Source organism: Lagenorhynchus albirostris, chromosome 11, assembly GCF_949774975.1.
Source record: "Lagenorhynchus albirostris chromosome 11, mLagAlb1.1, whole genome shotgun sequence".
NCBI lineage: Eukaryota > Metazoa > Chordata > Mammalia > Artiodactyla > Delphinidae > Lagenorhynchus > Lagenorhynchus albirostris.
Window position 1 is genome coordinate 78,983,417 of NC_083105.1, and position 144,179 is coordinate 79,127,595.

Below are 144,179 nucleotides of genomic sequence, written 5' to 3' on the forward strand. Positions count from 1 at the left end.
TTATAACAGCAAGAACTGGAGAAACAACCTAGATGCCTGTCAGTAGGAAATTGGTTAAGTCAGAAGAGAAGAATATAGATCAGTGTGTGCAAATGTCATTTATGTAAAAATTCCTAAAAGCACATATATGTGATTACTTGAATTATTATTTTTTTCTGGTAGTATGTACAAAACTTGATAGTGTTGGCTTTAAGGAAAAGGGGTTGTAGTAGGTATTTTTCATTCTGCATATTACTATAGAGCTTTAAATGTACATATCACTTTTTGTTAAAAATTTTAAAGATAAAATGGTAGATTGCTATGGTACTTACCCTGCTTTGTCTTTCCTTGGCTAGAGCTTGAGGGTCTGCTTTAATTATCATTAAGCCTGGGATAACGCATGGAAGAGTTACCGTAAAAACCTTTCACCTTTCACTAATATTGGCATTTCACTTCATACAGAGTACTCTCATTTGTGTAATCTTATTTGATCTTCACAGTGGTCCTGGTGAGGTAGATGCTTTTCTAGGGGATAAGAAAATTGGGACTCTTGGAGATTGACTTTCTAAGACCACTAGCAGTAGTGCCTGAGCCAGGCTTTGAGTCCAAATACAAGCGCGGCCTTTCTTACCGTACTCGTTGCTCTTCCTTAGTTCTCAGGTGTGGTTGCTTTCACCGTATTTTCCATTGCTGTTTTGCACACTGATGTTTTAGATGTACTACTCAGCTTTACTAGAGCAGAATAAACACTGTGAACTGGATAAACTGGACCCAGTTAAGGCTGTCATAAGTTATCATTTCTTGTATGTCCTGAATTTGAACAGGATGACTCCTTTTCCAATGTGAAATGTGAGAAGCCTGAGGAAATGAAGGAACAGAACATTTTGAGGAAAAAACTGATTTGAAAGTACATATTTCATTTTCAGTCTTAGTTAATACCACTCTCTTTAGCTTCTATGCCTCCCGCCCACTACTACCATTTTAGTTTCTTGGAGATGGAAGTTTCTGGCTTCTGATCAGAAACTTCCTAACCCCCTATTACTTTAGCTTATATATACTGATATTTTGTTTTTAAAAAATTCTTCTTTAACTGAGAGGTCTGTCATTCTTCTAGAAAATTCTACTCAGGGCTTTTGGTTACATGTGACAGTTTAAAGGAGATTACCATACCATTGACTTTATTATACTAACAAAATACTGAAGACCTTACATTATTAGATGTATGTACGTACTCTTGCCTGTTTTTCAGGTGCTATGATGTAGAGCTCTGCCAATATAGACCCTTTTGAAGTAGAGGCATTTAATCAAAATTAACGTACTGTATTCACTTACAGATCATTTAAATGGTTTAAGAGATACATTATTAAACTTACAGGTAGAGACTTTTGTGCATTGGGTTTTAACTCCCATTTTGTCTTTACCGTATGGACTAGATTCAAGCCTACTAACACAGACCAGCAGTTGAGCTGCTGCCAACAGATGGGGAGGACAACTGTGTGATATTCCATTTAGATGACTGAAATGTTAAATCTCAAAAAAGGCCACAGTGGCAGTGCTTGGCGTGAAAATTACTTTCTGTAATTTGAGCTGTAATCATGCCAGTTATCCTCTGTGCTATATTTCTAGGATAATGTCATCCATTTCTATGGTGTCAACTAGCCTATATACACAGATGACTCACAGTTCTCTAACTCCATCCCTTTCTCCTTCCTCTAACCCCCTGCCATAGCTTCCTCCTTCTCACCTAGCTCTTCTGTGAGAGCCAGAAGTCAGTTTCTGATTGTCACTGGAAAGCTCCACTTGTATAACCCATAAGCACTTCGAGTTCAACATGTCCAAAGACAAACTCATCTTCCCTCCAAAATATAATACTCCTTCCGTTTTCCCATGGGTCATCAAAGCCTGATACTCTAGAATCATTTTTGACTTCCCTTTGCTACTTTGTGTATCAGTCACAAATTTCTGATGCTTCAGCCTGCGAAATGTCTCATATCTGTCCTACCTTCTTTATTCCTACTGTGCATATCCTGTTTCAGACCCCTTATCTCTCTCACATTCATTCATTTATTCACTACTTATTAATTGCTTATTATGTGTCAGGCATAGTGTGAGACTGTCTCACTATGTCTCATTTATCAAAGGTTGAATAAGGTCTCTCCTCTCTCCTTAATAGAATACAATCATAATAGTTAATATTGAGCATGTACCATGGGCAGTGTACTTATATCATTTAGTCTTCACAGTGTCTTTTGGAAGCAGATGAGGAAACAGGCACAGAGAGGTAAGCCGTATGCAAACCATGATACTACAACAAGACAATACAGCTCGCTCAAATTCTACCTTAAACAAGGTGAATGTGTTAATAAATATAGACATCCTCTCACATTGTGCATAGTAGTAAAAAAAAGGGACTCATAAACAACGAGCCGTTTCTAAGTTAAAGATATAGTTTAGGGAAAGCAACTTTAAAACACTTGCAAAGAAATCTGAGAGCAGAATCAGATGCTTGGTTTTTTTTGTTTGTTTTCCTGTTGTCTCAGACATCACTAATTTGACAGCATTATTTTTGAGTAACTTGTCTTCACTGAGTCTTTTCAAAGCATACAAAGTTTTCATGGGAACATCATCTCCTTCTTAAATTATATATTTTGTAAGTTAAAGTTTATTTTTTGAGATAATTGTAGATTCTCATGTAGTTGTAAGAAATAATACAGATGGGTCTTGTGTACCCGTATCCAATTTCCTTCAATGGTAACATCTTGCAAAACTATATATATCTATATATCTATATCTATATCTATATCTATATTACAGTGTCAGATACCAGAGAGAGGTTTTAAGATAACTAAAACTGTCTCTTGCATAGATCAAATGTATATACCTTAGATACCAACTAAGGGATTCGTGTTCATTTTTTGTTGGCAGTTTCAGTGGGGGAAATGAAGGCAGAAGCCTAGGAATAGCTGACTGAAGCACAAATAGGAAGTAAGGAAGTAGAGACAAGGAATGAAGACCCTTCCTTGGAAAAGAATGAACGTTAGTTAGAGAGCATTACTGAAAAAGATTGTTTTTTAACTGAGGGAAATATTTTTAGACTGAGGTTGAATCAGTGGAGAGAAAGGTTGAAAATATAGGAAAGAGTTTTACAAATTGTCAACCATAAGTGTGTAATAAGACTCAAAATTTATTTTAATGAATAATATATAGAATAGAGATTTATGGAGCAAGGTCCCAGAGGAAATGGGAGAAGATTGGGTTCAGATTGGAGGCAAGGAAGTAAAGGGGGGTAAACAGATTAATTTGTGTTTGAGTGATTTGAGCCTAGTGGTTTTGTTCATCTTTGCAGAGCTCTGTGGAAAGAGGTAGGGAGTTTGAGAAGAGTATTGAGGGTGGGAACAGTTGCTGAGATGCTGAAGGTGGTGCTGAGCAAAGGAAAGGAATAGGATTGTTGAGCCTAAGGAAAGAACACATTTGTAGCGGTGTCGGTTTGCACAGTGGGTCAAGGGTAGACTTGAGAAGTTAAATTGGGAGTTTACTAGCAGAGAAGGATGTGTAGTCATGAATGGATAGACTAAGGAAGGGCTGAAAAGTGACTGAGTTGGAAAACCGTTATAGAGTTATTGAGGGAGACAGAGATGGAAGAGAAGGTCCTAAATTGAAAAGAGGATATTGGAGTGAAGATTTTGGACGTCAAGGCATTTTAGATTCATGTGGTCCAAAAGAGTGGGATAAGGAAATAGTGTGAAGATGAAAGGCACTATGATTCATAAAAATTTGGAGTGCTAAGGAGTTTGTATTTTATCTTGAAGTTGATGATGGGAAATCATCAAGGAAGGGACATGACAGTATTAACCTTTAAGAAACACTACTCTGATGGAAATGTAGAGAATGGGAAAAACTGGGAGCAACCAGATACATATTGCTAGGCACTTTTGCACCCAGCTGAAGGGCGTGGTCCCATTTACAGCCCCTGTAGAGGGGAGAGCTTTCAGGCAGCTAAGTTTTCCACCACAAAGTTTCTGCCCTCTTGATTGAACCCAGTTAGCTGAACCAATCTGTCTTAATTACGTGCTCCAGGAAAGATCACACGCCTTCAGATGTATTTTGCCCACAGTCATCTTCTTTACAAATGTAATTAAACTCTCTTTTTCTGGGTTAACTTCAGGAACAACTAGCTCCTTAATATTTTTATGCCATTGAAATTTTGGGGCCATATACGGCCACAGTGGGTGGAGACAGTATACCTTTTCTTGCATTTCACTACTTTTCTGAGAAGATCTGGAAGTATTTCAGAAACCCTCAGGCATAGAGTTAGTTTCTCTGATCTGGAACAGTTACTTTCTAAGTATATTTTTTCTGTTTACATTTGTCTCTTCTATCACATTGTAAGTTCCTTCATAGTAACCTGCATTGAATTCATTTTGTTATAATGTGCCTAAGTATCGTAGTACTCTGGCCCCAAAATACATGTTTAAAAAACGTTCAGTGAGGGACTTCCCTGGCGGTGCAGTCGTTAAGAATCCGCCTGCCAATGCAGGGGACACAGGTTCGAGCCCTGGTCCGGGAGGATCCCACAGGCCATGGAGCAACTAAGCCCCCAGCGCCACAACTAATGAGCCTGAGCTCTAGAGCCCGCGTGCCTAGAGCCCACCCAACGCAGCCAAAAATAAATAAATAAGAAAAAACAAAAAAACCCGTTCAGTGAATGAATGAGTGAATGAATGAATGATGGCTCCCACAGACTGAGGGAGCCTTGTTCTTCTGTGGGCTAGATGATCTCAAGGTCCCAACAAGTCTGCCCTGAAACAGGTTCAGTTGTAATGCCCAAAGAGTGCTCAGACTAACAAAAAGTGCCACGCCATCCATATATGCTTAATTTGGATGTAGCTGTAAAGAGACCTAGCTAGCTCGTTTCCGGATCTCCGAAGAGGCGGTAGGCTCTTTTCCGTATGGTAGCAAGACTGTCGCCTACCGGAGCCAGTGAAACCGGTTTCCCTCCGGGAAAGAAGCCGAGACTACTTTCCGTACAGCAGCATGGTGGCCGCCAGCGGGGGCGGCCATAGCATCACGCCCGGGGGGAAGAGGCCGCCGTAAAGGAGGTGCCGCTTCCTCTTCTTACTTCTCCCGCCTCCCACCGGCTGTCGTAAAAGGGTGAATGGAGAGCGAGTTGTTGGGGGTAGAAAGGGAGGACAGGGGGCGCGGAGTCAGAGTGGCGCAGCAAGTGGCTGCAGGTGGCGACGGTGGCGGGGGGTGGGGAGTGAGGTAGTGCAAGGGTCGCGGAGGAGGAGGCTGAGAGGGTCAAAAGAAAAACTAAAGCTGCAGTCTGGCCTACTGGCCCGGGGGCCCCCGAGCCCCCGCCCGGGGAGATGGACCTCAACCGGATCATCCAGGCGCTGAAAGGCACCATCGACCCGAAGCTGCGGATTGCAGCTGAGAATGAACTCAACCAGGTAAGGAGCAGGCCTGCGGCGCCCCCCGCCGGCTCGCCGGACTCTCCCTCCTCGGCGCCCCTGATCTCCACCCCCACCCGGGCCCCGGGCCCCAGACCCCGACGCGTCTCTCGGCCGGTTCCACCCTCGCCCCAGCCCCCGCCCCGGGGTCCAGTGGCGCCGCACTCTCCGGATCTTTTCTCAACGGCTCACGCACCTGTTGGCCACCTTTGCATCTTTTCATGTCGTTTTCCTTCCCCAGTGCAGTTTGTTCAGCCTGCCTGGTCCGCAAAAAGAAGCTTTAGCAAGCTTTGCTAGTGTTTTCGGGATGTGATTTCTTTTCCTTAAGTACGCTGACTTGGTGGGAAAATTCACTTAAAATTCAAATCTGAGTTCAGCTTTTCTGCACACCCAGCTCTTTTTAGGTGTTGCTGTGGGAAACCCTGCCCATCGCCTGCTTCTGTGGGGTTGGCAGGACCGTTTGGACACTGATTGGCAGAGTTTTGTTGGAGCGTTGGAGAAATGCTGTCGGGAGAGTGCTCTGGGAAGAACAGGCAATTTTTATGGTGTTAGTGCTTTGCGAAAGACTTGCCGAGTAGTAAGTGTAGGGACTTCTTATAAACGGTAAAATGTGTGAGACTTTCTTTCATTCCCCATTCTCTATTCTTACTAACTAGCCTTGACCATGTTCCAGCGATACTACCGACATTTCCAAATTTAATGATCCCAAACTCTAGCTTGTATTTTACTCCTCACCTGTAAGAATGAATCAGAGACCTCTCACTAAAAAGTACGAATTAAGGTCCACCCCCGGGATAGATTGACAGCTGTCTGAGGTTGCAGTAATCCTTAAAATGTAAAAGAATATACCTAAATTAGTGGTTCTCAAAGTGTTGCTCAGGATGAGCAACATCAACATCGTTTGGGAACTTGCTAGAAATGCAAATTATGGGGCTTCACTCTAGACTTAAAGAATTAGAAACTTTGGGGATGGGGCCCAGTTATGTTTTAATTAGCTAGCTAGGTGATTCTGTGCTTCCTAAAGTGTGAGAACGACTGTCCTAAGTAAATGTTTCTGTAGGAGTTCACTTAGGTTTTCCCTGGTTGGAGTTGACTTTAAAGTGCAAATATCCATTGTGAATCTCTGACAGGGATTATTTTAATGGGAAATCTGGGTGGAGTAAGTGTGAATCCAGGATTTCCAAGAGATAAGAGGGAGAGTGAAAACACTGACTCTGGAGGGAAGGTTGAGTTGAACTGAAGCCCAAAGAGAATGCATTGGTGCTTCAAAGAGAAAAGGATTCTCACTCAGAATAGGGGAAAATTAAAGTCAGTACCTGTCCCAGGCTTTGCAGGGTAAAAGTACTCTATGTTGCTTGGCTAGAAGAGTAGTAATCCAGGCATTGGTTAGGAGGAACAAAGCAAGAGCTGAACTTGCAATCTACCAGTATGAACAGGAGAGTTAGCCTCTTTCTCTTCACAATGAGGCCAGATGTTATACTGATAGTGTTGACAGGGATTATGTCTTTGCTATCATGTTGTACTACCCTGCCTCTATTAGCCTATCCTTGCTTTGTTTCTGAGTCATCAGTATATAAGTGCAGTTGAATTTATAGAAGTGGAAAAGGTAGGTAGGAAAGCCTACAGAACTGCAAGAGACATTTAGGATCCAATTCTACCCTTTTCTTCGTGGTATTTCAATCCAAATCCATTCCAACCTCACTCTGCCCTGCCCCATATCCACCCAACTAATCACAGACCACAATTTCCTCTGCAACTTCTAAAAGTAGCTTATTGCTATGTCACTCATTTAGCATTTATATTTAGTATAATGCTTTGGATTGTAATATGCTCTAAGTATTTTTTTGAATTGTAAGTAGAAGACCAAAGTATAATGTCATATAACCTTTTAATAAAACATGGTTTTAATGTCGGATTTTGTATGTTTATCCTTTACCACCACTGTAACTTCCTTTTTTGTTGAATAAACAGGTGGGTAATCTACCATAAATGATTACGGTCCAGCTCATTTAATATTTTAGTCTAGGTCCCCCCACGATAAATATTCTCTGCATAGGAAATAGGGGCAGTTTCTATAGTGTACTGATTGATTTGTCAGTTGCCATTTAGAAGAGTAAGCAGTTTCAAAACATAATGGCCTGTGTTCCAAAGGATAAATTCTTTTGCACCTAGATTTTTTTTTTTTTCGGTACGCGGGCCTCTCACTGCTGTGGCCTCTACCGTTGCGGGAGCACAGGCTCCGGACGCGCAGGCTCAGCGACCATGGCTCACGGGCCCAGGTGCTCCGCGGCATGTGGGATCTTCCCAGACCGGGGCACTAACCCGTGTCCGCTGCATCAGCAGGCGGACTCTCAACCACTGCGCCACCAGGGAAGCCCCAAAGGATAAATTCTTATTTGGAACTATATTTTTCTGTAGCCAACATCTTTCTGTTACCAGTGACTGGCTCCTTGACTGCTATATCCAATATTGTTTCTCTGGAAAAATGTGTTTTCAGTTTTATTGAAGGATATTAAGAATGGATCTTGTACACATTCATCATTGTCTTTAAACCCAGCAGTCCCTTTAGCAGCAGCATAGGGAAGTAGGAATGGGTAGATATCTTTTTCCAGTAACTCATCCAGAAAGATGTCTTCTTTTAATAAATCATGGCCTCAAAAGGGAAATCAAGATATTTACTTTCATTGCCACACTTTGGAATCTCTCCTTTTCCATGCATCTGTATGTATCATTTTTATTGCCCTTTAAGAGAGTTTGCTTCTGTGAATAACATATTTATCGGGTTATTTGCAGGCACTACTACAAGACTCTGCTCTCATGGACCTTACCTTCTAGTGGGGGATACAGAAAAGTAAATAATACAATTTTAGGTTATAAGTGCTATAGAGAGTAAAGCCCTAGAGAGAGTGTTGGAATGTATAAGTAGGGTGATCAGTCTCTGAAGAATGGCATTGAGCAGAGACCTAGATATTGTGAAGAAGTGAACCAGATGAACTGGGAGAGGAAGAAAGGGAAGAGCAAATTCAGTAAAGGCCTTCAACTTGGTGTGTTGGAGCACTGGAAAAGTTAATGTTGAGGGAGCAACGAGGCAGAGTGGGAAAACATCAGGTTTTGCTTTAAATGAATTCTCATAAAATGCAGAATTTAGCTAAGCAAGAAAGCTTTATTTTCAGAAAACTTCACAGGTATGAACCAAAATCCTCAAGAAATCATTGAGAGATAGTATTATTATTATCTTTTAGAAACTTGAAGCCCAGGGTAGAAAATTGGATAAATATTTGTAAGGAAAGTAGTATGAGAATATATCTGAATTTACCACTGAATATTTTAGCTGGTCAGATTAATGTTGATTGAATCAAGGCTGAAAGAAGACAAAAAGTTGCAGAAGTTCTCTGAAATGTCAAACAGTTGTAAAAAGAGGAGTTCCAAAATGTGTACAGTGGCAACAGTGTTGAAATAAAGTCTCCACTATAACTACTTCCAAATAAGTAGTATTAATCTAAGTGTAAAGGTTATTTTGTACTTATGTATAATAAGTAAACTATGTAGATTAGAACTAAACAATATATATGTTTCAATCATTGATTCACTACAGGATCTTACAGTATCTCAAAAGTTATAAACGTGAGTTATTTTACAAGAATATAAATGTAGAAGGTGAGACTGAGCTAAATCTGTTTTAATTTTGACTCCTGTAAACTGCTATTAAAAGAAATCTGTTTTCTTAAAAACTACTTTAAATTTCTGGTGGTTTCAATTTACTTTATATACAACAGATTTAAGATTTTGAGGTTTATACAGGATGAAAGGAAGAGCAATTATAAGATAATTTAAAATTTTACTGAAGGATATGGAAAGACTTGGAAAGCATAATGTTCCTGGATGGAAAGAAGCAATGTTTTAAAGATGCCAGTTTTCTCCAAATTTTTGGTCAAACATTTATCTTTTTTTTTTTCATATGTATTTATTTGGTTGCACCGGGTCTTAGGTGTGGCAGGCGGGCTCCTTAGTTGCGGCACACAGCCTCCTTAGTTGTAGCATGTGAACTCTTAGTTGCGACATGCATGTGGGATCTAATTCTCTGACCAGGGATCGAACCCCGGCCCCCTGCATTGGGAGCGTGGAGTCTTAACCACTGTGCCACCAGGGAAGTCCCTGAACATTTATCTTAATAAATGCTATTACATATAATAGGAAAGGTGATAAATTTAAAAAATGGAGTGGTATGCATAAACCTAGTGGTGTACTGAAAGGGATGCACCATAGATCCAGGCTCCTGGGAGGAGGTAAGCAGAAAAGACTCTGCGTCATGGTCTGGCTTTAGCCTCACTGAGTATGAGTCTTTTCTGGGAATGTCAGTCGGCAAGGCCAAGTGTAAGCTCTGGGAATGTGGCAGGCCTGTACTAGACAGGTACTAGGTCCAGGTACTAGACATCTGGAGGGTATATGATCAGAAGGAATAGGCTGCTCTCTTTTTTTTTGCTTCTAAAGTTACCATGGCCAAACTCAGGAATAGGTCAAAGTAGAACATGCCTATGGGGAGAAATGGCCCAGGCAGCAGGCAGTTCATCAGCACAGGCTCACTTGGGCATTGTTAAATTTAAAAGATGCTCTGGCAGGGAAGAGATATGGGAACATATATATAGGTATAACTGATTCACTTTGTTATAAAGCAGAAACTAACACATCATTGTAAAGCAATTATACTCCAATAAAGATGTAAAAACAAACAAAAAAGATGGCTAGAACATAATCAGTACTCAATAAAATTTGTTGAACAGATAAAAAAAAAAAAAGATGCTCTGGCAACAGAGAGCAGCTGGTGACGACAGCTCTCAACACTGTCTTGTGAAGCACACTGTTCCAGTCTGGACTGGTTCCTCTCTATAGCTCATGCACAGCCATTGTCCGTTTTCTGTGTTGGATCTCTTGTTTTCTGTAGCCCATGTTTTCCTGTTTGTCAAAAATACCATAAACAAAATTGAAGCACAAATAAGCTGGAAACAAACACTTGCAATGTATAAGTCAAATAAAAATTTGAGATTAAATTCATAAAATAGCTCCTAGAATTTATTAAGAATAAAACAAATATTCCATTTACAAAAGGGTGAGGGGATAAAGGAATTTGTAGAAGAAAACAAATAGCCAACAAACAGGAAAAAAAATTCAAGCTAGAATAAATGTAATTTAAAATATGAATAAGGTTTAAAAGTTTTGAAGGAATGATAATGCTAATCCCTATATTAGATATATAAACACACATATTCTACTCTTGGGAGTGTAAATTCCTACACCCTTTCCGGAGAGCATTTTGACAATATATGTCCAAAAAACATAAAATTGTTCTTACTCATTTATTCATCAATTTATTCTAAGTAAATTTTTCTGACTTGGAGTATTTTAGTAATCTTCATTTGGTTTTGGAGAGTTTCTCTCACTGTAAAAGTTTTTCTTTTATTTGGACAGTAATGTATTCAGAAACAGGTGCTAACAGTTATTCATTTATATTGCCCTATTTTTTTATAAAATATTTCTTTGTAATTTCAGTCTTACAAGATTATCAATTTTGCCCCCAGTTTACTTCGGATTATAGTCTCTGACCATGTGGAATTCCCAGTACGCCAGGCAGGTGAGTTGGTTTTTTTTTAATCCTTTATAAGTTTATTTATGCGTAAAAGTAGGACTAGTGTTTTATTTCATTTCTAAATATCTGCTTTCTTTGAAAACATAGGAAACACACATGAAGTATTTCTAATGGCTTAAAATCTCACTCTCTTTTTCCCTGGAAATTTAGAGGTCCATACTGAGCTCTTAAATCTACCATAGCTTTTTCTTTCCTCTTCTCCCTTCTAGCTTCTAGCTTCTAGCTTCTAGCTACAGTTCCTTTTCTCTGTAACCTTGCCATTTTTCCCTCTTAGCTTTCCCAGTTTTAATAGCTTTATCTCCCTAATTTTTAATGATTCCTCGTGGCCTTGCCTTTGGGCCCATAGATTAAGACCATGAATTTGTATATATTAATTTGGTTCCATTCATGCATCAGATCATGGAGATAAGGTTTGCACAGGTGTTCTTAACCACATGATTGGGGAGCAGGACTTTTGTTACAAACATGAAACTTACTTTTGAGTCTGTGGGATCTTAGGGTAGTTCCCTGATGTGTATTATTCTTCTTTTTGCTTTTTTAATGAACTGGTAGTTAGAACCCAGAAGGTTAAAAAATGGAGAAAGTCTTAGAGTGTAATGAGTCCTGGAAAGAGAATAATTTCATGATAAAAGGGGTAAAATGATAATACCTAATTTAAAAATATGTAATTGAAGAGACTTAAAGAATTATGTAAGTGATATGTACTAATAAATAATTTAGGCAATATAGAAAAATAGAAACAAAAATGTAGAAAAAAATTACCTGACATTCATCACTCAGAAATAACCATCATTAACATTGGGTGAACGTTAGTCTTTGCATGTGTTCAGGTAGAAGGATAGATGAACAATATAGAAATGGGATTATACTATACATACTGATAAAAGTATTTAGTTTTACTTGAACATAACAGAATAAAAATGTAGGGAATCATTAAGTTTTGGAAGAATATGATTTTCTAAATGATCCATTTGTGGCTAAGAAAAAACCTATGGAAAACCATTCATGGTGGAATTATTTTTTATTTTAATAAGATTTATAAGGCTTCTATGTAAGTTTTTTGAAACCACAATTCTCAGTTTAATCTTTGTTTTATAAAATAGGGCTGTTTTGAAACCACATTTTGCTAAGTGAAACCTATTTTAATAACCTAAGTGTTTATAGGGCCATTGTGAATTTCCCATAAAGCTTTGTAGAAACATTTTTAAAGATCTTAAAGCAATTTATTAAATTAATATGTCTTCTTTATATGACATATAAACATTATAAAAATACAGTTTATATTATTAGATTCCTCTTAATCCCACCCCCAAAGATACCTACCGTCAACTTTGGTGCATGGTTCTCTAATTCTTTTTTTTCTGTAGATAGGTTGGTTTTAAAAAGTAACAAAAATCTGTTTGTATTACACATGCTATTTTATAATTTCCTTTTTTTTCATTTAACCTAATACCCTTGGGGCATCATTCCATGTCAGTACATGTACATATACTTCATTCTTTGTAACAGTTATTCAATATTTCTTTTAATTAGAATTGCCATAGTTTATTTAAGCAATCTGATATTAGTGGACATTTCCTTTATTGTCCCTTTTTGTGGGTTTTTTTTTTTTTTTTGGTACGCGGGCCTCTCACTGTTGTGGTCTCTCCTGTTGTGGAGCACCGGCTCCGGACACGCAGACTCAGCGGCCATGGCTCACGGGCCCAGCCGCTCCGCGGCATGTGGGATCTTCCCGGACCAGGGCACAAACCTGTGTCCTCTGCATCGGCAGGCGGACTCTCAACCACTGCGCCACCAGGGAAGCCCCTTTTTTGTGGTTTTTGATAGAGGCAATGCTGAAATGAACATCCTTGGACACATATCTCTGGATGCTCGTGTGGATAGTTTCACAGAATAAATTTTAACAAATGGAAGTACTAGGTCAATGATATTAACAATATTAACATTTAGAATTTTGAATCTTATCACCAAGTTGCATTTACTTGCTTTTTCTATCAACAGTGCATTAGAATGCTGGGTTCCCCATGTCCTCACCAACTGTATACAACTTTAAATCGTAATAACTTAGGTAATTAAGTTTTGATATAAAATGTAAATAGCATTTAAAGGCAATTTTTTCTTCATAGTTTATGTAGATTTCAAATCTGTTAGCCACATGACAGGGTTTGTCTTGGTGGTTGATCATGTCCTAATTTATTAGGACAACTTTCTACTTTAGAGCATCCATTTTATTAGACAGTCTGAAATATACTGTGTAGACTTCTACATTATCACCTAAATTTAAGTGCCATTAATAAATTTTCTGTTCTATTTAATCTATTATTAAAATACAAAAGCTCCAAAAATCTGATGGTGACACCCAGACAGATAATTTATCATTTTAGCATGACATTTAAAGAAGAATATGATCTTTGATTAAAAAATATCAGCCTGTATAAAAAATTATGCTAATATTAAGTGGAAATACTTAGTTCTGCAAAATATTCAGTGCTTGATTATTTTGTTTGTGGGAAATTCTAAAATATTCTTGCTATTATCAAGCAAGCTCATTAGTGAATGTCCTTTATTACCTTACTGTGAAGAAATAGGAAATAAATGTAGTATTTTGATATTGGCAAGCCAAACAAAATAAATTTGGATGTTTGCTCCACTGTTTTCCTTTTGATTGGTAAGCTTAATAGCATTATTAAGGTTAACCTCAGTGTTCCAGAATACAAAACCTAAAAATAAGCAGAAGGTTGCCACTGATCAGTCCAGAAGCACTTCAAGAAGCTCTTGTTAAAACTAATGTGTCTTATTTGTAGGATACTCAGAATCTATTTAATCTTGTTTTAGATATATAATATATACACTTTGTTACCTTATTTCCTAGCCTTTAACAGATTAAAGTAATAACAAGGGAGAGAAGGAGAGAGGGGCTACCAAATTACTATGAAAAATGGAAAAGCTTAAAAACATCAACTTAGAAAAGCACAGCATTCTGCTTCACAGAGTTTAACGGCATCCTTTCCCCTTTGAGGTTATGGAACCCAGTTGATCTGTGTAGTGGTGTCTCTGGATCCAGAGGATAGAGTGTGTGTGATGATTTATTGTGTTTGAGAAGGGGAGAAGCGTTTGTATGTTTTAAAACTAATTTAAAACTTAAGATGCTTGAAATTGTGAGTGGATTCTGCAGAAAAGCAAATTTTAATACTTAATTTCTTCATGAATGAATTAAGATATTTGTATTTTCTTAGCTCTGGCAAATGTTAGATACTTGAATTAAATGATTAAAGGGAGATTTTTAGATTATTGATACAGTTTCAGTTATTTTTGGTATATTTCCTTCATTATCTTTAGTAATCCATGGTTATCCATGAGAGTAATTAATATTCTCTTTTCAAATTATTCATTAAGTTCAATTTTATTTTAACTAATTGCAGATTTATTTCAACATATACAAATTTGTCAGTGTGCCTTTTATATAGGCCATCTCTTGTGGTGTCCCATAATAAAAATATTTTTTAGTTATAAAATTAATAGCATTTAATGACTGAATTATGAGTAAGTCCATGATTTTACCATGTCTGTATCTTTGCTGTCTGAAAGTTGTTTTTTATTTTCAAGACTAGTTCTATAGGGATTAAAACAGTGTGTATAATATATTGATTTTTTGATTTTTCTTTTTGCAAAGATTAATCTCATGAAATCAGTCTGAACTGCTGACAGGTTGGACCATATTCTTAGATCACTTATTCATTTTTTTCAACAGTTTATGTATTTTTATTGCTGATGACTATAATATTAAAAAATAAATATACTGGGATAAACGATGGTACTTAGTCCAGAGACTGTGTGGTCTTAATTAAAAAAAGACAAAAACCCAAACTCTCTCACATATAGACACATTTTCTCTCTCCCTCCCTCCCTCCCTCGCTCCCTTTTACTCTCTCAAATAATTTTTGTTTTTATCCTAAAAAATGGAAATCCTAGGTGAAATTGTCTTTTTCAGACCTGTGTTGAATCAAAACTAATGAAAGAGGACCTTGTAGGATGTCAGGTTTATAATTTCATTGGGTTTCTGTTGTATTACAGCCAATGTAGAACATATTGGTTTATTCTCTGTGGTATAATGCTTTTACGAGCTAATTTAGTTTATGTTAAAATTGAGATGAAGGGAGGATTGGGTGGAGGGGAGAAGGGAGAGGAGAAACTTAAGGGAAGAAAGTTATAATGCTTTGCAGATCACCTTTCTTTATTCATATATATTATGTATATGTAAGAATATGACACTATAAGTAAGTATTAATTTACATTCAGTGCTCAGCTGGGATGGTTAGAAAACTTAACACCCCCTATCAAAATTCTGTAGCAGTATGTTAGCTTCTTTTAGAAGTCTTTTGTTAAATGTTGATGATTAAAAAGAATAGGAACAGAATCATTGATTATGTGTTTTGATAGAAATAAACAGGTAAGAAATTTCCTGAGATTTTTCAAAAATATTTGAAAGCTGATGTCCTTTTCTTTATTGTTATGTTTACAAGTGGCAAATATTTCAAAAGGGTTAGATAAAAATTACCAATACTATAGGTATTTCAAAATAGTAGTGCGGGATAATAGCCAGTGGAAAAAAAACAACAAAAAAAGCAGTCTCCATGAAGGACTGTAGAATTTCATGTGTTGTCAGTTCAGTATTAGGCATTATGAACAGTATGACTCTTATGGTCTCAAAGTACTTAGTAGAGTTTCATTTAGACCATCTTGTGTTTAGTCTAAGGATGCATACTTGAGTTCCTGGATCATTTTTCTGTCATGTAAACTCTGGAAGCTTGATTTAATGAGATGTTTTCTGCTTAGACTTGCTTTACTAGCTAAAGAGAAACTTTCAATTCTTATCCATTTTCCCTTCCCCACTTGGCTATTTATAACTGTAAGATTTTCCATTTTTGCTGGGTATCATGTTTAGCATTGAAGGGTTTAGCCTTTCATGCTCTGTAAAGCTGAATGAAAGCCATCTTTTTGATACTGCTACTTCAGCATTTTTTTTTCTCTGACTTAGCTGCCATTTACTTGAAGAACATGGTGACCCAGTACTGGCCGGACCGAGAACCTCCACCAGGAGAAGCAATATTTCCATTTAACATTCATGAAAACGATCGCCAGCAAATACGTGATAATATTGTGGAAGGAATAATTCGGTCTCCAGATTTAGTGAGGTACATTATACTGTTTCTATATGCTTAGTAGGAAGCCCAAAATATATGAATGGGGGAGGTTGGATTTAATCATCAGCCTCAAGTTTGTTTTTTAAAAGAGATAAAGTAATGAAGATGGGCACTCAAAGAATACAGTTTTAGTTATTTGTTTTTGCAATTCTTTGCCTCAAAATATTTTGGAAAAAAAATTTAGTTTCTATAAGTTGCCACAAAAAGAGTGGAGGCAAAAATCTAACGAAAATTGTTGTATAGATCCTTGCTATGTGAATAACCTATGTTCTTAGTTATGAGCTCTTGACTTTTTACTATCTGCTTTTCTTTTCCTTGATACAGGGAAATTGACTTCTGGGGGTTTTAACCTACCAGTTTTTGTAACACTTTACCTATCTTTTTGTTCGTTTTTATGAACTGAGCTTCTTTTCCTTTGAAGAAGACAGGATAGAGAAAATACAAACTAGAAGAATTGTCTCTGGTTTTTCAAATTTAGATTAGATGCTATAAAGCAGCACTGTCCAATAGAACTTTCTGCAGTGATGGAAATGTTTTATATCCACACTGTCTGATATTTAGCCATGTGGCATAGAAGCCAACTGAGTACTTGAAATGTGGCTAGTGTAACTGAGGAACCGAATTTTTAATTTAATTTTGATTAAATTACGGTGTGTGCATGTAGCTGGTACCTGCCCTTAGTGGATAGCAGAGGTGTAGGTCAAAAAAATTATGCAATCTTAAAAGAGGAGAAACAAATTCTTTTCACCATGAGCAAGTGATTAGGTTGCTTTTGAAAATGTGGGAGGGAAATAGATGAAATTGAGGTAGGGGAATGAAATCATTTAACTTCAAGAGATTAGATGTAACCTACCCCTGAGTGTATAATGTACATTGGCATAAGCAGAAGAAAGGGAAGAAAGTGTGAGGATAACAGTGAGGAAGGTGGACAAACATTGAACACCTCTTTGTGCAGTTGTTTGGGTAAGAAGAGAAAATAGGGGTATTGATGAAAGAAAATCATCATTCTCATTGGTTGCCCAAATGCCATCTGGCACTGGCTTCCCTGTGGTACCATGATGTGTCCATTTCTTGTCAAAATCTTTACATTTTCAAATCTGTCTGAATCTTGCAAGCAATGCTTCTACACTTTAATATATGAAAGGATGGCTGTTCATAAACATCCTTGGCTTGGCTTGGAATTGAGAAAGGATTGAGAGGGTCAACCTAGGGGCTTCCCTGGTGGTGCAGTGGTTGAGAGTCCGCCTGCCGATGCAAGGGACACGGGTTCGTGCCCCGGTCCGGGAAGATCCCACATGCCGCGGAGCAGCTGGGCCCGTGAGCCATGGCCTCTGAGCCTGCGCGTCCAGAGCCTGTGTTCCGCAATGGGAGAGGCCACAACTGAGAGGCCCGCGTACTGCAAAAAAAAAAAAAAAAAAAAAAGAGGGTCAACCTGAAGATGAAATTAAAAAAATGAAAAGTTTCAGTTTTATTGAATACAAATATGACCTATTTGTTGTTTAGAACAGCTGCTGGTGGCACAAGAGGTTATCTTTATCTTTATTATGAGACAGTTCTTTGTGGCTTTGCTTCTTTTATGTCCTGAAGGCTTAACTGTAACTACTCTTTTTTTCTTTTTGGTACGCGGGCCTCTCACTGTTGTGGCCTCTCTCGTTGCGGAGCACAGGCTCCAGACGCGCAGGCTCAGCGGCCATGGCTCACGGGCCCAGCCGCTCTGTGGCATGTGGGATCTTCCCGGACTGGGGCACGAACCTGCGTCCCCTGCATCGGCAGGCAGACTCTTAACCACTGCGCCACCAGGGAAGCCCTGTAACTACTCTTAAAGAAGTATTCTCAAAGTTTATTTAAGAGTATTGCAAAGGATCTTTTGCAATTATATTTGGAAAAGATCCTTTGCAAGGAAAAGGCATTATTTGTTTGTTTCATTTCAGTGAAATCAAGTTATTAGCTGTTGAACTGAACACATATCTTTTTCTTGGCACTGTGGAATCCTAATTTAGCTAGATTCACTCTCCATCCATTTGCAAGTGACCATGTAAGGACATACTAATAGTTGGTAGAAGAGAAATTCTTTTCCCCTCACTTTCTTTTCAATCCCAATTATAGTTGTATCCAATTGAGGAAATGATTACTGACCTAAGTGTTATGAGATCACATCTTTCATAGCTTCACTTTGCAGTTTCATTAAAGAGGTTTCTTCTTCTTTTTTTAATGTCTTTCCTGTTGCTTTTTTCTTTATTTCTTTGGAAATAGTTCTTAGCATTCCTCTTCAGGAATTACCAGCTAATGCTTGTTACTTCATACAAAAATTAGGATCTCAGGAAGCTGTGATAGGTGCAAAATACTGTGTGACTGGGAACTGATGATGAATGTTTCCAGGCTTTGGCTCACAGAGATGTTTCCCACTGTTATGTAGGCCTCCATTTTACTTACTTTGACCATTTTTAGGCTAAGTTTGTCCAGTTGAAATGATAAAATACTTTTTTGGTTTTGTCTCCTCGTTAGGATATAATAACCAAAATACAAAATATAACAAGCTGGGAAATTTTACAGAGCTGGGCTGGATTCATTGTCTTTTTCTTGGAAAATTTTTTATGAATTTATTTTAAGTTTTTTTTTTTATGGTGTGGACCATTTTTAAAGTCTTTACTGAATTTGTGACAATATGGCCTCTGTTTTACGTTTTGGTTTTTTGGCCACAGGGCATGTGGGATCTTAGCTCCCCGACCAGGGATCAAACCCACAACCCCTGCATTGGAAGGTGAAGTCTTAACCACTGGACCACCAGGGAAGTCCCTGAATTTATTTTTAAATTCTTTATAGGACTTTATAGGTTTTTCTTTATAGGACTGCTCTTTTTCCCTCCACCCCAGATAAATATCTATATAATGTAAGTAAATAGGAATCAGAGTGTTTTTATGTACAATATTAGAGGTCTTTGAAGCCTGATATTTATAACTACTTAGATTTTGGACTTTTTTTCCCCCACTTTATAGAGTCCAGTTAACAATGTGTCTCCGTGCCATCATTAAATACGATTTCCCTGGTCACTGGCCAGCGGTAGTCGACAAGATAGACTATTACTTGCAATCACAGAGCAGTGGAAGCTGGCTTGGCAGTTTATTATGTCTGTATCAACTGGTGAAGACATATGAGTAAGTTGATTTCTATTGGCTGAAGATACCAGCCTCCTGTTACTTAGAAGAATTACATTGCATAGAGGGGTCTGCTATGGGTGTTCTACAGAATCAGGTTAGATGGGGAAATGTTGGATTTAACACAGTTAAACATGTTTATTTACTACAGTTTTTCAAAGAATCTTTAATCTGCTAATGTACTAATCTCTAAGTTAGTGCTTCTCAAACTTATTTGTTAGTTTCAGAGGACCATTTATTAACAGTTTTCCTTGGAAATTTTGATGGAGAGGTACCTTAACATTTATATTTAAGTAAGCACATCATTAAGTAAACCAAACATTTACCTTTTTGGATGCAAGGTAGAAAATGTTCAAGTTTCTTTGCTAGTGACTTTCTTTTCTATAAAAGTTGCTTGGGAGGTGTGGGACTAGTGTCACATTTAATAGCATTGCTTTCTAGCTTCTCAGGGGATTGCTGCTTCTGCATGCAAAGTCCTGTAGTCTTCCTTCTAAAATGATTTTTAGAATATATTTTAGATTTATACCTGTTAAAATGACCTAAGAGCACCTAAATTTGTAAACTGTTTTAACTTCTCAAAGTAGGGTGGTAGATAGACAAATGTTTTTTCCACCACATCATTTGTTACATAATAGGAATGTCTATTTGAACTGTTTATCAACTTGTATTTTATAGCAAGAATTGTGGTATGTGAAAACTAATTTAAGTACTAGAAAAATTCATGTAGGAAAGTTGCAGAACTGTCTTGGATTTTTTTGAACTAGTCTAAATCTTTCTAGAAAGATTTTAGGTATTCTGCCTAAAACAGGGATATGCTTTTTCAAAGTTCCTTTCAAGTTTATTCTAGCAATCCAAACAGAAAATGTAAGCTAGTGTTTGGAATGTTATAGCTTTATATAGTTTAAAAATATTATTTTTCATTCATTGTTTATAGCTCTTTTGTGGGAGGGGGAGAAATTATTGTTCTCTCTTTTTGTCTTTGCTCATGTAGATATAAGAAAGCAGAGGAAAGAGAACCTCTTATAGCAGCAATGCAAATATTTCTGCCTCGTATTCAGCAACAAATCATGCAGCTCCTTTCTGATTCCTCACATTATTCTGTATTAATACAGAAGCAGATCCTGAAAATCTTTTATGCACTTGTGCAGGTAAGTTTCTATAGCAGAAGACAAATATTGTATTTCTGCCTGATACATAGAAAGTGCTCAGTAAGTGTCAGTTATTGTTAAAAATTACATATTGTATATTCTCACATGTATTTCTTTAAAAAAATCCTTATGAGAGAACAGACTTTGAGAGGTCAACTTAATTGTCCAAGGTTATCTGAGTGGCAGAGCTGAGATTCAGTGTCCATATGCCTTTCACCCCCAGTGTCTGAAGTCTGGGTATGGAAGAAACAAGGTAGTTAACTTCTCTGAAACCTGACAATTTGACTAATTTGTCCATAGCATTCTGCCTGTAGATTAGTTATGATTATAGGAGAAGAGGAAGGAAAAGAAGAGAGTTCCTTTTTTTTTTTTTTTTTTTTGCGGTACATGGGCCTCTCACTGTTGTGGCCACTCCCGTTGCGGAGCACAGGCTCCTGACGTGCAGGCTCAGCAGCCATGGCTCACGGGCACAGCCACTCCACGGCATGTGGGATCTTCCCGGACCGGGGCACGAACCCGTGTCCCCTGCATCGGCAGGCGGACTCTCAACCACTGCGCCACCAGGGAAGCCCTGAGAGTTCCTTTTTTTAATTGGGAAATCATATTGATGGTAGTTTCTTTGCATTTGACCCATTTAAAGCTAACAAACAAGATTGAGTGCCTCATTTACCTTCATTTAAAATATTTCCTTTTTCTTACCTGAAAGCTATAAAGAACATTAATATGGAATGTTTTAAATATAAAAATATTTAAAATTTAATCCTCAATAGACTTGGGTAAGTTATTTCGATCTGGGTGGAGAAGAATAATTGTTGTCAGTTTAAACTGTTTGATGTTGAATGGATTAAGGCTTTATTTCATGCTTTCTAGTTAAATTAGTCACGGCAAGAGGGTAGTTTCATCAGGCTGGAGAGCCAAGATAGTTTGGTTTTGTTCTTGGCTTCTCTCTGACTTAAGTATTTTCATACTGTTCTAGAATATTTCACTTGAATAGAGATTTATATTTTTAGCCTCATCTTTTAAACTTTTAATAGAGATAGTCCAAGGCAGATTTTCCTTGTTTTTCAGCTTAGCCTTTTTTTGGGGGAGAGAGAAAGGGAAAGGAGGCACATCTGAGAAAAGAGAAGAAACTAGACTACTAGGAAAACATTCCTTCATCCTCTTTTTTCTTTTTTTAAAAGTAATAAGGTAGGAAGATGTATGGTGCTTTTGTTTTTGTTTTTCTGTTCAGAAATCTTCCTCAGGAGAATCACTTTTTGGCAAATATTTTTTATTCAGTGAGATGTTTTGCCATTAGATATAGTAATATCCCATTTATTCGGAGCCAGACTTCCCTTTCCCCATTGGGAGAAGCATAGCCAGGAATCAGTAAGTGAGACAGAGGCTGATGAAATAGTTTTCTTAAAACCTCTACTTCTACTTGGTTTGCTAAGAGAAAAAAAATCTAAAATTTTTTTTCTCAACATGTATGTGCTAAAAACCTAATAAACCAGAAAAAAACCCTCATCATTTTAAACCAGTTTAGTAATCTATTATGTGCTAATACAGTAATATTCTTTAGTGGGAAATCCTGGAAGCAAAAATTTAGAAGGCTTTAGGAGGCACAGTTACAGTGTTTATGGAAGTAAAAAGTGATTGTCTAACAATTTGGGATGAGGCAGAAAAATTTATGTTTTAGAAAGTATGATGCAATGAAATTGATTTTGTCTAAGCATTTATTAAATATTGTGTACAGGACTGTTGAATATTCCATACATATTTCAGAACTCGTTTGTCCAGAAGTGAACTCATTGTTACTTTCCCCCAGCCCTTAGCCTGCTCCTCCTATGTTCTCCATCATAAAGCCAACTGACTCCCCACTGCATTTAGAACAAAGTGTTAACTTTTTCCCATGGCCTATAAAACCCTTCATCTCTTGCCTCATCTTATACCATACTTAGCTTTAGCTTTGTTCTTTGCACTCCAGCCATATGGAAATTCTTTCAGCTTCATGAGCAGGTCATGTCCTCTGTCACTTCTGAGCCTTTAAGGCACTGTGTTTCTGCCTGGAGCATTCTCCTTTCCCTTTATGCCCTGGTCAATTTGTGCTCCTCCAGGTCTTGGCTTGCATATCACTTCTTCCAGGAAGTTGTCTCTGATAGTAGCAGACTGCATTAGGTGGTCCTCACGGGTGCCCTTATCAACATTATACTGCTTTTATCTGTACTATTTATCATACCATATTGTAATTCCTTGTTTAAATGTGTTCCCCCTCACCCCCCCCCCCCAACTAGACTGTGAGCTTTACTTAACATTATGTCCTTAGTGTGTAGTAGGTTTTGGACTGCATGGATGCAGAGGTGCTATGCTTCATCTCCTGTAGCTCAAGGTGTAGTAGGGGTGGGGTTGCACACTGTAATACAGTGGACTGTGATTTCATGCCACAGTGTAGAGGAAAGTAATTGAAAAAATGTTTCTTGGATGTTTCATGATGTAAAGATTTTCATTAAAGTCATTAAAATGAGTTTCCACCACAAAAAAAGATAATTATGGGAGGAGAAATTAAGGAAATACCCCTATTTACAATTGCATCAAAAAGATGCAATAAACTTAACCAAGGAGGTAAAAAACCTATACTCTGAAAACTATAAAACATTGATGAAGGAATTTAAAAACAATACAAAGAAATGGAAAGATATTCTGTGTTCTTGGATTGAAATAATTAATGTTGTAAAAATGTTCATACTACCTAAAGCAATCTGTAGATTTAATGCAATCTCTATCAAAATACTGATGACATTTTTCATAGAACTAGAACAGATAATTTACAAAAGACCCTGATTTGCCAAAGCAATCTTGAGAAAAAAGAACAAACCTGGAGGTATCATGCTCCCTGACTTCAGACTATACTACAGAGACACAGTAATCGAAACAGCATGGTACTGGCACAAAAACAAGCATATAGATCAATGGAACGGAACAGAGAGCTCAGAAATACACCCACACACCTATGGTCAATTAATCCGTGACAAAGGAGGCAAGAATATACAATGGAGAAAAGACAGGCTCTTCAGTAAGTGGTGCTGGGAAAACTGGACAGCTACATGTAAATGAATGAGATTAGAACATTTCCTCACACCATATACAAAAATAAACTGAAAATGGATTAAGACTTGGAAACCATAAAACTCCTAGAAGAGAAAATAGGGAGAAAACTCTTTGACATAAATCATAGCAATTGTTTTTTGATCTGTCTCCTAAGGCAAGGAAATAAAAGCAGAAATAAACAAGTGGGACCTAATTAAACTTAAAAGCTTTTGCACAGCAGAGGAAATCATTGACAAAACGAAAAAGACAACCTACTAAATGGGAGAAAATATTTGCAAAGGATATGACTAATAAGGGGTTAATATCCAAAATATATAAACAGCTCATACAACTCAATATCAAAAAAACAACCCAATTAAAAAATAGGCAGGAGACCTGAATAGACATTTATCCAAAGAAGACATACAGGTGGCCGACAGGCACATGAAAAGATGCTGAACATCACTAATTATCAGAGAAATGCAAATCAAAACCACTGGATACCACCTCATACTGGTCAGAATAGCTATCATCAAAAAGTCTACAAATAACAAATGTTGGCAAGGATGTGGAGAAAAGGGAATCCTTGTACATGTTGGTGGGAATGTAAATTGGTACAGCCATTATGGAAAGCAGTATGGAGGTTCCTGAAAAAACTAAAAACAGAACCACCACATGATCTAGCAATTCTCCTGCTGGGTGTATATCTGGAAAAAAATGAAAACACTAATTTGAAAAGATACATGCACCCCAGTGTTCATAGTGGTATTATTTACAGTAGACAAAATAAGGGAGCAACCTAAGTGTCCATCGATAGATGAATAGATAAAGAGGTGGTGTGTGTATCTACATATACACAATGGAATATTACTCAGCCATAAAAAAGAATGAAATTCTGCCATTTGCAACAATGTGGATGGACTCAGTGAAATAAGTCAGACAAAGAAAAATACTCTTATCACTTATATGTGCAATCTAAAAAAATAAAACAAACGAATGTATATAACAAAACAGAAACAGATTTACAGTTATAGAGAACAAACTAATGGTTAACAGTGAGGAGAGGGAGGTGGGGAGGGTTGAGATAGGGCTATGGGATTAGGAGACACTAACTACTATGTATAAAATAAATAAGTAACAAGTGTGTATTGTACAGCACAGGGAAATATAGCCATTATTTTGTAATAACTTTGAATGGAGTATAGTCTATAAAAATGCTGAATCACTCATATGCCCGAAACTAATACAATATTTTAAATGAACTATACTTCAAAAATAAAAAGATAATTTTATGAGGTAATGGAAGTATTGACTAACCTTATTGTGATAGTAATTTCATAATGTATATGTGTATCAAATCGTCTTGTTCTATACCTTAAACATACATAGTATTATATATCAATTATATCTCAATAAAGCTGGAAAAATGAAAAGTTTGATACACAGAGGGGTAAATGGTAAAAAATCACTTATCTAGAATCTCATGTTGAACAAATGATGCCTTATTGTATTATTATAATTTTTTACTTAAAAAAGTAGCTTAGGGGCTTCCATGGCAGTCCAGTGGTTAAGGCTCCACACTCTGAATACAGGGGGCACAGGTTCGATCCCTGGTCAAGGAACTAAGACCCCTTGTGCTGCACAGTGCGGCCAAAAAAAAAAAAAGCCTAGAGAAATAATTCATGGCATGCATATTTTCTAGATTTAAAAAATTTAATTTACATACATATGTTTATAGAGCTGTTTTAAGTTAAATTTTAGGTTGAACCACCTGAAATTACTAATTTCACAGTCAGGTGTTAACCGTTTCAATATATTTCAACCTTTCAATATAGATAAATTGCTGATTTTTTAGAGGGGAGGAATTACTGTCTGATGTTGTTGTCCTTTGTTTTCAGTATGCATTGCCTCTTCAGCTGGTGAATAACCAAACCATGACAGCGTGGATGGAGATCTTCCGAACTATTATTGACAGGACTGTTCCACCTGTAAGAAAGGGCTTCTGTTCCTAAGAAGAATGGGGAAAACTTGGGTTTGGGTTATTTGTGGTAGATTGATTTATTATACCAGCCTGCTATTTAGAAAAAAAAAATTACTACTGTAATAAAAGTAATTAATGATACATACTCATTTTTAGAAAGTTTGGATAAAATTAATAAAATAATAACTAATCCTACTAAAAATAACCATTTTTAAAACTTGGTATTTATTCCTCTTGTCTTTTTTTCTCTACATTTATATACAACCATATTTTTTTTCTTTCTACAAAAAATATTACAGAATCTTTATAGGAAGAAGTGATTAAAAAGGGTATGCTGACAAAATCTTATTAAAAATAATTTAAAAGGGTATACAGAAAAAGGAGCATTAATGAAATTTGTTAGGAGGAGCAATCATATTTTATATTTGTAAAAATGGTATAGATAGGTACTGTTTTGAAGTTCATTTTTCACTTAAAATCTATTGTAAGTATTTTGTATGATTATGAAGTTTTTTACATTGTGTCATTTTTGTTGAGTGCTTCATTTGCTAGATATTTAGGTTGTTTTAGTTTTTTAGCGTTTTAACTATAAGGATGTAGTTAAATTTTTATCCACATACATGATTATTTTGTTTGGATAACCTCTTAGCAGTGTTTAAGGCTTTGACAGATCTTTAATTAATTAGTTAATCAATTAATTGAAGTATAGATATACAATATTAGTTTCAGGTGTACAGCGTAGTGATTCAGTATTTTTATAGGTTATACTCCATTAAAAGTTATTAGAATGTAATAGCTATAATTCCCTGTGCAAGACTTTGACAGACCTTGCAAATGGCTTTCCAGAAACAGTGCACTGGCTTATACTTTAATAAGCAGTGACTGAGAATGTCTGTTTTGTTAAATTCTAAGTTTGCCGGTTTGATAGGTGAAAGATGGTGTCTCATTTTTATCTGTAGTTACAGTGATACTATATTTCATCTATCAGATTAACTCAAATAATCAAATTAACTAAATTAAAATATATCAAATATTTAAAATTTTGAGCTTGTCTCCAAATGTGCAGTATTCCTTCCTTTGCCCATATCTTGGGACAAATTATGTTGAGGTTTAGTTTATATACATAAATGCACAGAACTTAGTGAACAGTTCAGTGAATTCTGGCAAACATACGCTTATGTTACTATCACCCAGATCAAGATATAGAAATTTTCTGGCATCTCAGAGAGTTTCCTTGAGGGAAATGGTATTTTGTGTTTTGTTTTCTACTTATTTGGGCCTTTTAAAGATAGAAGATAAAACAACAGCACTGGTTGGTTGAAATTTGCTTTGCTTGTTTAATTCCTACCGAGCAATCTATAAAGTAAGAATTTGCATTTGTTTGGCAGTCTGAATTCACATTTAATTTTACTTAATTTGTATCAATATTTATTCTGCCTTTGTTAGTCACACAAACCTTTTCATTATGTGGGAATTTTATCTGGGTGTTTTTGTCCTCCTAGGAGACTCTGCAGATTGACGAGGATGATAGACCAGAATTAGTCTGGTGGAAGTGTAAGAAGTGGGCATTACACATTGTAGCTCGTCTCTTTGAACGGTAATTCTGGTTATTAGATTTACAATCTATGGTTGGTATTTCAGTATTGGATATAATAAAATTGAATAGGTCCCTTGATGCTCTACAGTATATGATTATTTTTCCTTAGAGCAGCAGAGGGCAAAAAGTCACCCTCTGCTTTGTTTTAAAGCAGGCTTAACTGTGATCACTGGCTTTGAGATCATAGTAAGGTGAACAGTCTTCTCTGGATCTTTCTATTCTCTGTAAAAAGGATCGAGAAATGATATTTCTGTCTGAAATTTTAAGTATGGCCTGGAGTCTAAGTACAGCTTGTCATAATTTCATTTTGGGGCTTGTGAAAAAAAGGTAAAATGTTAGTTTCTGTCCCAATAGAATACATCTTTCAACAAGTATTTAAACTGGTGACCATGCTTTGTTTCTAAAATTTGCAGTATTTAAACATTTTCTCTTTGTATTTTAAGATATGGAAGCCCAGGAAATGTCACAAAAGAATACTTTGAATTTTCCGAATTCTTTTTGAAAACTTATGCAGTGGGAATTCAGCAGGTAATAAACTTAGATTTTTTAAATAGAAGGATGGTTACTACTGAAAGTAGTTAAGTCACTTCTATCCATTTAAAAGTAGTTTACAAACATGTTAATACATATTTATAGGGGGATGAAATGGCAGCTCTGGGAATCTAATACAGTGCAGTCAGTTTTAGAACCAAATGTCCTAGGGTAGCTACTGCAAGAATGTCCCTTCTAGACTCCTAGATGCTGGACTGAAACCTTTCAAGTCTGTTGATTGATACTTGTGTAGCAGTCGCCAGTATTAGATCAGGTTCTTCAGTTAACTTCCTGATCTCACATGAGTTTCTTACCCTCTATTTGTTGGAGCCCCACCTCTTTGTTCTAAGCTTTTATATCAGAAGATTTAGGTAATAGGAATTGATCTATTTCAAGAGGAGTTGAGCTCAGAAGTTAAGACTTTTCAGCTGAGAAGTTACACATATTTGTGGAAGTTTGGGAACCATTCTGTACAGTGAAAATTAGGAGTTCTTGAGAAATAATCCAAGTTGATATTAATATTTACAAACTACAAAGGATAGATGGGCGTGAAGACTATCTATATTGCCATTTGAATCATGAAATTTTTGTTTCTATTTCAACAAATGAAGTTCAGTAGTGATTGAGCATTGGCTGTGTCAGGGCTATATTAAGGAAGCAAAGATTAATCAGACATAGTAAAAGGCTTTCATGATACAAAGGGTGTTTCTAGATTTTTATAAATCTATGCAGATTAGTCTTCTTTACTGTCAATGATAGAAAGTTCAAGCCTGTCATCTTAGATGGAATACTTCCTTTTATGGATTATCATTTCTAAAAATTACCTTGCAACAATTCAGGAAAGCTATGGCTATAATTTTCTCACAGATTATTTTGTTGGCCCATGAGAAAGTCTGTAGGGAAAATTGGTGAGCCATTCATTTTGGATACTAGGATAATCAGGGAGCTGGTTAGCTCTGTCTTCTGCTCTTTCCACTGCTGTTAAACCCCAGTAAGCATCCTAAAGTTGATGCCCTCTTCTGGTGTGTTCAGTAGAGGTTTTCCAGTGTCACATAAACATGTATGTACACACACATTTAAATTTCATGCTGTTGCATCCATGTCATAAACTGTTTGAACCTTGGTCATTTAAAGTATATATTCCTGATATTTTAAAAAGTTTTTTTTTTTTAATCAAAAACTGTTCTCTTCTTTACTGTTGTGTCTCATCTGCGACCACCTCCACTTTGTGTGAACAGCAACTGTATTAGGAAGAACTGTGTTTAGTAGCATCCATTTTTAGCCTGCATTGCAGAAGGAGTTTCTAGGTGCTAGTAGGACTTCTGACAAATTTTATAAACCTGAACTTTATATAACTTGAACTGAATTCATGTTCTGAATTTATAAATTCTGTACATGTTTTAAAAGAACCCCTTTTACTTATTCAGCAGTTCAGTGATAAGCTTGCTGTAGTGAAGGGCTCTGGAGATCAGGAATTGGAAGACTTGGACTGTGTTGTAGTTCAGCCTCTGACTGCGTGTCCTTGGGCCCTCACAGCTGCTTTGGGCATGGTTCTTTCCTTAGAAACAATCTTTTTTTAAAAATCAATATTAAAAAAAATAACTTCTCAGTTTTGTGGTATTTCTACAAAGTCTTTCCGTGGTCTGAGATTATAAAATAAAAATTTTCCACACTCTTTTTTAGTTACTATGTGGTTTCATTTTTTGTTGCTGTTGAAATATTTCCCTATCTGGAATTTATTTAGGTGTGAAGTTTAGTTAGGGAGCCACCTTAATTTTTTTCAGAGGGCTAGTCAGCTGTCCCAATACTGTTTTTTGGATAACTTACCGTTTCTCTTCCAGTTGAAATGCACCTTTATCAAATATTAAAATATGTTTATGGTGTCTCTTGCTATATGGATGTTTTCAGCGTTCACTTAGTCAAATCTGTTACTATTTGACAGGAGTCTTAATTTATTTGAAGAGTTAGTATGTGGAAGAGTGTATAGACTTATTTTGAGTAGTTCCACAGGTTAGAAGCAGGATAAATGGCTGAAAATCACAGTGAGACACCCTTCAGTTCAATATCGCAAGGACCTATCTAAGAATTAAAACGGCTTGTGTGCTCTCTCACAAAATATTTACTTCTCTAAAAATCTGTTAATTTTTATCTCTTTGACTTCTGCGTTGGTTTTATGTCATGCCTAAAATGCCCATCCTGTTAACTTTAAAATTGTTTATGTTTTCCTATGCTTTCTCTTCCTATTTTCCTGTAGGTACTACTAAAAATTTTAGACCAGTATAGGCAGAAAGAGTATATAGCTCCCCGTGTTCTTCAGCAAGCATTCAACTATCTCAACCAAGGCGTTGTTCATTCTGTAACCTGGAAGCAGATGAAGCCGCACATACAGGTTAGTGTCAGTGAGCAGCTCTCGGAAATCATTCTCTGGTTAAATTTTCTGGACAGGGTAAGTGTTAACTAATCCCATATTTTATATTTAATATGTTTTTGTTTCCATTAATAATTTCGAATGAATGCAGTCTTATATCTGATATGAAGGACCTGGAAATTTAAGTATTTGAGAAGAGTGAAGTTTTCAAGTTGTATGAATTGGAAGACTTGGATTTAGTTAATCTTGCTTGGAATCTTATTTAGCCTCTGTTTCTCCTCTGTTAGGTCAGATAATATTTTTCTTCCCTTCTTACCTAAAGGTTGCTAGGATCAAATGAGGTATTTTGTATGATAGCATTTTGAAAACAGTCCCCAGGGCTCTACTAAGTTAGTGTTATTTTGCAGGAAATGCAGCCTGATACATGACCATTTTCTTTTGTGGGTATGAGCAAACAAGGTTTTTATTTCTCTTTTTGGATTGTTAAATACTGTAAAAGAGTTAAAGTTTTCAGTTTTTATATCAATTGTGTACTTAAAGGTAGAATCAGCATTTTATTAAAGAATAAATCAGAATGAAAAATTATGGACCATTAATAAATAAATTAATATTTACATGCAGATAATTTTGGGTAATTCAAAGATGTTAGGAACGGAATTTTTTCCTCTCAAACTATGAATTCTTAAATTCTGTAATCTCTAAGATGGTATCTAAAAAGTAAAGCAATTCTTTTACTTTGTCTTTGGTGTCTAGGATAGAATTTGTTTAGTGTTATCTTATTATAGGTCTTACAGATATTAGATCTTTTGCATTGTTTTCTGTGGACATTTTAATAATGTTTGCCTAATTCCCTTGATCAAATAGTGATTGGTTCTTTGCAATTAATAAAGATACAGATTTCATTTTATTTTACTGTGTGCCTGTAAAGTAAGGGTGAACTGGGATAGCATTTTTTTCTACTTGATGCCTTTGGCCTTATTTTTACATGGCTGTAATGTAGGAGTAAGAAAACTCTGATTATTAGGCTGAATTTTTTTTTCTTAGAATTACTTAATTTGGAAGAAGTGATAAGAGATAATTTTGTTCTTACATATGTAATTGTTAGAGCACGGAAGGGCTTGGTAGAGCATTAGCGGCAGTGAACATAGAGGCTGTTAGATGTGATTTTTTTTTTCCCCCCACTGAAGCCTGCGCTTGTAGGGTAGGAAATTAAGTTGTTGAAAATGGAAAAAGAAGAAGATGTTCATGTTGTTGAAATATTGACATTTAGGATCAAAATGGAAATGTAAAAATGTTCACAATAAGTAATATAATAGTAAATATAACCTTGGTTTGATATTTATTTCTCTTAAAGAATCAAGGTATGTTTAGGTATGTTTAATATTGATAGTAAAACTTTTATCCCCGCTCTTGCCTCAAAGAATAGCATTCATCTCTTTCTCTGTACCTTTAATCAACTGTTGTTTAAAAACAATCTTATGGGCTTCCCTGGTGGCGCAGTGGTTGAGAGTCCGCCTGCCGATGCAGGGGACACGGGTTCGTGCCCCGGTCTGGGAAGATCCCACATGCCACGGAGCGGCTGGGCCCGTGAGCCATGGCCGCTGAGCCTGCGCGTCCGGAGCCTGTGCTCCGCAGCGGGAGAGGCCAACGTACCGCAAAAAACAAAAACAAAAAACAGTCTTATGTTTAACTTCTTCTGCCCCCACCTCTACCCCTTACCCCCAAGGCTTTTGCTTTCCTGCTTTCACTTTAGCCAATACAAACTTGACAGAAAGATTAATATAACAGTTTGGAAAACTAACTTCAGGAAGGCTTTCATTATTTGTGTTCCCCAAATGTGAATAGTCTATACCCATTTGTTGTTTTGTTTTTTTCTCTTGTTAGAATATCTCTGAAGATGTGATTTTTTCTGTGATGTGTTATAAAGATGAAGATGAAGAGCTGTGGCAGGAAGATCCATATGAGTATATAAGGATGAAATTTGGTAATGGAGATGATTTTAGTCCTCATCAGTTCCTGGCTCCGTAAAGTAATAGAACTAAATTTATACTTTTAAGCAGGTTTTACTACTTTGTTAAATTCCCAGAGTTCTGCTTTTCACGATAAACTCTGAAACTCGTGAGAGTTTGATGTTCTGTTGAACCGATGGACTTGAGATGAAAAGCTGCTTTATTTGTCCATCCCTCTCATGGGTGCTGAAGCAGTCATGGAACCATCTAGTATAACTCTTTCTGTTGTGATGCTGATCTGCAGGGACCATTCCTTTCTGTGCCTTTTGGGATACCTATTTGTAGATTGGGTTGTTCTCAGTCTGGGAGATCCTTTGCATTTCTGCATATTTTAGGAGCACCCCAATTTAGTTTGCATCCTTAACCTAGGGACTGAGTATTCCACAGGGGAATGAGATTACTTCTGATGACCCCACTGTGTGGCCGAGTTCTCTGTGGGTCCTTTTAGCCTTGGATCTTCCAGGAAGCTGTTGAATTGTGTAGGTTGCCTCAGTTCATTCCCTTTTGTCACCAGTTTGAATTAAGCACTTCCTGGAGTACTCAGGCACTTAGCATAGGAAGATGTTATTTGTGTACGTCTGTTCCTCCCATGGTGAAGAAGCTATCTGAGGGCAGGGACTTTATCTTACTTGCTTTATTTTGTATTCTCCATCCCTTCTACACCCCTACATTCCTCTGCAAGTTCTTGGCCCTAGTCTGCCTTCAGTGAATGTTGAAACAATTAATTGATAAGACTCGCACTGCCCAAGGCATGCTGAAGGTACTGTGACCACAGTGCTTTCCCCTTGTCGGGCCATATGTCTCTAGTTACTTGAGTTAAGCCTACTAATATAGATGCTAGATTATTGGGCTATGTTGTTTTCACAGTGCTTTGTGTTTAGATTCTTTGATTCAGTAAGTGAGGGAGCGCCTCTTTCCTTTGGAGACAAAGTACAGGAAAAGCAAGTGAATGAGAAACAATATTTACCACTGCTTTATCCTTCCATTCTATCATTTCTATTTGAAAATCATTGTACATATGCATGATTTATTAATTCCCCTTCCTAATGCTTTTGTTTTCCTAGTTTGCTTTGACAGAGAAGAATGATTAACTGGTCTTTTTTCTGTCTTTTTTAAGGCATTTTTTTAGTGTCTAGCTTTTCTGTGATACCTGTTTTATAATGTGCAGTGTATTTGTTTAACTTTCAGAAGGCTACCATTATTTTACTTATTCTTCATATCAAATAAGAAAGTATCTCAGTTTTTAGAAAATATAATAGTTAAGAGCTGTGTTGATTGATAGAATTTACATTTTATTGATTAAAAGAGAATATGGATAATTCAAGACTAGCTAAAGTGCCTTTTTTCCTTAATCATTTCCTTCTGTAGAATGCAGTGGGTATTACTTAATATGTGTATTTTACTTTTAGATAACTATTGGGGAGAACAATTACGTTATTAGTTTTCTTTTTATATTTTTGTCATGTGCAGTTATTTATATTAACAAAATATCCCTGTCTAAATGTATTGACTGATATTAATAATGGTGTTTTTAGATTTGGTAAAAACTGAAGGAGCTCAGGCTTTGATGTTAAGACAGCCTGGATGTGAATGCTGGCCTGGTTGCTTACTCACTGTGTGACTGTGGGCAAATTACTTAACCTATCTGAGATGGAGTGTTTTCAGCTATAATATCTTGTGTGTGTATGGGTGTCTATATGTGTATTATCAGTTTGTTTGTTTCTCTTACTACGTAAGCTCCATGAGAACCATTTTTGTTTGATATTTGTATCCCCAGAGCTTAGAACAGTGCCTGGCACATAGTAATCACTAAATAAATTTTTATTGTTTTTTGATAGAGGTAAAGCATTTTTCCTATCCTCAGTGAAACAGATATGCCTAATATGTATTGTTTGTTTTAATGTGATTATTTAAAAGGACAACCTTTTAAATAACTAAGTATTTTAATAAACATTTGATATTTATTAAAATAAACACATATTTAAAATTTAAATATTTAATAAATAACATTTAATTTAAATATTTAATAACTATTTAAAATATTTTAAAAACATTTAAAATAAATATTGTGCATGAGAGCAGTGATGATATATCTTTAGCTTTTTTGTGCTATAAACCAGTGTTATATGTTGACTGTTTTATTTCTTGGTTTTGGAATAGTGGTCAATAAGGTTTAAAATCTATAATAAGTAGTTGTATTTTTGCTAACATGGTTTAAACTTTTAAAATCTTAGATATTTTCGAAGATTATTCTTCTCCCACCACAGCAGCCCAGACTCTCTTATATACTGCTGCAAAGAAAAGAAAAGAGGTATATAGTTATTCTTTTTAAATACAAAACTGAAGGGTGGCCTGTGTTCATTTGACACTCTAATGAATGCCCCTAGTATTTGAAAAATTATGTTAGTAGTTATAATCTGTTACTTTAAAAATATTTTTCTATCCTTGTAAGGGAAAAGGAATATTTTGTTTTCTTACTTGTAATTGCTTGATAGCACACAATAAAATGGCTTTATTTTTGAAAATTTGTACATCATATTTAATACAATAGTAAGGCAGTAAAAGTTCATATAGACTAAAATGGTTTCTTCTGTTTCTTTAGGTGTTGCCAAAAATGATGGCATTCTGTTATCAAATCCTAACAGATCCGAACTTCGACCCTAGGAAGAAAGATGGAGCCCTGCATGTGATTGGTTCCCTAGCTGATATTTTATTGAAGGTTAAGCTACTCAAATTTAATTTACTTAATAACACTGTGTAGCAGAGGCAAATGAGAGAATATGAAAGTTATGGATAATTTAAAACTGGTGACTTTCTGCATAATTGAATTGACTAAATATTTTTCTTTCCTTAATTTAAAAAATGACTTTTTTTGATAGTTCCATTTTTATTTATTTATTTTTAACATCTTTATTGATGTATAATTGCTTTACAATGCTGTGTTAGTTTCTGCTGTATAACAAAATGAATCAGCTATATGTATACATATATCCCCATATCCCCTCCCTCTTGCATCTCCCTCCCACCCTCCTTATCCCACCCCTCTAGGAGGTCACAGAGCCACTGAGCTGATCTCCGTGTGCTATGCGGCTGCTTTCCACTAGCTATCTATTTTATATTTGGTAGTGTATATATGTCAGTGCTACTCTCTCACTTTGTCTCAGCTTACCCTTCCCCCTCCCTGTGTCCTCAAGTCCATTCTCTATGTCTGCGTCTTTATTCCTGTCCTGGCCTTAGATTCTTCAGAACCATTTTTTTTTTTTTAGATTCCATATATATGTGTTAGCATGTGGTATTTGTTTTTCTCTTTCTGACTTACGTCACTCTGTATGACAGAATCTAGGTCCATCCACCTCACTACAAATAACTCAATTTCATTTCTTTTTATGGCTGAGTAATATTCCATTGTGTATATGTGCCACATCTTCTTTATCCATTCATCTGTCGATGGACACTTAGGTTGCTTCCGTATCCTGGTTATTGTAAGTAGTGCTGCAGTGAACATTGTGGTACATGTTTCTTTTTGAATTATGGTTTTCTCAGGGTATATGCCCAGTAGTGGGATTGCTGGGTCATATGGTAGTTCTAAAAAAAAATGACTTTTTAATCATCACTTTTTAAATATGAAAATGTTGCTGTATAAAAAAAATGATACAAAATGACTTGTGTTATTTATTTTTAGAAAGATCACTCAATATCAAATTATATCTAAAGTACTATTTCTGTCTTGTTTTAAAACATGCAATATGTAGGTAAAATTTTACAAAATTATAAATAGAAGTATATTGTGTAAGTCATAACAAACGTATTTTATTAGGAAGTGATTTTTACGTATGAAAAAGACATTGGTAAGTTAAACTTAATTTCTGTTTCCTAACAGAAGAGTTTATTCAAGGACCAAATGGAATTACTGTTGCAGAATCACGTATTTCCATTATTATTGTCTAACCTGGGATACCTTCGAGCCAGAGTAAGTTTTCCATATTTCCATTATAGTATCTCGAAATCTTCATTTGTAAGTTAATTATTGAACTAAATATTTTTGAATAAGTTGACCTTTTACCACATACTGAGGTGAAATGAAGGCAATTAGAATGTCTTTTATGGTCACATAAGCTGAAAAAAGAGCAAACTAGTGAATAAAGGAATTTATAGATTTTAATTCCAGCTGTTTGTTTCCCCTAGCCTCACTTGCTGCATATGCAAAACATTTAGTGAGAGGGATGATGTTACAGCAATGGTACAATGTAAATTCATAAGCTGATTAGTGTCCAAACACTAATGGAAATTATATTTTGGCTAAAAACTTGATTATGATTTCCAGTATAATAGTTAGATATGCCTTAATAAAATGGAGAAAATAATAATCCATGTAAATTTATTTGTGTTCTAAGTGTATATTATTTATAGAAATAATATATTTTATGGAGAAATAAAAATAGAACTTTAATTTAAGAGCCTAGTACTTATTTTTATAACTGTATCAACCCAACAAAATGTCTTGCTAAAACCAATATATGTTAAAATGCCTTGTACACTCTAAAGCATTTTATAAACAGAAGATAATAGTCACTAGGGAGATACTTGTGTGAATGTAACTTAGCGATGTGGACGGCACACAAGTATTTTTATAAGTAGACTGTTATTTCTGCAGACTCTGTGAATTGTATTTCTCTTGTTAAGTCTTTAGTCATTCAAATTAATTACTGTCAGTTGTGTTTTATGCACATAGAGAATTTAAAAAAATAATATGATTCTGTGGTCTAATAGTTTAAACTTTGGTAATTTATGCAAAGTTAAATTTCTTCGTGTCTTGTGTGAGTGAAAAAATCAAGTTTGTTAAGCCAGTTAGTGTAAGGGAAAATAATATTTCATTCATTTGTTGTTAAGACCAGTAAATGAATATCAGCATTGGTTGGTTCATAGTGCTTTTGCATATAAATAATAAATAAGTTATGAATCATAATATTTATTAAAAGCATTGACATGATTTCTTTTTTCAGAGACACTTAAATTTGGCTCTGTTTTCTTTTTCCTGTGAATAATGATATTGCATAAAGGTAATTTAGAAGTAATAAAACTGCCTTTATTATAAGAAGTCTGGGAAATCCAGAAGTTAGCAACTAAGGCTAATATGCTTCTCTCCAAAAACAAATAAATAAACAAATAGCACTTGGTAGAATTAATGATATTTTACTTAGTAAGAAGTTCTTGTATGTGTGACATTATTACATAATGCCATAATCCTAATAGTTTCCTACTAACTTTTTTCTTGTAACATAGTCCTGTTGGGTACTTCATGCATTCAGTTCTTTGAAATTTCATAATGAGCTCAACCTAAGAAATGCAGTTGATCTAGCAAAGAAGAGCCTGATTGAAGATAAGGAGATGCCTGTCAAGGTTGAAGCTGCCCTTGCTCTTCAGTCATTAATTTCTAACCAGACACAAGGTAAAGATAAAATTTTTAAATTTAAAAAATTTAAAATAAAAACACACCTTTTAGAGGGTGTATTTAATTTATCCTTTTGACATGGTCTTCTCAAGTAGTTTTGTTCACTTCCTACCCTAACAAAGATGAGTCCCTAAGTCTTAAGGTTCAGGGTTTGGATTTTTGAGCTTTTGCCCCCTCAGAATTTTATAGGAGTTTATTCTTGCCACTTTTAGGAGTGTCTGTTGACTGTGGTTTCCAGAAAAATTTTAGATTAGAAAAGAAGTTGATGATTGGTAGATGGGGAATCAAGAGACCTGGGGGTCTAGTTTTGATTGTGCTACCACCTTGCCATGTAGACCTGGGCAAGGCCCATGATCTGTTAAGACTTAGATGCTGTATGTTTAAATTTAGGGGGATTGGACTAGATGGCTTTAAGATTCCTTTCAACTCTAGGATTCTATGATTCCGCTAGTTCTGAAAGTAGCAAGTAGCATTTCTAGTGAGTGATAACACATATCTCATTTGTTTGTTTAGAAGAATGTTCTGTTCAAAATTCAAATAAACCTTTGAAAGTAAATTCGGCTTTATGAAGAACATGAACCTTTACCTCTATTCAACAGTGTTCCAGTGGAAGGACAGTATTGCATAAGCACATGTCGGGAGAAGGGTGATTAGAGAGGGGGTGGGGGAGGGAACAGGCACATCAGTGTTGGGCATAGTCTTTATGTACATGATTTTTTATACTTGTGTCATGATAACATACTCGTGTTTGATAAGTCATGCTGATGACAGAGCACATGTGTAATTAGAATTTCTCAGTGGGTGCTATTGGCATTTTGGGCAGGACAGTTCTTTACTGTGCTGAACTGATTATCCCTATGTTACTCATGGGAAAATTGATACATTGGTGAATATTATTTTGGTACAGCTTTGTAACTTACTCACTGTGAAGCAAATATGTTATCTAGAAGCTATTACTCTGTGTTATTTACCTTGTGACCAAGTTACTTTCCTTCACTTGTCAATGGCTAATTTTTTTACTGAGTTTGTTTTTTATTGCATTAGCTAAGGAATATATGAAGCCACACGTGAGGCCTATTATGCAGGAGCTGTTGCACATTGTTAGAGAGACAGAAAATGATGATGTTACTAATGTTATCCAGAAGATGATATGTGAATACAGTCAAGAGGTAGCCTCAATTGCTGTTGATATGACTCAACACTTGGTAAGACTGGGCAAAGTTTTATGTTAGTTGGTATAAAGGCTTTGAATAATCTAAATAAACTCCCAAATCTGGAGTTCAGTTTACATGTAATTGAAATGCTAATATAAAAAATTTGCTCTGATAATTCTGACAGTTAATAATTTCTATATATACTTTTAAGTTTTCCTAGATTTTGGATTTATTTATTTAATGACAACCAGAAGTTAATTATTTGCTATCTGATTATAATAGCTAATATATATTCCACTTTAGTGACTAGATAAGGGAAAAATGCCCATGTTTAAAAACATGACAGATTCTATCATTGATTCACAAAGTGCATATCTTAAAGTTTGAGCAATGCTGACATTTGGATGTGTGACACTCCCCCTTTTTTTTTTTTAAAGAATTTATGTATTTATTATTTATTTTTGGCTGTGTTGGGTCTTCATTGCTGCACATGGGCTTTCTCTAGCTGCGGCGAGTGGGGGCTACTCTTTGTTGTGGTGCGCAGGCTTCTCATTGCGGTGGCTTCTCTTGTTGCGGAGCATGGGCTCTAGGTGCGCGGGCTTCAGTAGTTGTGGCACACGGGACTCAGTAGTTGTGGCTAGGGGGCTCTAGAGTGCAGGCTCAGTAGTTGTGGTGCACGGGCTTAGTTGCTCCGCGGCAGGTGGGGTCTTCCTGGACCAGGGCTCGAACCCATGTCCCCTGCATTGGCAGGTGGATTCTTAACCACTACACCACCAGGGAAGCCCGACAATGCCCTTTTGCTAACTTATAGAGAAGGGCGGGTATAGCTACTATAGTACTAATTGTCGAATGTGTTTGCTATTTTCATAGGCTGAGATATTTGGCAAAGTTCTTCAAAGTGATGAATACGAAGAAGTCGAAGACAAAACCGTAATGGCTATGGGAATTTTACATACCATTGATACTATCTTGACAGTTGTAGAAGATCATAAAGAAGTAGGATTTCTTTGTGTTTTATTATGTCATTATAGTAACTGAAATTTATATGATCACTGGTGATGAATTTTAAAGTCTTAACCTTTAAATTGCTATTTATGTTGCTGGATTTTAAAAATTACCCTCAAATTTTAAAGAAAAGTATTAAAATGATTGAAGGGAAATATTACATGTGGTTTTAAAGTATGTAGTATATCTCTTTGTGCCAAGCTTAGTTCAGTTCATCACATCTGCTATGTGCCGGGCTAGGTTTAGGGGGATATCAAATTGAATAAGACATGAGCCCTGCTTTTTGGAATCCATAGTCTGGTCTTCTTGGCAGAGAGAGACTGCCATTCAATCATGGTGGCAAATTTTAAATAATGGAACAAAATGCTGATGTGACAAATATCTGAGAATGGAAGGGAAGAAAAGCTTAAAACATCATCTTTCCTAAACTGAGTTCCAGAACAATATTGGGATAAGAATTTGTGCAAACATTTGTTAAGTGCTCTCATATCCGTTAGCTGATAGAATGTTACTATGTCACCCTGCCATACAGTGCGTAATGGTAGTGTCCTTTTGCAGAAGCGGAAAACAAGGTTCAGGTAGTATCAAGAGTCTGAATCATGTTCATAGAGCTAGTAAGTTGTAGATTTGGGGTTGCAGTCAGTTGATATATCCTGATAATATGTCAGTTAATCCCTACCTAAAACCTGCTGCTCTCTTCCCCAAGTATTATATATTATATAGCCTCTACCTGACTGAGATTAGATTTGTGTTCATTACTTCTGTGAGCACGGTTGACTCGTTTGGCAATGATGGCAGCTCTCATTTTGTACAGTGGGACTTAGGAAGCAGGTGCTGGTTCTTTAAATAGCATTGTTAAACCCTGTGGCTGTTGACTTATCCTGTGTTTATCACATACCAATGGACACTTACCAGGTTCTTAAAAATGGTTCAGTTTTCTTCTCCTGGGCAGGGCTTCCTTTGCCTAAAAGGCTTAGTGTGAATTTTTTTTTCCATATTCATTATTGTTTTGTTGTGTCCTTGTTGAAACAGTATGGGCCTATCAGTAAAAGTGAGATTTCCAAGTTAAGTTACATGTATACTTAAGGATTATTCTTTCACTTTATATGTAGAACTTATATTTTAAATTTGAAGAGAACTTAGACATCGCCTTGTCAAGTTTTCCCAAATATGTGTGTGTGGAGGATGGGCAGTAGTAGAATGAGCAGCAGGGTTAGTTTGAAGACAAAACAGCATTTTATCTTTTTGTTTTAATTTTTAAATTCTTGATATTAATTTTATTTTGAATTTCACGTAAAGTTAAAGGAGCATGTGACCTTATTGTGATTATCAAGGGAGGCATGGGTTAAAATTGAGATGCACTAATCAAATCCAGCTTCCTTAACCTGCAGATGAAAAAACTTAAAGCCTTCAGCTAAATGGCTTTACCAAGGTCATAGGTAACTAGAGGCAAAACAAGGACTGGAATCTTGGTCTCCTGACTACCAGTCTTATGATTTTGAACTTTGACTTACTAAAAGCAAACTTTGAAAACAAGATTTCCTTAAAAGGAATATTTACACGTGTACAAATACTTAATGTATGAAGAGCAGAATTATAAATCTGGAACAGATGCTTAGTATTTTTATGGCTTAAGCCTTCACATTGAAATCCTAGATATATTAGGAATTAATTTTGGTATAAAATATGAGATAAGGAAGTAATTTAATTTGTAATTTTATTATGAATTTAACTGCCACTTCTATCATGAGTCTACTTTTCAGAATTTCCTGGTTATTCTTGCATGTTTAATTTTTCATGTGAAGTTTAGAATTCTCAATTTCTCTTCTCAGAAAAGTCCTGTTGGTATTTTTATTGGGATAATATTAAAGTTATAGATTAAATTAAGAGTTATGATGAATTTTAAACTAAATGTTTAAAATTTGTCTTTAGGTTACTCAGCAGTTAGAGAATATCTGTCTACGGATCATTGATCTTGTTTTACAGAAACATGTAATTGGTAAGTTCAAACATAGAATAAAAAGGTAAATTGGGACTCTTTTTAAATTTGATGAAAAATGCATTTTAACCCTTCAAATTCAACAAGATGGACAGTTTTGAGAAAGAGAGACTTGCATTCTGTTCAATTTGTAGATATACTTTCTGATTATAGGCATCCAGATTTTCATTTAGAGGTAGGCTTAACATATCCAGTTAAGAATTTTTGGTCTTGGAGTTTTTAAAGAACAGAGTATTTAAAGTTTTTTAGAAAGGAGGAACTGGGATGAGGTTCAGGTGAGGTTACTTTAATCTGGGATTGAAAAATGTGAAATGATAGACATATATCCTATCAGAAGTGTGAATTAATTGTTGTTCTCTTATCTGTTACGGTGCCTGACTGCTGAGTAGAATCAGTAGCTAATGCTGGATGTTATACACTGATTGGAATTTGTAGAGGAGGCAACTTTTTCATAGTATCCAAGCATTTTGAAGATGCCAGCCCCAAATCTTGTGGGCATGAGGGAAATGCAACCTGTGTAGTGTATAGATAGAAAGATGGAACAAAAGCATGCTACTGCCTAAGAGCAGTTGTTTCCAAACTTTTTATCATTCACACCATTAGTAAAAAATTGAGCATGTACTTCTAATGTATGTGAATAATATTTGAATACCTATTTATAGGCAATATACATGTTACTGTACTACATTTACATACATAGAAATGTAAAAACATGAGATTAAATATAAATATATATGTATATATTCACTACGTGTTCTAATAACATTCTTCTCCCATCTCAGTGGATTATCCTGCACCCTGCCAAGGGTACTCCTTACTTTTGAAATAGTTGCTGTAAAGCAGTAGTTCTAAGACTTTGGTGTGCATAAGAATCACTGAGGATCTAGTTAAAATGAAGATTCCTGGATCATAATTCCAGAGATTCTGATACACTCAAAAAGAGTATATTCACTTATGTCCTTATTCATGGAAGAGATTGTAACTGAAAATTCTCCATTAAAAAAAATTTTTTTAAGGACTTCAAACGTGAATTTTTTAATTGATTTACAGTATTATAATAGTTTCAGTATTACAATATAGTAATTTGATATTTTTATAGAATATGCTACATACAAAGTTATAAAATATTGACTGTATTCCCTGTGCTGTGCATTACATGCTTGTAACTTATTTATTTCAGGTGAAGGGGATTAAGAGATACAGATTACTAGGTATAAAATAAATAAGTTACAAGGATGTAATCTCCATTTAAATTTAAAGTAAAGTAATCTTGAGGAAAAAACTGTAAAGTAAAGCAAAGGGAAGTAGTTTATACTAACCTTCTGTAATCTGCCTACACCAAATATTTAATTTGAGCAATTACAACATCAGGATGTTAAAAAAAGGAAAGGGGCCTATTTCTTGGGTGTGGTGGGCAGAGGAGAAAGCCATGGTTTCAGCTGCCTGTCTCTTTTAATCTCATCCCTAGTCCCAGGGTGATAGCTGATCTCTCTTATGTTTTCAGCTGTGATGCACATAATGTTAGTGGCCCTTTTTTGAACCAATATTTGGCTATGCAAGATCTCAGATTCAAAAACAATAACAACCAAACTTGTTCTGGAAGATGTCATGGGCTGAATCTGTTAATCCAGGACCCCCCGCCACAGTAGTCTGACCATGTTATGTCCGTGGGTCCAATCTCTTTCCATTGTCCCACTTCTCCCTCCCTCCTTTGCCTGTTTTCATTGCTAATTTACTCATGAAGTTGATTTATTATTAGAAGCCAGGCTTAGCTGTTACTGATTTAACTGTTCTATCTTATGCAGTAAGTCAAAGTTAGTAAAACCATCCTACCCTAATAGTCAGTCTTCTTGGTTGAGAATAAATGAAAAAACTTCTGGTCAATTTAAGCAGAAATGGAATTTAGCGGAAGGATAGTCGTAGCACACCAAAGCAGTGGGAAGGCTGGAGTTGGCCAGAGCCAGCCAGGATTCTGCTGTAATAGTGGTCTGCTTAGAAGGCCAGTGCTGCCTTTGTCAACACTGGGTTCTAGGCTGCTGCCTACCATAGTCCAGACTCCAACACAGACCCTGTCCCCCCCACCCCCGCCCCGCAAAACTGGAACAGCTTTGTGCCTTCTAGTTTCTCCCTCAAGATTCAGAGTCCTAGTCTTGAGCATCTGAGTAGCCAGGTAATGCACACATGCCATAGCTGTCACGAATGTGAAAGGAAATATTTCTACCTTTTAGGCTTCACTTTAGGGAAGAGGCATTTGCTTTCCTGAACAGAACTCTCAGAAATTTTATATTCAGACAATTGGTTGTATTTCAAGTGATTGTCTTACATAACAAATTATTTCCCAGTATCTATGATTTCCGTCTTATTTTGCTTTTGGTAAGGCATATATCTGTATTACTAGCTTTTGAATGTATTAAGTTTTAAATAATGTTACAGAAAAAAACTTTATTCAAACTTCCAGGGTGAATATTAGTTCCTTTTAATAAGAAGGGAAAAAAATAATTAACTTTGAAATTAAACTTTTTTGTTCAGTGACATGGTAGGAATTATTTGAAATTTTTGTATTGAGGTTTGTGTTTTCTGATTGTATGTTTAGATATAATTTGCTTTTGAGTGAGGGTAATAATAATAAATATGTGTACAAATGCAAGCACATTCCCTTTGAACTCTTCTACTTTGAGTATAATTGTCTTGAGGTAAATTAAGAAATACTGTACAAATTTTACAAGCTTTGTAAATTGATGAAATACTGTCCAGTATATAGTTTGTAAAAATATGTGAGACAGACAGATATTTTCACCTAGATTAATTAAGCTCTCTGAAGAACATTATTTGTAAATTTAAAATCCTGTGTAGGAGCCACATACAATAATCTATTCCTTCTTGTATTCATTTCTAATATAGTTTTTTTATATATATATATAAACTATACTTTCTATATTAAAAAATATAATTTTTCAGTATTATAAGTAAGTTTAGTAAAAACAAATCTTTGGCTTGTCTTATTGAGTAGGGGGCAGATCTTGGTAAGAAATGGAAGGTGGCAAATAGATGTAGCTGAAGATGTGAATGCTGAGAAACAGATGCTCAAAAGTACATTAGATGTAAAACATGTGTGAGTGTATAGCCTAAATCCTCTTCTGAGTGGTCTTTGTGTTTAATTTTTGCTATTTCCTGGGATTCTAACTAGAGATTTTCTTCTTTCTAGAATTCTATGAAGAAATTCTTTCACTGGCATATAGTTTAACCTGCCATGGTATTTCTCCTCAAATGTGGCAACTTCTAGGTATATTATATGAGATTTTTCAGCAGGATTGTTTTGAATATTTTACAGGTATGACTTTGACCATGTAACAGTTTTGCTTTTCTGTGTCTAAATAGATATTATTTTCGAGTAAAGGGTGGTGCTACCATAGGAGTGTTTTTCAGCCCTAGGAATAGAGGTAGTAGGAGGGAAACCGTATTGCCTACTGTATCTTAAATTACTTTGCAGTCAGAGTATATATCCATATATTTATTAATATCTTCTGAATATAGACTATATTCCAAGTATTGTTCTAAGCTCAGCAATACATCAATGAAAAAAATAGACAGCCCTTGCCCTTTTGACACTTCCATTCTAGTGGGGGGAGGGAGAGGGTAGGAAACACACAGCCAAGTAAGTAAATATACAGTATGTCAGATGGTGATGAGTGCTATGGAAAAAAAGAAGAAAATTAATAACAATCACTATAATAAATGACGAGCATTTTAGTCTTTCTGATCCACATTTTTCTCATTTATAGAAAAGGTGGATTTAACACTTTCATTTCTAGCATTTTGTGGTTGCAAGGGAAGATAGTAATGTGTGGGTGCTACAGAAATATGCTTTCAGTGGTAATAATTTATTTCTACTTCTGTTACTCAAGTCTCACTGGGATTTTGAATTTTTTTCCAGACATGATGCCTCTTCTGCATAATTATGTGACAATAGATACAAATACTTTACTATCAAATCCAAAGCATTTAGAAATACTTTTTACAATGTGTAGAAAGGTAAGCATGTCCTAAACATTTGTCATAGTGATTCTTACTAATGGTTTACTTACTAACGTTTACTTCCTAATGTTGTATTTTACTTCAGGTACTCTCTCAATTTGTTTCTTATACATTTAGTTCTGTATTGCTTTCATCAACATATATTTGTCATTTTGTATTTTCAAATGGAGTTTGGAATTATCTGAAAATTTCATATTGTGTGTTATACTTAAGAATGTTTGCTACTTTTATAGCTGTGTACTTTATAATGCTTAGGTAAATAATTTTCTTCGTGTTTTTTTTTTCAAAAATGCAGACTTGCTCCTTGATTAAAAAAGAGTGCTAGGAAAATATCACACAGTTTGTCAATTATTGATTTTTCTTTTAATTGAATGTATATATTAGAAGACACTAGATATAGGTAATTTGAACATAAATAACATAAGACAAAAAATTGGAATAGTTGGAAAAACAGCATCATTTAGCTCAATACAGGATAATTGGTAAGCCACATAATGGCTACTGTTGTATTTATGCACAAACATGATTGTCTACTATGTTATCTTTGTCACAAGTTAGATTTGGCCCTCTTGGTTGTATCTGGGAATCATTGTTGACTAATGCTTTCCTCCTCTTTTAGGTGAATATATGTATCAATATATACATAAATATAAAACTGTATTGCATAGAGATGGCAGATTTTAGAAAGCTCAAATAGCCAGAAACCTAAGTTTGGCCTTGGAGTTGGGAGTAAGATAGCTAGTGTACAACCTATTTTCCTCCCTAGAAGAGATGTGTACCAGACTCTGTTAAAAGCGCTGAACTGATAATCAGTTTATCTGATGGAGGTCTCAGTTCGGTTATAAAGAGCCTGGGAGATTTTGGGAAGTCACTAAGTTTCATCACATGTAAACAGCAGGAGTAGAATCACGATTTTTGAAGACTCATATTGCTCTGTAATAACCCAGCTTGTTGAGTCATAATCACCTGGCTGTCCTCAGTTTTTTCCTAAGTTATAGAGACAGCTGCTAGTGAGGGAAAGGGGAAGAGAAAGCAAAGGTAGAAAACATAACAATCCTACATGGTCCTTTATAACTCACAGTTGCTCTGTATTATAGCAGATATAGTAAAAGTGACGTTCACAGTGATGGCCTTCTACTTGTCAAGTAGTTAAATATATTTCTTATTTCTGGTCTTATTATTGAACTCTTACTGTACACTGGTATTTCCTAAGCACTTTATACACATGAATTTATTTAATCTTTACAACATTATATCACCTTTTGTTAAAGAGGAGACAGGCATTTTGCATTGTGCCTGAGGTTTAGAAAACTGACCTAGTCACATAGCTGTTATGTGTTGGAGCTAGATTTGAATCCTGGTAATCTGGCTCCAGAGCCCATTTTTTTAAGCTACTGTACTATATTTTGTTTCTCTTCCTTTTGTGGGGGGACAAAACCTCAAACCAACAAAACCAGCAAACAAAGAAACCAAGTCAATGCAATTTTGGGAAAAGGGGCTGAGTTTTTTCTTTCTGTATCATATAATCCTATGACATAAGTATATTACTATATTTCTTTTTACAGCTGGGGACTAAGGTACAGAGAATAAATATTGGGTGGGCCAAAAGGTGCGTTTGGTTTTTTCCATAAGATGGCTCTAGTAGCATTTAGTTGCCTTTAACTTCATTTGAAACAATTTTGTTAGATTGTATGTGACAGCTGTCATATCACCATGAATTTAAAAAAAGACTTATCAAAATTGGTGAATTTTTGTGTAGCCATTTTAATATTGAGGATGGAAGAAAAAAAGCAACATTTTTGGCATATTAAACTTTATTATTTCAGGAAAGGTAAAAACGCAACTGAAATGCACAAAAAGATTTGTGCAGTGTTTTTGGAGAAGGTGCTGTGATTGATCAAACGTGTCAAAAGTGGTTTGCGAAGTTCCGTGCAGGAGATTTCTTGCTGGCCGATGCACCACGGTCAGGTAGACCAGTTGAAGTTGATAGCGATCAAATCAAAACAATAATTGAGAACAATCAACGTTATACCATGTGGGAAATAGCCGACATACTCAAAATATCCAAATCAAGCGTTGAAAATCATTTGCACTAGCTTGGTTATGTGAATTGCTTTGATGTTTGGGTTCCACGTAAGTTAAGTGAAAAAACCTTCTTGACCATATTTCTGCATGCGATTCTCTACTGAAACGTAATGAAACGTTCTGTTTTTAAAACAAATTGTGATGGGCAATGAAAAGTGTATACTGTACAACAATGTGGAATGGAAGAGATGGTGGGGCAAGCAAAATGAACCACCACCAACGGCACCAAAGGCTGGGCTTCATCCAAAGGAGGTGATGTGTATATGGTGGGATTGGAAGGGAGTCCTCTATTACAAATGTCCCGAACACTTTTGGCACCAGGGGACTGGTTTCGTGGAAGACTGTTTTTCCATGGACCGGGGGCGGGGTGGGGGAATGGTTTTGGGATGATTCAAGCGCATTATATTTATTGTGTACTTTATTTCTATTATTATTACATTGTAATAGGTAATGAAATAATTATACAACTTACCATAATGCAGAATCAGTGGGAGTCCTGAGCTTGTTTTCACGTGCCACTCACTGATAAGGTTTTGATATGAGTCTGCAAGCAATTGATTTATTATGGTCTCTGTGCAGACAAACCTGTCTGCTAATGATGATCTTATTTGCAGCCGCTCCCCAGCGCTAGCATCACTGCCCCAGCTCCACCTCAGCTCATCAGGCATTAGATTCTCACAAGGAGTGTGCAACCTAGATTCCTTGCATGCGCAGTTCCCAGTAGGGTTCACGCTCCTATGAGAATCTAATGCCACCGCTGATCTGACAGGAGGCGGAGTTTAGGTGGTAATGCGAGCGATGGGGAGCGATGGGACCAGTGGACCGCTATTGGTCCGTGGCCTGGGGGTTGGGGACCCCTGCTCTATTATGATCTCCTTCCAGAAAACCAAACCATTAATTGCAACAGGTACTGCTCCCAGTTAGACCAACTGAAAGCAGCCCTCAACGAAAAGCGTCCAGAATTAGTCAACAGAAAACACATAATCTTTCATCAGGATAACGCAAGAGCACATGTTTCTTTGATGACCCGGCAAAAACTTACAGCTTGGCTGAGAAGTTCTGATTCATCTGCTGTATTCACCAGACTTTGCACCTTTGGATTTCCATTTATTTTGGTATTTACAAAATCTCTTAATGGAAAAAATTTCAATTCCCTGGACTGTAAAGGCTGTAAAAGGCACCTGGAATAGTTCTTGCCTCAAAAAGATAAAAAGTTTTGGGAAGATGGAATTATGAAGTTGCCTGAAAAATGGCAGAAGGTAGTGGAACAAAAGGATGAATACGTTATTCAGTAAAGTTCTTGATGAAAAATGTGTCTTTTATTTTTACTTAAAAAACTGAAGACACTTTTTGGCCCACCCAATAGCGTTTCTAAAAACACAGCTCGTAAATGGTAGAACTAGGATTTAGACCAAAGCATTCTGGTTCTAGAGCCCACATGTTTAGAATCTAGATCTAGAAACACTGCTCTTGAGGTAGAATTTTAAGTTTATGTAAATAGGGTTGGTTCTTGGTTTTGCTAGCTACCTGCTTATGTTTCAGCTCACTGATCCATCTGTTTTCCAGCTTCTACAATTTTATAGCTGTCTGTTTTTTCCTTTATCTCTGTCTTTGTGGATATATGCCTCTAAAATATCTTTACCTTTATTTTAATGGCCTTTGGGAAGGGATAAAATTGAATGGCGATGTTCAATCTGTCATCTTTATCTGGAATATCTTTTAAATTCAGTTTTCTTAAATTGTATTTGTCTAGGAAATTATCCAGGTCATCTAAGTTTTCAAATATATAAGGAATATAATATTGTTCATAGTATTTTCATTTTTAATCTTTCCTTTATCTGTATTTATGTCTTTCATAATGTTTTAAAATTTTGCTTTCTTTGCTTTTTAAAAATAATTTTGCCAAAAGTCTACTTAAGTCTTTTTTTAATGAATCTATTTTTGATTTCTGTTTGTTTTACATCTTTTTGTTTATATTCCTAATTTCTATCTTACTTTTATTCTCTGGGTTAAGTCTGTTCTTTTTCTTATGTCTTGTGTTTGAACCCTTATTAATTTTTCCATATTTCTTTATTTCTAATATAAGCATGCCTCTACTCTATAAATCTCTCTTCTGGGAACCTTATTATAAGGCTGCCGTATTAGGTGTATGAACATGTGCACTGTATAATTGTTCATATCAGTGAAAATACAGAATTGACATTAGGGGAACAGGCTGGTAAGCTTTGTTATACTCATCTTCTGTAATACTGTATAGTCCTAAATGATTATAATGTCTATGGAAAGTAGTTCAAATTATGAAGTCCAAATGAGGAAATTAAAAGGTGTGTAATATTAAATTTATGGTTTCATTATGAAAAAATGGGTGCATATAGACAAGAATTCAAAAGGAACAGAAAAACACAGGGTTTATTTAATTGTTTAAGAAGAAGGTTATTTTGTTTTCTTTTGATTTCATTGTATTTTATTGTTTTGATGCATTACATAAAGGGAAGCTTCATTTGTCTAGACAGTTAACTCATATAGCCTATTTTATTAATCCAAAGTTAAATAAGTGAATTATTACACCTTATAAGGAATCAGAGTAGATGAAGAAGATAGATGAACTTCATTTTGAACTTCCTTCTTTGGGTTGGCAAGGTAAACTTACGACTCAAGCAACGCTGAGATTCTAATGGCTGAATTTTTATGTGATATTTACTTCATGTAGACTTGATTAAATTTTTTGCAATTGCTATTTACTGCTGAGTGAAATTTTAATTACTGCAGGTACTATGTGGAGATGCAGGAGAAGATGCAGAATGTCATGCAGCCAAACTTCTTGAAGTCATCATTCTTCAGTGCAAAGGAAGGGGAATTGATCAGGTAATATATGTATAGAAAACATCCTACTTGATGTTTACATTTAAAATGTGCATGTCTGATGGATGTTTATATTGTGATGGAAAATTATAAAGATAGCCTATGGTTTGTGTTTACTGGTAGAAATCCTATGACAAAAATACCCAATGCAATTTGGCATCATATTTAAGAAATCATTGCTAAATTCAAGTTCACAAAGATTTTCCTCTAAGAGTTTTATGGTTTTAGCTCTAACATTTAGGTCTTTAATTCATTTTGAGTTAATTTTTGAATATGGTTTGTGGAAGGGGTACAAATTCATTATTTTCCACGTGGATATCAAATTGTCTCAGCACCATTTGTTGGAAAAAACCTATTCTTTCCCCATTGAATTATCTTGGCACACTTTGTGAAATCAATTGACTGTAAATGTGAGGATATATTTCTGGATTCTCATTCAGATTTAATTAATTTTTTTGTCCTTAATCCAGGACTGCAGTATCTTTATTACTGTAGCTTTGTAGTAAGTTTTGAAATTAGGAAGTCTGTGTCCTCCAATTTTGTTCCTATGTAAGATTGTTTTGGCTATTATGGTCCCTTGAATTTCCATATGAATTTTAGGATCAGCTTGTCAATTTGAGCAAAGAAGCCAACTGGGATTGTGATAGGCATTGTGCTAAATCTGTAGATCACTTTGGGAAGTATTGTCACTTTGAGAATATTTAGTCTTTCAATCCCTGAACATGAGATGTCTTTCCTTTTATTTAGGTCATCTTTAATTTTTTTCAAAAATGTTTTGTAGTTTTCAAGTACAAGTTTCTTTCATTAAAATCTTCATAAAATATTTCATCCTTTTTAATGCTATTATAAATGGTATTGTTTTCTTAATTTTATTTTCAAGTTGTTTATTGCCTGTGTTTAGAAATACACTTTTTCTGTATTTATGTTGTTTCTTGCAACCTTGCCAAATTGCTTTATTAGTTTTAATAGAGTTTCAGAGAATTTCTTAGGATTTTCTGTACACAAGGTCATCTCATCTGCAGATAGAGTTTTACCTTTCCAACTTGGGTGCTTTTTATTTTATTTTTCTTGCCTAACTGCCTTGGCTAGAACCTTCAGTGCAATGTTGAATGGATGCGGCAAGAGGAGACATTTTGTCTTGTTCCTGATCTTAGGGGGCAAAGTATTCCTTTCCCCATTAAGTCTGATGTAAGCTGTAGGTTTTTCATAGATGTCTTTTATCAGATTGAGTGTGTTCCTGTTTATTCGTGGTCTGTTGAGTCTTTTGATCATGAAGTCGTGTTGAATTTTATCAAATGCTTTTTCTGCATCTATTGAGATGATCATGTGGGTTTTGTCCTTTATTCTGTTGATACGGTGTTTTGCTTTAATTGATTTTCAGATGTTAAATCAACCTTGAATTCCTGGTGTAAATCCTTCTTGATCATGGAGTATGATCCTTTTTATATATTTCTAGATTCAGTTAGGTGGTATTTTTTTAAAACTATTTTTGTACCTGTATTTATAAGAGATATTGATCTGTAATTTTTTTTTTCTTGTGGTATCTTTGTCTGGCTTTGGAATCAGAGTTATGCTGGCCTCGTGTGGAATAAGTTGGGAAGTGCTCCCTCCTCTTCTATTTTTTGGAAGAGTTTCTGAAGGTTGGTGTTTTTTAAATGTTAGAATTTAGCAGTGAAGCCATCTTTGCCTGAGCTTTTTTTGTGGGTAGTTTTAAAATTACCAATTCAATCTCATTATTTGTTATAGGTCTACTTGTATTTCTATTTTTTTTTTTTTTCCTTTTTTGTGGTACGTGGGCCTCTCACTGTTGTGGCCTCTCCCGCTGCGGAGCACAGGCTCTGGACATGCAGGCTCAGCGGCCATGGCTCATGGGCCTAGCCGCTCTGCGGCATGTGGGATCTTCCCGGACCGGGGCACGAACCCATGTCCCGTGCGTCGGCAGGCGGACTCTCAACCACTGTGCCACCGGGGAAGCCCTCTATTTCTTTTTTTTTTTAGCGGTACGCGGGCCTCTCACTGTTGTGGCCTCTCCCGCTGCGGAGCACAGGCTCTGGACATGCAGGCTCAGCGGCCATGGCTCACGGGCCTAGCCGCTCCGCGGCATGTGGGATCTTCCCGGACCGGGACACGAGCCCGCATCCCCTGCATTGGCAGGCGGACTCTCAACCACTGCGCCACCAGGGAAGCCCAAGCCCTCTATTTCTTTTTGAGTTAATGTAGGAGTTTGCATCTTTCTAGGAAGTTGTCCATTTCATGTAAATTAACTAATTAGTTGGCATGCAATTCATAATATTTCATTATATTTCTTTTTGTTTTTGTAGGTTGGTAATAATGACCCCGTCTTGTTCCTGATTTTAGTAATTATTATCTTCTCTTTCTCTCACTCTCTTATTTCCCCCTTTTGTTAGTTGAGGTAGAGGTTTGTCAATTTTGTTCATCTTTTCAAGGAACCAATTTATGATTTTGTTGTCTGTTTTTTTGTTTGCTATTTCATTAGTTTTTGCCCTAATCCTCATAATTTATTCCCTTCTACTTGCTTTGAGTTTAGCTTGCTCTTCTTTTTCCAGAGTCTTGAGGTGGAAGTTTAGGTTATTAGATTGAGATATTTCTTCTTTTTTAATATAGAGGTTGATAGCTATAAATTTCCCTCTAACCACTGCTTTAGCTACGTTCATAAGTTTTGGCATGTGTTCATATTCATTCATCTCAAAATATGTCCTTATTTCCCTTGTGCTTTATTCTGGACCCACTGGTTATTTAGGAGTGTGTTGTTTAATTTCCATATGTTTGTGAATTTACCAGAATTCTTTCTGTTAATGATTTCTAATTTTACTCCATTGTAATTGGAGAACATACTTTATGTGATTTCATTCCTTTTAAATTTATTGAGGCTTATTTTATGGCCCTGCATATAGTCTGTCCTGGAGATTGTTCCATGTGCACTTGAGAATAATATGTACTTTGCTGTTATTGGGCTGAGTGTTCTGTAGATGTTTGTTAGATCTAGTTGGTTTATAATGTTGATTAAGTCTTTTATTTTTTGCTGATCTTCTACCTAATTGTTCTATTCGTTATCAAAAGTGAAGTATTAAATTCTCCAACTGTTATTGAATTATCTAGTTCTCCCTTTATTTCTGTCAGTTGTTTCATGTATTTTAGGGCTCTGTTATGTGTATGTATGTTTATAATGGTTTTATCTTCCTGATGAATTGACCCTTTTATCATTAAAATTGTCTCTCTTTATCTCTAGTAACACTTTTTGTTTGTTTTGATGTTGTTTTTGTCTAATATTAGTATATCCATTTCAGCTTTCTTATGGTTGCTGTTTGCATGATATATCTTTTTCCATTCTTTTACTTTCAACCTATTTGTATCTTTGAATTGACCCATTCACATTTACTGTTGTTACTTTTACACATAGATTCAATCTGTCATTTTATTTTTTATTTATGTCTCATGTTTTGTTATTGTTCCCCTATTCTTTCTTTACTGCTTTCTTTTGAATTAAGTACATATTTTCTAATGTCACATTTTAATTCTTTTTAATTTTTTCTCCACTATTTTAAACATTTTTCTTAGTGGTTGCTCTAGGGCTTACCATATATACCTTACCTTATCAGAATATACTTCAGATTGAGATTAACCTAATTTTTAGTGAGATATAGATGCATTACTCTTATATAGCTCTATTCCCTCTTTCCCCTTTTTGTACTACTGCTGTCATATATATTGCATCTATATATGTTATAAATCCAACAATACACTGTTTGTAATTATTTCTATTTGTAATTTTATTTCAAAGAAGCTAAGAAAAAAGGCAACCAAGTATATATCTACAGGTATATACTTGTTATATTAGCCTTCTTATTTACCATTTCTCAGTTCTCTTTATTTGTTTGCTGTGGGTTGAAGTTACCATCTGGTGTCATTTCCTTATTCCAGTAGAATCTTGCTTCTACATCCTTTGTATTGTTAATGTTGAATATATTACATTTTATAGTTTCAACAGTACAATTATAACATGTTATTTTATGTGATTGTTTTTTAAAACAGTTAAGAAAGTGAAAGAAATACTATTTTTACTATTTTTTATAATTACATAATTACCTTTACTGGAGTGTGTGTGTGTGTGTGTGTGTGTGTGTGTCTTTCTTTGTCTTTGAATTATCCTCTGGGTCACTTGCTTTCAGCCCGAAGAACTTCCTTTAGTATTTCTTGTAGGTAGGTCTGCTAGCAATGAGTTCTGCTTTTTTTTTTTTGTTTTTTTTTTCTGAGAATTTCTTTATTTCATCTTCAGTGAGGTTGAGGTCTGAAGGTATTAGTTCTGTTCTAGGCAAGTAGCATTGGGAGTGGAAGATTAGAACAAGATTCATAGTGGGAGTCATTGCAGACATTGCATAGAAAACACCAGAAAAAATAAGACATAAGATGAGGACAGGGAGAAGCCTGTGAGCACAGGTTTACCTTGGAAAATAGATGATCTTTTTCACAGAAACAGAAAGTGTAGATACCAGGAGATGGGAATAGAGTGATATTACTCAAATGGTGACCATCTAATGGTGTCAGTAGGTGTTCATAAAAAAGTGTATTCAGTGGTCTGGGGAAAACTGGATAAAACAAAATTCATTTCATTATTGCTTGAATTCTTAGTGCCTTTATCTGGAAATGTGCCTAAGGGAGTGGTTAGTATTCTGTGTTTTCCAAATTAATTAACAGTGGAATCTTTTTGTTTTCCAAACCCAAGGAACATCTATTAACTGTTGTGACAGTGCCGTTTAGATAATGCTGATATAGAGATCTGTCTTGAGGTAGAAATAAGGGATGTGGAAGCTTAAGTCCAATGGCTTTATTTTTGCAGTTAAATAGGAAGAGTTGTAGAAAATGAAAAAAGTTGAAATTTCAGTTTGGAGGAGTCTAGTAAGTAGTAAAGAAAAATTGAATAAAAGAATTGCTTTTAGCTGGATAGACTCATTTGAAGTTAGCAAGTAAGAATTTCATATGTAATGTATGTACAGTGGGTTTTTACTCCTAAAACTGGGTTGTTAGAGGGATTGGAAAGTTGGTACCCAAGCATTTCTATGTCAGAAAGTTAAGTGAGTTAACTCACTGTCTAATGTTAGTGAAGTTACCATTACTGTGCTGAAGGATTGTAATGCCTTAGAATTAAATTCCTCAATATTTCCTGTAAATTGGTAGTTAGATCTAGAGATTTGGTTGGATTCAATTGTGATTTTTTGGCAAGAATACTTCATAGGTGGTGGTGTGTATTTCTACTAGGGACAGAATGGTTGTCTCTCGTCTTATGATCTTAGTGCTGTTGGTGATGATATTCTAATTCTGTCATTCCTTCTTCATTTATGAGTGGAATTACTTCTATGAAGAGAAATGTTTTCTCATCAATTATTAGATTACTCTGAGGAATAGTTTGAGTATTTGCCATTATTTGTCATGATTGAGACAATATGTTGTTTCCTTATGCTCCATCTTTGGAGCATCCTCCAAAGATGACCAGTGAGGAGTTTTTTATGGTTTTTATTTTTTGGCTTTTTAGTATTATTTGACCTTATAGATTCAAATTTATTTGATACACATCAAATATATTCAGTATATTTAAGGTGTACAAAGTTCTTTCAACTTAGGCCAGTGGGAGCCTCTTGAGTTTGCCATATGAATGCTTTTGACCTGATTCTCATAGCCTTTGGAAGTTTTCTGCTATCTGGTGTGATTAGATGTTCCAGTTTCATCTTGTACATTTCCTGCCCTACCCTGGGAAATGGTATTCCAAGACTGCACAAGGGATATTCCTTGCTATTGAGTAGGTCTTTATTTCCACAAAAGAGAACCAGGAAATACATATTATATTATCTTAAGATTAATGCATCATTAGTAGACACAGATATTTCCAGTTTCGGACTACATTATTTTTACTTAATTGAATTTTACTTAATTGAATTACTAATTTACTTAATTTACTAATTGATCCTAATCAGTATCTCCCACACCCAAAATCCTGGTTCTCATCATAATTACTCACTTACTTTACCCCACTAATATGTATATATTATCACCAACATACGATCACTATTAACAGTTTAAGATTTTTTAGTAGCTCCTTCTATCTCAAGGGTATATTCATATGCTAGGGATATTTATAGCCAAACAAGTCAAATCATAAATTTTAAAGTAATTTAACATAATCCCTGTTTGTTTGATTATTTATTTCATTTTATTTTAACTTTTAGGGATTGCTTAAATTTTTTGTGAATATAACATATGCAAAGTCTAAAGTCTAATTTACAAAACAAGGTATATTCAGGGGAATCTAGCTTCCATTCCTGTCCCCTCTACCATTACTTTCTTTCCCCATTTCTACACTCCCCCCACCCCCCAGTTTTTAGTTCATCCTTTCATTTAAAAACAAAAAGCAAATAGTTATATCCGTTCTCTCCTCACCTTCTTAAACAGTAGCATACTAAACATATTTTTTTTCCATCTTGCCTTCTTCACTTAATATCTTGCAGATCACTCCATAGTGGTATATGGAGGTATTCTGCATAATCAATCCCCATAATTGACTTTATTTTAATATAAACGGATAATTTTAGTTTTACTAATTTTGAAACCTCACAGTTTCTTTGTATTCTTAATGGCTTTGCATGTAATAGTAGATATTTGTTAAAATGAAGCTTTGTTATTAAAACATATCAAAAAGTTTTTCAAACTTAGTTTACATTTTCTTTTGGCTTCATTGATTCACAATAATTATTTAACTGTAGTAATAATTTTTAATAGAGCCTATGTCCTATATATGCTCTATATCAGAATATGAGACAAAATCAATAGAGTTAATCAGACTAGTCATTTCTTTATAAAAATCTCAATCTTAAAAGTTCCACATGTAGTCATGTGTTTTGATATTATATATTATCCTAAACAAGTCTAGTATTCTTCTGATACTAATGTACTTACAGTTTGGCTTACTAAAGGAAACATATTGAATTTGTCTTAAATTTTTACATGAAACTCTGATTATTTTTTAATAGATTTTATTTTTCAGAGTAGTTATAGACTCTCAGAGAAATTGAGCAGAAGATATAGAGATTTCTCTTGTACCCGTTACCCCACACATGCATATCCTTCCCCATTATCAACATCTCCGCCAGGGTGGTGCATTGGTTATAACTGATGAACATACTGACACATCCTTATCACCCAGAGACTGCAGTTTACACTAGGGTGTACTCTTGGTGTACACACTTTATATGTTTGGACAAATGTATAATGACATGTATCTACCATTATAGTATCATGCAGACTAGTTTCACTACACTGCCCTAAAAACCCTCTGTATTCCACCTATTCATCCCATTCTCCCCTGAAACTTTGATTTTTAAAGTTTAATTTAAAAATGAACTTATATTAAGACCTCAGAATTTTATTTTACACAAATCATTTTAGCCCATCCCTTTTTAAAAATTGAACTATAGTTACTGTACAATATTGTATAAGTCACAGGTGTGCAATATGGTGATTCACAATTTTTAAAGGTTATACTCCATTTGTAGTTATTATAAAATATTGGTTATATTTCCCATGTTGTACAATATATCCTTGTAGCTTATTTTATACCTAATAATTTGTACCTCTTACTCCTCTACCCCTATATTGCACCTCCCCCTCCCTCTCCCCGCTGGTAACCCCTAGTTTGTTCTCTATATCTGTGAGTCTACTTCTTTTTTGTGATATTCACTAGTTTGTTGTATTTTTTAGATTCCACATGTAAGTGATATCATACAGTTTTTATCTTTCTCTGTCTGACTGATTTCACTTAGCATAATGCCCTCCAAGTCCATCCATGTTGCTGCAAATGGCAAAATTTCATTCTTTATTATAGTTGAGTAGTATTTCATTGTGTATATATACCACATCTTCTTTTTTTACATCTTTATTGGAGTATAATTGCTTTACAATGTGTGTTAGTTTCTGCTTTATAACAAAGTGAATCAGTTATACATATACATATGTTCCCATATCTCTTCCCTCTTGCGTCTCCCTCCCTCACACCCTCCCGATCCCACCCCTCCAGGCGGTCACAAAGCACCGAGCTGATTTCCCTGTGCTATTTGGCTGCTTCCCACTAGCTATCTACCTTACGTTTGGTAGTGTATATATGTCCATGCCTCTCTCTCGCTTTGTCACAGTTTACCCTTCCCCCTCCCCATATCCTCAAGTCCATTCTCTAGTAGGTCTGTGTCTTTATTCCTGTCTTACCCCTAGGTTCTTCATGACATTTTTTTTCTTAAATTCCATATATATGTGTTAGCATATGGTATTTTTCTTTCTCTTTCTGACTTACTTCACTCTGTATGACAGACTCTAGGTCTATCCACCTCATTACAAATAGCTCAATTTCGTCTCTTTTTATGGCTGAGTAATATTCCATTGTATATATGTGCCACATCTTTATCCATTCATCCGATGATGGACACTTAGGTTTTTTCCATCTCCGGACTATTGTAGATAGAGCTGCAATGAACATTTTGGTACATGACTCTTTTTGAATTATGGTTTTCTCGGGGTATATGCCCAGTAGTGGGATTGCTGGGTCATATGGTAGTTCTATTTGTAGTTTTTTAAGGAACCTCCATACTGTTCTCCATAGTGGCTGTACCAATTCACATTCCCACCAGCAGTGCAAGAGTGTTCCCTTTTTTCCACACCCTCTCCAGCATTTATTGTTTCTAGATTTTTTGATGATGGCCATTCTGACTGGTGTGAGAACCACATCTTTATCCATTCATCTGTTGATGGACACTTAGGTTGCTTTCATATCTTGGCAATTGTAAATAATGCTGCTATGAACATTGGGGTACATGTATCTTTTTGAATTAGTGTTTTTGTTTTTGTTTTTTTGGATATATACCCAAGTGTGGAATTGCTGGGTCATATGGTAGTAGTATTTTTAGTTTTTTTGAGAAATCTCCATCTGTTTTCCACAGTTAGCCCATCCCTTTTAATTGAAAGTAACTGTTAGGAAATATTTCTAATAAAATTAAACAATATTGCACTTTAGAATTGGAGTCATAGGATTTTAATGTATGAAATCCACTATTTTTCTTCAGTCTCTTACTTGTACCAACAGGAATTTTCTTTTTCAAAAATTTTATTGAGATATATTTGACATATAAAATTATCTTAATTTCAGGTATACAACATGATTCAGTATTTGTATATACAGTGAAATGATCATGACAATAAGTATAGTTAACATCCATCACCATACATAGTTAAAAAAATTTTTTTCTTGTGATGAGAGCTTTTAATGTCTACTCATTCTTAGCAACTTTCAAATGTACAATACAGTATTCTTAAGTTTAGCCACCATGTCGTTCATTACATCCCTATGACTTTTTTAGGAATTTTTTTTCTCAAGCGAAATTCTGATCACATCATGCTTATTTTTAGTCTCATTTTTTTTTTACACTTGACCCTTGAACAATGCAGGAGTTAGAGGCATTGACCCTCTGCACAGTCAGTAATCCACGTATAACTTACAGTTGGCCCTGTGTATACACGTTTGCTCCCTATCCGCAGATTCAACCAACTGTGGATGGTGTAGTACTGCAGTATTCACTATTGAAAAAACCCTGCATTTAACTGGATCCATATAGTTCAAACCTGCGTTGTTCAAGGGTCAACTGTATTTCCAATATGATTTATCAAAGAAAAATTCCACCCTAGTCATTTTAACTCAAACATGGAAGTGACTTAAGTCTACATTTGGATTATTGCCATCATTTGAGTGTGGACTCTTGTAGAACAATCTTCAACTAAATGTAATCTTCACATAAAATGGAAGGAGACGTTTTGGCACTACTGTAGGACCTCTTTTTGGCCATTTAAGCTCTCTAGGTTTAATAATTCTAAAAATGATTTAAACAAGCAAACGTTTCACTGTCATTAAGAGTATCTGATTTATTGATAACACTTTACCAACATTCAGCTTTCTATAAAAGTTACTTGATTTCTCTTTTTCTTTTTTCCTCTAGTGCATTCCACTCTTTGTTCAACTTGTTTTGGAGAGATTAACCCGAGGAGTCAAAACTAGTGAGCTTCGTACTATGTGTCTTCAGGTTGCAATTGCTGCCTTGTACTACAACCCTGATTTGCTGCTACATACTTTAGAACGAATTCAGTTGCCTCACAACCCTGGACCTGTAACTGTACAGTTTATAAATCAGTGGATGAATGATACAGATTGTTTTCTTGGGTATGTATGTGTCTTTTCGATTTTACACTACATTTCTATTTTGGAAAGTTGACTTTTTAATATGTACATATAATAGCATATAAAGAAATAATTTTTATATCTTAAGAATTATTATTATTTTTTATTTATTTTTGGCTGCTTCGCTGCTGCACACAGGCTTTCTCTAGTTGCCGCAAGTGGGGGCTACTCTTCGTGGCAGTGCACGGGCTTCTCGTTGCAGTGGCCTCTCTCCTTGCAGAACATGGGCTCCAGGCTCGTGGGCCTCACCAGCCATGGCTCGCGGGCTCCAGAGCACAGGCTCAGTAGTTGTGGCGCACGGGTCCAGCTGCTCCGCGGCACATGGGATCATCCTGGACCAGGGCTCGAACCCACGTCCCCTCCACTGGCAGGTGGATTCCCAACCACTGGGCCACCAGGGAAGCCCTTTAAGAATTATTTTTAGTGCATTGTTAACATAATATTAAATTCTTAGAGAATTAAGAATGTGTTTCAGCAGTATAATCTAGTGGAAAGAACGCAGGCTCTGAAAATTAGGTATAGCCATTCCCCGCTTGTTTTTGACTTACGTGTATTGCTATATCTCTAGGCAACAAGAATTAAGTGTCCACTTGGGTTCCATGACTACTAAGTGTCTATGGGTAACAACATTCTAAATAGAGTCATGTTTCTAAGGAAAGTACTGGTCTGGTAAAGATATAAAGACTTCAATGGAGCCCGTTTTCAAATGTGAGGTCTGAAGATTGTTAGTTGTAGTCCTGGTCCTACCCTGGTAGGAGAGTTTGGCTTTATGTGAAGCACTCTCCTAGCTTCCCAGCATAGGAAAAGTGAGATCCTAAGTAGTAGTTATAGGCCCACCTCAAGTGACCCAACACATATAAGTGACCCTGTTGTGCTAGAATTTGAGCTAAATGCTGATTAATTTGTTCAAAACATTAGAAATAACTAGTGTTCTTTTTAAGTTTTGTAAGATATCATTTAGAAAAATTTACTGAGGGGAAAATAATTTCAACAGGAGTAGTCAGGACATTGCCAAGTGGTGGGGAGATGATGGAGGGGCTTGAATTAGGATGGTAGAAAAGGAATGGGGGAGCATATTTATAAGTTGCTATGTGTATTCTAATTTTTCTACTTGTAGGAGACTGGAATTTGTCCCTGATTTAGATTTCTTACTAAAGCTTTGAAAGGAAGAGCATACTTAAAAAAGAAATTGTGCTTAAAGTTATCTCTGACAAAGATTTAGAGAGTAGAGATTTAGTCATTCACAGTTATAGTTAGTAGCATCTATAAGCAATTTTCCAAAAATAGAAAATCCATCTCAGCTATTGTATAGATTGGGCATGCTTGAATTGTGCTCCCTTGGATTCTTCAGAGCCCCACTCGATAATCATCTCCTGTACTATGATCCATTTGACACCTGGTGTGCACTGCTAGTTAGAGGCTACATGGATGAGAAAGTCACCAGGTCAAGCACAGTCCCTGTTACAGTATACTATACTTTGACATTAGTAACTTGAATCAGTCAAGCAATGGAAATAATGAAGAATAATAGAAGCTAGTAATATATTTGTCATTGGATATTACTCTCATTTTGAATCCCTGCCAGTGAATTTTTTGTTCATGCCTGCAATTTTAAGTGTTATACTAATATAGAAAATCTTTTAATTCTTAGTATTTTTAGTTTTAAACAATTTAGAAGAAACATTCATACAAAAATGTGTGTAATGTATATTGGTCAAACATTTTTCCTTCAGAATTAAATTTTCCTTATCCTGTTCTACAGAACAGGACATTTAATGATTTACTTATAGCTATTACATTCAGCTTACTAGATGCTGAGTTTGTGGAGGAACTTTTGGCACCTGGGTTAGTATAGAGTGCCAAGATACCTTGTAGACCAATCCAATGAAGACAAAGTCTAAGGGACTTCTCATTTTTTCCATTGGATAGGAATTTTATGCTATCGTATACAGGTGTTCTTGTTTAATAAATAAAAAGTTGTTAATAAATAATTTGTTTTATTTAATAAATAAAAGTTGTTACGCTAAGGCCCAGATACAGCATTTGTATTATCATAAATTGATATTACACAAGATTCCCCATATTAATTGCAGACTCCCATAGCTCTTTGATGATGATAATTGGTTTACAAAAGTTGATTTACATAGGATTTCATATAGTACAAAATGGAGATACCTCTGTGTAACTCCAGTGAATGAACCTTAGAATACACCTTGGACATTTCTTTTTGTAATTTCTTCGGAATTTGTTCTCATTTCTCATGTGCACATTTTTTTTCGCCTTTATAATTTGTAGGCATCATGACCGGAAGATGTGTATAATAGGACTGAGTATTCTTTTGGAACTGCAAAATCGACCTCCTGGAGTAGATGCTGTGGTGGGACAGATTGTGCCCTCAATTCTTTTCCTTTTCCTTGGCCTAAAGCAGGTCTGTGCTACCAAACAACTGGTAAACCGGGAAGATCGCTCAAAAGCAGAGAAAGCTGATATGGAAGAAAATGGTAAAGTGTTCTAATTGAAATGAATGCTAGAATTGATTGTGATTTGAGTATGTGTTTTCTTTGAGTTTTAGTCTATTTGGAAACATTAAACAGGTGTACATTTCTTGGCCTGTTAACACGTTTAACAAATATTTTGGGTTTGACTTAATTATAGTAGTCCCTTCTTACCACAATTTTGGTTTCATCGTTTCATTTGTCTAAAAATACTAAATGGAAAATTCTAGGAATAAACAATTCATAACTTTATTTATCTATTTATTATTGAAGTATAGTTGATTTACAATATTATGTTAGTTTCAGGTGTACAACATACATAGTGATTCACTGTTTTTATAGATTATACTCTGTTTAAAGTTATTATAAAATGTTGGCTGTATTCTGTGTGCTGTACAATATATCCTTGTGCTTATTTATTTTATACTTAGTAGTTTGTACCTCTTAATATTCTACTGTTTTACCCCTCCCACTTCCCTCTCCCCAATGGTAACTACTAGTTTTTTCTCCGTATCTGTGAGTCTGTTTGTTTTGTTATATTCATTTGTTTCTTTTATTTCTTATATTCCACATATAAGTGTGACATACAGTATTTGTCTTTCTCTGACGTACTTCATTAAGCATAATATCCTCCAGGTCTATCCATGTTGTTGCAAATGGCAAGATTTCATTCTTTTTTATGGCTGAGTAATATTCCATCACATATCTCACCACATCTTCATTATCCATTCATTTGTTGATGGATATTTGGGTTGCTTCCTTATCTTGGTTTTTGTAAATAGTGCTGCTGTGAACTTTGGCATGTGTGTATCATTTTGAATTAGTGTTTTTGTTTTCTTTGAATATATATCTAGCAGTGAAATTGCTGGATCATACTTTTAGTTTTTTGAGAAATCTTCATGTCGTTTTCCGTAGTGGCTGCACCAATTTACATCCCTACCAACAGTGTGCAAGGGTTCCCTTTTCTCCATATTCTTGCCAACATTTGTTATTTGTTGATGGCCATTCTTACTAAGAGGGGTGAGATGATATCTCATTGTGGTTTTGATTTGCATATCTCTAATGATCAGCAATGTTGAATGTCTTTCATGTGCCTGTTGGCCACCTGTATGTCTTCTTTGGAAAAATGACTATTCAGGTCTTCTGCCCATTTTTTAATTGGGTCATTAATTTTTTGACATTGAGTTGTATGAGCTGTTTATGTATTTTGGATATTAACCCCTTATTGTAGCATATCATTTGCAAATATTTTCTCCCATTTATAGGTTGTCTTTTCATTTTGTTGATGGTTTCCTTTGCTGTGCAAAAGCGTTTAAATTTAATTAGGTCCCATTTGTTTATTTTTGCTTTAGTGTCCTTTGCCTTAGGAGACCCCCCCAAAATACTGCTACAATTTATGTCAAAGTGTGTTCTGGGGCTTCCCTGATGGTGCAGTGGTTGAGAGTCCGCCTGCCAATGCAGGGGACACGGGTTTGTGCCCTGGTCTGGGAAGATCCCACATGCCGCAGAGTGGCTGGGCCCATGAGCCATGGCCACTGAGCTTGCACGTCCGGAGCCTGTGCTCTGCAACGGGAGAGGCCACAACAGTGAGAGGCCCGCATATCGCAAAAAAAAAAAAAAAAAAAAAAAAAAAAAAAAAGAGTGTTCTGCTTTTCTTCTAGGAGTTTTATGGTTTCTGGTTATACATTTAGGTCTTTAACCCATTTTGAGTTTATTTTTGTACATGGCATGAGAAAATGTTCTAATCTCATTCTTTTGCATGTAGCTGTCCAGTTTTCCCAGCACCACTTATTATTGAAGAAACTGATATTCCCCATTGTATATTCTTGCCTCCTTTGTCATAGATGAATCAACCCTAAACGCAGGAGTTTATTTCTGGGCTGTCTATTCTGTTCCATTGATCTGTGTGTCTGTTTTTGTGCCAGTACTATACTGTTTTGATTACTGTAGCTTTGTAGCATAGTCTGAAATCAAGGAGCATGATACCTCCAGCTCTGTTCTCTTTTGTCAAGATTGCTTTGGCAATTCAGGGTCTTTTATGGTTCCATATAAATTTTAGGAAGATTTGTTCTAGTTCTGTGAAAGATATCATGGGTATTTTGATAGGCATTAAATCTATGGATTGCTTTGGGTAGTATGGATTTTTTTAGTGATATTCTTCCAATCCATGAACATGGGATATCTTTGTATCATCTTTCGTTTCTTTCATCATTGTTTTATAATTTTCAGAGTAGAGGTCTTTCACCTCCTTGGTTAAGTTTATTCCTAGGTTTTTAATTCTTTTTGATGCAATTTTAAACAGGATTGTTTTCTTGCTTTCTCTTTCTGCAACTTTACTGAATTCATTTATTAGTTCTAAAAGCTTTTCATTGGAGACTTTAGGGTTTTCTGTATATAGTATTTTGTCATCTGAAAATAGTGACAGTTTTACTTCCCTTCCAACTTGGATGCCTTTGATTTCTTTTTCTTGTCTGATGGCTGTGGCTGGAATTTCCAATAGTATGTTAAATAGAAGTGGCGAGAGTGCGTATCCTTATCTTTAGAGGAAAATCTTTTAGCTTTCACTGTTGCGTATGATGTTAGCTGTAGGTTTGTCATAAATGGCCCTTATTATGTTGAGATATGTTCCCTCTATACCCACTTCTATGAGAGTTTTTGTCATGAATGGATGTTGAATTTGGTCAACTGCTTTTTCTGTAGCTCTTGTGATGATCATGTGATTTTTATCCTTTCTTTTTTTTTTTAATGTGGTGTATCACATTGATTGATTTGTGAATATTGAATCATCTTTGCATCCCTGGAATAAATCTCACTGGATCGTGGTGTACCATCCGTTTCTATAAATTGTTGAGTTTGGTTTGCTAATATTCTGTTCAGGATTTTTGCATCTATATTCATCAGAGATATTGGCCTGTAACTTTCTTTTTTTGTAGTGTCTTTGTCTGCTTTTGGTGGCCTCATAGGATGAACTTGGGCGTGTTCTCTTCACTTTTTTGGAATAGTTTGAGAAGAATAGGTATTAGCTTTTCTTTATACATTTCATAGAGTTCTCATGTTGAACTGTCCAGTCCTGGACTTTTGTTTGCTGGGAGTCTTTTTATTATGAATTCAGTTTCACTGCTAGTGATCTCTTTATTCAGATTGTCTATATCTTCCTGATTGGGTCTTGGAAGATTGTATGTTTCTAAAAATGTTTCCATTCCTTCTAGGATGTCTGATTTGTTGGCATATAAATATTTGTAGTATTCACTTATGATTTTTTGGTATCTCTGTGATATCAGTTGTAATTTCTCCTCTTTCATTTCTTGTTTTATTTATTTATTTATTGGCGGTACGCAGGCCTCTCACTGCTGCAGCCTCTCCTGCCGCAGAGCACAGGCTCTGGACACGCAGGCTCAGCGGCCATGGCCCATGGGCCCAGCCGCTCCACAGCATGTGGGATCTTCCCAGACTGGGGCACGAACCCGTGTCCCCTGCATCAGCAGGCAGACTCTCAACCACTGCACCACCAGGGAAGCCCTTTTTTTGCATTTTTTTTTAAACATCTTTATTGGAGTATAATTGCTTAACAATGGTGTGTTAGTTTCTGCTTTATAACGAAGTTAATTAGTTATACATATATATATGTCCCCATATCTCTTCCCTCTTGCATCTCCCTCCCTCCCACCATCCCTATCTCACCCCTCTACGTGGTCACAAAGCACCGAGCTGATCTCCCTGTGCTATGCGACTGCTTCCCACTAGCTATTTTACGTTTGGTATTGTATATATGTCCATGCCACTCTCTCACTTTGTCCCAGCTTACCCTTCCCCCTCCCTGTATCCTCAAGTCCATTCTCTAGTAGGTCTGCATCTTTATTCCCGTCTTGCCCCTAGGTTCTTCATGACCATTTTTTTTTTTTTAGATTCCATATATATGTGTGTTAGCATATGGTATTTGTTTTTCTCTTTCTGACTTACTTCACGCTGAATGACAGTCTCTAGGTGCATCCACCTCATTACAGATAACTCAGTTTTGTTCCTTTTTATGGCTGAGTAATATTCCACTGTATATATGTGCCACATCTTCTTTATCCATTCATCCGATGATGGACACTTAGGTTGCTTCCATGGCCTGGCTATTGTAAATAGAGCTGCAATGAACATTTTGGTACATGACTCTTTTTGAATTATGGTTTTCTCAGGGTATATGCCCAGTAGTGGGATTGCTGGGTCATATGGTAGTTCTATTTGTAGTTTTTTAAGCAACTTTCATACTGTTCTCCACAGTGGCTGTATTAATTTACATTCCCACCAACAGTGCAAGAGCGATCCCTTTTCTCCACACCCTCTCTAGCATTTATTGTTTGTAGATTTTTTGATGATGGCCTTTCTGACCGGTGTGAGATACCTCATTGTAGTTTTGATTTGCATTTCTCTAATGATTATTTATGTTGAACATTCTTTCATGTGTTTGTTGGCAATCTGTATATCTTTTTTGGAGGAATGTCTATTTAGGTCTTCTGCCCATTTTCAGACTGGGTTGTTTGTTTTTTGATTCTCTTGTTTCTTGAGGTAGGCCTGAATTGCTATAAACTTCCCTATTAGAACTGCTTTTGCTGTGTCCTGTAGATTTCAGAAAGTTCTGTTTTTATTTTCATTTGTCTCAAGGTATTTTCTGATTTCCTCTTTAATTTCTTCATTCATCCATTGGTGTTTTAGTAGCATGTTGTTTAGTCTCCATATGTTTATGTTTTTCCCATTTTTCTACCTGTAATTGATTTCTAGTTTCATACTGCTGTGGTCGGAAAAAATGCTTAATATAATTTCTTTCCCCTTAAATTTGTTGAGACTTGTTTTGTGGCCTAGCATGTGTTGTCTCCTGGAGAATGTTCCATGTTCACTTGAAAGAATGTGTATTCTGCCATTTTGGGATGTAATGTCCTGTAGATACCTGTTAAGTCCAACTGGTCTGATGTGTTATTTAAGACTACTCTTTCCTTATTGATTTTTCTGTCTGGATGGTCCATGTGATTTTTCTGTCCAGTGATGTAAGTGGGTTAAAGTTTCCTCCTATTATTGTATTATTGTCAATTTCTCCCTTTATGTCTGTTAATATTTGTTTTATATATTTAGATGCATATATGTTAACAAATGTTATATTCTCTTCTTGTATCGATCCTTTAGCATTATATAATGCCCTTTTTTGTCTTTTGTTATAGCCTTTGTTTTAAAGTCTACTTTATCTGATATGCATATTGCTACCCCTTCTTTCTTGTTGTTTCCATTGCATGAAATATATTTTTCCATCCCCTCACTTTCAGTCTGTGTGTGTCATTAGCTCTGAAGTGAGTCTCTTGTAATTGTTTATTTTGCTAAATATATGCAGACAATCACAGAATTTTTTTCAGTATGTTGCATTCTTTATAATTTCTCGCTTTGCTCTCTAATGGGTTATAATTATTATGACTTGAGGGAAATTTTCTAGTAATTTCCCAGACTTTCTTGTTGAATTTCCTACTGAGGTGTAGGATGATTAACCAGTGAAGGTTTCTCTTGCTGTCTTTGTTATTCTACATATAATATATATATATATATATGTATATGTATATATATATATTTTTTCCATATATGTGGTCAAAACTATGGTTTCTTGCACTATCCCTAAAACTACCTTGCAGTTGAATCCAGGTGCTTCAGTATGGTGCGTTTTATAGAACTAGGTTTAGATTAATATTGCCTGTTTTGGGTTTACTCCAGGTTTCTCCTCTTAGGTTGATTTCGTTCTGCATTTACTGTCTTCCGGTTATTTATAATACTGGACTAACTGCTTGGAACAGACCAGCCCTGAAAATAGAAACTGAATCTATGGGGATATACAATTCAGCTTTCAATTTTTTTAACCCACATATAGCTAATTATTTTTCCTCTGTATTTCTATATTTTTCTGTTTCTATTAGCAGAAATGACCTCTTCATTTGAGCATTTCCGAGCAGTTCATAATCAACTTAGTTAATTGCTAAGAGACTCAAATTCTCAGTGGTAGGTCATTGTTATTTAAAACACATGCACTGAATACATAATCATTTTATGTCTTTTTTGACAAAAAAGTTAATTTGGGAATCTGTGGCTAAATAGTATATATTAATGGATGTGGAGCAGCCATAGTGAAACAGTAATAATGTTCATCTTTAGAGATAGAAATTGTTTTGAGTGAGGAGGATAAAGTCATTTTCAGTTTAGCAACTACAGTAAAGATAAGGTTTATTTTTATAATTTTACATAAAATTATTTGGTCATTTTTCCATTTCTGGAATGTCATTTATTATTTTTATTTTCTTTATGGAATTTATATTTTGTCCTTATGTGTTTGATTCCTTTTAAATAAATAATGGATTCACAGAAGAGATTTCAAGTGATGAAGAGGAGACGAATGTAACTGCTCAAGCAATGCAGTCAAATAATGGAAGAGGTGAAGATGAGGAGGAAGATGATGATGACTGGGATGAAGAAGTATTGGAAGAAACTGCCCTTGAGGGATTCAGCACTCCACTGGACCTTGACAATAGTGTGGATGAATATCAATTTTTTACACAAGCCCTGCTGAGTATGTTGTTACTCCCTGAATCTTCAGATATGTTTTTCATTTCCATCTATTAGAAGTTGTTTTGGGATCTTCCCCCAAATTGGTTTAGATTCCCTTTAAATTTTTAATTTATTTTTAATTATAGAAATCCCCAAACATACACAAAATGAGAGCAAATAGTATAACATCCATCACCCAATCCCAGCAACCTTAATCGTTGTAAAGTGGCAGGGTGAGGCTGCAGGGTATCCTCACAAAAGTAATTACAGGCAAGAGTATCTGCATATATTGTTCATCCTCTAGATATGAATGGATAAGGATTTTTGCAGAATGAAGTATCTCACATATGTTGCTTAAAAATTGTGGCCATATTGGGGCTTCCCTGGTGGCGCAGTGGTTGGGAGTCCGCCTGCCGATGCAGGGGACACGGGTTCGTGCCCCGGTCTGGGAGGATCCCACATGCCGTGGAGCGGCTGGGCCCGTGGGCCATGGCCGCTGGGCCTGCACGTCCAGAGCCTGTGCTTCGCAACGGGAGAGGCCACAACAGTGAGAAGCCCGCGTACTGCAAAAAAAAAAAAAAAAAAAAAAATTAAAAATTGTGGGCATAAACTTATTAGCAATTCAGAATCCCCATGTGAATGAACAGAGTCCAATAGAGAGTAAATTTTTACTACATAAGCAATTTACCAATTTGTACAGCAAAGGACACTAGAAACTCAAAGATTGGGAGAAAATATTTGTCATGTACATGTCATAGGCTTAAGACCCACAGATTACAAAGGCCTTCTATAAATGAATAAGACCAATAACCCAGTAGAAGAATGAAAGATATAAATGGAAAACTTATAGAATTAAAAATAAATAATAAGCCAATGAAAGCACTTAGAAAATTATTATAAACAAATTATAATGAAAAAATCCCACTAAATAGGTTGTTTTATAGTTACATCATATTTCTCTGGTAATACCATAATTTAGCTTATTTCCACTGATGGACATATAAGATATTTCCAGGGTTTTTCTTTTTTACAAGCAATATTAAATTGAACATCCTTGTGTATAAAATATTGCTACTAACAAGGCAATGGTAGTGTAATATATTGGCATTATTTAGTATGCCAATGTATTGGTTGTTACAAATACCATTAATGAACCACCTCTATGATTTATTGAAATTCAGCTGGAACAAGAGGTAGAGAGTACAGGGAATGATATTCCAAAGCATGAGGAAGATAAGAGTGTAAATGTGGAGACTGGAATGTGGAGGGTACGCTCTAAGGCAGTTACTTCCAGACCTGGGTGTGCATCATAGGCAACAAAGAAGCTCTTAGGTCTTGAGTGGTTTGAAAGTGCTCCTCAAGAGATAGGCAGCCAGCTTTGGCTCAGTCAGCATATAGGGACCACTGCTTAAAGTCTCTGTGAGGTAGTAAAATTGTACCAGCCTTGAAATCTGGTGGGTTTTTTTTTTTCCTTTTTCTTTTTGGCCGTGCAGCATGCAGGATCTTACTTCCCTGACCAGGAATCGAACCTGTGCCCCCTGCAATGGAATCAGGGGTCTTAACCATTGGACCGCCAGGGAAGTCCCCCAGTCTTGAATTCTGGACTGAGATTGTCTTTATCCCATTTCCCATTAGAGTGTTTTTGAATGTTTTTCTGTAAAGAGGTGACCTTGGGGATATGATAATTTCCTTCAGGGGTATATTATCTGATGATCATGTCCAAAAAGAACTGAAGGGGGCTAGACTCGGGAACCAAGCGTTAGGAAATTACTTTATTGATTTAGGAGTAATAGGGCCCTGGAGTGGGAGGATGGCATTTGATGGGACAAAGCGTATCAGTGAAAGACATCAAGAAGGCAGAACAGAATTGGATGTGGAGAGAGCATGATTAAAGATGTTAGGCATTTACAGTGGTTGACTAGGAGACTGATAGAACTAGTGATGGAAATGGGAGATAAGGAGGGTTTGGGAGGTAAAATGTTAAATTTGGTTACAGTTGTACTGAGTTTGAGGTGAGCTATCCAAAGTAAAAGACCAGGAGGCTTAGGAACAGTTTTGCCTAAAGGTACAAATTTGAGTTTTTGGCATAGAAGTGATGCTGAAGGAGCAGGTAGCATGAGAATTCCTGAGGAAAATGGTAACAAGTGAGTAAGGTGTTTTCCAAGATCTGGATTTTAGGCAGCATTCATAGTTTGTAAAAACCCAGGAAGAAGAGGAGATGGGGAGGGAGCAGAGAACTAGGCAAAACAGATTTGTGATGTCCCAACCTTCCTTTATAGCCCCACGTAGGTCGAGTACTAAAGTGAGTACTCAGGAGTAGTCCTTTGTTGGAATAAGTTTTATCACCTATTGTCTGTGATCATTTCATTGTAATCTGATTGTGTTATTAGTTATTCTCTGAAATAATAATTGTCATTGGACTCCTTTATTTTTCCTTCTCCCTCAACACACCCCCAAAATACAACAGCTGTGCAGAATCGGGATGCTGCCTGGTACCAACTGCTGATGGCACCGCTCAGTGAGGATCAGAGGAGGGCGCTACAGGAGGTGTACACACTGGCCGAGCACCGAAGGACGGTAGCAGGTCAGCCAGCATGATTTCTAGATTGGAGTGCATGTGTCAGAGTGCCCGTATTCAGCTTTTATTTTACGAGCCTGGTGGCACCTAAATACTGTTCTAAAAATTGTTAGAGGCCAACCTTTCAAGATAAGGAATTACCATTATTGTATGATCTTTTTAATCATCCATGATATATTAGCTCTGTGAAACACCATGTGTTAATGTGTCTTTAGTGGTGTTCTTATTCACACCCTTATCCTATTTTGGAGCCAAAGGTAAGATGTAAAGGTTGGGATGAATCTTGCTGAGGGAGAGTTAATCAGCTGGGTCACCCATCTAAACATCTAAACAACAGATGGGTCAAAAGCATTTTATGAATTCTTGCAGGGCGCTTGTATTCCTAGAAATTGAAATACCCTCCATTTCTATTTGTTGGGCTTTATGTGTTGGTGATTCTCGTTGATTTTCAGTTTTTGAGCTGGAGAAATTGTTTTACACAGACGTTGTTATGGTCACTCCTAGAAAATTAGTGGAAGATTTTGTAATTACAAAAGTATTTTAGTGGGGAACATCATGGAATAGGAATCTAGAGTTTAGAACCCAGCTTCTTCTGCTTGGATTTAGGCTTTAAGTCCTGTACAGATTCTGTATCGGCCCTCCTGATGTGAGAAGGCAGTGTGCCCTTTCAGCAATAGACACTAGCTTTGAGCCTTGTTTTTATTTTGCTCAGTTTTAGCAAATAGTCTTTCCAAGATAGAAAATATAACTACAGTCTTCCTTCGGTATCTGTGTGGGGGGGATTGTTTCCCTGACCTGCCTTGGATACCAAAATCGGAGGATGCTTGTGTCCCCTGTTAAGATGGTGTGGTGCAGTGGGCCCTCTGTATCCGTGTGTTCCATATCTGCTGGTTCCGCATCCCCAGACACCAAGACGATGGTACTTACTGACACGGGTTTATTAAAGGCTAATGTTCAATTGGGCAGAATAATTAATACCACGATTCACATTCCTTCACAGTACTAACTCTAAAGAATCTGGCCCCTTTGAGGTTATTTCCAACTTTGTCACCTTAAATACTCCTCTCTTTTCTCCCCTTTCTCTTGGCAAATGCTAGAGGCAAAGAAGAAGATTGAACAACAGGGAGGCTTCACCTTTGAAAACAAAGGAGTCCTCTCTGCATTTAACTTTGGGACTATGCCCACCAACAACTGAAAGAAGGAAGATCAACCGACCAAATGTCATCGCTACGTGGTACGTCAGCCGGAAGGAGAGGGTCAAGGGGAGCCGGGGCTACTCTTTGTGCCACCTGCTGTGCCAGTTACTGCCTGGCGTCCGGCATCACCTTTCTCCACCCCTGCATCCCCTTTGACCTTTCTCACCCTGAAATATATATTTTAAGCAGCTACTGTAATGTATGAAATTAAAGAACAACAAAATCATTGGACTGCAAAGGACAAAGCATATGCTCCAAAGGATGAATGACCAACGTGGTTTTAGAGGATTGGATGGAATTGCACGTCTCAGGTTTTGCCATGCAGAATCAATGGATTTATGCTAATAACAGTGCCTTCTGTTGTACATGAATTATCTGAAAAAATTTTTTTGGAGTGCATTGCAATTTTTTTTAAGGCATAAAACATATTTCTAGATAAATGTAAACCTTGGCTATATGTTGACTTATTCTGCATTTCACTATGTGAATTTACTGTTAGGACGTTAGCTACAAGTCACTCTGGTTTCAAAATCATCACTGCTCCCCTTGCTCTCCACTGCTGCTGGGGGTTTTCTTCAGGGGTTGTACAATATGCACTGGCTCTGGTTTTTCATAAGGTGTTTTTTCCTAAAGATGTGGCTTTCCTAAGAAGTGTCTTATTCTCTCTTCCATCATATTTTTCAGCCCTGAAAGGGGTGGTATTTCTTTTGAGTCAGCCTATATGAATATCGATTTCATTCATAACCTAATAAGTTCAGGACTCAAAAATTTCTTGGCAGCGAGTGGCAGGGACTCTTTTCACCACTGGAATTAACGATCAGTCCAAGTATATTCTGAATCATTCACTTAATTATGCAATTAATTGACAGTTATACTAAAGCACATTGGACTTCTATGAGAAAGGTGCTACATAAGCACACTGTCTTTCTGGATGGGGGCTTGCATTTTCAGTAACTTATCATTCCAGCTGTGTTGGACCCGGGTCCAAAACATTTTGTAACAATATTTTTTATCTAGGAAAAAGACCCAAGTAAATCTTACTTCTTGCTTTCTCACACATCTGAATTTTCTCCTATCTAATCTGTCCTAGTTTTTATTATAGCTCAGTTTGGCTTCTTATATTTTTCAAGGGTTGGGGATATCAGTCAGCTGCACTCTGACATGGTAATGATGCAAGATAGCCCATGATAAATATCGCAGATGGAGGTTACAGCTGTTTTTCTGAACTGATTCAACACCAGAACATGGGTCACAGTGTTTTCATTCAGTAAAGCAAAAGTGAATTTTCAGAATTTAATATATTTCTGGATATGATACAGTTGTCCGTTTTTGTGAAATGTTTGCGGCTTATATTTTCCATCAGTCACTGGAGGAATTTTCTCCAGGTGCTTTCTATATTACCATCCCTTGTTAATATGAACTCTTTTTAGAATTTTAGGTTATTTAAGTAGTTTTTTACAGAAGTAGCCCAAGAAGCCATGCGTTTCAGAGTTAAATGATGCCCTGCTTTCTTCTGCCCCCTCTTCCCAAGGCATTGATGCTGAATGTGCCAGCTGGCGGTTAGAAGGGAAAGACGGCATGGGGGAGACTGTAGACATCGTAAGCTTTGAAGCTCTGCTTTTTCTCCTCATGTCCCAAATGGTTTAATTTTAACATAAGTAACATGCCTTCACACTGGACTGTAAAAGGCATGTGATTTTATTTTTGTGATGTATTGTCTTCTGCAGTATTAAAGGGAAAGAAGTGTTAATGTGTATCATCCTATCTTGTTTTTGAAGCCAGGGTAGTTGTACAGTTTTGTTACCAGCAGTGCTAACCTGAATGTGATATGATTACCTTGGAAAGGCAGGAACTCATATGAATGTACTGTAAAATAAATGCGGACTGATTCCCAGGATCTTGAACTCCTCTGTGTGAAATGTTTTCTGAAATGTGGAGGTGCTAAAGCAGGTGATAAAAACCCATCAGTGTGTGTTTTCCTGACTCCTGGGGACCTGGAGCAAGGTGACCATAGATCTAGGAGGGTAGCAAGGGCTCATCAGGAACAGCTAAAGACTGGGGAGTGGTTGGGGGCTAGAGCCCCCAACCAAGGTGTCCAAATAAGAGCTGCAGAAGCTCTGAAAAAGCAAGGTCATTCAACCACATCAGGACCTTGAAGGAAAGGAAAAAATGCCTGAGGTGGAGCCATTTTCTGATGGGCTGCCATCAAATTAGGAGTGGAATGGTAAGCGCTGGCCTTTTGATTCTCAAATGTTTACCCAGCATGACAATAAGCTCCTCCTTCCCACCTCTAATTTATGTTAAGACCACACTGAACCAGTAAATTGTTAATCAGTGAAAATTCTAAAGAAAGAAAACAATGAAATTATGTCATTTATTTAATAGAGTGAATTACAGTCCAGTTTTCTATTCAGCAGGGGAGACTGAAAATTGTAATAAATTTATGGAGGAAATCAAGGAAAACTTGGCCATGTGATCAGAGACCACCAGCATTTGTATGTATGTATGCATGTGTGTATGCATGTGTTTTATCTATAAAAAAAAATCATTTCAGATAAGCCTTAAATGGTAAGCCTTCCTGTCCCCGTTTCACTCTCTCCATCGAGATCAGTGTACAAGTGGGTTGGAAACTTCTCAGACAGCCCACTTGTGAGTAAGGCCACAAAATCAATGAAAAAAAGGTTGGACTATGTTTTTAGGAAGAAGCATAAACGGCGCAACTGTGGCTGATCCTGTAGAGGTGTGTATGCAACAGAACTTTGAGTGGCTGGGCAGCAGGAGAGTCTGGGGCAGACAGCAGTGCTGGCAGAGGGAGGAGAGGTGTACAAGGCTCTGACATCAAGTGGGGAGGTGAGCGAGTGCACACGCTCCCTGCAGGGTACCTGAGAGGAAGTTCACCTTGGAGATCACCTAATTTGAAAAAAAGATTTCACAAGTACACGGGGGCCTCTCAAGAGCTAGGAGTTGGCGGCTTCCCAGAGTGTTCGGAATATGCCTGGAGCTGAGAGCAACTCAGGCAGGAGTGACCTCATGGAGACTTTTTTTCCAAAAGGCTTCCTTGGGCATGAAGGGAAAACCTGGGGAGGATGAGAACTACCCAGCAAGGCCTCCTGGGTACCTGTGTCCCCCACAGAGCTCTTAGTTAAGAGTGACACACCATTCTCACTGCCTAGTGAGTGAGGATGGTCCCCTCACTTCTACCCCTTTGCAGTCATTCTCTCCTGCTGCAGCTTGACCCTCACCCCTTAACTCCGCTCTTATGCCCACCTCCCTGCCCTTACCTAGTCACAAGATAGAATGATTTTTCAAAATGCAAATCTTGGTTGTATCACTCACCTGAGAGATTAAGACCTCTCAGCGGCTCTAAGGATGCAGATAAAATCATTAACGTGGCCCCAAAGCCCCTGAGTGATTGGCTCTACCTCAACTCTCTCATCCTTTTCTCACTGCCTTCTTCCTCCAATTCACTGGGTTCATCTCCCTCCAGGCTCACTGATGCTCTTTTCTCCTCTTCCCTTCTGTCCTTTACCTGATAAATTCCTCTTCATCTTCACTTTGGAACATAAATATTACTCCTTATGGAAGCCTTTCTGGTCCAAGGGCCCCTAAGTCAACTTTGAATCATGTATCCCACTTATAATCAAATAATGTGCAATATAAGCTGTTAGAGCCAAATCTGTGTCTTCCTCACTCCTGAAACCCCAGCACCTAGCAGAGTGTTTTGCTTACAGTGGGTTTATCATTGGTACCAGGGCCCCCCAAAGAAGACTCTGGTAATAACTACATTGGAGAATTCAGGAGGACTCAATATATCCCACCTAAAATCTAATTATTTACTTTCCTGGCTACAGTCACAAACAAATATTTTTAAAAAAATTTTTTTTTGCTGTACACGGGCCTCTCACTGTTGTGGCCTCTCCCGTTGCGGAGCACAGGGTCTGGACGCACAGGCTCAGCGGCCATGGCTGACGGGCCCAGCTGCTCCGCGGCATGTGGGATCTTCCCGGACCGGGGCACGAACCCGTGTCCCCTGCATTGGCAGGCGGACTCTCAACCACTGCGCCACCAGGGAAGCTCCAAACAAATATTTAAAGGAGGCCAATAATTTCATCTCCCCTTTAAGTATTTAAGTACTTTATTTAAATACTTTAAGTATTTGCTGTATTTATTTGGTGGAGTTGGGGAGAAACTGATTTTTTATTAATAAAAATCATATACTTCTATTTTCAAAATAAGAAACTTTATGCATTTATTACAATTTTCCAAGCCAGATAACCTAATATTGGTCATTCCCAGTAACCAAAACTACAAATTCAATTTCCTAATTTTTAGCTCTCCGCAGCTGCTGACGTCGGACAACCCTCAGCTAGGTGGTGCCAGGATTGGGGGCATTTTCACATAAATTAGAATGTTCGACATTGGTAGATGCCAGCAAGAAGTATTTATTTTTTCATGAGGGTGTTGTCTACTTTGGTGGGAACAAAACTAGTGTTCATTTCCTAGTTAAAGGAGGAGTTGTATTTGGAAAGGTTCATTTCCTGGAACCATGTTTCCCGTGTGTCCCAGTGAGGTTTCAGCCCTCCTTACAGCGGGTGCTCCAGGCCACTCCCTCTGGCCAGCCCCTTCATGGGGTTGTGGTTGGGCACTATCGCCAGAGATTCTCTGAAGGTAGAGACAATTTAAATAAGAAGATTGTTTACTTTCTCATTGTGCCTGCTTCTGACAGGCCTTCAGCCTCTCTCTTCAACCAAGATTTGAAGAATATGGTACAGCCTAAACTTTGGATCTAGAGTTGTGTGACTCCAGTTGGATTCTTCTTTGCTTGTGGTAGCCAGCCTGCATGATGACCCCCAATGAACTTCGATATCCCTTGGGTTGTTCTTTCTCACACTGTCCCATGGTTGGACTGTGAGAACAATGGCATGTAGGAGTTACGGTATGTCCCTTCCAAGATTAAGTTATGAAAATCTATGACTTACATCTTGGGTGTGTTTTATCTCTCTCTCCTCCTTTCTCCATGTGCTCTGGTGGGAACCATGTCATGAGCAGCCCAACGGTGAGGACCACATGGTGAGGAACTGAAGCCTCCTGCCAGGAGACACATGCGTTAATTAGGAAGCAGATGCTTCAAATTTGTCAAGTTTTCTGAGGCCACAGGCCTAGCTGGCAGCTTGCCTATAACCTCATGAGGGACCCTAAATCATAATCATCCAAGTAAGCTACTCCTGGATTCCTGACTCTCAGAAACCGTGAGACAATAAACAGTTGTTGTTTTTAGCTGCTAAGTCTGGTGACAGTTTGTTATGGTGCTGTAGATAACTAACACACTTTACAAAAACTCTCCTATACTTTGTACTATGAATAAATAATATACCCTGGATTGGCAGGAAATAGAATGCTGACATCTGATATGAGGCAGAACTAGGTAATCTCCAAGATTTCTCCCCACCCCAAGATTCTACAATAGGTTGAAACTGAAGACTACCTATGATACCCAAATTTCCCTAAAATAGTCTAGATTTTCTACTTTCAAACTAAGCTATATTTAAAAACAGATATGACAAAATCTGTAGCTCAGATTCAGTTTACATCGTGTTTATAGATGTTAGGCATTTGTTCTCAAGTATTACCATTTATCTTAATTTTTAGTCAGCTTTATTTTTTAAATTTTTTTTTAGCTTTATTTTTTAACATGCAAAACTTTCTATAAATGAAAAGGCATGGTGTAATTTATAGGCTATATTTTAATTGTCATAAAGCACCATTTGAAACCATGGCTGAATTGATTTTTGACATATTCAGGCATTATCTTGAGTTACACTGACTCAGTGGGTCAGCTCTACCGAACTCATGAAATGAGCCTGCTAGAAGAACTGCTGCAGGATGACTTGGATTTTAAAATTTTTAATATTTTAGGGAACAAAAGTATTAGAAGTGTTTCTTCCTTTGGAAGCTGAAAGGTTGATAGCAGTTCAAGAACAACTTGGAAATACCAATCGTTTGGTTATCTTTATTTTTGTTTCCAAAATTGCAGATGAACTTTGTGGCCTGGGACTCTCAGAAAACTGCCAATTTCTGTTTTGATTTTTTTGAAAATCAAAGTAAAAGGAGGAACAGTAAATGACTATATTTTTGGTTTTAGAAATTATGCCAAAGTGTCATAGTAATATCTCATCAAAGAACAGTTTCACATTCCCCATTTGTTAATGGACTTAGCCATTAACACAATAATTTCTGTTTTACAGAATATTTATTGTTGTAAGTATTATTATTACTGTTAGATATTACTAATTGATTGATAGCCAAAGTTGCTCAGGCAGGAGAAGGGTAATTTTTTACACAACGTAAGTTTAGAAAATCTGAGTCTCTGCATTTAGCTCCTGATTTTCACACTGGCCTGTTAGGAGTTTCTTTATCTGTAGAACAGGGTAGAGGGAGGCCTGGCTGCCTTGGGAAATTTTGTCCTCATAACATGAGTCTGATATTTTATAAAAGGAGAATTGTCTCTCTTCTTAGTTAAAAAAAATTTTTTTTTACCTTGTAATTCAGAATTAGAAACAGAAAGGAAAAAGAGGGAACTATGTAGAAATTATTTTATACTTCATTTTAAAAACCAAGTTATGTTGTTTTCTATTTGCAAAAATGCTATATTCTTCAAAGGTAATATGGTTCTTGAAAAATAGTACAGCTGTGCCTCATATCATGCTATAAAAATTTTAGGAAACTACAATCATAGAGGAGCTAAAAGACAAGACACTTAGTAAATGCCTCTTTAAGGAGCAAAAACAAGTTGAAATTTTGAAAGTAGTTAACTGAGAAACTGCTGACTGGTTCTGGGGGTGGAGGTGGCCATAACTGTGATTTTTGATTAGGTTTTTATGTTCTTAAACCTCTATCGTCTCTTGTTGTGAATATAATTTTCCCCCCCTTCTGCTAGGCTATGAAGAGAAAAAGGAATTTTGAAGGGCAAGTGGTCCTTGCCCCTGACAGAGGGGGGGAAGCTAAAAGTTGCGAGAACTCCAGGAAATTCATATGTTTGCAGGATGGCAGCTGGGAGGTCGGGATGGGGGAGCTTGGCTGTTTCCTCTGCTCCTAGTTCTAAGATGCACTTAGGGAAAACTCTGTATAGATCTTTTCCTTACCTAGCCCCTCTATGTATTTGTTTGTTTCTCTTGATAATTATTCATATGGTTCTTATCTTTGCATGCTGAGTAATTCTTATTTAATACTGGAAATTGTGTAAAAAAAAAAAATAGAGGCCCGGGAATTCCCTGGCGGTCCAGTGGTTAGGACTCCATGCTTCCACTGCAAGGGGCACAGTTTGATCCCTGGTCAGGGAACTAAGATCCTGCAAGGCCAAAAAAAAAAGAAAAAGAAAAAGAAAAAAGAGCCTCCATATGATGATGACTTTCAATGGAGAAAGTTCAAAATTTTCTTTAAGATAACAGAGTGGAAGAAGGGGGAACTCATTGTAATACAATCAGAGACTGGTCTGGGTTGAGGTTAGATTGCAGTTTGGGTAAGATTCAGTCTACTGCTTGTTTGCCCTGTACCTAGGGCTTGGCTCTTCAGAGTTTCAGTTAAGAGATCAGTAGGTCTGGGTCTCCTTAGCGCCAAGAACTAGGGGAATTTCTGCCCTGCTTTTCAGTGGTTTTCAGCTTAGCTCTCTCATCTCCCACCATGCACATCTTTAGAATTAGCTGAGTGCCTTGATGGGGGAGACCAGATCTTAGGTCTCCAACTTTGGCATTCCAGTCCTGAATGCCCACCCAAAGCTGTTTCTGTCTCCCCAGCAGAGACCTTCTGTCTGGACCTAGCCTAGATCCTCAGTCTTCAGCCGATGCTCAGAACTGGCAAATACCTCTCGGAATAGTCAACTGCCAATTCTCAGCAACTTTACAAATGTTCTGTCTCTCAACCTCTGGAATTTTAGTCCCTCCAGTAGTTTGCTTCTGCAGCTCTCTGATACCTTACTAAACATGATTTAAAAAGTTTATCTGGATTTTGTAGCTCTCAGTGGGAGCATTTTCCTGCCATGAATTCCATCATATCCAGAAGCAGAAATATACCTTTTTTCTTTGTCCATTTGATCTGACCTGGACTGAGAGAAATGAAGTAAAGTCTTCCACTACTGTTTGCACCTGTTTCTCCTTGTGCCTCTATAATTTCTGCTTTTATCAATATTGTTGCTACATTGTTTAGTACAGAGGTATTCAGAGCTGTTACGTCTTCATTTTGGTTTGTATGCTTTGACACTATAAAATTGCCTTTATTATTGCTTTTTGGCCTGATTTCTACCTTCTCTAATATTTTATTACAACAGCCACTTTCTTTTTGTTTTGCTTTTTCCTGGTATGTCTTTGTTCATCTTTTTATTTTTAACTTTTCTGAATAATTTTGTTTTCAGTGTTACTCATATATAGCCTAGGAATTGGGTTTGTGACCTAGATTTGTGAGTCAATCTGAAAATCAATCTTTTTCTTTTATTAGGTAAACTAAACCTACATTTATTGGTTAATTTTAGATCTATGATATGTGTAACATTTTATTATTGTTTTTAAATGCACAGCTCCTCCTTTTTTATTTTTTATATTTATTTATTTATTTGGCTGAGCCGGGTCTTTGTTGTGGCATGTGGGATCTAGTTACCTGACCAGGGATCGAACCCGGGCCCTCGGCATTGGGAGCACAGAGTCTTAGCCACTGGACCACCAGGGAAGTCCCTGTGTAACATTTTCAAAGTCTGTTCTATGTAGTCTCTTTCTTTCTGATAGTGACTACATAATTATATATTTAATACCTTTGTTCTCTTTTTTCTTTAGAATAATATCTAGAATTTTCCTGATATAAGCAGCATTAAAATTGCTTGTATTCTCTTCTTTCCCTTCATCCCTTGCCCTCCATCCCACAATTTTGGTAAATAATGTTATCTTTCTTAGTGCTGACTCTTGTACTGTCAAGTATGTTTTACTTCTAAAACTTAATTTTTCAACTTAAAATGTCTCTTGGTTTCTCGGTGTTATAGATGAAGCAGTCAGTGAGCTTATTCTTTTTTCAACTTTCCTTCTTATCTTTCCATTTTTTTAGGTTATCTTTTTTAAGTTGTCAGATCACATACCACATGTATTCTATTCTGTCTCCCTTATTTTTCTCTTTTTTTGATCTTATATCTATGGGTAGATATATTTGCTGCCCATGAGAAGTCTTTTTACTGAGGCTTCCTCAGTCATCCCTTGACTGGTTACAGTTTTTCCTCTAGTAGTTTCCTTGAGAAGAGCTCACACAAACATTATTCCCTGAATTCTGGAATGTTCAAAGCAATTTGGTAGTATTAACTGTTGGAAGGAATGTGACTAAAAGCTCTATTTCTGGCAAGAGTATAAATTGGTACAACCACTGGAAAGCAGGTTTGCCACAACTCATAAACATTCACTACTCTAGGACTCAGAAATTTCATGTCTATTCAGGGACAACTCATGCACAGGTATACCAGGAGTCACATAGAGGGCTGTTCATAACAGCACTGTTTATAATAGTAAAAACTGAATGCCCACCAAAAAACAGATAGATAAGTAAATCAAGGTATATTCCTCAAATTAAACTTTATACACCAGTCAAAATTAATAATCTATAGTTACACTCAATAGTATAGACAAAATCTTAGCAATGTGCTGTATTTTACTAATCTCATCTTTGTCATTTTAATATTTGTAAAATTGTGATATATCTTACAATTGATGGCATGTCATCATTTAATTAGAAGATATTATTTTTTCTTATTTTATTACATAAAATAATGCTGTATCTTACATTTGATGGGACCTTATATTCAATGACATATGCTAATAATATGTGAAAAAATAAAGTGTCAGAAGATTACATAAATATGATGCCCTTTGTGTAAGGCTGAAACAACAAAAACTAAGCAGTTTTTATTTATGAACACATATATGACAATACTATATGTGTTCAAGGGAATAATAAAAAAATGTCAGGATGGTGATTCCTTCTGGTGGGGGAAGTTAAATGGATGGGATAGGAAAGGTAGGTGAAGGTTATTGTTTGAGTTCTCATGTTGGTTTCATGGGTATTTATGTTATTATTTAACATAATGGCTTATTTTAATAATCAATAATTAACATAAAATTACCATAAATAAAATACATATACATATAATATTGATACATAAATGAGGACATGTATGGACTAAGAATGCAGATATGTCATAAACCAAGAATTCTGACTAATTTTATACATCTTAGGTTGAAACTTTATATTAGAAGTAAAACTTGGCTGGTTCATACTGTCCTTGAGTATAAGTGTTGAAACTGTCTTCTGGCATTGAATGTTGCTTTTGAGTAATCTGACGTCTGCCATCATCCTGATTTCTTTTTTCTTTTTCAAATGATATAATCTTTTTGCTTGGATTTCCAAATGATTTTCTGCCTGTTTAAAGACAATGGCTTTACTCAGACATGTCTGTTTTGGTGGAGCTGGATCAATTTCCCTGATATACAGTGTGCCTTTTCAATAGGTAGGCTTAGATCATGTATTTCAGGACTATTTTCTATAATTATATTTTCAAATACGTATTCTATTCCACTGTTTTGTCTTTCTTCTTTTGGACTCTGTGCATGTGTGGGATATAATTTACTTGTCTTCTATGTCTATAATTTTGTCTCGAACCCCTTTGATTTCTTTCTCTATTTTGGTTTAATTTTGCTTGCTTTCTCCACTTCTTTCCTGCCTATCTCTTACTGTGCTTTTCCATAATATCTATTTTCCTTTGTGCTTTTTAATAATTTATTCTTTATATTTGATTTTGGTTTTCTTTCCTGAGTCCTGACAGCTCCTCTTTCTCTTCTTCCTGTTATGATCATGCCATCAACATCTGTTGTCTCTTCCTTTCTTCTCTTAGTTCTTCTATTTCTGCTTTGCTCTCTTCCTTCATAGTTGTGATTTTATTTGAATACAGTTCTTATCTGGTCTGTGACAAGTCTTTCTGGTGGATTTTCTTATTTATAGGAAAGTTTTGCTGTGCTTTCCCACATTTTCTTATTGTACAGAATTTTTATAGACACCATATCAGTTATTTTTGTAGTTTATATTTTCCTGAACTAGCTACTGGCAGGTGATCAGGGAAGTGTAGGTAAGCAGGCGCAAGGGTTATCTCCTTTGTTGGTATAGTGAAAGACTATTTTCTCCACGTCTCATGTCTTTTTTCAGTCCTCCTTTATCACCTTCTCTTATGTTAAATAGATATTCTGGTGTACCATTTAGAATAATACTAACTTAATTCCAATGGTATATATACATATATGTATATATATATATATACACACACACACACATACATACATATATACATTTTGCTTCAATATAGCTCCCTTTGCTCCCTCCTCCCTTGCATTGTTATTAATTGTGTATTATTTTACTATCGTCATAGTGATTACATCTTTATTAGAAGTACATCAATATAACAGTATCATTATTATTTTATACAGTTGTCTTTTAAATCAGTTAAGAGAAGAAATAAGTAAAAAATACATTTATGTTGTGTTATACATTTACCTATGTGTGGTAGACAGAATAATGGTTCCCCAAAGATGTTCATGTCCTAATCTTCAAAACCTGTGATTATGTTTACATGACAAAGGAGAACTAAGTTTCCAGATAGAATTAAGACTGCTCAGCAGCTGGCTTTAAGACAGGGGAGGCTATCTTGGATTAGCCAGGTGGATACAATGTATTCACAATGTTTTTAAAAGTGGAAGAGGGAAGCAGAAGAGAAGATCAGAGTGATAGGGGAAGGACTCAACCCACCATTTCTGACTTTGAAGATGTAGGAAGAGGACCACAAGTCAAGGAATGCAGGGAAATCATAGAAGCTGAAAGAGGGAATTCAGTGGATTTTCCCCTAGAACTACCAGAAAAGAATGCAGACCTGCTGACACCTTGATTTTAGCTCAGTGAGATATGTTATGGACTTCTAAACTTCATGAGATAGTATATATGCTTTGTTTTAGGCCACTAAGTCTTTGGTAATCTGTTACTGCAGCCATAGGAAACTAACCCACTATGTGAAACTAACCCACTATGTAATTATCTTTACTGTGTTCTTAATTTATTCATGTGAATTCAAGGTCTAGTTTCATTTTTTTTTTTTTCCCCAGCCAGAAGGATTTCTTTCAGAATTTATTGTAGGGGCAGATCTGCTAGCAACAATTTTTCTCAGTCTTTTAAAAATCTCGATATGTCTTTATTTCACCTTCATTTTTGGATAGTTTTGCTGGATATATACTTTTTAGTTGGCTTTTTCTTTGAGCACTTTATCATCCCACTCTCTTCTGGCCTCCATTGTTTCTGATGAAGTCAGCTGTTAATCTTATTGAGGATCCTTTGTGGTGGATTGCTTTTCTCTTGCTACGTTGAAAAATTTCTTTATGTCCTTAGACAGTTTGATTATGATGTGTTTAGGTATGGATCTGTTTGAATTTATCCTACTTAGGGTTTGTTGAGCTTCTTGGCTGTGTAGATTAATGTTTTTCATCAAATGTGGGAAATTATCAGTCATTTCTATTTCAAATCTTTTTTTCTGCCCCCCTCCCCCTGCCTTTTTCTCTTTAAAAACTTCACCTCTGTGTATGCCCCTCTGAACTTCACCTGGTTCAGTATGGTGTCTTCAGCCTGTTTTTGTGCTCCCCTGGTTGCTTCACCCAATGCTGTACCTACCTGAGAAGGTGATCCCTTCATTTTGGCCGCTGCTTTTGATATTTGCTACTCTTGATACCTCTGGGCACCTTCCCTCTTTCCCTCTCTCTCTTCCCCAGCACTTGAAAGCTATTCAAAGTCAGTCCTGTCCACAGCAGGTCTCATTCAGGTGAGGTCCTCCCCTTTCACTGGTGATTTCTGAGGTCTATTGCTGTTATATCCCTGTGCTCTCCTGTGCTCTCTCATTTCTGCCTTCTGCTCAGCAGCTTTTTAGAACACTTCCATTTCAATTTAGACCTAGTGGGTTTTCTGTTTCCCAGTTTCATGAAAACTAAGTTTGTGGCTTTAAAAACTCTGTGTTTTTTTTGGCTTCCCTGGTGGCGCAGTGGTTGAGAGTCCGTCTGCCGATGCAGGGAATGCGGGTTTGTGCCCTGGTCCGGGAAGATCCCACATGCTGCGGAGCGGCTGGGCCTGTGAGCCATGGCCGCTGAGCCTGCGCGTCTGGAGCCTGTGCTCGGCAACGGGAGAGGCCACAGCAGTGAGAGGCTCGCGTACTGCAAAACACCCAAAAAACCAAAAACTGTGTTTTTTTCCTGTGGTTTTCAAGAGAAGTCATGGGAAGATTCATTAAGCGATCACCATATTTATACCAAATAGCCTCCAAGTATGTTAAAAAAATTTTTAGCGTATTTTCAAAATCTATTTACAGTGTTCAGAAGAAAGACAAGACAAAAACAAAGTTGGCCCAGAGTTTCAGTCAGATGTTATGTCTGTTGTTTTGTTCACTTCAGTGCACAACATTCAAGGGGGTTGGGGATCAGTGTGATGTTACAGGAGGTTGGTCACATGTCTAAGTTGAATTTTGAGCAAGTTTGGGAAAACCCCTTAATAGGCCCTACATCAAACATGAAAGTATTATAGTTTCTTGGTGATTTTCTTCAATTAATCTTGGGAAAAAAACGAGACGCAAAGAAAGAGAGAAGGCAATGGAATTTTGCAAACACAATAGAAGATGCAAGTGGAGATGATGCTTTGGACTAATGAGCAGGATAGAAAAAAAATGATTTATTTCTCTGATTAGATAAGCAATCACATAAAAGTGGACAGATGGGTTTTTGATGTAAAACATAGTTTGAGAGCCTGTGATAGTCTCAGAAAATTTTCATTTTAAGTTTGTAAACCAAGAGCAAGTCAAGTTTCAATTGATAAAGCGGTATCATGTAATTCTAAGTCTTGTTATATATGTTATACTGTGTATTTAGCTAATACACATTTTAACAGAAAAGGCATAAGTGACTGGAGTATGAACCTCATCATGTGTCAGTTATCCATTCCAAACTCATGGCGTTTCTAGTGCCTTATGCATCACCATCCACCAGATGACAGGGTCAGCTCTGCAAGTCTTGTGCTTTGGAAAAAGAACAAACAAACCTATTTAGCAGCAAAAATATCAGGAAGTCTTCAAGAGCTTGGTTTCAGATATCCTAATAGAAGGTAGAGGAGATCTGTTTGTAGAAGGGGATCCTTTGCATAAGCCTCCAAGTCACAGGCTGTTTACTGACTCTTGGCTGCTGAGGCTAGTCCTAATAACTCCTGATAAACGCACCCAGACAAGATGGGGAGGCCCTACCGTGAAATGCTGGGATGGGATACAAGAGAGCGGCAGCAAGGGCTGCTGCTGTAATGTGATCTCTCCAGATGGATTCTTTCATCTCAGGTAAAAAGTTCAGTCCTACGATCTCATTCTTTTTTTTTTGCAAACATTGCAATGGTTGACTTTATTATAGGGATTAAAATCTATGATTAAAGTGATGTAGTGTCAACAATCCTTTCTTAATCCTATATTGATTCAACAACTGCTGTGTATATGCTTTGGTTCAGTTAAGTATGATGGACTAGTTTGTAGACCCCTGAATTCCAACAACAGCAACTGATATACTTACAGTGCAGCTGCTGAGCTGATAACCCTTCTTTATGATAGTGTAACAGAGTGGAATGATATTAAGTTACTCTGAATACAACAGGCATGACTCTTCATTTGTCTGTACTATATTAAAATATATTCGTATTTAAAAATCATGTAGTTTTTATTTTGAAAACACTCAAACTTTGTGTTACAGACCAGATTATTTCATGACTTTTTATGAAACTTTAAAATATAATAAATAATATAATCCACGGATGATTTGTATCAGTATTAAAAATGATTATTTCAAGGACTTTTATAATCCCTTAGTGATAAGTGGTGCCTACATATGCATGCTGCTCTTGAAATGGGCTCAGAGTCATTTAAAAAAATAATAGTATGGGTGTTTCTCTTCCCTCACTGGCTAAATTCTGGATCAACACCCTCTGAGTGGCAAAGCTGAGAGAACATAGTGGAGAAATAGTGAGTGGGTGAGAAACAGGGGTAATTAATATAAGTGCTCTGAAGTCCTGTGATGCCTGAAAGGATTTAAAACAAAAATGTAAGAGCACTGGAGGAGTAGGTTTACACTGTGCCACACCCTCCCCTCCCACCTCACCTCCCGGCCCCTCCCCAACACAAAACACAAGCCTGTATACTTATTACTTCGGGAAATATAGCACGATAGCAGGGTTACTTGTATCATCGACTTTGAAGTCACAGCCTCTCCCCCTCATTTCCCCACCACACCCATAGTCCTTTTCTGATGAAAATGAGGGAGCCCAGATGCCTCTGTGGGGTTTTGGGCAAAACCATATTCTATAGAGGAACTCCATAGGGGATGGTGACAAGCAGATCAATTTGATTCTTTCTTTATGATAAATATGGATTCCACAAGACATGCAGAAACAGAAACTGTATCCCAATGTTTCCTGAGATGTGGGCTGGTGCTCCGTGGGGCCTGCTGTTTAGCCGAGTCTTTGGGATCAAGAGTGACTGAACAGCCAAGGGGAAGATGATAACCTGTGACACCTAACATGCTCCTGAATCTTTGTGAGAGACCCTTGTCACCGAAGGTGGCCAGGCATGTCTCTTGTAATCCTGAAAAGCCAGAAACTAAGTTTCTGCTTTAGGGTCTCTGTCTGTATTCCATGTTTCTCCCCAGACCAGAGAGGGCAAGAGGTTGCAGAAAGAAAAAAGAGGACATGCTTTGGAGTCCCTGGGTTCAGATTCTTGCCACTGAGCTGAATATCAGTCACCGTCAGATCATTTATTTCAGATAATCCAAATATGACTTCAATAAAGTCATATCAAACATATGAAGATGATTATTATTATTTTTGCGCGGGCCTCTCACCGTCGCGGCCTCTCCCGTTGCGGAGGACAGGCTCCAGACGCGCAGTTTCAGCAGCCGTGGCCCACGGGCCCAGCCGCTCCGCGGCATGTGGGATCTTCCCGGACCAGGGCATGAACCCGCGTCCCCTGCATTGGCAGGCGGATTCCCAACGACTGCGCCACCAGGGAAGCCCTGAAGATTTTTGAACGTTGTAAATGGTTGTAAAATCTTATTGATTATATTTCATCTCTTAGCTCATCAAATATCCTCGATATTGCCTTTTATATACTTTACCTCCCCAGGGCTCCACAGTAAGATGTGGGATCCCCAGAAGGTGTTTAATAAATGCTTGTTGCATGTATGACCATCCTAAAATGCTGACCCTTGTGGTTCATTCAGGACTGGAACCATGTTCAAGGAACAGAACAAACAGGAATTCAAATCAAATGCAGAACTCTAAGGCAGCTCTTACTAAAATCCCCTTTCCCTCCTGTTGTCTAGCACTTTGCAACTCCCAGGCCCGTCACTGTTCCCCCACAGAAGGACCCTCTCCCTCACCCTCCCTGACCCACCCAGTAGTCTCTCTAACCCACCCCTAGCCCACCCCTCCCAGCATTGCCCTGGGCTCTCCACACCTCCACATGTGAGACTCCCCTGGGAAGTGAGGCTCCTTTTTACTGTCACTCCTGTTTCACTAGAATAGACCTTTCATTCTCAACTCCTTTTCCTAATTCTGCCTCCAAGAACCCAAATCTTGCTTAATCCTGCTCAGGGGAAGAGGGGGGAAGGAACTAAGCAGCAGATGGAAACAGAACCTAATTTATTTGGCAGGAAGAAGGATTGGAAATACTGTTTTTATCCCATTCCATAGATGGAGAATAACAAAGTCAGCAAGTATCTATTACGTTCCTGCTAGGAAGCTGGCTCCAGGGATGAGCCAAAAGGAGAAAGCTACACTCCCTAGTCATTGATGACTGGGTGGGGGAGAATGGGAGGGGTGTTTCTCCAGAAAACTTTATGGATGCTTGAGAAAGTGAAAAATACTGCAGCACTCAAAAGATATTCAAGCATAATTTACATAAAATAAGTCCACTTTCTTAAGTGTCTAGTTCAGTGAATTTTTGGCAAATCTATAGTCATCTAACCATCATCCCTACAATACTGCCTTTTCTAGAATGCTATGTAAATGGAAATATAGATAGAATATGTAGTCTTTTCATACATGTATTAATAATTCTTTCTTTTTATTGCTTAGTAGTATCCCATTGTACATGTATATCAAATGTGTTTATCCATTCTCCAGTTGATGGGCATTTGTGTGTTTCCAGGTTTTGGCTACCAAGAATAAAGCTGTTATGAACATTCATATAGAGGCCTCTGTGTGAACGTAGATTTTTGTTTCTCGTGTGTAAATACCTAGGATTTGGATTGATGTGTTACATGGTAGGTGTATGATTACTTTTACAAGAAACTGCCCTGCTGGTTTCCAAAGTGACTGCATGAGGGTTTCAGTTGCTCCACATTCTTGCTGACACTTGATATTGTCAATTGTTTTGATTGTGGTCATTGTATTGGTATGCAGAGGTATTTTGTGGATTTAATTTTCATTTCACTGATCCTTAGTGACTTTGAGCATCTTTTCACATGCTTATTGGCCATTTATGTATCTTCTTTGATAATATATCTGTCCAAATCTTTAGCCCATTTCTAATTGGGTTGTCTTCTTATTATGAGTTGTATTTTTCCTATTCTCCTTATTGAGTAAAATTTCTGTACGTATTCTAGACACAAGTGCTTTATTGAATGTATGTTTTGCAAATATTTTCATCCACTCTGTGGCTCATTTGTCTTTTCACTTTCTTAATAGTGTATTTTTTTTTTTTTTTTTGCGGTACGCGGGCCTCTCACCATTGTGACGTCACCCGCTGTGGAGCACAGGCTCCAGACGCGCAGGCTTAGCGGCCATGGCTCACGGGCCCAGCCGTTCTGCGGCATGTGGGATCTTCCCGGACCGGGGCACGAACCCGCGTCCCCTGCATCGGCAGGCGGACTCTCAACCACTGCGCCACCAGGGAAGCCCTTAATAGTGGTTTTTAAAGAGCAGAAGTATTTAATTTTGATGGCATCCAGCTTATCAATTTTCTTCTTTTATAGTTTGTGAGAAATCTTTGCTTAACTAACACAAGGTCACTGTTATTGGTTGAATTGTGTCCTCCCCCTCCCACTCCCCCAGCCCCAAATTAATATGTTCAAGTCTTAACCCCGACTACCTCGGAATGTAAACTTATATGGAGATAGGGTCTCTGTAGAGGGAATCAAGTTAAAATGAGGTTATTAAGGTGGGTCCTATCCAATATGACTGGTGTCCTATAAGAAAAAGAAGAAATTTGGAGACGGACAGACAGATAGACACACACACACACACACACACACACATGCACACACACAGGGAGAATGCCCTGTGACCATAAGCCAGAGATTGGGGTGATGCATCCATAAACCAAAGGATGCCAAAGATGCTAGCAAAGCATTAGAAGAAGAGAAAGGCATTGAACAGATTCTTCCTCGCAGCCCTCAGAAGTAACTAGTCTTGCTGACACCTTGACCTTGGACTGTCAACCTCTAGAGTTGTGAGATAAACAATTTCTCTTGTTTCAGCTATTCAGTTTGTGGTACTTTGTTACAGCAGTCCTAGTAAACTAATATAGTCACTAAGATTTTCTCCCACTTTTTTTCTAGAGGTCCTGTAGCACTTTTGTAAGATTAATCTGGCAGAGATATGAGAGAGTTCCTGAGTTCAAAATGATTTCAGAACGAGTTTAAGGAGCTGGATGATGCTTGTAGCAATAAAGTTTTTATAGGAATAAAGAAACTCTGCCTTGGTTTTGGCAAGCAGATTTCATCTTTGTGAAAACAAATTTCACTGAACTAAGAAGCCATAAAAGTTGGGCACTGTTTCACTATAATTTAATGAATTGGAAATATATATATTTTGGACCAGAAGCTGCAGTTTGCCAAACCATTATTCTTTTGTTCCATTCTGAGGAAATTCATTGCTTCTTCATAGGCAGTGTCCAAATCCAAGGTTTTGGAATTAAGGAGCAAAGTGCTAAGTCGGGTATTTAGTAGCTATGATAGGCAATGAGCTTGTGTTAGATTTTTCACAGAGGCCACTCGCTGCATTGTGTCTCAGGTCTCAGCAGTGTTTGGTTACCAACCTCTATTTAATCTATCTTCTTATAAACATAGGGAATTGAAGAAATTCAACTAGAAATTATGGACGGCTCACAGAATACTCAGCATTGTCAGGATAAGTAGAAACCTATGAGTTGAAGACCCAGTGCTTCAGAAATATTCAGTGCACTGGATTCCAGCCACTGTGTTTATTAAGGACACCATGCCTGCATTCTCCTGGCTTTTTAAGGTAGTCTTGGGGGATCAGTGCCCATGTTGGGACCCTCAGTAAAGAATTAGAAGAGTGCTAGATGGCAGAAGATGCCAATTTATTATAAAAAGAAGTGCTGCAGCATTCAAAGAAAACACATGATACGTGGATGAGGATGATGATATCTCATTTCTGTGAGTTAAATAGAAAGGGATATTATAATCATGTTTTACAAATGAGGAGACTGAATTAGAGACAGGCTAGAAGGACATATTCAGATATACCAGCGATATCTAGACAAGGTTTTCAATTAAAGTTTTTTTTTTAAAGTATTATTCTGGTCACAAGTATCTTCTTTACTATTACAAAATCTTGGTTCATCAGGAATGTATGGAAGATTACTGCTCCACAAACTTCCAATCCCTCTCTTCCCCCAACCTCCGTGGGTGCTGCGCCTACCCTTCCCATCCTGCTGTGCTTGACTCTGGACTCGGCCACCTGAATTGATTTAGGCAATGGGATGTCAACAGATGTGAGCAAAAGCTTGAAATGTGCTTGCACATGTGGATTTGCTCTCTCAAACTCTTGACTTTCACCATGAGAGGAACATGATGTGGACACTGCTCATCTAAGGAGGATGAGAGCTATGGAGCCGACCTGGACCCGGCTTACAGCTGGGAGTCAGGCCCAGCTAAGCCAGCCCACAGATGTGTGAAGTGGCAGCATGCTGAAGTTTCCAGGTTATTTGTTAAGTATCTTTGTTTGCGTAATACTACATTAATACATACTTTTGTAAAGCGCAAAATGGTTATAGGTAGCACAATGTAGCCCACTGTGCTTATGTACTGCATAGACTGGAAATAGTAAGAATGGAGGCTGAATGGTCTGAAGAACCGGCACAGGACTGGAAATCAGAAGACCCGGGTTGCAGTGGTTTTTCTACTTTAATGATAGTAGCTTATCTTATGAAATGCTCACCAGGTGCCAGGCATTTTTCTAGCAGTTTTATTAACTCATTTAATCCTAATAACAACCTTATGATGTACATTTATTGATATTCCTACCTTAGAGATGAGGAGACTGAGGCACAGAGAGATTAAGAAGCCACCTGAGGTCTCACAGCTAGTAAGTGGCTGGACTGAGATTGGCACCTTGACAGGCAGTGTAATGGATGCTGTCGTGCACCACCCAGGTGCCTGGTCACAACGGAGGCACTCGTTTTCCCAGGTGCTGGGAGAGTTGGCACCTGATATTTGTCAGCTGAGTCCCTCTCTGGGAGTTGTCCTTGACCAAAGGGAGCTGCCTCACTCAAGTTACATCCTTTCTTGGGGATAGCACATCCAATGTCTGGTCAATATGTGACCAAAAGCGTGGTCAAAACTTCTTTGTCTACATTAGGGACAACTTGAAGTCCCTTCCAACTCAGGAGCTCTCTGCAGATCAGACTAGTCCTTTGAAACTACTTCATCATCTCTGCTCAATCCTGCTTCCTTCATTTCCTTACAGGAGTTGGTTTCTAAAATGCTCCCTAACAAGCCTGCATACAAATAACCATCTCAGAATCAAATTCAAGCAACCCAACCTGAGATAGCTGCATTCCAGAGTCTGAGTCTAGACACTATGCAGTATTGCAAGGTATCTTCTTGGAGTTTCATTATAAAGTGGGGATGATAATGCCTGTCTTATTGAGAGGGTTAAAAGTGGTAGCATTTCACATTCATTTTTCACTCTGCAGTGTGGCGATCTGCCTTCTGCCCCACCCTTTCCCACTCCATGGACGCTCTTACCACTGTGGTCATCAATGACTTTTAATGACAGAACCCAACAGTTTATACTGGACTCTACTGCATTTGATTTTATCATCACTTTTGAACTTGGTCTTCTGACGATTGTTTTCCACAAGATTCCAACTCTCCCTTTCTTGTTCAACTATCTCCTGCATATTCGTGACTCCCTACCCCAACTTCTTCCCCAAGCTTTGGAATAATTGTTCCACAAACAGTTGAACATGCGTTGCTACTTGTTTTCTCCAAGTTCCTCAAACTCAGCATTTCCAAAATGGAAATCATCATTTTCTCCAGCAAATCTGCCCTTCCTGCTGTAATTTGCTTTCATTGGTGATACCATCCTTCCAGGCCACCATTCAAACAAAAAGGTGTTTTTCTTTAATAGTTCCTCTTCCTCACCCCCACATTAAATAAGCCTGTCTAATTTTCTCCTTGTCCCCAAACTTCTCCACTGTGTCCCTCCACTCTATTCCTTCTGTCATTGCCCCCCTTGAGACCCTCATCAGCTCTTGTCTGAGCAATTGCAATAGCTTCCTAAGTGGTCTCCTTGCTTCCAGCCGTGCTTTCTCAAATTCAACATCCAAACCACAATGTATATGATCTACCTGAAAGGAAAATCTGATTATGCCATTCTTCTCCTTAAAACTCTTCAGTAGCCCCCATTTCCTACAGGATGATGCCAATAAAAAGCTCTTCATAATCAGAATCAGTGCAGTGGCCAAGATGTGGGTTTTAGAACCAGGCAGTTGGAAAAGATCCCTGGCTCCTCTGCTTATTACTGGTGTGGCCTTGGGCAATACCTTTAACCTTGCTAACAGAATGGAGATATAATAAAGGTATCTACTTGAGGCAGTTACTCACCAATTTTTCTACATACTATCTGATGTTTTCCAGCCTTTCTTGAGATTGGGTTGGGACCATGAGATAATCTACTGGGAGTGGCATTGATGTGAGGCCTGTGACTTGCCTCCTTTTTCCTCTTTTCCTGCTGTGACAGCTTTGGAGGCCACACGTCCAGGGTGGCTCTGGACCGTGAGCTCCGTGAGGACACATAGCGCTTCACTGTGGCACCTCCAGCACTAGAACAGGGCCTTGTCCATACCAGGTGGTCAACAAATGTTTGCTGAATAAATTGACACCCACTTTGAACTTTGGAAAATGGAATATCTTTTTCTTAAAAATATGCAGAATAGATTTAAACCCTCGTATTAATCAAGTAGGGCTGCCATAACAAAACACCACAGAAATTAATTTTCTCAGTTTTGGAGGCTAGAAGTCCAAGATCAAAGTGTTAGCAGGTTTTCTTCTGAGGCCGCTCTCCTTGGCTTGCAGATGGCCGCCTTCTTGCTGTGTCCTCACATGATCTTTCCACTGTATATGCAAGTGTCTGGTGTCTCTCTGTGTCCAAATCTATTCTTTCTATAAGGACACCAGTCATATTGAATTAGGGCCCACCCTAATGGCCTCATTTTAACTGAATTACCTCTTTAAATTATTTATCTCCAAATATGATTACAATTTGAGGTAGTAGGTGTTAGGACTTCAACACATGAATTTGGGGGGACACAGTACGGCCCATAAGAACCCTCATCTGTAGACTACCCTGTTCACTTTAACAGACCAGAGGATCTTTTCCTCTCAGGAGAAAAAATCTTGTAATAAGAAAGATCAAGACAGGAGAAAGTAACACTTGTTGTGGATATGACATGACAGCAGCCCATACCTACTGTCCGTCCAGTCACTATGTGCAAGGTCTTATGCTAAGTTCTGTAAGTGAATTGTCTCTTTCAATCTCAAAACTGAAGTACAGGCAGATAGAGGAAATCGTCTTAGGACATACAGCTGATAAGTGGTAGAGCTAGGATTTTAGGATTTGAATCCACTTATATCGCCCTACTCCCCATCTCAGCTAATTGTCACAAGTGCCCTGTGAGAGAGTATATGCTTTTTCAAAAAAAACTGATAATAAAATAGCAAGCATTTATATACTGTTCTCTACATGACAGGTACTCTCAAGTATTTCACATGAGCTAACTCATTTATAACCTCATAATAATGCCATGAGGTGACGGCATTATTACCATCACCAGTGCCATCACTGTCGCACTGCCAGGAGTCCCAGCAAGGAGGTGACACAGGGGGATCTGAGCCTAGGAAAGTCCACCTGCCACACTCAGCTGCTGCTTGGGACTGCAGCAGGTTAAGTAACTTGGCCAAGGGCATGCCTCTTAGAAGGGAAAAGATTGGGCCTTGAATCTGGGCCTCTCTGGAGACCCCGCACTCCCTTCATTACTGTGCACCGTGCCTGCTTGCGCCTGCCTGTGCGCTGTGTTTTCCTCCACAGCCTTGGTGATGTGAACAGCTCTGCCAACACTGATGTCAAGGAGAGGGCTTTAATGCTGAAGAAAGAAGAGTTGGGGGAAATCCTCCTTTGCAGTGTTATTGGAGTAAACTCTCATTTCCCTTTGATTAGCTGCGTGTTTAATATTTCAAAATGCAATGGTCTTTAACAAATCTGACGGGATAAACCTGGAAGGGGGTGGGAATCTTTAGCAGAGTGGCAGTTGGGGCAGACTGACTTTTTATATTTATAAAAGTTGTGTCTGTCACAAGGCCTCCGAGAACACTTGCACAATTTAAAATACAAACTAGAAAAATACGTTGACATGATTGTCTGTCTTACGGAATTTTTCCATAATCACAGTCTTAACATAAAAATTCCCGCTTGGTATCCCTCCCCAGGCAGAAGTTGGAGTGTACACGAGACTTTCCTTATGCTTAGAAATTAGCCTGAAATTCTTTATCCCAACATAAGCTCATTTCAGACCAGAGCTCCCAATAGACAGCATCTCCATCCTTCCTTCTCCTTCTGCTTTTCCCCAACCTGGAGCCTGACGCTCCGCCCACTCCCCTTCCCCACCTGCAGGCATCTGTGCTGTCCCTTCTTGGAGTCTTCAGGGGTGCCTCGTGCCCACCCCTGAGGCCATAAGACCCCGTCAGGATCTGGATCCAACCAACTGCTGACCTCCTGTCGCCCCCTCCTCCCCTAGGGCCCCCGTGGTGCCCCCACGTATGCGTCTCGATCCACCGGTTACTCCCTGCTGCTGCCCGGGATCCACCGGCTGTGCTCCGGGGCCGCCAATCCGCGAGGACTCGATGGAGCCCCTGTTTTGTTTCACTAAGCCTGCGATGTTTCATCTGCAAGTTCGGGGCCCTTTTATAGAGTCCTCGCTGTTATTGGTGTTCATTTGTTGACTTCTATCTGAAAATACCAAGGAAGGCAGGGTCTGGAGGTAAAAGGACCACCTTGTCCACAGTAGGCATCAATAAAAGGAGATCGCATCTCTTCTTTTACTTACAAAAAAAAAAGAAATTACCCACGTTGCCCGACTTGTCAAATGAAAGACTATAGTGAGGCAGAAATTGTTAGAGAGAAACTTGGAACAATTTTTAAAAATGTTTTTATTGTGGTAAAATACACATGACATAAAACTTACCATTTTGGCGATTTTTTAAGTATACAGTTCAATGGCATTAACTCCATTCACAACGTAGTGCGGCCATCCCCACCACCCATCTCCAGAGCCTCTTCACCTTCCCCAGCCGACACTCAAAACACCAACTCTGCACTCTCATTACCTCCCCACCAAGCCCTGGTAACCCATAGTCTCCTTTCCGCCTCTGTGAATTTGCCTCTTCTAGGCACCTCATAAAAGGGAGATCATACAATACTTGTCTTTTTGTATCTGGCTTATTTCACTTAGCATGATGTTTTCAAGGTTCTTCCATGTTGTAGCATGTGTCAGAATTCATTCCATTTTAAGGCTGAATAATAGTCCATTGTATGTATATACCACACTTTCTTTATCCATTCATCTGTAGTTGGAAAGTTAGGTTATTTGTGAACCTTGGCTGTTGTGAATCATACTGCGATGAATATGGATATGGGAGTGCAGATATCTCTGCAAGATACTGACTTTAATCCTTTTGAATATATTCCTAGAAGTAGAGTTGCGGGATCATCTGGTAAAACTATGTTTAATTTTTTGAGGAATTGTCATGGCCTCTATTTACCTCTTTACTCTGTGCTTTTCTTCATCTTCACTCTGTTCACAGGCCACCCTCTCTGTATTTCTGCCTTTTAAGTACCCCAAGAGGGAGGATAAAATTAGTTTAGAAAGCACTTGCTGGGCAGAGCATGCGAGGCAGGCCTCTGGTCGGCCAGCCTTCAGATGGAGCCTTTGGTCAAGAACCAGTATTTTTGGATGAGTTGTGTCCACATTATCAGTGTCACGTGATAAAACCACCTCTGAACAGTGGACTGTGGATATTACAACATTCCTCAAAATTAGGCCATATGTAGGCACTCCAGGAAACACTAGTTCACAGGGAAAACCCCAGAGGGAATTACAGACCAGTGAGTATTTATTCCTCCTCGAGCATAACTTACTGCCTTTCTACAGACTTGTGCCATGGTCTGTCCTTATCTTTTAGTCCAGCTCTTCACTACTTGGCAAAGTTTGGTGTCATTTGGAAACGTTGAAGACTTCATTGCGCATTTCTTCCTGAAGCTCATATCCTGACTGGATTTGTGAATCCTGAAGATTCATAAATTAAAATGTGGAGTTCAGTGTATTATGCAATACTTTAATCTTGATTTAAAGATGACTTCTCCCCCCTCCCCTCCTCACAGCCTGTAGCCTGTGCTCCTGGGAGCGTGAGGCAGTCGGTCCCTGTCTCTTTCCTGGTAATTTCATTCCAGAACATGAGAAGAAGCAGGGAAAAGGGAGCAGAAAGCTCTTACTTGAACAGTACCATCAGATGATGGCTTCGTACTCCTGGGCCTTGGAAGAAGTCTAAAACTGACTCCTGTGGGTGCCTTCCTGGTTTACTTGGTTAAAAACTCGGATTACAGCCTTCTTGACATGGGTGGTCTATTCCCTTTCTCTTCTACAATTCTCTCCCTCAGCCCCTGTTTTTCTGATAGTCTATTCTGCATAGGTTTTCACTGTTTGGATTCCCATTACCCTCTTAAGCAGTGGTCAAAGTGACTCCACTCACCCCTCTCCCTCATGGTCCATGGGAAACACTCATGCATCCCTTGCTCTGATAAATTCTGAGGCATGGGCTTGCTCCTGATGTGACCCTCTGTTCTGTGGCCCACTTTTGCTGTCCCTCTCATGAATCAGGCACAGTCCTTTGTGCCCCCATAACTGCAGGGACACATAAACGTTCTCCAGGCATCCTGCTGAAGCTTTTAACCCTAGGCTTGAGCTGAGGGAAGAGTACCCATCCCTTCCCATAAGAGTAAGAGTCACAGGGCATCAATTGTTTTCTCCAAAGAAATATGTTGAGGGTCCTTTCAGCATCAACACACTCTCCGCTCTTTGAAATTACCACATTAGGATGGTCTGACACTCTGTTAGCATTCATTGTATTTTGGTGCCTCAGTTGAAACTTCTAATTTAACATCTTATTATACTTATTAGCTTTCCCTTTATCTGTTTTGCATCTAAAGCATTTCCCAAACCATAACAAAGCTCCCCCCACCATGCCATTATTACTGTTCTTTCCAGTTGTTTTTGAGGTGGAAACCTGCCACAGGCTTGTTGAAAATCTAAATTGTTATAGCACAGTATGTAAGCTACCTTGCACAGTGTCTAGTAGGTAGTGAGTACTCAAATGTTAGTTCCTTGTTTCCTTTGATACTAATCAAGAAATCACATACACTGATATCACCAATCTTACAAAAAAAGTCTTTGAGCATGGAAAAACTGATGATAAATACAAATAAATATGATTAATACAATTTTTCCAAAACTCGATTTTTTTGCTTGAAAAGCTGGAATTTTATTATTGGCAACAAATACTATCAGTGATTTCCTTGAAATGATGGGCTCACTTCGTATATTTTGGAGAAACTGCCTGCCAAATACCCAAGCCTGAAAAACCATGTATCTGTCAGTAGTTCTGTCATATAAAATTGTGTTACATGAAAAAAAGTGACTAGTTCAAATGCAGTTCGAACATGTGCACAAGGGATTTTCCTTGAAACAACCATTGCTCTTTGGCTCACAGAAGTGTTTTAGAAGTGTAGTTCCTATTTTGCCACACAGAATATTAAAAAGATGTTTACTCATGGATTGAAATTTCATAAAATTAACAATTTTGGTGGGATCAGTGCATTGTTAAGTGAAACTGACATTTTAAAAAATTGTGGGACCTCTTGGAGAAGAAAATGACAACTTGTAGTTTGGCATCGTGTCTTTGATTCATGCTAAGGTGCCAGAAGTTTTAGCCACCAGTACTTTTGCACTATCCATGCAAATCTCAACACAGTGAGAAAGGCAAATTATTTATTATTATTATTATGAAAATAGTTTTGATCTTGTGGACTCCCCAGGAATCCACAGACCACACTTTGAGAATTCCTGTTCTAGAACAGTCCGTTCCCCAGGAACAGACTGCTGTTCCCCAGTCTCATGGAACCCCAGGAATCCACAGACCACACTTTGAGAATTGCTGTTCTAGAACAGTCTCTCAATCTTTTCCTAAAAATAATCTTTGTGAGATTGACATTTTGGAAAATTCAAGTCAATTCTTTTATAAAATGTCCTACAATTTGGATTTGCTGATTGTTTCCTCACGTTTAAGATTCAGGTTAAATTTTTTTTTTTTTTTTTTTTTTTTGCGGTATGCGGACCTCTCACTGTTGTGGCCTCTCCCGTTGCGGAGCACAGGCTCCGGAAACGCAGGCTCAGCGGCCATAGCTCACGGGCCCAGCCGCTCCGCGGCATGTGGGATCTTCCCGGACCGGGGCACAAATCCGTGTCCCCTGCATCGGCAGGCGGACTCTCAACCACTGCGCCACCAGGGAAGCCCCAAGTTAAATATTTTTGACAAGAATACGATGTAGGTGATGTGTTCTTCCTATGCTATTGCATCAAGAAGCACTTACTGTCAGTTTGTCCCATTACTGGTGATTCTGTGTTTGATTACCTGATTAAGTGGGGGGGGGTGCCTGACAGATCTCTTTATAGTAAAGGTACTCTTTCCCCTTTGAAATTAGTAGAACTAAGAAACGGACACATACTCACCTGTGAAATCATTCTTGAAGACCATGTGGATATCTCGTTCTGCAAAATGGTTTTAGCATCCATTGATGATCTTTGCCTAAAACATGATTACACTGGAGATTGCAAAACGGTCATTTTTGAATTCTGTCATTCCTTTTACATTTATTAGCAGGAGTTGTTATGTAAAGAAGTGTTGTCTCTTCACTCTACCTCATTCTCTTTATAGATTCATGGATTCTTTTTTTTTTGTAACAATTCAATAAATTAATTGGGCAAATGAGAACCCTTTTAAAATGCAATTGTGTTCTTTTCACTTGTCTCCAGTCTTTAAGCACTTCCTTGCTTTCTGGTATACAATAGTCAAGATTCACTTTCTATTTTCCCTGGACCAATCTTGGAACCAGCCATTTGTCCCAAGAGTTTTGGTTCCTTTTAGTAGGAACAGTATTTAGAAATCAAGATCTGGGCATTATTTGTAGTCATTGTTATTAGGGGTGTCCTTGTTTTTAGACCCATGCAGTAGACAAAGCTACAGTGTATATATTTTTTAAAATAATCAATTCAGAATTACTCATACATGCAACAACATGGATACATTTCAAAAACATTACACTCAGTAAAAAAAAAAGCCTCAAAAAAAGTCCTGTAGAGCCAAACCAGAAGCCTGGGGTCCAGCCTGGCCCCACTGAGCCCAACCTAGAACAGCTGAGCCACAGCACACTGTCAGATCTGTAAGTGAGAAATAAAATGGTGTTTTTTTCAAGCTACTGAAATTTTGAGATTGTTGTGCATTGTTACTGCAGCCAAAACCTGAGGTATAAGAAAGAAAGCCAAGAGAATACTATGTGTTTTGAAAGTTAAGGAAATGCTTCAAGGAGGGGTAGCAATGGATGATTTCAAATACTGCTGTTAAAGCTGTTACACTGTGGGCTGGGAATGGACACTGAATTTAGCTACATGGAGTTAGCGATGAACTTAACAAGATCAGTATCAGGGACCTGGGAATGGGTGGATGGAAAGTCTGATTAGAGCAGGTCTAAGAGAGAATGGGAGATGAGGCATGAGAGACAGTGAGTTTAGAAAAATCTTGTTAGGAGTTTTGGTGAAAAGAAACAGCAGGAGAAGTACAGTTCAAAGAAAGTTTTATTTTGTTTTAAATTTAAGATGGAAGAAATAGCAGCACGTTTGTATGTTGATGGGGGCAGTCGGGAGGAGAAGTGATGGTGCTCTTAGCAAACAAAATTTGGGTCCACATGCCCACGTGTGCAATAAAGCCAATCTACTGACACTGTGTTGTGGTGAAGGAAAGGGCAACGTTTATTTCAGGGCGCCAAGCAAGGAGTCCAGGGCAGCTAGTGCTCAAAAGACCTGAGCTCCCCAAAGGCTTTCAGGGAAAGGGCTTTAAAGACAGGGTGAGACAGCTACATGTAAAAGAATAAAATTAGAATATTTCCTAACACCATACACAGAAATAAACTCAAAATGGATTAAAGACCAAATATAAGGCTGGACACTATAAAACTCTTAGAGGAAAACATAGGTAGAACACTCTTTGACATAAATTACAGGAAGATCCTTTTTGACCCACCTCCTAGAGAAATGAAAATAAAAACAAAAATAAATAAATGGGACCTAATTAAGCTTTAAAGCTTTTGCACAGCAAAAGAAACCATAAACAAGAAGAATAGACAACCCTCAGAATGGGAGAAAATATTTGCAAATGAAGCAACTGACAAAGGATTAATCTCCAAAATATACAAACAGCTCATGGAGCTCAATATCAAAAAAAACCCCGAACAACCCAATCCAAAAATGGGCAGAAGACCTAAATAGACATTTCTCCAAAGAAGACATATGGATGGCCAGCAAACATATGAAAGGATGCTCAACATCACTAATCATTAGAGAAATGCAAATCAAAACTACAATGAGGTATCACCTCACACCAGTCAGAATGGCCATCATGAAAAAATCTACAAACAATAAATGCTGGAGAGGGTGTGGAGAAAAGAGAACCCTCTTGCACTGTTGGTGGGAATGGATTGATAACAGCCACTGTGGAGATCAGTGTGGAAGTTCCTTAAAAAAGTAAAATTAGAACTACCATATGACCCAGCAATCCCACTATTGGGCATATACCCAGAGAAAACCATAATTCAAAAAGATACATGTACCCCAAATGTTCATTGCGGCACTATTTACAATAGCCAGGACATGCAAGCAACATAAATGTCCATCAACAGATGAATAGATAAAGAAGATGTGCTACATCTATACAATGGAATATTTTTATTAAAATTTTTTTTTTTTTATTTTTGGCTGCGTTGTGTCTTCATTGCTGCATGCGGGCTTTTCTCTAGAAGCGGAGAGCGGGGTCGAATATTACTCTTCATTGCAGTGCATGGTGGAATATTTCTCAGCCATAAAAAGGAACAAAATTGAGTCATTTGTAGTGATGTGGATGGACCTAGAGTCTGTCATACAGAGTGAAGTAAGTCAGAAAGAGAAAAACAAATACCATATATTAATGCATATATATGGAATCTAGAAAAATGGTGCTGATGAACCTAGTGGCAGGGCAGGAATGGAGACCCAGACGTAGAGAATGGACTTGTGGACACAGGGGGTGAAGGGGAAGCTGGCACTAATCGAGAGAGTAGCATTAACATATATACACTACCATGTGTAAAATAGATAGCTAGTGGGAAGCTGCTGTATAGCACAGGGAGATCAGCTTGGTGCTTTGTGATGACCTAGAGGGGTGGAAAGGGGAGGGTGGGAAGGAGGCTCAAGAGGGAGGGGATATATGTGTACGTATAGCTGATTTACTTGTTGTACAGCAGAAACTAACACAACATTGTAAAGCAATTACGATCCAATAAATATGTAAAAAACAAAAAGGATGAGGAAGAGTGGTCGTGGGGTGTGTGATCAGCTCGTGGACATGCTTCTGATTGGTTGGTGGTGAGGTAATAGGAATTCAACATCATCATCCTGGTTCCAAACTGTCTGGGGTCAACATGCTTGTGGGCAGCATACAGTTAACTTCTTCCACCTGGCGGGGGTTTCAGTATCTGCCAAACAGCTCAAAGACATGGCTCAGAATATTATCTAGAGCCCTTGAGGAGGAAATAGAGGTCCTTGACTTTGTTTAATGGCTAAATTATCATTATTTTGTCTTGCTTGACTGTTTCCCTTTCTCCATGTTCTTACTTCTCTGATTAAATTTATTCTTTGACTGAACGAAGTTCTTCTACAGGCCAAAGGCAGGTGGAGGACATGGGGAGGGGTTCCTGTTCTGAGAAGGCCCCATGGGGTCCTGCTTGGTTACAGTGCCGCTGCCGGGACTGCCGGGGATCGCTGGAGTGATCTCCTGCAGCAGCGGGAGTGCATGGGCTCCTGCTTGCCAGGCTTTTCATGGGCAGACTCTAGTGAGTCACTGTCCATCCCGCATCGTCCACAGTGCTTGTTTCTCCATGAGCTATAGCTGACTTCACTGGAGTTGAACATATTTTCAAAAAGACTGGTGAACAGCAGTATGGTACCAACATTACTGGGCCTGAAATCCAATTCAGTTGATGGCTCTCAGCTCAAAATTTGGTGCAGGTCTCATGCCTGGTAAATACTCAGCACTTTTCTCCTTAATTCCAAACCCTTTCATTTGGACCACCTATGAACAAGTGGCAAATTTCATCCAAATAGGGGGAAAAAAACAGATAAACAATGGGCCAGCAACTGCAGCTTGTAATCCATTAAATTGCAGTGGGACATACACCAAACTAGTATGGACTTTTTTAGTTCAATCAGATTTATTTCCCTCAAAATGGAATTCCTATCTCTCTGCAGAATATCTTTTCTTTTTTTTCCCAGAAAAACTTTATTACCAGGATCATCTGGCTCTCTAAAAACAATCTAAAATCACTGTGATCTGTAGCTGTTGTTTCCTACACACACACCCCCCACAGTAATCTTATGAAAGTCCCACAGCATCATTCATTCCCTCAACCATCTACAAGGATTTGGGGAGTGACTGCTTTGCACTAGGTGCTGGACAAGTTTTCTGGGTATCAACTCCTCAAGGGTGGGGTGATGCAACTTCTTTCATATCATCACTGGAGCCAGATTCCCAGTAGGAAGGTGACACATGCTGACTTGAATATTCTCCATCTGGTTGTTCCATGGCATGGGACAAAAATGACAAATATATGGGTGAGTGTTCCCAGCTGAAGGAGCATTGCCAGATTTACAACAAACAGTGAAAAGCAGAGTACCTCATTAAATTTGAATTTCAGATAAAGAATGATCATTTTTCAGTATACGTATGTCTTAAATATTGCATGTCTCTTGAGACTCAAATGAGCCTTCTCTTGGTAGCATTCCCCAGTTGGCTTACCCCTAGAGGACTTGCCCACTTCGAAACATCTCAGAATGTTTTAAGAATAAGTGCTCTGCCTTTGTAGTATCCAAGCTCTTGTATTTTTGGACATTAAAGGCTGAGGGATGGAATTAGATCCCCTGGTTGCAAGTGTAGGAAAAGGTATGAGTAGAAGTTTAAGTGAAAGCAAGCATAAATGGATAAAACATTAATTGTCCGCGCCCCCCTCCCCAGTCGCCCTTTATATTTTCTGCTGCAGAGATGCAAGTGTCTCAGCAGCAGAGTTATCAGCATATGTCCCCAAATATGCCACCGTGAATTCAGGGTGAGAGGAAAGTTTCGCTGGTTGTGCCCTTGCTGGTGTGCAAGCAAGGCCTCCATCACTTTTTTCTTTTCCAGAGGCACCGGAGCTGTCTCACAAGACAGGTTCTGCAAGTGCAAATGTTGTCTAGGTGGGGAGACTCATTTCTGGTGCTTCCTCCTCCACCCTCTTCCCAGAATCCTCTAGCCCTGTCTGTTTTGTTTAATTCTCAAGAGCTCAGCTGAGCTGGAGAGAGCTGAGCTTCCAGGTGTGGGAGCAGCTGACCGAGATGACAAGCCCGCATGAAAGAAACAGTCAAACCTTTAAACATTTGCTGTGATAGTATAAGCAAGAAGCTAAACCAGGGAAAGTGCCGACTCTCTCTTGCTCCATTTTCTCCATGGAAGGGCATGCTGGTGGAGGGACAGGTGGATCCCCCGGATCTCACTGCTGAGGAAGCCCTAATGAAAGTCTCCTGCCATATAATGGGGAGGGGGCAGTTGGGGAAAAGGAGAAGGGGAAGGGTTAGGAGTGGACAAGTGTTGAGTATGGAGTGGAGAAAAATGGACAAAAGATGGTGAATCTTCAGTTTTGTTAGATGGATCCAAAATAATTTGTAGCCCTTCTTGGCAGGAAGATCCATCAAAGGCAGTTTTTGTCTTGGAAAAAAAGGGGAGAAAAAGCAAGATTATTTACCAGTAAAAAATCAGGAAGAAAAAAAGAGATAGATATAAGAACTAGGAAAATAGTATTTAAAGTAATTCTCTACTCTTGACATTTGAGAAAACTATGATAAAAACCAGCCAATAGGCTTTCCACTAGGACTTGGGTTCACGTGAATGAGTTTGTAGTTGCTGCGTAATACTTCCTGACCCATATGATTCTAGTTGTGATCAGTAAAGTCATGGTGCTTCATTAATACACTTTAAAAAAAAAAAGAAGAACGAGGGATTCATGATATTCAACATCCAGATACACCCATCCCTCAGAGAGGCCATTCACTGTCGACACAGGGACTTAGTGTGTGTTATTTTGCTACCCTCTTTTCTCTGGAGCTACTATTCATCACCCAGTCCTCATTTCCACATCACTCCACAGGAAAATCTGACTGTCCAGGCCACTCAGGTCCACTGATTATGTGCTCTTTAGGGACCAGGGTGCTCTTTATGACATCAGAGAGCACGGCTGTAATCCTACATTGGTTTTGTGATTACTTGTTTAATACCTATCTCCTCCTCTGGACTGTAAGCTCCATGAGGATAAAGGCAGTATCTTTTTTCTTCTGATTGTTCAATTCTTGGTGCCCACAGAGTGTCTAGTACATAACAGACATTCAAAAATATTTATTGAGTTTGTTCATGAATTTATGGTTGTATGGCTTTAAAAATAGAGATAAATAATAACAGCTTCTACGGAAGGTGATTCATCTGCTTTGAAGGATTGTTATCAAGACTAAACGTATCCACACGGGGATGACAAGCTACATGGTGCACAAATGCTAGTCTTTAGTTATTATACAGATCACCAAGGATAAGATAATTCCACAGAAAATCTTTAGCTTAGAGGTGAGCTAAAAAATAATCATACCATTTCAAAGGGAAATTTAAGATAGATAGTTTATCTGTGAAAAGCTTCCACAAGAGAGAATAATATACCAATTGACAATATCAAGACTACTCACTCTTTCCAATGTGCAAATTTATGAATTATTTATGTCACTTCTTTTTCTACTTCTGAGTCCAAACACAACTTCAAAGAGTGGCTTTCTTGAAGTGCTTTCTCCCACTTGCTGTGGATGGCGGACAACAGGCGATAGCATTCAAGGCACCCAGTCTCCTCTGACACAATGTGATTGTTGTCTTTTCAGCTTCTTTCATCTGATTCATCACTGTCAAAACCTGAGCCTGCAAAACCACCCTGACCTTGGCTTAGAAGGCACTTGGTTATTAGTTTATCAAATAAGGCATCCTTGAATAGCGGCATTGGAAAAATTCCTTAGGAACAATACATTACACTACAATGTATATGTTATATACATGCCATATATATATATAATTTTTTATCCTGACAAAAACTTTCAGTATCTATTTAGTGACACATAGGGCTGTATGTACCACAGTTTACAGTTGTGTGCTTGTGTGCGTGTGTGTGAGTGACTAGCAATGATGGCCAAAAGGAACCCACAGAAATAGCTTGAGCTTTTAAATGAAAAGTTGACTAAATATGTCAAATCATGACCCAGAGCCACAGTACCAAATAAATTTTTATACTTTTCACACAACAGTGTGTTTGTAAGAAAAGTTTCATTGATTACATTTCTAATGAGAAGGAAGAGCTTATTTAAAGAGATTTTTCATGAGATAAAACATTTTTTTGTGACTTGGCAAATGGATCTAACATGAGTGGCATATTAATATTTATAAAATAGATATACTACAGATATTCTGGTTCCTTTTTGAAGGTTACCAAAACCTCCCGATGTCACAATTCATACCTATTTCTCCAGTCCCAGTCCCTTTTTCCTTTTGTTCCATTTTTTTGGTGGTCTTTTACTCGCCAGTGGCAAATGGGGTTCCCCGTGAGGAGCAGAAGAGCTGCAGCTTCCTGTGAATCTGCAGGGTCTCTTCACCCACCACTGTGGTGGCGTAGTGCACCCGAGATGGGTAATATCGCCTCTTTGTGTGCCACCTGCATCACATTTCATTTTTTAAAAGGTACATTTCCAAAAGGTCTAAATTTAGAATTAGGGAGGACTGTCCATGGATTGAGTCTTGTGCCAACATAGGCTTTGAGATTATGTGAAGAAAAAGGTAAAGGAAAATGTCATGATGTCTCCCTCTGTGTATAGGGAAGGACGCCTCCCTCTATTGAGCTACAAATAGGGGTTGTTCCCATCAAAGAGGATGAATGGATTCTGCCCTCTGCACAGTCTCTCATCTACCGCCATTGTTAAAGTTGCTAATACCCATCATGGAACTAATTCCAGCTTTGGGTTTATTAACCCCATGTTCTAACCAGTCAGTAGTTAGGATATCATTTATAATATTTTGTATGTTATTTATTTTTAGATTTTTGTATAATTGACATATAACATTAGATTACTTTCATGATTCAATATTTGTATATATTGTGAAACGATCACCACAATAAGTCTAGTTAACATCCGTCACCACACACAGTTACAAATTATTTTGTGTGTGATGAGAACTTTTTCTTTCTCTCTTTCTTTTTTTTTGCGGTACTCGGGCCTCTCACTGTTGTGGCCTCTCCTGTTGTGGAGCACAGGCTCTGGACGTGCAGGCTCAGTGGCCATGGCTCACAGGCCTAGCTTCTCCGCGGCATGTGGGATCTTCCCCGACCGGGGCACGAACCCATGTCCCCTGCATCGGCAGGCAGACTCTCAACCTCTGCACCACCAGGGAAGACCTGATGAGAACTTTTAAGATTTACTCTCAGCAATTTCAAATATGTAATACAGTATTATATAGTATTATTAACTATATATTGTATATAATGTATATTATATATTATTAACAATAGTCACCATGCTGTACATTACTGCTCCATGACTTATTTATTTTATAGCTGGAAGTTTGACTTCCTTCACCCATTTTACCAGCCCGGCCCTCCCTCCCTGGCAACTACCATTCTGTTCTCTATATCTATGAGCTCGTTTTTTCGTTTGTTTGTTTGTTTTTGTTTTTTTAAGATTTCACATGTAAGTGAGATAATATGGTGTTTGTCTCTCTCTGTCTGACTTATTTCTCTTAGCATAAAGCCCTCAGGGTCTATCCACATGGTTGAAAAATGGCAAGATTTCTTTCTTTCTTATGGCTGAGTAGTCTTCCATTGTGTATATATACCACATCTTTATCCGTTCATCCATTGATGGACACTTAGGTTGTTTCCATATCTTGGCTATTGTAAACAATGCTGCAGTGAACAAGGGGATGCATGTATATCATTCTTCTTGATAAAGAAAATCGATACTATCCAAATAGATGAAATTAGCTAATACCCTAAGAACACATCTCATCCAATTAATTTTTAATTAAAAAGTTGATGGGCAATGCTGAGGTCTCTGAACAATTTGCAAAGTGAATTTATCATTTGTACCATTTTTTGGCCATTATGTTCTTCCTCAGTGATCTGTAGAGTCTCTCCAGGTTTGCCATGGTCACCTGGGGATGACGTGGGCTGTTTGATGGCCTGTTGATAATGGGCCACTGCCTTCTCTGGATCCCCTCTAACCTCTTATGGGTTAGTAAGAGCAAAACAGCCCTTATTTATAAAACTTTTGAGTTCTTTACTGTCTTTTTTGACACATCATTCTCCTCATTATTAAAGTCATACCATCAATTATTTGTAAATTAGCTTCCTTTAAAAATTTTTCTCCTTGCCACTGCCTACCTTTAGACCATTTTTCTATTTACTTCTATCCTCAAAGAAATTAACAAGAAAGCAACAACAATGAAGACAATAATTTTTGTGTAGAATAAAATTGCATATACAATAATATAATAATCAAGAAAAATTAAAACTAATCTCTTTTGCTTTTCGAGGTGTTTTAGTAAAAAATTTTTAATGGCCAACATCTTAGCTAATATGACATTTTTGAGATTATCAGTAACTCATTTATTCAAATACAGTATCTGTATCCTATTAATATGAAGAAAACCATCCTGAAGCAATTTCTAAGGGGCTGTCTTAATTTCTACATTGGAACACAGCAGTTGAAGATACTGCTTTAAGTAAGTATGTGCCAATTAAAGCCTGAACGTTTCTTTTAAGGCTACAATTTTATTTTAAAAGTATTTACTTAAGACTTTTAACCATATAATTATAACAATGTTACTTTTCATATGTCTAGAGCAGCATATAGATTAAAACATTTGTGTATATGATCTCATATGATTCTAGCAAATTAAAAAAAAATCATTTGGCTACCTAAAACCCCTTTGAGTTATAAGAGATAAACCCAGATAGATGAAATTACTTTTTACAGATACAGAAGCTAAAACATAACGAGGTTTAGAATCTTGAAAAAGATCCCAGGGCAAGAGGAGGTCAGAGCGGGAAGTAGAATCAGGTCTCTCTATTCTAGGCAACTTTCTCCAAAGTAGCTTCCTAGAGTGATTTCTGAACTTGGATAACTGAACTTGGTATACATTTTCCCTATTGGAATGGTGATTCTTTGCATAGCAATTTTTTCAGATGGGCTGCCTTAGAATGCAAATTTGACTGGAAAGAGACAAGAGACACCCCACAGACAAATCTATATGCAGCAGGTGGCATATGTAGCAGGGCAGGAATTTCATAAACATGAAAACACAAAGCAAAGAGTCAGTATATTTTTGGTAAGATAAATAGAGTGGATAGTGAGTTGACTTGAAAGTTTGATTGTCTGTTGTTGAAATAGAAAGACTATTCTCTTGAGGTCTATTCTGGTTTTTAATTTCTTAATATGTGTAACTCCTAATTTGTATTATGTTGCTTATAGATGAGTAGTAAGAATATCTAGCAATTTTATACACAAGAATAAAAATAGATTTCTTGGGCAGGTCAGTTTTAAATTAATTCATAATATAATTATGTTCTAGAAAACAGAGAAGTTTCAGATGTACCAGAAAATAAAAACTTCTTTGAACTTGTCCTGTTGAAGAAAAATAATTAATGCTGAATTTTACTGCAGGCAGCCAGTCTATTAGTTAATGAGAATGAAATAATGTTCTTGCATTAAATTCAGCACCTTTCTTTTCATGATTTATAAGTATTCATTACACGCCGACAATATATGGAGCTCTGCACAGATCATAAAAGATAGAATTCTTGCCCAATTATATTTTACATTAAATAAGATGCAGTTAGTGTATTTTATATAGCGTCTGCCATACAAAAGCATGCTATCAACTATCATATTGCTTGTATAAAGTATATTAATAAGGAAAGAGAAAAAGTACTGAAGGTTTGTATCATCTTTGGAAAACTAGTGTCTACCATGTCCTGGGACTAGATTTAAATGCAGGTTGGGCAGCATTGTTGAGGTGCATTGCAAGACTGTGGATTTAAAAATTTGTATAAACGATGCTAAGAGCAGACCACTCTTTAAATCATCAAGACCACTTCCCAGATTCTGCAGAGTTTTGCTTAAAGATATGATTAGAACATCTGGGCACATTTTACTGGGCTGAACTTGAGGATTTAGAGCAGTCACAGTCCAGAGGTACAATGTGATGGTCAAGAGCGCTCATTGTGACTGCCCAGCCAGTGAGGTTTATTTCTGGGACATTACTTGGGTCACTGCCCTTTTCTTGATAGAAAGACCTAATCAGCAACAGGTACTCCTTATTCTCACTTACGAGGCTTGGCTAACAAAACCCTGTGTTTGTTGTGTAAATCTGAGCTTTCTAGACAGTTCTTTACTCCAGCCTGATAAATTGCCTCAGCTTTCTAAACTTGCTCTTTACAATAGAATAACGAAGAAAATGCAGGAAGGGTTAAAAAAATCAAGAATAAAATCAATTCTACTGGGGGAGGAAGGGTCAAATGGGAGAAGAATTAACCTTTACTGAGCACCTACTCTATACCAGGTTCTGTGATAATCACTTTACATGCTTTGGTTGCATTTATGTCGACATTAACCATAAAAACATCTATAGTTCATATCCATGTTTACTAGCTTTAAATTCAGTTATTAAAATGTTTAGAGTCATTTTCCAACAAATGTCTTGAGAATGGATAATGTACTTGCACATGCAAAATGAACTGCTTACCAGTTATCTTTTTTTCACGCACACATCTATTTCACTGCACAACTAGAGGAAAAAGAGCAGCACAGAGCTAATTCCTCAAAGACCTGGGCACAAAATCATCTCCCTAGAAGCTGTGACCATCCCTGTAAGACAACCTTATAAAGTATCAGGAAGGGAAAAGGAAAGAGACTGTAGTAAGGCTTGGGCCAAACCTAAGGCATCCAGTAAAGCAGTTGCTGTCATCTGCACTTCAGCAATGTCTGGGAGGAAGGATTTTCCTCTACCCTTCTAGGTTCCTCTGGCTGGTCTAAGAATTAAATTGACATGAGACATGTAAAAGTATGAAATTAGATCACTCCCTAACACCATACACAAAAATAAGCTCAAAACGGATTAAAGACCTAAATGTAAGGCCAGAAACTATCAAACTCTTAGAGGAAAATATAGGCAGAACACTCTATGACATAAATCACAGCAAGATCCTTTTTGACCCACCTCCTAGAGAAATGGAAATAAAAACAAAAATAAACAAATGGGACCTAATGAAACTTCAAAGCTTTTGCACAGCAAAGGAAACCATAAAGAAGACCAAAAGACAACCTGCAGAATGGGAGAAAATATTTGCAAATGAAACAACTGACAAAGGATTAATCTCCAAAATTTACAAGCAGCTCATGCAGCTCAATAACAAAAAAACAAACAACCCAATCCAAAAATGGGCAGAAGACCTAAATAGACATTTCTCCAAGGAAGATATACAGACTGCCAACAAACACATGAAAGAATGCTCAACATCACTAATCATTAGAGAAATGCAAATCAAAACTACAATGAGATATCATCTCACACCAGTCAGGGGTAAGACAGGAATAAAGACACAGACCTACTAGAGAATGGACTTGAGGATATGGGGAGGGGGAAGGGTAAGCTGTGACAAAGCGAGAGAGAGGCATGGACATATATACACTACCAAACGTAAGGTAGATAGCTAGTGGGAAGCAGCCGCATAGCACAGGGAGATCAGCTTGGTGCTTTGTGACTGCCTGGAGGGGTGGGATAGGGAGAGTGGGAGGGAAGGAGACACAAGAGGGAAGAGATATGGGAAGATGTGTATATGTGTAAGCGATTCACTTTGTTATAGAGTGAAAGCTAACACACCATTGTAGAGCAATTATACTCCAATAAAGATGTAAAAAAAAAATTGACATGAGACAGATTAGCAGAAGAAAATCAAACAAAAGTTTAATAATATGTATACATGAGAGAGACCTAGGAAAACTGAGTAACTCACCAAATTGGCCAAAACCCTCTCCTTTAATACCACAAAAGAGGTTGTGGAGGGTAGTGGTTTGGAACTTCAAAGGGGAGGAAGGCAATTTACATGCAGATGGAAAAGCAAATGTTTGATAAACGTTTGCTTGGCTGTGCTAGAGGCAGTGGGTCACAGAGAGAAATGTTAAGAAACAGACCTTGCTATGTTCCTCCCTGCCCACACACCTAGATCATACTCTAGTTACCTATGGTGATGGCTTCCTTTTTGGAACAGGTCCTGTATGTTCTTTTTTTTTTTAAAGATGTTGGGGGTAGGTGTTTATTAATTAATTAATTTATTTTTGGCTGTGTTGGGTCTTCGTTGCTGTGCGAGGGCTTTCTCTAGTTGCGGCAAGCGGGGGCCACTCTTCATCGCGGTGCGCGGGCCTCTCACTATCACGGCCTCTCTTGTTGCGGAGCACAGGCTCAGTAGTTGTGGCTCACGGGCCTAGTTGCTCTGCGGCATGTGGGATCTTCCCGGACCAGGGCTCGAACCCGTGTCCCCTGCATTAGTCAGATTCTCAACCACTGCGCCACCAGGGAAGCCCCTGTATGTTCTTTTTAGCAATTAGTGGGGTCCTCTATCTACATTCTTTTAAGCAGTTAGTGGGGAGGTCAAAGTTTTTTCCTGAGTCCTTTGGGCCTTGATTGTTTTCAGCTCCTAATAATCCACTTTCCAGAGATATTTTGGGGGTGGCAAGTTTTGCTCCCCTACTGTGAGCTTATTGAAGCTCCCTCCTCCCCAAGGGCTGCCATATTTTCTCTTAAGCTCTGTACAATGCAAGTCCATTACACGCTTTGTGTCATGAAGATTTACCTGGCCTCGCAAAAAAAAGTTGAAGTCCTGGAGAGGACCTAGTGCACATGCTGTAGAGCAGCAGCCAGAGTAATGTCGTGCTCAGAGAGTGAGGCCGACAAGCTTCGGTTTAGTGCACAAGGACACCTGGCTCTCTGGAAGATTTGGACCTCAATGAGCACACCTCTCTAAGAAAGGAAGGGGCTGGCTTCCCTGGTGGCGCAGTGGTTGAGAGTCCGCCTGCCGATGCAGAGGACACAGGTTTGTGCCCCGGTCCGGGAAGATCCCACGTGCCGCGGAGCGGCTGGGCCCGTGAGCCATGGCCGCTGAGCGTGCGCGTCCGGAGCCTGTGCTCCGCAACGGGAGAGGCCACAACAGCGAGAGGCCCGCGTACTGCAAAAAAAAAAAAAAAAAAAAAAAGAAGGGGCAACAAACTTATGGTAACCAAAGGGGAAAGGGGAAGGAGGGATAAATTAGGAGTTTAGGATTAATAGATACACACTAATATATACAAAATAGGTAAACAACAAGGACCTACTATATAGCACAGGGAAGCATATTCAATATCTTGTAGTAACCTATAATGGAAAAGAATCTGAAAAAGAATATATATATACACACACACACACATCTGAATCACTTTGCTGTATACCTGAAACTAACACACAACATTCTACATCAACTATACATCAATGAAAATTTTAAAAAAAAGATAGGAAGGGGCTTAATGTATTTGGCTGAAAGGGCTATCCTCTAAGATGTGCGAGGCTTTTCTTTGCAGCCCTGTAGCTCCTGGATGCAGATGGGTGCCTGCCTTTGCAACAGTGGCAGCTCCACTAGGAGTTTTAAGGACCACTAGTACCTAAAGCTGCTTTTTCAGAGTTTAAAATTTTCAAATTCTCTTTTAACTTACATGGCACAATTCGTCTGGGAGGTGTTGTGTATGTATGGGGGCTCCTGCACATTCCTTACTGGGACATTTCCGGAGCCTGAATCTGGTGGCACATGAACTAACTGCACTCACAAAAACCAGCCTGTGCTTTCCCGATCTGGGCAGGACCCATGTCCCTCCTGACCCACTGCTCAATCCCACCTTCAGGGCCTGGATCAATGCCTCCTCCTCGGTGGACTGTTCGTTGTGGCCCCCACTGAAGGGCTCTGGAACCTCTATGCACTCTGGGTGTGATCACTTGATCACTTTCTAGTTCGTGCAACACAGGGGGCCCCAACCCCTGGGCCATGGATGGGTACTGGTTAGTGGCCTGTTAGGAACCGCGCCGCACAGCAGGAGGTGAGTGGTGGGCGAGTGAATGAAGCTTCGTTAGTATTTACAGTCGCTCCCCACGGCTCACATTACCGCCCGAGCTCCGCCTCCTGTCAGATGAGCAGCGTCATTAGATTCTCATAGGAAAGCGAACCGTACTGTGAACTGCGCATGCGAGGGATCTAGGTTGCACGCTCCTTATGAGAATCTAATGCCTGATGACTTGAGGTGGAGCTGAGGCGGTGATGCTAGCGCTGGGAGCGGCTGCAAATACAGATTATCATTAGCAGAGAGGTTTGCCTGCACAGAGACCATAATAAATCAGCTGCTTGCAGACTCATATCAGAACCCTATCAGTGAGAGGCAAGTGACAGTTAAGCTGCATCTGGTGGCAGGCTTTATAGTGGCAAATACTTCAATTGTACGGCTGCATCTGGTGGCAGGCTTTCAGTCAGAATCCGACACTTATTTTAGTCCTTGCTTGGCCCGCCCATTATTTTATTTACCGCTTCCGTCTGTGCCTCTTTCCTGCACTGTGCACTTGTCTCAGTCACAGTTTTGGTAAGCCCACAAGCGAATCCTAGCCAAAATGAGTAAAAAACAGACGTCGCTGGAGAGCTTCTTTGAAAAGGGGGAAAGACACAATGATGTGACAGCAGAAGGCTCTAAGACTGCCAACAAAAAGAAAGCTGCATTTAAAAGAAAATACCAAGAGTCCTACTTAAATTACAGGTTCATTGTAACAGGTGATTCACATTCTCCAAGCCTGCTTTGTATAACATGTGGTGACCGGCTATCCAATGAAGCCATGAAACCTTCAAAACTGCTTCACCACATGGAGACCAAGCACCCTGCATTAAAAGACAAGCCTTTGGAGTTTTTCAAAAGAAAAAAACATGAACACAAAGAACACAAGCAATTATTGAAGGCCACCACCCCATCAAATGTGTCTGCGCTGAGAGCATCATTCTTAGTGGCTAACCTCATTGCTAAAGCTGAGAAGCCCTTTACTATTGGTGGCGAGTTGATCCTGCCTGCTGCTAAGGACATTTGTCGTGAAAATTTAGGAGAGGCTGCAGTTCAAAAGGTGGCACGTGTTCCTCTTTCGGCTAGCACCATAACTAGACGATGAAATAGCAGAGGATACTGAGGCGCAGTTGTTGGAGAGGATTAATGAGTCACCATGGTATGCAATCCAGGCTGACGAGTCTACTGATGTTGACAACAAGGCAACAATACTCACTTTTGTGTGATATGTTTTTCAGGAGGACGTGCATGAGGATATGTTATGTGCACTTTTGTTGCCAGCCAACACCACAGCAGCAGAACTATTCAAGTCTTTGAATGATTCATGTCAGGAAAACTGAATTGGTCATTTTGTGTCGGTACATGCACAGACAGAGTGGCTGCCATGACTGGATGGCTTTCTGGTTTCTGGCTTACTCAGGTCAAAGAGGTCACTTCTGAATGTAAGTCTACACACTGTGTCATCCATAGGGAAATGCTGGCTAGCCGAGAAATGTCACCTGAAGTTAACAACATTTTGCAGGATGTGATTAAAATTATCAACCATATTAAACTACACACCCTTAGCTCTCGTCTGTTTGCGCAGCTCTGTGAGGAGATGGGTGCAGAGCACACACGTCTTCTCTGATACACAGAAGTGAGGTGGCTTTCTGAAGGTAGATCACTGGCCAGAGTTTTTGAGTTATGAGAGCTGCTCCAGAGATTTCTTTTAGAAAAACAGTCACCGCTGGAAGCACATTTCAGTGACACAGAATGGGTCGCAAAACTTGCTTACTTGTGTGACATATTCAACCTGCTCAACGAACGCAATGTCGCTTCAGGGGAGAATGACAACTGTGTTCAAGTCGGCAGATAAAGTGGCTGCATTCAAAGCCAAACTGGAATTATGGGGGCGACAAGTGAACATTGGGATTTTTGACATGTTTCAAACATTAGCAGAGATTTTGAAAGAGACGGAGCCAGGGCCTTCTTTCTCCCAGCTGGGGCATGATCACCTGTCTCAGCTTTCAGAAGAGTTTGAGCATGACTTCCCAACCACAAAAGACCCTCGAACTGAGAAGGAATGGATCCATGACCCATTTGTGAATAATCGACTTTGTCCGTGCTAGAAGATGATCAACTGCTTGAGATCGCAAATGATGGTGGCCTTAAAAGTATGTGTGAGACTTCAAATCTCCATACGTTCTGGATTGAAGTCAAAGTGGAATATCTTGAGATTGCCACAGAAGCACTGCAAAGCCTGCTTCTATTTCCGACATCCTGTCTTTCTGAAGCAGGGTTTTCTGCAGTGATGGCGACCAAAACGAGATTACAGAGTAGATTGAACATAAGCAACACACTTGGGTGTCACTGTCTCCCATCACCCCCAGATGGGACCATCTAGTTGCAGGAAGACAGGCTCAGGGCTCCCACTGATTCTGCATCATGGTGAGGTGTATAATTATTTCATTATATATTACAATGTAATAATAATAGAAATAAAGTGCACAATAAATGTAATACACTTGAATCATCCCAAAACCATCCCTGCCCCCTGTCCGTGGAAAAACTGTCTTCCATGAAACTGGTCCCTGGTGCCAAAAAATGTTGGGGATAGCCGGAATAACAGGTATTGATGTTGTCTCTACCAGGAGTAGAATAACAGGTATTGATGTTGTCTCTACCAGGAGAGAATCATGCCCCACACCTCCTAGACCAGGGAGTGCACACAACTATAAATATAGCATGTTTGGTTTGGGCCACAGAATGAATGGACATTTTAACATTAGTCACAAAAATTGAGAAATTTTACACAAAATTCTAGCCTTTTGATTATTCTTGAAAAACTGGAAGATCTGACATCTCAAAATTCCCATCCCTTTAATAGACACACTTAGCAATGAGGCATATGCCCTTCATTTAACTTAAAGCACCTGCCTGCGGGTGTTAGATTGCATTAGTCCTTGTTCAGGCAGCTTTGCACAAGGTACCCCAACCTCATTGTTGAATGGACTAGGCAAACAACAAAGCAAGCTCATCTTCTCCTTTCCCAAGGCTCCATGTTCGCTTCCAGTACCTACCCCTTGGTGTAGGGCTTTTGAACAGCCTGAATAAACATTTGTCAATGCTAAATCTCTTTCCCTCCTCATTCAATTAATTTGTGTAGACCCTCACACATCAGAGGATGTGTCCCCTGCTGCTAATTCGTTTCAGTCACAGTCCTGCTGGGATGAACAGCAGCCTATTAACTTTCACAGTCATTTTTAACCACATCCTCTGGGTTTCTCTCTGTTCATTCATTCACTTTTGTAGGGAAGTTTTGAGTCCATTAAAGTGAGGCATTTTAAATAATCCTGATTTAACCAAGTGCTTGGCAATCTCATGCACACAGCTCTGCTCTTGTAGCCTCACTGTGGCAGGACAGTGTCAGGTGCAGGCGACAGACCAGGGCCAGTAAGCCACAGCTCCATGAATGTCCTGGGGCCACTCAAGACCACCACCTCTTACACTTACACCACATACCTGCAACCCAGGTCAGGGTGGAACCAGGTGTCCTGAAGAGGTCTACATTAGTTTTTCTTCAAAGAAAACTATGCCCTGTGTGGATGAGGTGCAGCTTCTCACATGGACCATGCCTCACCCATATCCACTGGTTAAATATATTATAAGAACCCTTATTGTATAAGCTTTTAGATTTCAAACTACTCATTTTTCACAACTAAGGTCATGTCATCAGATTTTTTCACCTCTACATGAGAGCTGAATTAATTGAATTTAATTAATTGAATTAACTAAAACTACTGAGGTTCAACCATGATGAAACAATTTCATGACTTCATAGCACAACTCTGAAGGGCAGGTAGAAGCTGGTGACCCAGCATAAAGCCCAAGGCAATATTTTCTTTAAGATGCTCTGAGTATGGACATTGTCTATAACTTGATGCCAACTTGCTACTACTGAATATTCAACAAGAAAAATGAAAAGGGAATGCAGAGTGATAATTAAATTAACAATTTCACAGACATAACACCTTTAGCTTGTGAATAAAAATGTGTTAGAAATTGGCATCAAGCTCTGTGATGATCCAAACGTCATCCCATCTTACTACACCTGTTATCACTAACCCTAGCAACACATGTAATGTAAGATGTGCTTAAAAAAATTCCATGGAAACCTTAGATTTCAAAAGCATCATTAGGCCAAATTCTGTTTCCTGAAAAGCTACATTAAAATTAATTCCCTCACACTGTAACAGTAAATATAACAGTAAACAACAGTTTCCAAGGACAATTTCAGGCTTTAATTTTCCTTTCCCCCACTTTTTTTTGCTGATTAAATAGGCAAAAAGCTCACATTTTTCACCTAAAATGTTTTGCTTCTTTTCTGGATTTCTGAGCTGGATTCCAATTTTGAAGTCCTGAAAGGTAACAAGGGATCCCAAATGATCATTCATAACAAGAGCAAATAATCTCTTTAGTCTCAAAATTCTGGTTCAACGGAAAGTGTTTTCCGTAGCCTGCTTTCTTTTTCTTTCATGATCCTAAATTTCAAGGAGTGATTAAAGCTCTACTTATAAACTATATGAATGGGAGCCACTGTAGAAGGAAAATACCTGATATGCATCTTATAGTTTATTTTTGTATTCTCTGGGAAGGCAATGCATTATTTTTAATAGTCTAAGTGTCTAGTTTTTAAGCCTTTTGGAATAGTCTAGAAATATTTAAGTAGTCAATTTCAAGCAGTTCATCTTCCGTTTAATTCATAAAGTTAGAAGGTTGTGTACCAAGCCTGCCCATTTGTGTTCTCTATCGACATTTTGAGTTCAGGAGGAAAAGAAAGTACATCTGGGACATCTTGAATTAAAAATGTATATATATATGTATAACTGAGTCACTTTGCTGAACAGCAGAAACCGGCACAACATTGTAAATCGACTATACTTCAATTAAAAAAAGATGAAAAAAAAAACTTAAGAAAAAAAACGCATGTGATCTCCAGAACAGTCCTGACAGCATGCTGTCTGCTGTTCACCAGGGTCTCCGACCTGTCACTGCTTCACACGAGTTAGCCTTGTGGGTAGAAAGTCCAGGAGTAGCATTCTGCTGTGGGCTCCTCTCCAGGGATCAGAAACCTTCACAGTGGCGTGAAGATGAAAGTGAGCCATGGGGAGGGAACAGAACATAGGACACATGACCTATGTTGTAATCACCCACTCTACCATGGTTTTATCTTTAGGAAGAAAAAGTGAAAAGTAGATCTTCTAAAGAAGGTAAAGGACTCTTGAAAATTATTTTCTTTCTTGGCATAACTGATACAGTTGGAAAACTTTCCTTGTGATTCGAGTAGCAAGAGCTTGGAGGAGAAACGGGCATTTACTTAATGGATTGTGTATAATAAGGTATGCCTACAGTACAGAAGCAATAGGGTGTGGGATTCCAAGCTAATGAAGGGGAGATGGGCTTGTGGGCCACCACCCCTGGAAACTTTCCTCGTGTCCCCACATCATGGTCATGTGTCTGAACCATCTTCTGGAAATCTTTCCACTCTGGTCCCTGATGTGAGCCCAGAGTCCTGAGTCAGGCCCCCCAACAACCAACTGATTTTCAAAGTACCACAATGCTAGGAAGTTGAGGACCAGGAAATTTAGGTTTATGCTAATTATTTTTTCTAAGAAACATGCCATTCAAGTCCTACCAATTGAAACAGTAAAGCAGAGATACCTCTTCTTTTATGCTCTCTACAAAACAGTTCTCCCACTCATCTGTCACCAATATGGACATTTTACGAGAAATACTTTTTGGTATTTGCTCACTAGTTCATCTTTCATGTACAGTTGAAATGAATAATTTAATCTGGCATTCTCCTCACCCACCTACCCAACAAATGTTTTTTTCCTAATCTGAGTGTTTCTCAGCACCCAGCAGAGTGTGGTCAACACAACACAGTGACAATTTAAGCAGAAGAGAAATATCACTTTAAAGAGGAAATGCCAAGAATTGTAAAAGTTAAAAAAAAAGTGTGACATGAGCCATGAGCCACAGACACAGAGGTATAGCCCTTTCAGGAAACCATGGAAATGGAGCCGTTGAAAGGGCAGAATAAAAAGAAAAACAAACCATGTGACAGGTAATTGCAGCTTCCTATTTTTCCAGCCCCATACTCAGACAGGTTTGCTTTCATTTTCTATACTTCCAGGAACACTGACCCTCTTTCTGTTCCTGGAATCCATAAAGCCAAAAACACTTTATTTTGACTTGCCCACTCAGAGAGCAGCACGATCCTCTGAAAATACCCAAGGGGTTGTACTTGCAGAAGAAGAGAAATTGACCCTGGATACTTCAGTCTAGGTCTACACTCTGGACTTAATCGGTCCAGCTTTCATTTTATTTTTGTGCTGGGTGAAGTCATAGACCAAAATTCATGAAAGGAAAATATTTGATTGCATGTACTATTAAGTTAATTAACCTAGGTTATTATTATTATTTTTTTAATAGTTCACATGCCTGAGGCTAGTAATTTATACGTGGTCAGAGTCATAAAAGTTTTTGATTTTTTTTTTCTTTTACTGTTGATGACTATCACCTGGGGCAGAGCTAGGCAGCTTATAATGTTTGTGGGCTTGTAAATATTTAAAAGTCTATCTGTGAAGCTGGGTAATAGCCGGTTCTCATTGCTGAAGGAGGATCAGAGAAGAATCCGTCGGCGGGGGCCACCCTTTTTCTAAATCCAAGAGTTTATCTTCCTTTCTCAGTTTTTTGGATTTCTTTGCTGCTTTTTGACACAGTGGTGCTTTCTGTTTGGGAAAGTTTTAGTCTCTAATTTCTAAGGCAATGTTCTTTCATTAGTCTCTTTTATGACCTCCCTTTCTCTTCCCTTCCCCGCACCCCACCAGCCTCATTACTTGTTATTATATGACCTTGAGCGAACCATTTAATTCTGTGCACCTCATCTATAAAATGAGAAGTTACAAAATGTTCCTTTAAAGTTCATCTTCCAAAATTATTCTTCACTTTTATTCACTTCCTTGGAGAATTTCTGTTTAATTTTATTTGTTATTTGTATATGAAAAAGTCCTAAATCTATATTCACAAACTCAATTTCTCTCACTCTCGGTTGTTCATATGCCATTACAATATATATGTCCCATTAGCATTCAAGACTTCAGTGTTGAACTCTGCTGGTGGAAGTGAAACTTCCTCTTTTGGAAGCAAATTAATAACATGTCTTAAGAGTCATGAAATATATTCATATATGCTAACCCAGGAATTCTACTTCTAGGAATCCATAATAAGAAATAAATCAAGGGCTTCCCTGGTGGCGCAGTGGTTGAGAGTCCGCCTGCCGATGCAGGGGACACGGGTTCGTGCCCCGGTCCGGGAAGATCCCACATGCCGCGGAGCAGCTGGGCCCGTGAGCCATAGCCGCTGAGCCTGCGCGTCCGGAGTCTATGCTCTGCAACGGGAGAGACCACAACAGTGAGAGGCCCGCGTACTGCAAAAAAAAAAAAAAAAAAAAGAAATCAAGATATATTTTTGGAAAGTATGTTCATTGCTCTCCCTTCTCCAAATTGAAAGGAATCTGAATAACCAATAGAAAGGGAATTAAGTAACTTATGATACATTAACTTGATAAATACTAAAAGAAACTATTAAAATGGTTTACTTCCTTATAGCCACTTTGAAAATGTGTGTAATATTATATATAATGTAATTTAATATAACAACATGTGAACTGACCCATCTACAAAGTTCCTTCAGGAGATATACCAAAACGATAATAATTGTGTGTTCAGATGGCGGATCAGATGTGAATTTTTATTTTGTTTTCTCTTTTTCCAAGCTTGCAATTATATTTTTTACCACTCTTGTAATTGAAAAAAAATCAATGTTGAAAGTTGATCTTATTTCTTTTCTTCCTAAAATTTGCTTCTCCCCAGCTTCCCCACAGCTATGAGTATCTTCTCAAGTCCTCTGGGTGCTCTGCTCTGGAGTTCTTAATTTTGTAATTCTCTTCTCCTTTTACCTCTCATACTCAAACTATCCCCAAGTGCAGTGGAATCTTCTTCAACAACAGATTTTGTCCATTACCACCCTCTGCCCAAATCCAAGCTCTCAGCCACTATAGCCAGAATGTATTTAACAGCCCCCAATACCCTACGTAGTTCCTCTCTTTGCAAACCTACTTTTGCTCCCTATTATCTACCAATACCAAAATTGGACTCCAATGTTGATCTTACTACCCTTTTCTATACAGTCTCTGTTCAACTTCTTACTTTGTTTTTATATACCCCCATCTGAAATTCTCTACTATGGCCAGTAGGCTCTCTGAATTCCACTTTCATATTTTGTACCCATCAATGTTTTTGCTTTTTCCTTCAAAATTCACTCTCAAGTCCATATTATCTACCCTCTCCACATTTGGGGGTATGTTACTCCACGTATTCTCAATCCTTACAAACATGGACTTTCTAAGTATCCTATTGAGATCCAAGTGTGTTAAAATATTTGAAATGTAGTACACAAATATTAGGTAATATGTTGTTAGAGTATAGCCTAATCTTTAGAGTATTATAGTTAATGGCTAATATTTTTTTCTAATTTAAAAAATGTTTGAAAAATTGGATCTAGAAATAATAGACAGGCGACTATAATATCAGTCACAGAAAAATACTAGGAAGGTGTATGACACCCATGGTTTTGTTGTCACTGAGGACAAGAAATGGCAGTCAGTAGAAGCAATAAGAACAGGGCATTCTAGACTCATTTTGATAGAATTCATTAGCCTCGATCAGAGGAATGCTTTCATCACAGTATTTGACAAAGTATCTTTGACAACCTTGTGGACAAGCCTAAGAAATGTGAGCTGGAGGATAATTACTTGGGTAAAGTCATAGCAAGTTGAAAAACTATACCAAGAATCTTGATCAAGATAGAGATCAACTTGGAAAGAGGGTACTAAGCTGTCTGGTTCTGATCTCTTCAGGATTTTTATTAATGACTTAATGAATAATCAGAAAATATTCACAGCAAATTTGCTCAATTAAAATAGCTAGAGAGTATTGTTTATACAATGAATGTCAGGGAAAAAAAAAGAAAAAACAAGTCCCCAAAAGTCTAAAATTTCAGACTAATGTCAGGAAGATGAAATAAAGTACAGATAAGTATGAATCCTTCAATTCAGGCTTAAGAAATTGGCTACACAACTGCCAGATGGGTGAGACCTGATTTAATGAAAGTTCCTGTGAATACAAATCCCCAGAGGTTTCAGTTGATTTCATCCCCAACGTAAGCCAAAGTTGTATGGAGGCAAAACGAACAAACAAAAAAGCCATTTTGGGGTAGAAAAACAATATAGGGTCCAGAGCAAGGGAAGAAAATATTTTAACTTTACCCTGAATTTACTGAACCTGAAAAAATAGTTTAATTTAGGGTGCCCTATTTTAAGGGAGAAGGCTGACAGTTCAGAGGTAATAGAAACACTGTGAACAGAAAGAGGAATGTAAGGAAATTAGGGCAAATGAGGAAGGGGTAAAAAGAAATGGGGTGTTTAGCTTACAAGAGATCATATAAGAAGTGCCATGGCAACTCTACTCAGATACATAACTGACTCTCAGGTGAAATAGAAAGTAAGGTCCCACAGAGGGACCAAGGTTTGAAAACAAGGCTTTAATGTACTGCAGGGGCCTGAGAAGCTGGGATGCTGAATAGAGTGGTGTCACCATGAAATGAATTTCTTTGCTGCCAGATAATGAGTCAAATCAATTTTTCTTTAATGGCTTCTCTGTGCCTGGCGTGTGCATCTGCAGCATTCTGTGGAAGTCAACACGTGAGGATGAGAAAATGAAAGTTGGAGGTGGGGGGACTGTTCTGTGTCTTTGATGTTAAAATAAATTGTCTGTGGAGGTACAGTCAGAACTTTTTGTTCGGCTGTATTCAGAAATCTCAGAGCATTTTAGAGTCACATTTAAGGTATGAAAGACTGGCAAAGATGTGTGACCTTTCGAGTTAGTGAAAGGTTTCGTTATATTAATACACTGTGTTTTTTAAAAATTGCTCACAATATAACTGTGTGAAGTGCAAAACTTCTCATCAATTTACCCTTGTGTTTTATTTATTGATTGACTGATTGATTAACATCTTTATTAGGGTATAACTGCTTTACAATTGTGTGTTAGTTTCTGCTTTATAACAAAGTGAATCAGTTATACATATACATATGTCCCCATATCTCTTTCCTCTTGCGTCTCCCTCCCTCCCACCCTCCCTATCCCACCCCTCCAGGCGGTGACAAAGCACCGCGCTGATCTCCCTGTGCTATGCGGCTGCTTCCCACTAGCTATCTACCTTACGTTTGGTAGTGTATATATGTCCATGCCTCTCTCTCGCTTTGTCACAGCTCACCCTTCCCCCTCCCCATATCCTCAAGTCCGTTCTCCAGTAGGTCTGTGTCTTAATTCCTGTCTTACCCCTAGGTCCTTCATGACATTTTTTCCCCCTTAAATTCCATATATATGTGTTAGCATACGGTATTTGTCTTTCTCTTTCTGACTTACTTCACTCTGTATGACAGACTCTAGGTCTAACCATCTCATTACAAACAGCTCAATTTCGTTTCTTTTTATGGCTGAGTAATATTCCATTGTATATATGTGCCATATCTTCTTTATCCATTCATCCGATGATGGACACTTAGGTTGTTTCCATATCCGGGCTATTGTAAATAGAGCTGCAACGAACATTTTGGTACATGACTCTTTTTGAATTTTGGTTTTCTCAGGGTATATGCCCAGTAGTGGGATTGCTGGGTCATATGGTAGTTCTATTGGTAGTTTTTTAAGGAACCTCCATACTGTTCTCCATAGTGGCTGTACCAATTCACATTCCCACCAGCAATGCAAGAGTGTTCCCTTTTCTCCACACCCTCTCCAGCATTTATTGTTTCTAGATTTTTTGATGATGGCCATTCTGACTGGTGTGAGATGATATCTCATTGTAGTTTTGATTTGCATTTCTCTAATGATTAGTGATGTTGAGCATTCTTTCATGTGTTTGTTGGCAGTCTGTATATCTTCTTTGGAGAAATGTGTATTTAGGTCTTCTGCCCATTTTTGGATTGGGTTGTTTGTTTTTTTGTTATTGAGCTGCATGAGCTGCTTGTAAATTTTGAAAATTAATCCTTTGTCAGTTGCTTCATTTGCAAATATTTTCTCCCATTCTGAGGGTTGTCTTTTGGTCTTGTTTATGGTTTCCTTTGCTGTGCAAAAGCTTTGAAGTTTCATTAAGTCCCATTTAGTTTTGTTTTTATTTCCATTTCTCTAGGAGGTGGGTCAAAAAGGACCTTGATGTGATTTATGTCATAGAGTGTTCTATGTTTTCCTCTAAGAGTTTGATAGTTTCTGGCCTTACATTTAGGTCTTTAATCCATTGTGCACTTATTTTTGTGTATCCTGTTAGGGAGTGATCTAATCTCATACTATTACATATACCTGTCCAGTTTTCCCAGCACCACTTATTGAAGAGGCTGTCCTTTCTCCACTGTACATTCCTGCCTCCTTTATCAAAGATAAGGTGACCATATGTGCGTGGGTTTATCTCTGGGCTTTCTATCCTGTTCCATGGATCTATATTTCTGTTTTTGTGCCAGTACCATACTGTCTTGATTACTGTAGCTTTGGAGTATAGATGCCATCAGGGAGCCTGATTGCTCCAGCTCCGTTTTTTGTTCTCCAGATTGCTTTGGCTATTCAGGGTCTTTTGTGTTTCCATACAAATTGTGAAATTTTTTGTCCTGGTTCTGTGAAAAATGTCAGTGGTAGTTTGATAGGGATTGCATTGAATCTATAGATTGCTTTGGGTAGTAGAGTCATTTTCACAATGTTGATTCTTCCAATCCAAGAACATGGTATATCTCTCCATCTATTTGTATCGTCTTTAATTTCTTTCATCAGTGTCTTATAGTTTTCTGCATACAGATCTTTTGTCTCCTTAGGTAGTTTTATTCCTAGATATTTTATTCTTTTTCTTGCAATGGTAAATGGGAGTGTTTTCTTGATTTCACTTTCAGATTTTTCATCATTAGTGTATAGGAATGCAAGAGATTTCTGTGCATTAATTTTGTATGCTGCAACTTTACCAAATTCATTGATTAGCTCTAGTAGTTTTCTGGTGGCATCTTTAGGATTCTCTATGTATAGCATCATGTCACCTGCAAACAGTGACAGCTTTACTTCTTCTTTTCCGATTTGGATTCCTTTTATTTCCTTTTCTTCTCTGATTGCTGTGGCTAAAACTTCCAAAACTATGTTGAATAAGAGTGGTGAGAGTGGGCAACCTTGTCTTGTTCCTGATCTTAATGGAAATGCTTTCAGTTTTTCACCATTGAGGACGATGTTGGCTGGGGGTTTGTCATATATGCCGTTTATTATGTTGAGGAAAGTTCCCTCTATGCCTACTTTCTGCAGGGTTTTTATCATAAATATGTGTTGAATTTTGTCAAAAGCTTTCTCTGCATCTATTGAGATGATTATATGGTTTTTCTCCTTCAATTTTTTAATATGGTTTATCACATTGATAGATTTGTGTATATTGAAGAGTCCTTGCATTCCTGGAATAAACTCCACTTGATCATGGTGCATGATCCTTTAAATGTGCTGTTGGATTCTGTTTGCTAGTATTTTGTTGAGGATTTTTGCATGTATGTTCATCAGTGATATTGGCCTGTAGTTTTCTTTCTTTGTGACATCCTTGTCTGGTTTTGGTATCAAGGTGATGGTGGCCTCATAGAATGATTTTGGGAGTGTTCCTCCCTCTGCTATATTTTGCAAGAGTTTGAGAAGGATAGGTGTTAGTTCTTCTCTAAATGTTTGATAGAATTCGCCTGTGAAGCCATCTGGTCCTGGGCTTTTGTTTGTTGGAAGATTTTTAATCACAGTTTCAATTTCAGTGCTTGTGATTGGTCTGTTCATATTTTCTATTTCTTCCTGATTCAGTCTTGGCAGGTTGTGTATTTCTAAGAATTTGTCCATTTCTTCCAGATTGTCCATTTTATTGGCATAGAGTTGCTTGTAGTAATCTCTCATGATCTTCTGTATTTCTGCAGTGTCAGTTGTTACTTCTCCTCTTTCATTTCTAATTCTATCGATTTGAGTCTTCTCCCGTTTTTTCTTGATGAGTCTGGCTAATGGTTTATCTATTTTGTTTATCTTCTCAAAGAACCAGCTTTTAGTTTTATTGATCTTTGCTATTGTTTCCTTCATTTCTTTTTCATTTATTTCTGATCTGATTTTTATGATTTCTTTCCTTCTGCTAACTTTGGGTTTTTTTTATTCTTATTTCTCTAGTTGCTTTAGGTTAGGTTGTTTATTCGAGATGTTTCCTGTTTCTTAAGGTGGGCTTGTATTGCTATAAACTTCCCTCTTAGAACTGCTTTTGCTGCATCCCATAGGTTTTGGGTCGTTGTGTTTCTATTGTCAATTGTTTCTAGGTATTTTTTTATTTCCTCTTTGATTTCTTCAGTGATCACTTCGTTATTAAGTAGTGTATTGTTTAGCCTCCATGTGTTTGTATTTTTTACAGATCTTTTCCTGTAATTGATATCTAGTCTCATGGTGTTGTGGTCGGAAAAGATACTCGATACAGTTTCAGTTTTCTTAAATTTACCAAGGCTTGATTTGTGATGCAAGATATGATCTATCTTGGAGAATATTCCATGCGCACTTGAGAAAAATGTGTATTCTGCTGTTTTTGGATGGAGTGTCCTATAAATATCAATTAAGTCCATCTTGTTTAATGTATCATTTAAAGCTTGTGTTTCCTTATTTTCATTTTGGATGACCTGTCCATTGGTGAAAGTGGGTTATTAAAGTTCCCTACTATGAATGTGTTACTGTCAATTTCCCCATTTACGGCTGTTAGTATTTGCCTTATGTATTGAGGTGCTCCTATGTTGGGTGCATAAATATTTACAATTGTTATTGTAAATTCTTTTACAAAAAATTTTACAAAAAAATTTTTACAAAAAATTTTACAAAAAATTTTACAATTTCTTTTTCTCTTCTTCTTCTGTAACCCCTATAATTTGAATGTTGGTGCATTTAATATTGTCCCAAAGGTCTTTGAGACTGTCCTCAATTCTTTTCATTCTTTTTTCTTTATTCTGCTCTGCAGTAGTTATTTCCACTATTTTATCTTTCAGGTCACTTATCCGTTCTTCTGCCTCAGTTTTTCTGCTATTGATCCCATCTAGAGTATTTTTCATTTCATTTATTGTGTTGTTCATCATTGTTTGTTTCATCTTTAGTTCTTCTAGGTCCTTGTTAAATGTTTCTTGCATTTTGTCTATTCTATTTCCAAGATTTTGGATCATGTTTACTATCATTATTCTGAATTCTTTTTCAGGTAGACTGCCCATTTCCTCTTCATTTGTTAGGTCTGGTGCGTTTTTATCTTGCTCCTTCATCTGCTGTGTATTTTTCTGTCTTCTCATTTTGCTTTTCTTACTGTGTTTGGGGTCTCCTTTTTGCAGGCTGCAGGTTTGTAGTTCCCATTGTTTTTGATGTCTGTCCCCAGTGGCTAAGGTTGGTTCAGTGGGTTGTGTAGGCTTCCTGGTGGAGGGGACTAGTGCCTGTGTTCTGGTGGACGAGGCTGGATATTGTCTCTCTGGTGGGCACGTCCACGTCTGGTGGTGTGTTTTGGGGTGTCTGTGGACTTATTATGATTTTAGGCAGCCTCTCTGCTAATGGGTGGGGTTGTGTTCCTGTTTTGCTAGTTGTTTGGCATAGGGTGTCCAGCACTGTAGTTTGCTGGTCGTTGAGTGAAGCTGGGTGCTGGTGTTGAGATGGAGATCTCTGCGAGATTTTAACTGTTTGATATGATGTGGAGCTGGGAGGTCTCTTGTTGACCAGTGTCCTGAAGTTGGCTCTCCCACTTCAGAGGCACAGCACTGACTTCTGGCTGCAGCACCAAGAGCCTTTCATCCACACAGCTAAGAATAAAAAGGTGAAAAAGTAGAGAGAAAGATTTAGTAGAAGTAGGAAGAAAAAAAGAAAGAAAGAAAGAAAGAAAGGAGGGAGGGAAGGAAGGAAGGAAGGAAGGAAGAAAGAGAAAGAAAGAAAGAAGAAAAGAAGGAAAGAAGGAAAGCAAGAAAGAAAGGAGGGAGGGAAGGAAGGAAGGAGGGAAGGAAGGAAGAAAGAAAGAAAGAAGATACAGTAAAATAAATTAAAGTAAAATATAATAAAGTTATTAAATTAAAAAAATAATTATTTAGAAAAAAAAAAAGGACGGATAGAATCTTAGGACAAATGGTGGAAGCAAAGCTATACAGAGAAAATCTCACACAGAAACATACACATACACCCTCACAAAAAGAGGAAAAGGGGAAAAAATCATAAATCTTGCTCTCAAAGTCCACCTCCTCAATTTGGGATGATTCGTTTCCTAAAGGAGGGAAGGAAGGAAGGAAGGAAGGAAAGAAAGAAAGAAAGAAAGAAAGAAAGAAAGAAAGAAAGGAGGTAAAGTAAAATAAGGTTATTAAAATTAAAATTAATTATTAAGAAAAAAAATTAAAAAAAAAAAACAGATGGCTAGAACCCTAGGACAAATGGTGGAAGCAAAGCTATACAGACAAAATCTCACACAGAAGCATACACATACACACTCAGAAAAAGAGGAAAAGGGGAAAAAATCATAAATCTTGCTCTCAAAGTCCACCTCCTCAATTTGGGATGATTCGTTGTCTATTCATGTATTCCACAGATGCAGGTACATCAAATTGATTGTGGAGCTTTAATCCGCTGCTTCTGAGGCTGCTGGGAGAGATTTCCCTTTCTCTTCTTTGTTCTCACAGCTCCCAGGTACTCAGCTTTGGATTTGGCCCCACCTCTGCGTGTAGGTCCCCGGAGGGTGTCTGTTTTTCCGCTCAGACAGGACGGGGTTAAAGGAGCCGCTGATTCGGGGGCTCTGGCTCACTCAGGCCGGGGGGAGGGAGGGGCGTGGAGTGCGGGGCGGGCCTGTGGCGGCAGAGGCCGGCGTGACGTTGCACCAGCCTGAGGCCCGCTGTGCGTTCTCCCGGGGAAGTTGTCCCTGGATCCCGGGACCCTGGCAGTGGCGGGCTGCACAGGCTCCTGGAAGAGAGGTGTGGATGGTGACCTGTGCTCCCACACAGGCCCCTTGGTGGCGGCAGCAGCAGCCTTAGCGTCTCATGCCCGTCTCTGGGGTCCGCGCTTTTAGTCGCGGCTCGCGCCCGTCTCTGGAGCTCCTTTAAGCAGCACTCTTAAACCCCTCTCCTCGCGCACCAGGAAACAAAGAGGGAAGAAACAGTCTCTTGCCTCTTCGGCAGCTCCAAACCTCTTCCCGGACTCCCTCCCGGCTAGCCGTGGTGCACTAACCCCCTGCAGGCTGTGTTCACGCAGCCAACCCCAGTCCTCTCCCTGCGCTCCGGAAGGAAGCCGGAGCCTCAGCTCCCAGCCCCACCCGCCCCAGCGGGTGAGCAGACAAGCCTCTCGGACTGGTGAGTGCCGGTTGGCCCTGATCCACTGTGCGGGAATCTCCCCGCTTTGCCCCCCGCACCCCTGTTGCTGTGCTCTCTTCCGCGGCTCCGAAGCTCCCCACTCCGCCTCCCGCAGTCTCTGACCGCGAAGGGGCTTCCTAGTGTGTGGAAACCTTTTCTCCTTTACAGCTCCCTCCCACTGGTGCAGGTCCCGTCCCTATTCTTTTGTCTCTGTTTTTTCTTTTTTCTTTTGCCCTACCCAGGTATGTGGGGAGTTTCTTGCCTTTTGGGAGGTCTGAGGTCTTCTGCCAGCATTCAGTAGGTGTTCTGTAGGAGTTGCTCCACGTGTAGATGTATTTCTGGTGTATCTGTGGGGAGGAAGGTGATCTCCGCGTCTTACTCTTCCGCCATCTTCCCCTCCGCCCCTTGTGTTTTATTTAGATGAAACTTATCTGAATATTGATTGCTAGTTGCCATTTCTTAAAAATAAATGAGGTAAAAACGCATTTTTTCATCCATTTTGAAGTTCCTCTACCAATAAAAAATTGTCAAGAGGAAGAATGAATGTAGAAACACAGCAGAACTAGACTAAAATCAATTTCTAGATGATCAATTTCCACATGTCAATCATTTTCAAGTAGTAACTTTTCATGAAGTTGCAGCTTATTATTTTTAAATCACTGATCATTTTCAAGGCTAACATTCACCCCCGTCCTCTATAAAACAAATACAATTAGAACTTCATGGAATTATTAAGAAAAACTGTTTTTCAAAAATTAACATTGTTATTTGTAGAGAAATTATAATACTAATTACAACAGAGATTTAAATGATTAAAGTATTGATTGGTGGTTAGTTGATGTTGGAGATACTCAAAAATATTAAGCTAAAAGAGACGTTGCATTTAGCATAATGTTCATTTTTTAGATTTGGAGACAGACCCAGGAGAGGACAGAGCCCAAGCCTGCACTGCTGGTTGTTAGAGGGCAAGGTTTAGAACCAGGGTCTGCCCAGTTCACAGTCAAGTGCTCTTTTATATCACACCACAGGGAACTGAAACGCAAAGTGAGTTATTGAGATACTGTATTGAGCACCCGGTTTGTACAATGTGCTGCGCTATGCCAGGGCAGGACCGGGTAGCCAAAGAAAACCTGGCCCTTTTCTTAAAGAGACAGAGTCTTAGCTGGGAGACAAGCCTGAAAGCGTAACAATCCAAACAAGGTAGAGTCCAGTAAAGCAGTTCTGTGTAGGACCAAAGCAGAGAGGTGCCTATATGCAGCTCGCTAGTGATCTATCATGAGAAAAGAGTCAGGCTGAGAACATGGGCAACAATGCTGGATGACATATTCTTCATATCCTTTATTACTTAAGACTGACCTGGTGTGAGAATGAAGCAGCAGAGCATTCCAGATCATAGAGCTGGTGAGTACGTGTAGGGGTCTGTGCTTGATTGCAAGGTATTGGGAGTTCTACCTGCGTGACAACCAGCCTGGTGAGGCAGGTGAGGATCCTCTTGTGACAATTAGGGAGCTGGGGCCAGGTGGGCTAAGGAATATGCATGACTAGGGATCATGTTTTCCTTAGAAAACCTGTTTCTGCTTCAATACACAATGGATGGTTGAGGACTGACAGTATATATCATAAGGCATTGTTGCCAAATCTTGGCTCCCTGTCCACCGATGATGAAGAGAAATACGGAGACAGAGTTTCGAAGAAATAGAAAAGAGTAGCTTTACTCCTTTTGCCAGGCAAGAGGGGAACACAGTAGGCTAGCACCTCAAGAACTGTGCCCCACCTCCCTGGCGAATAGGGAAAGGTTATATAGCCCAGGGCTCGTGGTCTGGGGTAGGTGATAAGGCTCAAAGTAATTAAAGTCTTGCATTTCTTTTCTTTTGCAAATTCATGGCCAGAGCTGGCATCAGGCGGCGCAGCAACCCGGTCTGGTGTCCCTGAATATATCGCCGTGACATTCTTTCTGAAATGAAGAGTGCTACAAGGGAGTGTAGGGGGAGAAGAAATGCCAGGTGCAAAGGGTAATTCATAAGGATTTAGAGACTAATCAGCTTTGTGAAGGACAAGTCTAGTTACAAGTGTTTGTTAGTAGTAACAGCTAAAGTATAACCAAGATTGCTTAACTCTTTTAGGCCTGTTTATGTTGTTTCCCCAGCCTGTTCATTGTTTCCTTCTTTTCCTTGTTTATCAGAAAAGTCTCATTTCTATTTTTGCTGCAACAAATTCCCCACTGCTAGTTTATTCCTTCCATATCAGTGGAGGAAGGGAAACAGGCATCGTCTTTGTCTGGCTGAGGACAAAACTTCAGCTTTGCTCCATTTGACAAACACTAGCTGTCTGGCCCAGGGGCCCATCTATCTCCTACTTCAGCATGGTCAAAATTATTTTAGTTTAACTGTTTATTTAAACTTGCATTAAATTCACTTATCACAGCCGTGGAAAAACTCATTAAAATGTCTGTTTGCTAGAGCTACCATATGATCTAGCAATCCTGCTTCTGGGTGTACATCCAGAAATGAAATCAGGATCTTGAAGAGATATCTGTATTCCCATGTTTATTGCAGCATTATTCACAATAGGCAAACTATGGAAACAACCTTAGTGTTCATCAATAGATGAATAGTTAAAGAAGACGTGGCACAATAGGTATACTATGTGTGTGTGTGTGTGTGTATATATATATATATATATATATATAATACACACCCAGACACAATGGGATATTATTCAGCCATGAAAAGGAAGGTCATCCTGCCATTTGTGACAACAGGGGTGGACCTTGAGGGCATTATGTGAAGTGAAATAAACCAGACAGAGAAAGATAAATACTGTCTGACATCACATATATATGGAATCTAAAAAAGGAATGTATCAAAGGCAGGCAATTTTATACACAAATTATGTTGAAGAATGTGGAAGATCAGCTCTTCTAGCACCATATATTTTACTGGAACAATCTGGTTCTGTCTCCCACTGTTGGCTCAGAGGGGCCTGGAAGTTAGCCAAGACCTCAAAGTTACTGCTTTCTCAGTGAAGAAGCTCTCCTGTGGGTGCCACAGGGAGCCATCGTCCAGGTAGTAATGTCCTTTCAGGGGTTGGTCGCTCTGCTACTACCTGAGCTGATCAAGCGCTGCCTGCACACCTGCTTGGTGCTGGGAACTGTCCTGGGCACACAGGGTGGGTGAGAAGTGGAGCCTTCAGAACCACAGATGGCAAACAACCTGTGTTTACCATCCAGTCAGTAAGCATTTACTGCGCACTGGCTGTGTACGGAGTGCTCCCCCATGTTTATAGTAAGCTACCCATCAGTTCTCACAAGAATCCCATGAGGTGGGTATTATCGTCCTATTACTATTATGATGTCCTCTTCCCACGAGACAGTTGGGATACGGAGAAGCTGTGATTCTTCTGGGGTCATGTAACCAGCCTTCAGACTCCAGGTTCTGTGCCTCCCTTCATCCCATAGCTGTTCACTCTGCCCAGCTATTCAGGAATCCCGTTTTCTTCTATGACTTTGCTACCTCAGTGTGGCCCATGGACCCCATCTCAGCACTGTAACAAAGCAGGACCCTATGGGGCCTTCCCGGGACAGACCCCCCCCCTTAATATCCCATGCTTTAGCTCCTCTCGGAATTACTTAGATAATAGTATCTCATGCACATTTCCTGAGTTGTTTTATAGATGCTTAAAACCACCACCAAATGAGAGAACTTAACTATTTGATGACCATGAGCACAGAACCTCCAGACTGGCGCCTAGGGATTGATAATGTGAACCTCTGTGACACAGCCCTGTTACCTCACCGTCAACCAATCAGAAAATCATGCACGAGCGGATCACATACCCTGGGATGCCCTTCCCTCACCTTGCCTTTAAAAATGCTTTGGTGAAACCCTTCAGGGAATTCGGATTTTTGGGGGCACGAGCCACTTGTCCTCCTTGCTTAGCCCTGCAACAAACCTTTCTCTGCTCCAAACTCCGATGTTTCATGTTGTTTGGCTTCACTGTGCGTCAGGCATACGAACTTGTGTTTGATAACAGCATCACCTGGGAGCTTGTTAGATATGCTGAGTCCCGGGCCCCACCCAGACCTACTGACTCAGACCCTGCATTTTAACAAGAAACTCTGTCTGTGCACTGAGACCTCAGCAGAGCTGCCCCAGGAATCATCAACCCATCGGAGACAAGCTCCTGCTACAGAACCCCTCTGGCTCCAGTCTGCAGGATGAAGTTCTGCAGAGGGAAAACTAATTTTGACTCCATAAATTTTAGTTCTTTAGTGCTAGAGCAGCTTATCACAAGGCGATTTAACCTGGAAGGCAGTTTCCTATCACAGACATGAAAAAAAAAATTTCCCACACAGATCTTATATTTAATGATTCTGTTTTGCAAGTATTTGCTGTTGTCTGTTATTTGCCAGGCACTGAGGGAGGTACAGGTCTTAGTGATTTCCCATGGGACACGGCAGTCCACGCTACTTCCAGCTTACGGCAATTCAGCCAATTCCTCGTTTAAAGTTGCATGTTTATAATAAAATTGCATCTGTACTTCTCTTAATGATGCTTTCTTGTTGAGTCATCCATTTAGTCAAATAACATATTTATTCAGACAACAAACACCTTTCACTGATGAAGTCCATTGTATTTATACATATGATGAAGTCCATTATATTTATACAGAGTAGTTGTGTTTCCATAAAAACTTATATCCTGAAGCAATTCTTAGTGGGAACATATTTTTTAAAGGAAGAGTTTAAAAAATCATGCTAATTTTACTACTCTTTTATGGTTAGCAGAACTCCCCCTCTGAGGTTTCATAACTCTTCATCAACATGAACTTGGAAATTCTCCCAATGTCCCAAAGGCGGATGTAGACTTAGGAAACCAGTGCTGAAAATTAAGTCTCTCAGGACATGTTGTTGTCTCTATAATTTAACTTGGATGCTATTCAAAATCTTCAGAGGAAATTTTTTTTCAATATTTTTCATTTTCATTTCAAATGGAACTTCTTAAGACTACAGCAACTCTTGTAGAGTAAGAATTTAAATACTTGGGGCCTTCCATCTACATCAGATTTACATGCTGGGAATTCTGCTCCTTTATGGGAAACTAGTTCTAAAAACAGTTCTGAAAATCCCTTGAGGGGATGACACACTCCCAGGAAAAACACCTCTCTGGGTAATTTACTTTTATATGGGAGTACTAAAAGATGCAGCCTTCAGGCATAAGACTTATTTCCACACTCTAGGATAATTCTACTTCTGCTTGGGAATTTTTTGGGGATAATTAGTTATCAAGGATTAAGGCTTATTATACCTTGAAAAATGTTTAAAAATGCTTTTAAATGAAGTAATTGAGGTGAAGTTGATAAGCAGTAATTTAATATTTTATTTATTATTATTTTTTAATATATTTATTTTTGGCTGCATTGGGCCTTCGTTGCTGTGCGTGGGCTTTCTCTATTGTGTCGAGAGGGGGCTACTCTTCCTTGCTGTGTGCCGGCTTCTCATTGCAGTGGCTTTTCTTGTTGCGGAGCACGGGCTCTAGACTTGTGGGCTTCAGTAGTTGTGGCACACGGGCTTAGTTGCTCCATGGCATGTGGGATCTTCCCGAACCAGGGCTCGAACCCCTGTCCCCTGCACTGGCAGGTGGATTCTCAACCACTGCACCACCTGAGAAACCCAATTTAATATTTTAAAATCAGCTTTATTGAGGTATTATATAAACACAATCAAATGTACATTTTAAGTGCACATTTCAATGTTTTTTTTTTCTTTTTTTAAATTGAAGTATAGTTGACTTACAATTTTGTGTTAGTTTCTGGTGTACAGCAAAATGATTCAGTTATACATATATCCATAGATATTCTTTTTCATATTCTTTCCCATTATGGTTTATTACAGGATATTGAATATCATTCCCTGTGCTATGCAGTAGGACCTTTTTGTTTATCTATTTTATATATAGTAGTTTGTACCTGCTAATCCCAAACTCCTAATTTATCCTTCCCCCACCCCATTTCCTCTTTGGTAACCATAAGTTTGTTTTCTATGTCTGTGCAATTCAATGTGTTTTGACCAGTGTAACACCACTAAAATGAAGATATAGAACATTTCCATCATCCAAAGAAATTTCCTTATTTATTGCCAGGTACCTTGCTAAGTGACTTATTTGCATTATTTCTTTTAATTCTCATTAAATATTATAAAACAAGCTTTTATGGGCTGAATTGTGTTCCCCCATATCAGTATGTTGTAGCCCTTCCCCCCAATACCTCAGAATGTTACTATGTTTGGAGCTAGGACCTTTACAGAGGTAATTAAGTTAAAGTGAGAGCTACCCAAGTGGGTGACCCTTAATCCAACTTGACTGGTGTCTTTATAATAAAAGGAAATTGGACACATAGGGAGATACAGGGATGCACATCCACAGAGGAAAGACCACATGAGGACACAATGAAAAGGTGGCCTCTGCAAGGAGAGAGGCCTCAGAAGAAACCAACTCAGAAAATACCGCGATCTTGGACTTCTAGCCTCCTGAACTGTGAAAAGGTAAATTTCGGTTATGTAAGCCACCCAGTCTATGGTATTTTGTTATGGCAGCCCTAGGAAATGAATACAATGTCTTTAGCTTTGCTTTTTAACAATAAAAAGCAAAAACAAAGAAAAAAAACAGGGCTTGGGGTGCCATAGAATCTGCCCATGGTCACCCAGCTCCTCAGTCATCAGGTAGGGGTTGGATCCTGGTGTGTCTGGTTGCAATTCCGTGCTCTTATCCACTGCATGCACTGACTTAGCAAGTACAGGACTGTTTGCAGGGTTTGAAATTGCAGCTGTGACGCTAGCCAGTCCCACCACCAAGCTCCCCTCAGCTCTCCCTCCCTCCAGCCACTCTTACATTTTTATGCACTTGACTGTGATCAGTGCATTGAGGGCAGAGTATGGATTTTATTAGTCTGACCCTACTATAATAATATAATAGCTATTGTGAGAATTAAATGATTTTTAGTGATTAGATAAGTGCTGGGCATATAGAAAGCACTATTTTTGTTTGACTATTATTACCTCATTTAATTAAAAAAAATCACCATTTAAAATTACTTGTTTCTGCTTTTATTTAATTATTTTCCAAATTTAAGGAGAGTATAATGTGTTTTGAGAACCCGAAAAGGTAATATTCTTCCTTAGTTCAAACTGTTCTACAAAAAATTTAGGTTAGACAACAGAATGAGTTTTCCTCATGTCTGATACCACAGTAGATTTTTAATATAATAATCACCATTAAACATTCATAATTATAGTGCTACACTACACTAATTGTAAAATGACACCAGTAACAGAGTCATTACCCCTGAGGCCTCAATCAAAGACAGGTGCCAAGGTGAGGGTCCACTCAGCTGACATTAGCACCCAGGACAGGATTGGGTGTGCATTTTGTAGAGTGAATACTAAAGGTGAATATTTAGAGAAGAAATAACAGGATCCATTTGAAACCTCCACTTTACGGAGACTAGGTAAGCTTCCTGGAAAAGTAGTTTTTCCAGAGTTGAATGTTAAAAGGGGGAAGGTGTGAAGGAGATTTCAGATAAGTATTATGCAATTTCTTAACAATACAAACAGCCTGCCTACTCTGACAATACAGATCACCCCTGGGATGGCATGAGGCACTGTTAAAACACCACAGTGTATTTATTTTGACTGTGTAATAAGTAATTTGGGGAAACCAGAAGCCAGTTATGGATCTAAATCCCATATATATAGGATAATTCTGGTAAACATTTTGGCTGAGTTGACAGGCTAATTCGAAAGAGGAAATATTAGTAAAATAACATTCTTCTCTGAGTCGACAATCATGTGATATAGGTTAACAAGTCCACAGGTTGTTTTTCTATTTAATGAGCAAACCCTGAATTGATTTAGCTAATCAAAATGGGTGAAAAGCTGTACAAGTAAATATCACCTCAGTTCACACCCTGTTCAATGAGGCCCAGGTCCGCTTTAGCCCATGCGAGTCACAGAGAAGAATGTCCTGGGTCTTTTTTGGAAATCATGTGAGACTGAGGGCAACACACTAGAAGTCTCAAAACTTCTGTCTGACACTGATGGAAATATTATAGGTTCGTGGTTGAATGACAAAAGCAGTTTAGGGTAAAAATAGCTCCAGGATTAGGCAATATTACTACCTTTTGGCATCTTCTCTATTTCCTTATCTGTTAAATAGTCATCAGATGATGATCTAGTATCCTCTATGACAGGTCCCCAAATTTTCTTACATATTAGAATCACCTGGAGAGCTTTAAAAAAATCCTCATGACCAGGTCACCCTCATACCAGTTAATCAGAGTATCTGGGGGTAGAGGTCAGGCATCAATATTTTTAAAGCAATCCCTAGATTATCCTATTGTGTAGTAAACTTTGGGAACCACTGCTCTATGACCTTGGATTACTTTCTAAAATGCAGAATCCCGAAGAGTTTCACTAGGCCTGGGGTGGGGCCTTAGAATCAGCATTCTTAATAAGCAAGCACCCCTGGTGACTTTGAGGTGGGTGGTCTTATGTCATATTGAGAAAAACTGCCTTGGTAAGCACGTGAGATTTGCCCCATCAATTAGCTTGATATCAGGCTAACTTGAACAAGATGCTAACAGCTAAAGAAGAGATTAAAGAAGTCTCCCTAGGACAATGTGAGCCAAGGCCAAAGATCACAGTGGTTGGCTGACTTGCGCAAGCGAGATACCTCGGGTTGCCAAGGTGACATGAGGAGGCTGGAGTTATGTCTTATCGAAATATTCTCCTTTAGCATTTTCTCTACAAAATGCACACCCACTTCGGTACTAGGTCTTAAAGTCAGCTATTTGTTGACACTGGGTGTGGCGATGGAAAAAGGCAGTTTTCTTTCATAGGAACTCTGTTCTGAATGTGTACTTTTGAGCTAGTGCCTGTGGTATCCAAATAGGCAACACGACATGAACAAAATCTCCTACTATTTTGTGAGCCCCACTCTGTAAATATTCCCCAGGAATCTCCAAAAATTGGAGGATTCAGGGCACAGGCATCAGACCAGTACTGACTTCATCATATGTTTTGTAAGAGCAACATTTACTAGAAATTAGATCTTATTCAAAGGATGCAGATTTTCTCATTACGCATCTGTCATCTTGCAGGGAATTTCCCCTGTGGTTATCAGCAGGGACACGGCCCTCGCCTGTGTTGAATAAAAGCTGTGGCATCACCTCAGTTCCCTGGCTGTTTCAATGACAGAAGTTTAGCAAAAGCAAATAGATTCATCACAGTTTCTTTTGGCAATTAAGGACTTGCTCATTTGTCAATTTAGGAGAAATTTTCAGCTTTCTCTGTCTGAGGTTTCATGATATTTTCATTTAAAGCAAATACTTTAAAATGAAAGTATTTTAAAGTAAATACTTTAAAAAGTATTGATATTTGGGGAGAATTTAAGAAACACCAGTTACAGAAGTGGAGTTAGCAAACCACTTGGTGGCAGTAAACTCCCTGTTAACAACAGTATGAACAGGAACTGCTGGGTGGGCTTCTTAATTTCTATTTCTTTGTGGGAGTCCTTTTTTCTTTATTATGATTTTTGATCCCCCCAAATGTCTCTCTTAACTGAAAAAAGTATGGTTTCTTCTATTTTTCCCCTAACAGACTGAATTATACATAAAGATTGGACGTTGTGACCTCTTCTAAAAGTATTGAATATTGAGAGTTAAATTGTAAAAATTCTGAATGAGAAAATCTTGTTAGAGTACCGATTTTTCTATGGCTCCATCATCAAGTCTAAATAAATGGTTATGTACAGAGAAAGGATAATTGGATCCTATTCTGTGTATCCTATATGTTCAAAAGCCACAACAATTTGCCCAAAACATCTATTGTTCTACATGAATACATTTCCATTTTCTCCACAGAATTTGTCACAGAAACTTCTTCATCTTGTATCCATTTAAGGGAAGAAGGGTGTACCTAAAAAGTAATTTAATAATAATTAGAGTAACCAGATTAGGTGTCAACATATTTGGAACCAAGAAACTTGAGTTGGGTCAATGAAAAACCACAGTAGACTGGTTAATTATTACAAGTGGATTTAGTACTTATGCTAGTCCTGGTGAAAATAATAGTCATGTAAGTCTTTAGAATACTCAGATTCAGTCTGGAGTTTGTCACCAACTAGCTGTGCAGCAGCCTGGGCAGGCCAGTTAAACTCCCTGACTCCCAGTTCCTCATCTGAAAGTGATTAGGTTGGGAGCTTTTTTTTTTCCTGTCTTAAAAAAGAAATGTATATAGCTAAGTTTTCCAAGTGCATCCTTGGGAAATACAATGGAAATATAACATCTAGTATTTAGTTTTGGGGGATTCTTCTGAATAGACTTTATGTATAAGCCATATATAAGAACTATATACAGGTAATAACTATATTTAAGTATATACGTAGTTAAGTATATAAGTGCTATATAAATATTTATGTGTAAGTAATACATAAGTAAACTGTATATAAGGAAGCTATACATAAGTTATAACAAATGAAACTTTTTTCAGGTCAAAAATCACAGAAAGAGAAGAAATCATTTGTTCCTTGCTTGGATGATCAGTCTTCAGTATTGTATTTGTGTCATTGCAGCAACTGTGAGAGGTAGCCTGGTATTCCATCCTGCACAGTGTGACTAGAAAAGCTTTGGTTGCCTTAGGGCATTTCACTCTCCCCTGCTGAAGATGGAGGAATAGAATGACAGATCTTCCTCCACTTATAATGGGGCTTACGTCTTGATAAACACATTGTAAGTTGAAAAAATCCTAAATCGAAATGTATTTAATAC

At 38.0% G+C, this 144,179-nt stretch overlaps 1 protein-coding gene across 4 annotated transcripts; it reads left to right on the forward strand.

Moving 5' to 3' along the window:
* The first annotated feature begins 5,284 nt into the window (after window positions 1–5,284).
* Window positions 5,285–76,307, forward strand: IPO8 (importin 8). 4 transcript variants are annotated; one of them, XM_060166618.1, is made up of 26 exons: window positions 5,285–5,429; window positions 10,977–11,058; window positions 16,112–16,268; window positions 19,274–19,432; window positions 20,424–20,580; window positions 25,545–25,634; window positions 27,130–27,224; window positions 27,668–27,752; window positions 30,010–30,144; window positions 32,008–32,107; window positions 34,367–34,443; window positions 34,735–34,851; window positions 36,013–36,102; window positions 37,416–37,581; window positions 38,629–38,789; window positions 39,609–39,734; window positions 41,676–41,742; window positions 44,948–45,073; window positions 45,677–45,774; window positions 50,632–50,727; window positions 60,774–60,994; window positions 63,308–63,513; window positions 69,890–70,093; window positions 72,539–72,655; window positions 73,747–73,883; window positions 76,263–76,307. In XM_060166618.1, the coding sequence occupies exons 1-25, from the start codon at window positions 5,346–5,348 to the stop codon at window positions 73,842–73,844; spliced, it is 3,114 nt and encodes a 1,037-aa protein (XP_060022601.1). In that variant the 5' UTR covers window positions 5,285–5,345; the 3' UTR covers window positions 73,845–73,883; window positions 76,263–76,307. The 4 variants fall into 4 exon arrangements, with proteins under 4 accessions (XP_060022601.1, XP_060022600.1, XP_060022602.1 ...); XM_060166617.1 differs by lacking the exon at window positions 76,263–76,307 and having other exon boundaries at window positions 73,747–75,742; XM_060166619.1 differs by lacking the exon at window positions 76,263–76,307 and having other exon boundaries at window positions 36,016–36,102; window positions 73,747–75,742.
* The last annotated feature ends 67,872 nt before the right edge of the window (window positions 76,308–144,179 follow it).

Excerpts from the sequence above, each read along its gene's own strand:
- IPO8 (XM_060166618.1), top strand. The coding sequence starts at position 5,346 with ATGGACCTCAACCGGATCATCCAGGCGCTGAAAGGCACCATCGACCCG. Across the intron at positions 27,753-30,009 it reads ATGCAGTGGGAATTCAGCAG|GTACTACTAAAAATTTTAGA; the intron begins GTAATAAACTTA and ends ATTTTCCTGTAG. Across the intron at positions 50,728-60,773 it reads AAGGAAGGGGAATTGATCAG|TGCATTCCACTCTTTGTTCA; the intron begins GTAATATATGTA and ends TTTTTCCTCTAG.